This window comes from Carcharodon carcharias, chromosome 20 (assembly GCF_017639515.1).
Source record: "Carcharodon carcharias isolate sCarCar2 chromosome 20, sCarCar2.pri, whole genome shotgun sequence".
Taxonomy (NCBI): Eukaryota; Metazoa; Chordata; class Chondrichthyes; order Lamniformes; family Lamnidae; genus Carcharodon; species Carcharodon carcharias.
Window position 1 is genome coordinate 27,249,147 of NC_054486.1, and position 136,866 is coordinate 27,386,012.

The following is a 136,866-nucleotide window of genomic DNA, read 5'->3' on the forward strand; positions in this document are numbered from 1 at the left end:
CCAGCCTTTCAAAATGGCGATAACTTGTCCTTCAAGCTGCATCATACTTTGAGTCACAATGTCTTAATGATGAGGCAGAGAGGCAAGGAAGAAGGAAAGATAAGGAAGCAAATTTGCAATCTGGATCCCAGTACCTTGTGGGAGATCCTGCCCCATGTGTCCAAAGATCTGTGGTTCGGGAATCGGCTTGCTCAGCCAGAGCAGAGACTCACGACCCTGAGTAGACATCATCCTCAAATCAAGGCCGAGCTGATGAAGATGCCAATCTAATCTAGTGCTCCTTCTACGTGTGATCCTGCTGCGGGTCACTGGGGGTGAGGTAATTGGGTTCTAGGTGTCCCTGAGATGATTTGTGGGATGGAGTGGCTCTTATTCTATTTCCACATGCTTGGCAGAAATCTATGCGAGTGTTGATGCTCCTGTGCTCCCTGGGTCTGCTTTCTACCACGAGCTCAGGCTTCTGAGTTGGATACTGAGTGGCGCGGGTGATAAGTTGCTCCGAGAGACAGCTACCTGAATCTCTCTGTCTTTCTGACATGACCCGTCCCTCAACACCTTTGGCCATCTGGGCCTTTGGGTTGACTTTGAAGCTCAAGGTCTGACCCAGGTGATCTCCCATTTCGCTGAATCCCAGTACAGAGAACAGACTCGCGAAGATTGGAGACCAATGTCTTCTGTACCACCTGCCTTGTTTGTTCTTTAAAGAGTCCACAGCTTAGAAATTCCTGTTCCTAGCTAGGCATTACTGAAAATATTGTGCACTCCAGGGTGGACTTTAGTTCTGTACTACATTCAGAAATTACTACACAGATGGTGGTAATGAGCTCTTCCACCAGCTGTCATACTGTGCAATGCTCTTTGTACATCCTCAAAGACCACAATGCATCTTTAGTCTATGCAAGCACCATTTTTTCATTCTGCCTGGAGACAGCCCTCCTGCTTGGAATTGACCCTCCAGCCGAGAGCTGACTTTTCGGCCCAGAACTGGCCTTCTAGCCTGGAGCCAGCCCCCGGCCCAGAGCTGCCCCTATGGTCTGGAGTTGGCCCTCCTGCCTGGAGCTCCTGGCCCTCTGGCCTTGAGCCGGCCCCCCAGCTTGCTTCAGGCTGCTATCCTGCTACTAGGGTTGCCAACTGTAATTAAATTTATTCCTGGAGGTTTCATCACATGACTTTCCTCCTTGCTCCAGCCATTTGTCAGCCAACACACCATCCTTGTGATGCACTACCTTCACCAATTGGAAAGCAAAAAGACTCAAAGACTCATTACCCATTGGATGATGCTTGACTGTGTTACGACCAGTCCCCCAGTTTGTTATGATTGTGGACGAGGTACCCCAAATTGTTATGACCGGTCCCCGGATGAGGTACCCCAAATTGTTGTGCTCCCAGATAAGGAGGGATGAACTAGCTCCCTTTCTTTATTCAACCCGTCGGTTGGTCACAACGAGATTAATTTAAAAAGGATCCCTTCCCTTGTGGATACCTTTTCCCAGTCCAAATATATTTATGTTTTAAAAGGAGCCAATTTAACCAGGCTTTCTTGAGTCAAAGAGTGAGTGAGTTTATTAGTTACTAAAACACAAGAAAAAACAATAAAAATGCAACACACATACACACAGATTAGAAATGAAAAGTGAGTCCAAAAATAAAAATTAAAAAAGATATATGACTCAATCTTTGACTTGTCCATGAGGAGGTAAATCATTATGGTCATTATTTTGGATGACTCTGGTAGCGCTGACTTTAGCAGTTGAGCAGTTAGTTTGGGGATTCTTGGTTCTGCAGGTTAGCTGAAAGGAGTTTTCCTGTCTCCTTTTTGAATGTCGCTTTGCTGACTTGTGACTTGCTTTCAGCAATCGGAGAGAGAAACTTTTTTACCTGTAATTGCAGGGGTAACTAGTTGATGTTCTTCAGCTGTGATCTTCACAGCATACACTAGCATACCACACCTGGAATACTAAAACTAGCATACAGAGACCAGGGTTGCAGTTTGCTTTTAACCCCTTTTCTTGTGTATTCCTGGAAGGGAAAAAACAACCATGTCTTTCACCCTGATCTGCATTCTTTTCAACTCACATCATGTCCACAGTCAGGGATATAACTCATAGGAGATGGTTTCCTGAGATGGTAATCAGCCTTCTTTTCCGCAACCACAGGAGATTACAGTTCAGGTTTTGCATTGCATCTCTTCCTTTGAAGTGTCTCTATCTGAAGTTGGCCTTGACACCTTTTTAGGTGCGACACTCCATTCTCTGGACCAATTGGTCAAGTGTAATCCATATAGGAATTTTTCAGCAAGTGGTTACTTTATAGTCTCAGCCAACTTTTGCTTGTATGTCCTTTTATGAAAAAACAAGTCTTACTTAAAAGTTCAATATGTCCATAAGTAATTCAAGGCCATGATCCGTGACAACTGTCCGCCAAACAGCCTTTTCCCCACCATTTTCAATATTTACATACCTGGCAAAGAGAAATATTCAAAGAAAAATTTAAAAAATTGTTTTTAATGTCCCGATGATTTTTCTCCAGGGTTGCACACATCTGTGTCCTGGAGATTGATATTCAATTCCTGGAGACTCCAGGCCAATGCTGGAGGGTTGACAACCATACCATAAGACCATTAGATGTAGGAGCAGAAGTAGTCCATTCAGCCCATCAAGTCTGTTCCACCATTCAATGAGGTTTTGGCTGACCTGATAACCCTCGACTCCACTTTCCTACCTTTATCCCATCACCTCTGATTTCCTTACTGATTAAAAATCTGTCTATCTCAGCCTTGAATATACTTAACTACCTAGCTTCCACAGTCCTCAGAATTCCACAGATTAACTACCCTCTGGGAGAATAAATTCCTCCTCATCTCTGTCTTGAATGGGTGCCCCCTCACTCTGAGTTTATGCCCTTTGGTTCTAGACTCTCCCACAAGGGGAAACAACCTCTCAGCATCTGTCAAGCCCCCTAAGAATCTTAGATGTTTCAATAAGGTTGCCTCTCGTTCTTCTAAACTCCAATGAATACAGGCCCAACCTACTCAACCTCCCCTCATAAAAAATCCCTCCCTACCCAGGACCAACCTAGTGAACTTTCTCTAGACTGCCTCCAATGCTAATATATCTTTTCTTAGATAAGGGGATCAAAACTGTTCACAGTATTCTAGGTGTGGTCTAACTAGTGCCTTGTATAGTTTTAGCAAGACTTCCCTATTTTTATGCTCCATTTCCTTTGAAATAAAGGCCAACATTCCATTTGCCTTCCCTATTACCTGCTACTTTAGGCCTCTACACATTTATTGCATGATACAGATGGCATCCAGAGCACATCAGCCAAGTGTCAATGTGGGAGTCATTGTTGGCACCAATGAAACCGCAGAGCTCTCCCACTGTCAATGTGCTCAGAGCTGACCTTTAGTACTTAACTTAGAAAACTCCAGATGGCTGGGGTGGGAACTAGAAAAATACCCAAAAACTGAAAAAGGTTACTCTGCTGAAATCTTGATTGTGGGAAATTAGGGTGACCGAACAGGATGGGGGAAGCATTGTTTCATGTGTACGAGTCATATACCCAGCATACAAACTGAGATGGGCACTAGCTTGATCGATGGGGGAATGGGGTTGGGGTTGGGGTGGGAAGGGGGATGGGGAATCTTCAGTGCTTGTGGGGTGGCTATTTCCTGTAAAATATCTGACACACACATGAGCCGAATGGTACCAGGCAGGAGTAAATTGTTCCTTTTTACCCAGTGTGTACTGTAGTTTAAGAGGAATGTGGCCTCGCGCCCCAGTTATCTGGTGATTTATGTTCATGTATTGGCTGATCCTGGGTGCAGCTAAATCTCAAGCTGCCAAGAGTATAGTGTGAGTCATGGATCAGCCAGGCCTCCTCACCTTACCCTGATGAGTCAGCCACTTTGCCCTTATTTAACTCACTGTGGAAATCATACATTGAGGGCCTCTCCTTGGATCAGCAACCCAAGCTGAAGCTGGGAAGGGATACACTCTCCCTGTATATTATACCCTCCCCGTGTTTTTTCCAGTTCTCTCACACTACTGATATAACCAGGACATTGTCAATGCTGCTTGTGCCTGTTGAGAACACTGTGCCCCATACCCCCCACCCGCCCCACCAGCTTTTATGCCATGGGCCCCTTTCAGGCTGCAATAGGAAACATCTCCCAGTTCACAGTGCACAGTTTTATCAGGGATGTCACAGAGGCTCCTTTACAGCCGGAGAAACACTAACATCTCCCTGTCTGTGGATAGAGAGCAGCAGGATGAGTGCACTAGATTTTGCCTGCAAGGCAGGATTTCCCAGAGCGCAAGGTGTCACTGACTGCACAAATATTGTCTTCAGTACCCCCATCATAAATAAGATCATAAGAAATAGAAAACGCTGCATCTATTTTGCACACATGTGACCTCATGAGCCTGCTCCAGCATTTAATAAGGTCATGGCTGATCTGATTGTGGCTTTAATTCCACTTTCCTGCCTGCCCCCCACAATCCTTGACTTCCTTGTCAATCAAAAATCTGTCTTATCTCAGCCTTGAATACAATCAATGATCCAGCCTCCACTGCTCTCTGTGAAAGAGAATTCCAAAGTCTGCTGACTCTCTGAGAGAAAAAAATTCCTCCTCATCTCCATCTTAAATGGGACACCCCTTATCTTTAAACTGTGCCCCCGAGTTCTAGATTCCTCCACAAGGGGAAATATCCTCTCAGCATCTACCTTGTCAAACTCCCTCAGAACATTGTTACCTCTCATTCTTCCAAACTCCAGTGAGTATAGGTCCAAACTGTTCAACTTTTTCTTAGAAGACAACATCTTCATCCCAGCCTAGTGAACCTTCTCTGAACTGCTTCTGATGCAAGAGTATTCTTCCTTAAATAAGGAGTCCAAAACTGTATGCTGTGCTCTAGGTGTGGTCTCACCAATACCCTGTACAGTTGTGACAAGACTTCCCTACTTGTATACTCCATTCCCCTTGCAATAAAGGCCAACAATCCATTTGCCTTCCTAATTACTTGCTGTTACTCCATGCTATCTTTTTGTGATTCATGTACAAGGTCATCCAGATCCCTCTGTACCACAACATTCTAGAGTCTCCCCCCATTTAATTAATATTCTACTTTTCTATTCTTCCCACCAGAGTGGACAAGCTCACATTTTCCCACATTATACCCCAATTGCCAAATGTTTGCCCAACCACTTAACCTATCGATAACCCTTTGCAGATTCTTTGTATCCTCCTCACAACTTGCTTGTCCACCTATCTTTGTATCAGCAGCAAATTTGGCTTCAACAATCAGCCCCTTCATCATTAATATAGATCATAAACAGTTGAGGCCCCAGCACTTCATGTGACTTGACGACTGGACATTTCAAAATTTCAAAATTTTACAGCCGATTAGATATTTCTGAAGTGTAGTTACGGCCGTAATGCAGGAAACGCTGCATCTGTTTTACACACAGCAAGCTCCCACAAACATCAATATGTTAATAACCAAATAATCTGGGTGGAATTGTCCGTGCCTGCTGGTGTCAGGTGTGTTTGGCGGTGTGAGTGTATAATGTGGCGAGAATGCCAAAAATCGGTTCACGCCGTCATAAAACCAGTTTGCAAATCATCCACTCTGCTCTACTGCGGGCTGCATTTCCCACCAGCGGACGTAGGGAACCTCATTGTAATACATCCGAATATAATTATAAGCCCAGCTTGATGGAACCACCCCCCCCCCCCACGCTGGATCATCCGAAGACTTTGGCGGGAAAACACGTCTTGACAAGTGTGACATGCAGAAGACGGGACTTACCGTCAGGGCCTTGCTCACATGCAACGGGACTCTGGAGGAACGTCCATCGTATGCGGGGTGGATTCTCATGGACATGACTCCACTGCAAAGCAGCTCACAGAAGGTGGAAAGTCACCGTTGAGGCTCTGCTCACAACGGATGATCATCGGGAGGGGGCTGGATAGAGAAGTTCAGCTGTGTTTGGGAGAGGAACGTGTACCGGGGGTGGGAGAGGAAGGTCTAGGTTTGACTGGGAGAGGAAGGTGTGTCGGGGGGGAGGGGTGAGATTGGGAGGGGGGTAATGAAAGTACCAGGGGGCTGAGATTGGGAAAGGGAAACAAAGGTGTCAGGGGAGTGAGGTTGGTGGGAAGAGAGTACAGGGGGAGGAGGGGGTAATGGAGGAGAAGATGGCAACTGGGGGGGTAGGTGTAAGAGGGGAGGAAAGTGTAAGGAAGGATTTCGGAGGAGGGAAGGAGTCTGGAGAGGGGAAAGAATTCAAGGGGGTGGAAGGAGTCTGGGGTGAGGAAGGAGTCTGGAGCAGGGAAGGCATTCAGGAGGAAGAAGGAGTCCGGAGAGGGGAAGAAATTCGGGGGGTGTGGAATGAGTCCAGGTTTAGGAAGGAGGCTGGAGAGGGGAAGGAATCCAGGGGGAGGAAGGAGTCCGGCAGGAGGATGGACTCTGTGGGGAGGAAGGAGTTTGGAGAGGGGTGGAGTAAGGATTGAGGATGACATAAAGTTGGAGGAAGGAGTCAGGAAAGGGGAAGGACTAAGGTGGTGGGGAGTCGGGGGTCACTGGGGAAGTCTGGTGGTGGGAAGAAGTTCCATATGGGGGGTGATTCTGGTGGGGAGAAAGAGTTCCAAGCGAAATGAGTTCCTATAGGGGAAGGTTTCAGAGTGGGGGAATGTCCAGGTGGACATCAAGGGAGGGGTCTGTTGAGTCCATGACTACCTGCTAGGGAGTGAACTGAGAGTGGGCATGGTAAGAGGATAGGTGAGAATTACTGAGGCCAGAGTGAGACTGTAGGATTGGGGAGGTGAATGTGGATGGGGGTGGGATTTTCAGGAAGGAAGGAAACGTACACGTTCACCTGGACATCCCTGAAAGAAAAGGGTTGTGGTTGGTAGGTGACGGAGGGGATGTAGAAGGTGATGCCAGGGGGCTGACAGTGATGGGGAAAAGGAAATGGGTGACTGAGGGAGGGGGAGGTTGGGGGGGCGCAAGAAAAACTGTAGCACCACCCATGTTGGCTAAATGAAAAGTGAAATAGTCATGGTGGGCGAGATCAGGTGCTGTATGCTGTATGGGAGTGTTATCAGTGGGTGCGGAGATGCAGGTCAGCTCAGGTGGACAACTGAAAGAGAACCCCAGCAGGCAGCATTGAAAATGCTCAGGATTTTGAGGTGAGTGTGATCCTGGAAGGATCCGCATGCCTGGGAGAGTGTTTGCATGAGTCTCCAAAAGGCCCTGCCCTGGTGGGTGGGGGTTGGGGGGGTGTGTGTGTGTGTGTGTGTGTGTGTGTTGGGGGGGTGGGGGGGGGGGTGGCGGGGGTGGAGGGTGTGCAGTGGGAGGACTTGTGAAGCCTGTCAATGAAGCTGAAAGGCACCATTACACATTATTTAGTGAAAGTTAATATATTTTTAGATTGTAGTGACAAAAATTTGTTCATCTGTGAAACCAGCTGTGATCAGAATTCCTTAACATTTGAACACCTTAGATTTCTAGGTGCTGCCCTGACATCCGCAGCAGGGGTGGAGACATCCTGTGCAATGGTTGGCCCTGTTGCCTTTGATGACTTTTGGTGTGGGACTTCTGGAGAGCCAAGGCCTTGGGGACCCAGCTTGCTTTGGCTGCCCTCCTGTGGGCCAGCTGCTCCCTCTGCAGTGACAGAGGATGAGGTTTAGGGGGTCTCAGGCATAGAGGATTCAGAGGGAGAAGACAGCCTCTGAGATTACTGAGTGGATGACCCAGGGGTGTCCAGCTGCTGTTCGTCCCCTCTTCTGGTGCCTGAGGGCCCCGGCCTGACTCCTGGAGGGATGTCGAGGTGCCCCATTTCCCTCCTCAGTTGCCACTGCAGGAACTCACCAATGGCTATTGTGATGGAGTACAGAACTCGTGCATCTCTGCGTTCTGCTGGATCAGGGTCTCCAGGACTTCCGCCATCCTCCCATGGAGACCTCCATATGTACACATGTGGGCACCACTTCCTCAGAGAGCAGGTGGACACAATCCTCTGACTCGTGTGCCGCTCTGTTGAGGGCTTCCAACAGCGCTGTGTGATGTTCCTCCACCTTCTGCTGACTCTCCATGTTGAGTTGGAAGACTGATTCCAGAAGCCTGTCATCTGACTCCGATCTCAGGTGCCTCTTCCCTAGCAGACCTTTGAGCGCCTGGGAGCTCGGCTGAACCTGCCTCCTCCTGTTATGGACACGTGTCTGTGCAGTGACCACCAGATCGTGAACCTGAGCCTGTTCTAGATTTAGGTCCCACTGAGGTGTGTGTCTCTGCGCTGGTGCAGGGAGTGGGTAAGCGCTGTGACGGGTCTTCCAGGCTGCTTATTTCCAGCTCTTCAATGGAGGAGGTGTTGTCTTGGCTGGAGATAAGGATGTGGATGGAGCTGAGGGACTGGTTGGCTGAAGGTGTCAGTCGCTTGGCAGAGCTCCCTGTGAACCAAAGTAGAGATAATTAGTGCATGGCAGCAGAGTCAAAAACAATAGAGAGAGCACTCACGGTTGTGTTGAGAGAGGAATGATGTGGTGCAGGATCCTTATGTGAATGACCTCACACTTTTCTGGGTGAATTCCATTTGCCACTGCACTGCCCATCTGACCAGTCCATTGCTATGCATTTGTGATTGTTGCAGACCAGCTGAATCTTCAGCAAGGGGAAGCGTAGTTGACTGCTTGTTGCCATGGAAATCTAAGCGCCATGTGAGTGCAGTCGATGGCATCCTGCACCTATGGAAAACTTGAGAACTGGGCACACCCCAGTGCTCTTGCTTCCTGGCTTTTCTGACCCCGGGTGAAATGCACAAAGTTGTGTGCCTTTGAGAAGATGGTGTCTGTGACTCCCTGGGTACACTTGTGTGTGGAGACTTACGCGATCCTGCAGAGGTCACCTGTGGAGCCCTGGAAGGAGCCACTGGCAGAAAAATTGAGCACCGCAGTCACTTTCACGGCCACTGGCAGTGGAAGCCCTCCATGTCCCCGTGACGGCAAACCCTGCAGCAGGTGGCATATGTGACCGACCAGTTCTCTAGATATGCGCAATCTTCAGCTACACTGGTTCTCAGTCATCTGCAGGAATGACATGGGTCTCACTAGGAGCCAACCTGCGATGGCTCGCTGTGACTCTTCAGCGGCGTGCTCAGAAGCCCCAGTCACCCCACCTTCTTGAGAGTGCTGTCCTCCCTTTGCCCAGCCAGACACCTCCGTTGCTCTCTTCTCCTTTGCCTCCACTTCCTGTATGCCATGAGGCATACAGCTAGTTCACCAGGCTCCATGATCCTGATATACCCCTCCTGCAGGATGAAAGAGAGAGATGTGTGGTTTAGCATGGATGTATTAAGAACCTGTCCTGGTTAAGTGTCAAGGCCTCTTAACTGATTCCAGAGAGTGCTGGCCACTGCTTGGATGGCCAGAGATTAGTGGCCCCCACCCTCCTCCGCCCCACTCCACCTGACCGATTGGTGGCAGCTTTGCCCATTGGACTGTGTGCTGTGCTCTCAGCTCAGGCACAGGCATTCTCCTAACCCAGACTGCAAGGATGCACTGTTAGCTTGAACCATAGGAGAGACTGGTCAAAACCTGAATGATGACATTGCAAGGGGCTGTGAGTGCCTCCACCAGTGACTGCTCCGTGGCCAGCTTTAGCAAGGAGATTGTACAATGTACCTAGTTATCCAACTGTTCTGCAGTCCACTAAAATGCTCGTTAGTTTGCAGTCTGTGACCGAGGGGTGAAAGGTTCAGGAGCATTTGGAGGCACTTTCATGCCTCCGCATTGCTTGAATGGGCAGATAAGTTAGAGGCCCCGCTCCAAGCATGTCAATGTAGCTGCACCTGAACTACCTCAGCCGTGGAAGAATGGTCACTTTATACAAGGTTTCCCTAATGCTTGGCCACTTCCCTCCACCGCCCTCCTGCATGTGCTTGTGCGCTATCATCAGACCATGCTGCCTTGCCCCCCACACCTCTCCCCAACCACAGTGCAGCTCTTACCCCAGCATCACACTGTCAACCAGCCGGGATAAAGTGACTTGCCTGTTCCCTCACCTAAATGCGCGGTGCCATTCCCTTGAAGTCGAGCGGGCGATCCTCATGAGTGCTGCACAGCGTTAGTGAGCAGTCACCCCTGAGCTCCCGTCGAAGTTCAGCTCGCTAGGTGTATGCCCTTTAAGTGCTGTTGTGAAACACGTCGGTGTGATTGTGCTCGGATGATCCAGCGTGGGGGGGATGGTTCTGGCTGGCAGGCAAGATGGTGAGATACAAATACATTGAAATTAGGCTCCCGATGTCGGATGGTGGGAAAGGTGACCCGCCGTTGATGGGCGGAGCGGATGATCGTAAACTGGTTTCATGATGGCGTAAAACAGATTCTTGGTCTTCCCGCCATATTGTCCACTCACTCCCGCCATGACACCCAATGCCAACGAGGACAGACAATTCTGGCCTTCATCAAAAGCAGGATTCAGGATCCAAAACCCCCCCCTCTCATGAAAGATGAGGCCCACCCCAGGGAAAACGCAATCAGTTCCTGACCCACCGTTTTTCCGATTTTCTGGATAACCCAGGCCTTTTATTCCCTGCATTTTTCAGTATTTGGCAATGAAGGGTTTTTGCTGAATGTAATTAAAAGCTATTTTTCAAATGAAATGATTTATGATTTATTTTTCTTTGTTAACATTCACAGCTTTTTGAGCGGGAGGGAGTTCCAGATTTCCATGTTCGTTTGTGTGAAGAAATGTTTCGTGACATCGCCTCCGAACAACCAAGTTTAAATTTTAAGGTTATGTCTGTTTGTTCTAGACTCGCCCACAAGAGGAAAGAGTTTCATTCCAGCTACCCTTGAAATCCTTTAACCATCTTAAAGACGTCAATAAGATCAGTCTGTGATTTTCTGTATTCAAAGGACTATAACTGTTGGAAATACAACCTGTCTGCAGAATGTAACTTCTTAAGCCTTTTTATTCTGGTCAACACTTGGCTGAATGGCTGATGACGATCGAATTGTGTCCCAGCAGGCCTCAGAGCCTTTGAGAGAGGAAGAGAGAAAATGTTGTTGGTGTAGTTTCTGTGTGTGTGTTCAAGCGGGAGTGCGAATGGAAATGTCAGGGGGTAAAATTCTCCAAGTTGTCCCACAACATTTACCCACAGGCAGGGATAGAGTCTGAAGGGGCTAAATGGAAGAGCAGCTCACCAGGAAGACTGTATTTGAAGACAGTATTGTGCCATTTTTTTTATTTAGGTTTTGTGGAGCTGCTTTCTTGGTGATGTCTGAGCTCAGCATCGAGCTCCGGAAAATACCCTCTCAGCATGAGGTCAGCACCGCCTTCAGTGTAAAATGCCAGCTGTGGGAGGAGAACCTACCATCAACTCTGCTGCCTCTGTTTCTACCTCTGGCTGCTTCCTCCCTTCAAGGTCAATGTTGCTTTTGTTTCTAAATGGTATTTTAACCACAAACGTCACCTGCTTCTGCCAACGTTTTTCATCCGCAGTCACCAGGCACAGCAGTCAGCTCGATTAGTCACACGTTTCAGTGAACTGATGATTGAAACTGTCCACCCACAGAGCCTTGCTTCAGCATCTACATTCATTCAGTATATCGGGTAATATCTTGGAATAGGTGCCAACATCGGCTTTCTTTCTTTCTGGGGGAATCTCCACCTCTGCCTGAGCCCATTCGTTGCTGAAACCCTCATCTATGCCTTTGTTAAATCCAGACTTCATATTCCAATGCTCTTCTGCCCAGCCTCCTGCCTTGGACCCTATGTAAACTTCAATTCATTCAAGACACTGCTGCCAATGTCCCGACGTGCACCAAGTCCCAATCAGCTGTGACCCCCGTGCTCACCGATTGCAGCTTCCGGTCTGGCAATGCCTCAGTTTAAAAATTCTCAAATCCCTCCATGACCTCATCCCTCTTTATCTCTGTAACCATCTCTAGCCCTACAACCCTCCAAGATGTCTTCACTCTTCCAATTATCGTCTCTTACGCATCCCTGATCCCTAAATCTTTCTGCCTCTCTGGTTCTACATCCTTCTTAAAATTGACCTCTTTGACCAAGCTTTTGATCAACTATTCACATCTTTTCCAACGTGGCTTGGTGTCAAATTTTATCTACTAATTCTCCTGTGTAGCATGTGAGAACATTTTACTAAGTTAAAGACACTGTATGAATGCAAGTCGTTGTTGTAATAGAGCTGGGACAGAATGTGCCACTGTGAATGCTCAACGAACTTGTGAGCTGCAGCGATCAGTGGGTCCCAGGTTCAATCCAGCTGGTCTATGTTGAGTTATTTGGGCTCTAGTTGAGGTACGGCAACTGACCTCAATATAACTAGGTTTGTGAATGGAAGAACATAATTAGCCAAGGTTTCTGTTCCTCCTTTTTGTCCTGCAACTCCTGCTGGGCAGTCTGCATGTGTGGACAAGATTTTAACCCACTCAAACCCCATTGACTAGAGTTAAAATCAGGGTGCGTGCACGCATACGTGTGTGTGTATGTGTATGTGTGTGCGCGCGTATTTGTGTGTGTGGGTGTCTATTTGTGTGTATGTGTGTGAGTATTTGAGTTTATTTGTTTGTGTCTGCGTGTGTGTGCTTATGTGTTTGTGTGCAATTGCATATTTGTGTGTGTGTCTGTGTGTGTGTGTGTTTGTGTGCGTGTGTACATTTGTGCATGTGTTGTGCTTATGTATCTGTATATTTGTGTGTGTGATTGTATTCAGATATCAGGAGAACACAATCGGATCTGACTGTTAATCCCCACTTCCTGGGGGACACACTCAGGTGAGGTATTGGAGGGCAACTCACTCCTATGGAAATAGATCCCAGTGACAGTCAATACATTTAGAAGTAAATTGAGGGTAAATAGAAATATATTTAGGCATATACATATACATGCACGCATGCAAACACATATTCATGCACATATTTGCAGACATAAATATACCTGCAAACACTCACATAGACACACATATACATGTGGACAACTACATACATATCACACACTCAGACACATACACACAAACATATATAATATATTTTACATATATATACACACGCATTGACATGTCTATATTTTGTACACAGCATATACTCAGTTGACACAAACAACTGCTGTGTCTATGTAAACCCAATTTAGCCAAAGCTTAATTCACAGCAACGATATGCTCAAGTCTGCAATTTGTTTTTAGCAAGGCTCTGGGGTTTGTGTCTTGCAGACATTCCGAGTTAGAACCAGAAAGCATTGCCATATGACATTGTGAGCTGGCCCCACAACGATTGTTTTTCTGTTAATTGTTAATCAAGCATGAGTTATTGCCCTGTGAATTTTGTCAAACCATTAATGCAGATATCATTCACCGTGTGGTCTGGCAAGTGGAAGTGGCAGGAAGCTGGTGCGATGAAGATTATTCAATTGCGAGTCAATGACAAAACAAAGAGGATTGAAAAAGAAAGACTGTAAGACTCATCAACACTGATCCTAGGGTGTAGGTGGAGGATGTTTAGGCTGTTCAATCATTATCTCCATGTCATCTCCCTCCCCCACAATCGTTATGATTTTAAAAATCATACCACTGCTTCCTTCGAAAAAAGATGCTGCACTGTATCTTCCAGCATGGAAATAATGAATGTTCTTCCAGATAAAGCCAGTCCCATGATTCAACCTGTGTAAATAGATGGGCTTGAACTTTTAGTTAAATATCTGCAGGATATTGCAGTAAATAGCGGCTCGGTCATTGTCCGATGAGCCACATATAATAAATAGGAATACCAGTAGGCTATTCAGCCTTTTCAAACTTGTTCGGCTGTTCAACTAGATCATGGTTGATCTGTTCCTCATTTCTATTTAACTGTCTTTTCTCCATAAACTTTGATACCCTTACCCTCTAAAAATCTATCGATCTTATTTTTAATATAACTGGTTCTTTGAGTTTGTGCTTTAGCATTTTTGTTTGAGAAGACTTCATTTGCTTTCCATTTGGTGTATTGGAATTGTCAGGTTATTGGAAGTTTCTAGTTGAACATTATCAGGACATTCCTATTTGAGGATGTAACTAGTAGGGTTGATGAGGGGGAGCCAGCGGATGTGGTTTATTTGGACTTTCAGAAGGCTTTCGACAAAGCCCCACAAAAGAGATTAGCGTGTAAAATTAAAGCGCATGGGATTGGGGTTAGTGTGTTGAGATGGATAGAAAACTGGTTGGCAGACAGGAAAAAAAGAGTAGGAATAAACTGGTCTTTTTCCGAATGGCAGGCAGTGACTAGTGGGGTACCGCAGGGATCGGTGCTGGGACTCCAGTTATTCGCAATATATATTAATGATTTAGATGAGGGAATTAAATGTAATATCTCCAAATTTGTAGATGAGACAAAGCTGGGTGGGAGGGTGAGCTGTGAGGAGGATGCAGAGATGCTTCAGTGTGATTTGGACAAGCTGAGTGAATGGGCAAATGCATGGCAGATGCAGTATAATGTGGATAAATGTGAGGTTATCCATTTTGGTAGCAAAAACAGGAAGGCAGATTATTATCTGAATGGCTATAAATTAAGAGAGGGGAATGTGCAACGAGACCTGGGTGTCCTCGTACACCAGTCGCTGAAGGTAAGCATGCAGGTGCAGCAGGCGGTAAAGAAGGCAAATGGTATGTTGGTCTTCATAGCCAGAGGATCCGAGTACAAGAACAGGGATGTCTTGCTGCAATTAGACAGCGCCTTGCTGAGACTACACCTAGAATATTGTGTGCAGTTTTGGTCTCCTTATCTGAGGAAGGGTGTACTTGCTATAGAGGGAGTACAGCGAAGGTTTACCAGACTGATTCCTGGGATGGCGGGACTGACATATGAGGAGAAATTGAGTCGGTTAGGATTATATTTGCTGGAGTTCAGAAGAATGAGGGGAGATCTCATAGAAACCTATAAAATTCTAACAGTTCTAGACAGGGTAGATGCAGGAAGGATGTTCCCGATGGTGGGGGAGTCCAGAACCAAGGGTCACAGTCTGAGGATACGGGGTAGACCATTTAGGATTGAGATGAGGAGAATTTCTTCACCCAGAGAGTGGTGAGCCTGTGAAATTCGCTACTGCAGAAAGTAGTTGAGACCAAAACATTGTATGTTTTCAAGAAGGAGTTAGATATAGCTCTTGGGGTGAAAGAGATCAAAGGATATGGGGAGAAAGCGGGAGCAGGCTATTGAGTTGGATGATCAACTGTGATCATAATGAATGGCGGAGCGAGCTCGAAGGGCCGAATGGCCTACTCCTGGTTCTGTTTTCTATGTTTCTATGTTTCTATAACAGTGTAAATGTGCACAAGTCATTAGGAGTGACAAGATAGGTGGAGAGAGCAGCTAATAAAGCGTACAGTATCCTAAGCTTTATTAATAGGGGCCTAAGGTACAAGAGCAAGGGGGTTGTGCTGAACTTGCATAGGACACTAGTTAGACTTCAGCTGGAGTATTGTGTACAGTTCTGGGTGCCACACTTTAGGAAGGATGTGAACACATTGGAGAAAGTGCAGGAGAGATTTACAAGAATGATTCCAGGGATGAAACACTTCAGTTATGACGATAGATTGAAGAAGTTAGGATTGGAGTGGAGTTGGAGAGGAAAGGCCTAAGAAGAGATTTGATAGAGATGTTCAAAATCATGAAGGGGCTGGACAGAGTAGATTGGGAAAACTGTTCCTGCTTGGATTGAGATGAGAGGCCCCAGGTTTGAAGTGATTTGCAAAAGAAGCAAATGCAATGTGAGAAAAAACTTTTCAGCAAGTGGTTTGGGTCTGGAATGCGCTGCCTGGGAGTGTGGTGAAGGCAGGTTCAGTCCAGGCATTCAAGAGAGGATTAGATGATTATTTAAATAGAAACAATGTGCAGGGTTAGGGAGAAAAGGCAGGAGAATAGCATGGAGTCATAATGCTCATTTGGAAAGCCAGTGCAGACACGATGGGCTGAATGGCCTCCTTCTGCACCGTAAGAATTCTGTGATTCTGTAATTCTGTTCTTATGGGGAGGGATAACTCAGAGGCAAAAAAACCCGTGACCAATTGAAGGGAAAATGTTGGAAAAATTCTCATCCTGTCCCTTAAGCAATAAAGAGGAGCTATGGGATACTGTGGATAGCCGTGTTGCACTGCAACACATATTTAATCATACTTCGTACTCCCTCCTGACTCAATGCATTTACATTCTCTTTGGCCTCTTTCTTTTTCTGACCAAATACAGCACCTCACATTTCAAATTTATTTGCCAATTACACACCAATTTTTAAATTTATTAATGCTTTCATACATTTTGCCACATCCTTCCTTTGTGATAACTACAACTCCCACCCTGTCCAATTTGGTGTCATCCATAATTTTTGAAGTTGCACTTCTGATTCCAAAGTCAAATCATTAATGTAAGTTGTGAGCAATAGTGTTCCTAGCACTGATCCTTGAGGAAATCCACTTTTCAGCTTCTGCCAGCCTGAATAGCAAATGAGAATGTTTAGGCCTGAATTCTTGCACAGACACAGAGGCCCTCCATTGTAGTGAAAATGGAGCCCGAGGCTGGAACCCGGTCCCCACCATTTTTGCTGGGGACGGGGGAACAGGGCAGTTTGCACTTTGCACCTCCGTGGTTCATAGAGACAGCTGCACATCCTGGAATGCAGTAACCTTCAGTCAGATCCACTTTTGGTTCATGGGATGTCCAAACATGATATGTGCACTTTAAACATATCAGGAGAAAGTCTAAAGTTAGTAGACTTCTTTGGAGAAGTAGGATACCCTTTTGGATAGATCCAGGGACCCCTTTGGGAGAGGTGAGATGCCCTTTGGGATTGTTAAAATTAGACATGAGGGTACGTAAAAAGTGGATATACTCAGTGGAACTGTCAAGCTAATTGGAGCTGTTAAGGAACTGTCAAGTGAACTGTCAAGGGAGATGTCAAGATGTCAAAGGATTTAAATCTCCTGGCATTTAAATAAAAAAAGCAGTCTGCAAATTAAAAAAAATCAGTGTTTGCTATTTCACTTTGTTTGTTGACTATTATGATCCCCACCTGAGCTTACCATGGACAAACCTGATCCCAGAGTGGAACCCAGCTTGATAGATCCTAACTTTATTTTTGTTTGTTTAGATATATGGAGAGTAGCTACTGAACAGAGGCATAGGAGTCAGCTAATGAACTTTTAACAAAACAATAAAACATTTATTCAACAAGGAAAGATGAACTATATTCCATTACTCCTTCACCCACAACTATACCTTTACAGATATATACAGATTTGTAAGGATAATACAAGTTACAAAAACTATCTTATACTTTAATATTCACAGTAAGTACACAGTCCATGTAAACCTATGGCACCCTACGGTCAGACACACCACACTCTGAAACCAAATGACATATGCACCTCAAACAGATGCTACGGATCTCTCCTCAACTCCCCCCAGATGTTGTCACACTGTGAACTAACCAGTCTCACTTTCACACGAGGGATTCCAATCTCCATTCTCCAGGACCTTGCCTTGGAATCTTCTCCCAAACTGATGTTTTCTCTCAGACACCTTCCCCAGGGGTTCACCTCCAGGGTTTTGAACTCTCCTTCTGATGTTCCTCTTCCCTGGGTCACCGCATGTACTCAATCTATCTTCCACACACTCTCTCTCACCAACTCAGCCTTAATAGTACACCACTGCTTCACATGACCATAGCAAAGAATTACAGACCTTCAGTTGTCTCTTTGAAGCTTCTTGCTTCTTGTTAGCTGTTCTCACTTTAAATCTGAAGCTTGGAGCTTTTCTCTCTGCTCCTCACTCTTCACTTCACTTCACAGGGACTTTTCCTAGGCTCCTGTCCTTCCTTTAACTAGGAGGTCTTCTTTGGACTTTCTCTTCTTCCACTCCCCTGGGCTTTTGGGGTATTTCTTAACTTGGGACCTTTTTGGTCTTTTGGAAAATCTGTAGTTCCTTCTCCTGTGTCTAGTCTCTCTGGGTCCTGGCTTCAAACTGAACTTAAAAATGCTGCTTCTTTAGTTCTGTGTGTATGTCTGATAGGAACCTGCCTATCTGGCCCCCTGTTGCTAGGCAACAGTACTGTTTTTCCTATCCCTATGTTTACTTTCACTTTATAGGGGTCGTAAATGTCTCATTAGAAATACAAGCAGCCTTTTAAAGTGAAACTAAGATTCCATTTGACTTTTTGTAACACACAGATACAGAAATACAAATCAAACTTAAACTTTAAAGCTAAAACCCATTCCTAAAGTACAATTATAACTTATGTAAGCTATCTCTATTTTCTAACATTGACATAAGCCTGAAGGTTTTCATTTTAGGATTTGTGCTGCACAACTGATTTCACAACATACCATTATTGCAGTGGGGTTCTTGTCTGTTCACAGTTTGATTGATAGCTCCAAGGGCTTATAAAGTCTTTGATGTGGGGCTGTGAATGCAAATTATTGTTGTTATAAGGGATTAAATGGTTGAAGGAATTTAAATGTAGTGAATTTTTTTATCAATGTGAGTATTTTTTTAAAATAGTGGGTGGAATCATCCCAGATTTTCACTAAGTGTGGTAATGGATGGGTAAAATGATGTTTTACCCGCTGGCAGCAATGGTGGCTTTTCACGGTGTATTGTCCCAAACTCACCGCAATAATTATGCATTCCCAGGAAACACACCATTCCCATGACAGGCGAGCTCTCATTTGACCTGCCATGCCATCACTTTGCTGCTTCATTATGCCGGGTGCCATATTTAAAGTGCAGCTGCGTGCACACATCTCAGTGCTTCCATCCCATGACTGCTGCACAGGGCACATGGCCCTGAAAGGCAAGAAGACTGCAAGCCCCCCTAGGTTTAATGACGCGTCCCTCGAGCGCCTTTTGGATGCAGTGGAGGCCCACTGTGATGTCCTCTACCCCTACTCTGGCAGCAGGATGGGAAGCAACATCAGTTAGGAAGTAGTGGCAGCGGTCATCAACACAAATGCCCTGCAAAAGAGAACAGCCACACAATGCTGCTACAGGATAAATGGTCTCATCTGTTCCACCAGGGTAAGTCACTCTTCTCATCGCTCTCAACTCACACACTCACAAACCCATCACACATCCAGAGGAATCTCACACCTCAAGAGACAACCCCACTAACTCACACACACCCTCACATCTCCATCAGGCTCATAACCTCTCGAACTATTGGCCATGGCTCCGCTCACATCAGCAGGAAGAAGTCCCAGATCGGGGGTGGAGTAGCCCAAATTAGGCCCCTCACTCACTTTAAGGAGTGTGCCACTGAGCTGATTGGCAAGGGCATGGACCGTGCCTGCGGCAATGGTGAGGTCAGCAGCAAACACCCTCGTGAGGATCCTGCACCCCATCATCCCTCTCTCAACACAACTGTGAGTGATCTCTCTCCTGCTTTTGGCTCTGCTGCCATGTACTACTTACCTCTACTTTGGTTCTCAGGGAGCTCTGCCAAGTGACCAACACTCTCAGCCAGCCAGTCCCTCAGCTCCATCCAGGTCCTCATCTCCAGCCAAAAGGACTCCTCCTTCATTGAAGAGGTGGAAATAAGCAGCATGGAAGACCCGTCACAGCGCTTACCCACACCCTCCACCAGCGCAGAAAGAACCTAGATCTATAGCAGGTTCAGCTTCACAATCTGGATCTAGGTGGAGGCAAGTTCAGTTGCGCTCCCCGGCACTTGGAGGACTGCCGGGGATCAGGCATCTGTGAGGTCTGAGTCAGATGATGAGCCTCTAGATTTGGCCTTCCAATTCATCCTGGGGAGTCAGCGGAAGGTGGGAAACATCATGCAGAGCTGTTGGAAGCCCTTAACAGAGTGGCATGCAAGTCGGAGGAGTGCGTCTGCCTGCTCTCTGATAAAGCTGTGTCCACGTGTGCCTGTATGAAGGCCTCCATGGGGATGATGGCAGATGCCAAGGAGACCCTGATCCAGCAGAACGTGGTGATGCGTGCAGATCTGCACTCTATCGTGGGAGCCATGGGTGAGTTCCTGCAGTGGCAACATGAGAGGTAAATGGGGCACTAGGCATCTCTCCAGGTGCTTCTTCCCCTCAAGGAGTCAGGGAGGGGCACCTGGGCACCCGAATGGGAGGAGAAGCAGCAGCTTGACACTCCTAGATCATCCACTCACGGATCTCAGAGGCTGTCCTCTCCCTCCGAGTCCCCTTTGCCTGTGACACCTCAACCTCATCCTCTGTCACTGCAGAAGGAGCAGCTGGCCAACAAATGATTCTAGTGGGAGAAAGTGAGTGTGTGGCAGGGCCTTTTGGAGCCTCGTGCAAGCACTCAAATACACGGATCCTTCATGTATCACACTCACCTCAATGTCCTGAGCATTTTCAATGCTGCCTGCTGGGGTTCTCTTTCAGGTGTCCATGTGAGTTGACCTGCATCTCCGCACCCACTGATCACATTCCCATGCAGCACCTGATCTCGCTCGCCATGAATGTTGTTTCACTTTTGATTCAGGCAGCATGGCCTGGATTCGCTTTATCATCAGCTCCCCCAACTTTTCCCCACCCCAGTCATCCATTGCCTTTCTCTCATCATAGTTGACCCCCCCCTCTGGCATCACCTTCCACCTCCCATCCGTGACCTACCAGCCACAACCCTTTTCCTTTGACGATGTCCAGGTGAACGTGCACATTCCCTTCCTTCCTGAAATTCCCACCCCCATCCACATTCACCTCCTTCCCACCTCTAGGGTCTATGTATGCCTCTGAGACCCCACCAACCACCTTCACCGTCCCTTCTACCGCTATTGTCAAACCCTCGCCCTCCCACCCTATCACCTCACTCTGCCCTTGGTCATTCTCACCATTCACTTGTTCCACAGCCACCCTCAGTTTGCTCCCCCAGAGACAGTCATGGACTTATCAGAGACTTCCATTGCATGTTCACCTGGACCCCCACACTGGACCCTTTCTCCCCTTGGAACCCCTTTCCCCCTCTGGAACTGTCCCCCCACTTGGAACCCCTCACCCACCCCGGACTCCACCGCCAGCCCCCCCCCCCCCACCCCCCGGCTTCACCCCCACTTCGTCCTTCCCCCTTTCTGGCTCCTTAAGTCACCCTTACTTCTTCCACCACCCTTAGCCCTTCCCCCTCCACTAACTCTTTCCTCCAGCCTTACTTCTTCTTCCAGGATGACACCTTCCCCTCCCTGACTCCTACACACACCCTTACTTCTTCCTCCAGCCTTACTCCCTCCTCTCTCCATGCCCTTTTCCCCCTCCAAACTGCTTTCCTTACACCTTCCACCTGCCGGGTTGCTGTCTTCTCCCCGTTACCCCCTCTTCCCACCATACTCCCTCCCCGCTCCTGACACCTTCATTCCCCCCTCCCAACCTCACCCTAGCCTGACATCTTCATACACCCCATACTCCCTGCCCCCCAGCATCCCCCATCGACACCTTCATTTCCTCCCCTCCTAACTTCACCCCACCCTGACACCTCTTCCTCTCCCAGTTGATCCTAGACCTTCACCTCCTACCCCCTGGTATATCTTGCTCTCCCAAACATGGCTGGATCTTCCTCTCCACCCTCTCCACCATGATTCATTGTGAGCAGACCCTCAATGGTGACTTTCCACCTTCTGTGAGCTGCTTCGTGATGGAGCCATGCCTGTGAGAATCCACCCAGCATGCCATGGATGTTCCTCTAGTTGCTGTTGGGCTCTAGCATCTTCTTCTCCTCGGATGTCCGCAATGTGAGCAAGGCCCCAACTTCTGCACGTCACACTTGTCAAGACATGTTCTGCACTGGGTGTGCAATCATGCCGATGTGGACGGACAATTCAACAAGGGGGTGGGTGGATGCGGGGGCGAGGATTCCGGCAGGCTGGCCTTATAATGACATGCAGATGTATTACAATGAGGCCTTCTCATCATATTATCTGTTCACGCTGCCGAGCACGCCCGATGCCAGTCAGCACGGATGATTCTGCCTACTGAATTCATTAATTGACAATCAGAACTTTATTTCCTCTCAGTATGGGTCCTGAGGCCTGCCCCATGGTTGATACCAGGTGAGTTGGCATGGAGGATGTAAGTGCAATGGATGGGTGGAGGTCATGGGTTGGCATGTGTTAGCACCAAGTTGGCATAGGGCATATAAAGGGCCATGGGAGGTGGGTGGGTGGCATAGTTTGGCATGCATGGGGCATGAGAAGTGTGTGGAGGACGAAGGGGTGAAGGCTAGAGGGCTGTTCTTTGTTTTATTGTTCCTTTTCTGCAGCCAGGGCTGAGGGCTGGATCCCCGAGACTGGCCTTTTGCCCAGCCTGCCTCTGCACCTGGAAGTCACTGTGCTGCCTCCGAACTCTTTCCAGGGGTTGTGGGCCTGACTCACATTCCACTCAATCCCACCCTCCCCCTCCCCCCACCCACACCGGAACGAAAATCAGAGTTGGGTTTGCGGAGCTGGGAATTCTCCCAACTCTCAGGGGCAGAAATTCAGGCTCCACTCTCTGTTTCATAGCCAGCTACCTGCTCCTTGCCTCCAAATGCTCTGACTTTAGAAATGAATCTACCATATGGCACCTTATCGAAGGCTTTTTGAAAATCCAAAATATTGCATCTTCTACATCACCCTTGTCTACTCCAAGTGCTACTTCAAAGAGTTGAATATTAAGATTGGTCAAGCATGACCTTTGCTTTAAAATCCATGCTGACTACTCTTTATGATGTTTTTTTGATTTCTAGATGATTTTCAATTACAGCTTTGAATAAAGGTTCCATTAACTGGTCTATAGCTCTGTAGACTTGCTTCATCTCCCTATTTAAATATAGGATTCATATTAACCATCGGCCAATCCTCTGGCATTATTTCCTCTACTAATAAGTTCTTATATAAACATAATAGTGCCTTTGCCATCTCTTCATTAATTTATTTTAATACATGTGGATGCAGTCCACCTGGGCCAGAGGTTTGATCCTCTCAAGGTTTAATTAGCTTATCGATTATCGCCTCCTTTCTATCTTAAATGTCTTTATATTGTTCCTTTTTTCATCTTCCAATATCTGCCCACCTGGTTAGTCTGCCCGGCTCAGTCTTCAATTAAGGCCTGCCCAGTGTGAAACGTAGGCATCAGCGCTCAGCGCTGCCTGTGTGTGAGGGGTGGGGGGGAGATTGAGCACAAACTTCACGCGTGTGCGCAGGCCAAGCTCCCTGGGGCACAGAGCGGCCTCAGGAGGATGAGCATTTATCAAAATAAAAAAATAAAAAGTTTTAAAAACATTATAAAACATGTGACGCTATCACATGAGCAGGGAAGTGTTATTAGTTAAATTTTAGCTTTTTTATTTAATTATTATTTGCTGATGGGAACCTCATCCCGCCCGTATATGAGGTACCCGAAAAAACGCAAAGGCTGCTTGGCCTTTTTGCCTGCCGCCAACCGTAAGGTCGGACGAGCAGCGAAAAATGTATTTCAATTACCTTTTCGGAGGCTTTAATAGGCCTTTTAATTGTCGGCGGGCGCGCTGTCAACTCCGGTGTGCGCCCGCCAACCGAAATATTGTTCTGACATCACCGCGCGTCGTTTTACTCTCGGTTGTGTCTGGCGCACACCCACCCGATGAGCTAAAAATTCTCTTCCCCCCCCCTCCCCCACCCCGGCCGAATGTCTGCAAGCAATAATCCAGGTTGTGGCTAATCCATTTAAACCCAACACCATATTTGGGAGGGAACTGTGGGAAACCACGTGGTAGGCAGCCATTTTGGTTTCCCTATTTATTCTTTAAGTGCTGCCTGCACAAGGAGACAACAACTGAAGAAGCAGCAGCAGCCGCAGAAAGTGCAGCCTAGTGAACAGTGTGGGTACAAGTAGAAAGTTACAAAGGAACATTGACAGATTAAATGAGTGGATTAAACTGTGGCAAATAGAGTTCAATATTGGGAAATGTGAGGTGCACTTTGGACCTCAGGAAGATAGCTTGGCGTATTTTCTAAATGATGATTGGTGATGATTGGTTAGAAAATTCCTAGATTTATCTCCCAAATTGGCCTGGATTCTCTCCTCTCCTAGGGGATCGCATGTTTTCAGATGGGGCATAGAGTGTATATATTGTGATACACAAGGCATCATAATAGTATGGGACTGGCCAGATGGACCTGAAGATCTTTTCCGGTCCGTAATTGTTTCTTCCTAACTCACCTGGCAGGAAACAAGCAATAGACAGTAAAATTGACTGGGGTGTAAAGAGACTTGATCCCATACATTTCATACCTGGCGGGATTAGGTTAACATGAACATCTGGGTGTTGGTTTCAGCTGAAAACCTAGTTCAGTTTACTGAGTTTCCAGTGTTAGGGTTAATGCATTGTAAAATATCTGGCGATCCCTTTCCCTGCAAATGTATGTTAAGGCCCTTTTAATATAGTGCTACCAGCTTTAATGTAGCTTTAAGGCTTTGATTGTGTTCCCAATGCTAAACATGGAGGTCCTATAAATAAACAATGCGTGTTTGAAATAGAAGCGTGAACTGTCACCATCAAGACTGTGGACCTGCCAGGAGATCAGCAACAATGGCCTAAGGTTCCATGGTGGCGTGTGGAGGGGGGCCACTGAAGCACCCTGCAGGTCTGTTAGAAGGTCAATAAGTATTTGGAATTAAGAGCTGGCAAGAGCCACAACAGGGCTGCCAAAATCTTCAGAAAGGTTGGCAGGAGGTCAATCAGGATGGCCAAAAATGTCTGCCAAAGACATCCATCTGAACTATCAAGAGTTCCACCAGAGATCCAGGGACCAAGAAAAAAAATAAATTGAACAGTCCCACTTCAGTATTGTCACTGGGGAACATACATGTCCTACAGCTGGCGTTAGGAGACCAGTAGACCTGACCTGTGCTCGGCCTTATGGCAGTGATTATATCCCCATTATTTATTGATGGAGGGATGAAAATTGCTCAAGGAACTCACTGCAAGAAAGAGTTTCAGATCAGTTACTGCTGATTCTGTACTGTATTTCAGGATTTAAACTTCACCGTAGTGTACATGAGATGGCATACAGTGCTGTATTCGAAATGTAAACAATTCTAGTTTTCATTTCAATCTTTTGAAATGTTAAGCCAGGTTTATTTCCAGTGTTGGGTTGTGTAGTCTTGCTGAATCTTGATAAACATATGACTCCTTCTCCACGAGATGTTATGTTTGGCTGACCACAGCTATGAGTAGTCAAAATCAAAAATAGGGAAGACGTGGTAATGACAATGTACATCGCTCCTTCCCTCATGCAGCGTGATGGATCTTGGACTACAGTTCCCCAGAATGCACATTTCTGCTTGACATCTACCTTATCTGAGACACATGAAAACCAATTATAGCAGCTTTAAAGGCCTCGGTGTGGCTTAACTGCACCCCACATTTATCATTTGACCGATGGCCGTTTGTACCAGAGCCTGCTGAATAAACTGTTCAAATAACTAAAAACAGCAAACACTTCCCAAATAAAAAGAGCCATTGCGTCCAAACACCACTGTACAAGTACCATTACACCTCATTCCTCAATACAGGAAACTTGATTCCCAATTCCACTGTACAGGAACCTTGATTCCCAATTCCACCGTGCAGGAACCTTGATTCCCAATTCCACCGTACAGGAACATTGATTCCCAATTCCACCGTACAGGAAACTTGATTCCCAACCCCACTGTACAGGAACCTTGATTCCCAATTCCACTATACAGGAAACTTGATTCCCAATCCCACTGTACAGGAAACTTGATTCCCAATCCCACTGTACAGGAAACTTGATTCCCAATTCCACTGTACAGGAACCTTGATTCCCAATTCTACTCTACAGGAACCACTGGTTTCTAGTCCCACTGTACAGGATTCAATGAGTCTCCGTCCCACTGTTCAGCAACCATTGAGTCTTAGGCTGGTTTTCCCTGAAATCAGCAAAGGGCGTTAGTGGATGTAAGTTCGGCGTCGCACCTGCCAAGCGCACTGGCAGGTTTTTGTGCCTTATCGTGCATTCCTAGCTTAAGTAATTAATATTGTGGGGGAGGTCATGCTGTATTGCTGGCAGGTAGCCTTTGTTTCACCCGCCCCACCATGACCTCAGAGCTCCTTAACTCCGGGCGCTATATTTAAAGGGCGCCCCTGCACAGTGTTTGCACTCTCTCAGCTTAGGAAACCTGCAGAAAACAAATAGCATCCACAAGGAGGAAGCATGAAGTGCCCAAATTTAGTGATGCCTCACTGGAGTGCCTGGTGGACGCCACAATGCCCACTACCCATGTTCTGGATGCAGAACTGCAAGCAAGTTGACTAATTCAGCTTTGGGTTGGGTTGGGGGGTGGGTGTGTGTGTGTGTGTATGTGTGTCGGGGGTGGTGGGTGTGGAGTGTTGGTCAGTACCAATGCACTGCAAAAGAGGTCAGTCACCCAGTGCAGGAGGAGGATGAATGATCCCCTCCGTTCTGCCAGGGTAAGACACCCATTTCATCATTCTCAAAACACAAACCCATCAAACATTCACAAGGATCTCACTCACTGCCACCTCAAGGGACATTACCATTCATTCTCACACACCATCACATCTCCATCTGTCCCCATCTCCCCAGCAGCTAGCATCCTTATCCTGTCCAGGGCTCCACTCGCCAACCACACATGCCAGGCATCCTTGTCAAAAGTGCTCACATGCATCTGGCTCACACTCTCTCCATCTGTCTTCATGCAGGAAAAGCTGGCTCACAGTAAAAAAGAGAGGTCCCATACCGGTGGAGGAGTCGCTGAGCTCAAGGTCCTCTCTGACTTTGAGAATAGAGCCATCTAACTAGCCGGTGAGGGCTTGGACAATGCCTGTGCTGACGCTGAGGTCCATGGCACTCAACCAAGTGAAGATTGAGATCTACAATATCCATTGGACAGCCATACTGTGAGTGATGTAACTCTTTCGAGTACAAACACGTTTCCATCTGTTTCAGATGAAGTTACATTGTTTCATAGTTTGCCATTGTGAGATTTGAACTCTTGATCTTGGGGTTACAAGCCCACTACCATAACCACTTGGCTATTTAGGCCAAGCGTGAAGAAGATATAACTCTTTCAAGTACAAACCCGTTTCCATCTGTTCCTATTCAGATGAAGTTACATTGTTTCATAGTTTGCCATTGTGAGATTTGAACTCTTGATCTTGGGGTTACAAGCCCACTACCATAACCACTTGGCTATTTAGGCCAAGCGTGAAGAAGATATAACTCTTTCAAGTACAAACCCGTTTCCATCTGTTCCTATTCAGATGAAGTTACATTGTTTCATAGTTTGCCATGATGAGATTTGAACTCTTGATCTTGGGGTTACAAGCCCAGTACCATAACCACTTGGCTACTTAGGCCAAGCTAGTTGCACAACGTGGGCACGGGCGTTAATCACTTGTACTTATTGTTCATGAATGTAAATACACTTCCAATCATTCCATGTCTTCTTGTATATGTCTCCTTCTTATGATGAGCTGTGTTAATGTCAATCAGGTGTGAAACCTTGGTTCCTGCACACACTAATAGCATTTCCGGTATCCTGGGCCTCTCCTCTGTGCAGTGTGTCACCTTCTGACCACAGTGATTGTCCCGTTTCAATGTCACTCTCCAGGTCTGTAATGCCTGCACCTTAATGTAAAATATGGTTGCTGCAAGTGCTGGTTCCCATGATGTGCTGTGTTGGTTCTGCACCATTGAGGTGGAGCTGTCCTGCTATCACGTCTTCATTCTTCAGAGGTGAAGGTGTGGTGTTGAAGGGAACAACTGGTGACACTTGCAGAAGGCTCATGTAGTCTGAAACTCTATATGCCCATTGTCTCTTTGCAGCGTCTCCATGCTATAAGCCTCTGCACGGAGATTATGTACTCTGGCCATAGTCTGACAGCGATCATTGTGGGGAGAATGGTATCTTCACAAAGTTGTTTATCCCATCACTTTCACTGTTGAGCAGGTTATTGATGCAGCTTGCAAATGGTGATCTCTGAGGGCCACAGCAACCTTTAGGCCTGCTCTGGAATTGCTCAGCATCGCTTCTCGCAGTGGGCCAAGGACAGTGCGATGGGATTGTGTGTGTGATGAGCCAGAACGGGGCTCCTCATAAGCCAAGATGTGTACCATTGAGGGCTTTATGTTGTCTTATGATTTTGGGCTTCACAAGGGCAAGGTCTGGTCATGAGGACACGCTGCTTGTATGTCAGAGGAGGCATCGCAATGTCATGCAGCCAAGTACCTGGCCTTGCCATCCTCAGGTGTGCTAACTCCATCCTTGCATTGTGATTGATGAAACTCTTCAACCCAAACTGAAACTGCTGGATAAGAGTGTCATTTCAGGGAGTGTGCCGCAGCCCACTGAGTCACCTGGACGTGCTGTCAAACCAACGGGATTTCATCGGCTCCTTTGTCCTAAGTGTAATGTTTATCACTCACCAGTGAGGTAACAAATCATGCATGGCTGCCTTGGTCATGATGGATCTTACTGAGGAGCCTTGACAGGTCAAAGGTATGCAGCCATTATCACACTCTTGATTGTCCAAGTGCCCGTGTGTCTTTTATGGTGCTGCTGGGGCTGGGATGCTGGATGAACGTGTGAGGTTGCAGCAGTTTCTGATGCCTGAGGCTAGAAAGACTGCCTCCAGGTAACACATCATCTCAGGACTGACACATGCCCTCGAGGCATCCCCATCCTTCAAAGCACCAGGATAATGTGAGCAAGCTATGCAACGATGCACTGTCACCTGGAAGTTCATGGCTGAAATTAGAGGAGTAGCATCTTCATGCTGGCCCATGATGGAGAAGACTTGTCCCACTGCATCTCGTCATCTTCCTCCTGGAATCTTCTGGCAATGAGGGTCTCATGAGCACATCTGCTTCATCTGACAAGTGCAATGGCCCCTTTGCCTGCCTCCTTGGCTTCCAGTACTTCATCCCCCTCACCCCCTTCAACTTCCTCCTTATCAGAGGAAACATGCAGCTCTTCCATCTCCTCATCAGCCAGGTCCTTGCCGCTTTGCATTGCCAGATTATGTAGCGCACAGCAAACCATGATGATGTGTGAGACCCTCTAGGGACTGTACTGGAGTGCTGTGCCAGATCTGTCCAGGCATTGGACTTGAATTTTCAGGATCCCTGTTGTGTGTTCCATCAAAATCTGGTTGCAGCATGAGCCTCGTTATACCTTTTCTTAGCACAAGTCTGAGGCCACCATGTATGAGACAGCCATGTATTTTTCAGGTAGCCCTTGTCCCGAGGAGCCAACCCTGGATCCTATGCGGCCCCTGGAAGATGCCAGGGATCCGAGATCTCCTAAGGATGTTGGGAAAATTGGTGGGATTGAAGATCGATAAATCCCGGCGGCCTGATAATCTACATGTCAGAGTACTTAAGGAAGTGGCCCTAGAAATAGTGGATGCATTGGTGGTCATCTTCCGAGATTCTATAGACCATGGAACAGTTCCTACAGATTGGAGGGTAGCTAATGTAACCTCACTATTTAAAAAGGGAGGTAGAGAGAAAATGGAATTATAGACCAGTCAGCCTGATGTCGGTAGTGGGGAAAATTCTAGAATCCATTATAAAAGATTTAATAGCTGAGCACTTGGAAAGCGGTGGCAGAATCAGACAGAGTCAGCTTGGATTTACGAAAGGGAAATTATGCTTGACAAATCTACTGGAATTTTTCGAGGATGTAACTATTAGAGTTGATGGGGGGAGCCAGTGGATGTGGTTTATTTGGACTTTCAGAAGGCTTTCGACTAAGCCCCACATAAGAGATTAGCGTGTAAAATTAAAGCGCATGGGATTGGGGGTAGTGTATTGAGATGGATAGAAAACAGGACACAAAGAGTAGGAATAAACGGGTCTTTTTCTGAATGGCAGTGACTAGTGGGGTACCGCAGGGATCAGTGCTGGGACCCCAACTATTCACAATATATTTGAATGACTTAGATGAGGGAACTAATTGTAATATCTCCACATTTGCAGATGACACAAGGCTGGGAGTGAGGGTGAGCTGTGAAGAGGATGCAGAGATGCTTCAGTGTGATTTGGACAAGCTGAGTGAGTGGGCAAATGCATGGCAGATGCAGTATAATGTGGATAAATGTGAGGTTATCCATTTTGGTAGCAAAAGCAGGAAGGCAGATTATTATCTGAATGGCTATAAATTGAGAGAGGGGAATATGCAATGAGACCTGGGTGTCCTCGTACACCAGTCGCTGAAGGTAAGCATGCAGGTGCAGCAGGCGGTAAAGAAGGCAAATGGTATGTTGGCCTTCATAGCCAGAGGATTCGAATACAGGAGCAGGGCTGTCTTGCTGCAATTATACAGGGTCTTGGTGAGACAACACCTGGAATATTGTGTGCAGTTTTGTCCTCCTTATCTGAGGAAGGATGTTCTTGCTATAGAAAGAGTGCAACGAAGGTTTACCAGACAGATTCCTGGGATGGCGGGGCTGACATATGAGGAGAGATTGAGTAGGTTAGGATTATATTTGCTGGAGTTCAGAAGAATGAGGGGGGATCTCATAGAAACCTATAAAATTCTAACAGGACCAGACAGGGTGGGTGTAGGAAGGAGGTTCCCAATGGTGGGGGAGTCCAGAACCAGGGGTCATAGTCTGCAGATACGGGGTAGACCATTTCGGACTGAGATGAGGAGAAATTTCTTCACCCAGAGAGTGATGAGCCTGTGGAATTCGTTACCACAGAAAGTAGTTGAGGCCAAAACTTTGTATGTTTTCAAGAAGGAGTTAGATATAGCTCTTCGGGTGAAAGGGATCAAAGGATATGGGGAGAAAGTGGGAGCAGGCTATTGAGTTGGATGATCAGCCATGATCATAATGAATAGCGGAGCAGGCTTGAAGGTCTGAACGGCCAACTCCTGCCCCTAGTTTCCATGAGTCATGGATGATTCCGGGGTATCTTGCACAAATGCGCATGATCTGCTTGTTATGGTCGCAGACCAGCTGAACATTGAGGAAATGGAAGCCTTTGAAGTTGACATATTGGACTGCTTTTTGCCAGGGAGATTTAAGAGCCACGTAAGTGCAATTGATGGCACCCGGCACCTGTGAGAGCCCAGAAATCTCAGCAAATCCCAGTGGTCTTGCATCCTGGCTCACCTGATCTCTGTCCAAGCTGACAAAATTGTGTGCCTTGGCAAGAATGGCATCTGTGACCTCCTGATGCATTTGTGTATGGAGACTGGCGAAATCCCGCAAAGGTCCCCTGTCGAGCCTTGGAAGGAGCCACTGCTGTAGAAGATGAGTGCAGCGGTAACTTTCACTGCCACTGGCACCAAATCCTGCAGAAGGTGGCATACGTGAGTGACCAGTTCCCTTGACATGTGTCGGCGATACTGGTTGTTGATCATCTGCAGGTAGCACTTGCGATGTCTATAGACCCTGGGTCTAGCGAAGCTCCTATGCATGATGGATTTCTCCCCCTTGATATTGAGGGTTCTGCTCCTCCTTTTAGTGAGCCAGGCACCTCCGTCACCTTCTTCCCCCTCTTCTATCCGGTCTATAAACAATAATGCAGGCAGCAATAACACCAGGATCCATCTTCCTGATTGTCCCCTCACTGCAGTATCAATGAGAGAGACACAAGAATCAGCATGTTTCCTACAGTCCACTTTTGGTCAAGGCATCGCCTGCGCTTCTGACCTCAAGGCTCATTTTTCCATGTTGAAGAGTCTTGACCCCCAGCACCTGCCCAGTGGGGGGGAGCGCATGAAGGTTAATCACAACCCTTCCCAACCCCGCCCAGCCCACATGACCCGACTGCCGACAACTCAGCCACTCAACTGGATGTTCTGCTTTCATCTCAGGCGTTGGCATCATCCTAACCTGCACTCCAAAACAATGCAGTTTGGTATGACCATCAGGGTGAATGGTCAGTGTCTATCTTGCAATAATTAAGGGGGTTCAGAGCGTTCCCCTCTGTGTGTGTTACACGGCTGCTTCTCCAAAGGGCATCCTCAAGTTTGTGCATCGCCCAAAACTTCTGTTGTTTCATAAGACTCTTTTGATTTTGAAGGCAGCGCACGAGGGGTTAAAACTAGGGGAGCAATCATTGCCACTTTGAGGATTCAGTATTGTTTGAGTGGGCATAATTGCTTCATATGCTTGACTCCGTACATGTGAATTGAGCTGGTGCTAAACTGTCTCAGCTGTGGCAATGCCCTCATTTTTGAACTTATTTTCCAGTTGGGTGGCCGTTTACTCCCCCGCATCAGCCCCACTCCCCATCATGTGTTTGCGTACAGCCTTCCTCGCTCTTTGCTCTCAGTGGAGCCCTTGCCCCTGGACCCCTTCCCTTTACTCAGTGCTGCCTTGCCCCTTCCAGAATGGAGCCTTTCCATTTCCTCAGCTTGCCCCGCAGCATCGTAAAAAGCCCCCACTCCTTAACCTTGGTCTGGTTGCTGTGCAGACTTGCCTGAGAGACCCCCATGAATTCGCAGTGGTGCTTATTTCAAAGCCTTGCGCTGCCCTCCGAGCGCTGCGTTAATTTGTGCAAACTAACCTTGGAGTTTCCAGCGAAGTGCAGGTCGCCAACTGCGCTTCGTTTAAATGTTGTTGAAAAACATGTTGTTCTGATTTCACACCAACATGGGATTGAAATCCAACGTGGAGATGACGGGTCCAGTGAATCGACATCATAACGAGATGCAAAGATATGATAAGGATGTTTGCATTGTTCAATGGCAGGAAATGTGGCCCGCCTTAGATTGGGGGAGTGTACAATCACTTCCTGCTTTCATTTTGTCGGAAATCGCGCCACGGACCTTCTTGCGAGATTTTGCAATCACGCCCACCATGATGCCTGCCCAGATCAGGAGCAGAAAATCCCAGTCTTAGCCCCACAGTGACAGGAACCTGGAATCCCAGAACCTTTGTAAAAGGAATCATTGGGACTCAGTCCCATTGTAGCAGGGACCATTGAGTCTCAGTCCCATTGTAACAGGAACCATTGAGTCTCAGTCCCATTGTAACAGGAACCATTGAGTCTCAGTCCTACTGTAACATGAATCATTGAGTCTCAGTCCCACTGTAACATGAATCATTGAGTCTCAGTCCTACTGTATCATGAATCATTGAGTCTCAGTCCCACTGTAACATGAATCATTGAGTCTAAGTCCCAATGTAACATGAATCATTGAGTCTCAGTCCTACTGTATCATGAATCATTGAGTCTCAGTCCCACTGTAACATGAATCATTGAGTCTAAGTCCCAATGTAACATGAATCAATGAGTCTCAGTCCTACTGTATCATGAATCATTGAATCTCAGTCCCACTGTAACATGAATCATTGAGTCTCAGTCCCACTGTAACATGAATCATTGAGTCTCAGTCCCACTGTAACATGAATCATTGAGTGTAAGTCCCACTGTAACATGAATCATTGAATCTCATTCTGTCTGTAACATGAACCATTCAGTCTCAGGGTGGAATTTTATGGCCCCGTCATGGTGGGGGCACAGCCATAAAATGCAACGACTGTTCAAAACTCCATTGACTTCAGCGGGACCATAAAATCCATCGGTGTAAAATTCCGCACTCAGTCTCACTGTAACATGAACCATTGAGTTTCAGTCTCACTGTAACATACACGTTGAGCCTCAGCCCTACTGTAATAGGAACCAATGAGTCTCAGTCCCACTGTAACAGGAACCATTGAGTCCCAGTCTTATACTGTGGCAGGAACCATTGAGTCCCAGTCCTACTGTAACAGGAACCATTGAGTCCCAGTCCCACTGTAACATGAACCTTTGAATCTCAGTTTCACAGTAATATGAACCATTGAGTCTCAGTTCTACTGTAACAGGAACCATTGAGTCCCAGTCCCACAGTAACAGGAAGCATTGAGTCTCACTCCCACTGTAACAGGAAGCATTGAGTTCCAGTCCCACTGTAACAGGATCCATTGAGTCTCAGTCTCACTGTAACAGAAACCATTGAATTTCAGCCCCACTGTAACAGGAGCCATTGACTCCCAGCCTCACTATAGTATGAACCATTGACTCTCAGTCCTACTGTAACAGGAACCACTGAGTTTCAATCTCACAGCAACAAGAACCTTTAAGTATAGTACCACTGTAACACAAAACATGGAGTCTCAGTCCCACTGTAACAGGAAGCATTGAGTCTCAGTCCTACTGTAACCAGAACCATTAAGTCCCAGCCTTACTGTAACATGAACCATTGAGCCTCAGTCTTACCGTAACATAAACCATTGAGTCTCTGTCTCACTGTACGTGAACCATTGAGTCTCAGTCATATAGTAACAGGAACCTTGAGTCTCAGTCCCACTGTAACAAGAGCCAATGATCCCAGTGTCACTGTAACATGAACCATTGAATCCCAGTCCTACTGTAACAGGAACCATTGAGTCTCAGTCCTACTGTAACAGGAACCATTGAGTCTCAGTGTCACAGCAATAAGAACCTTTAAGTGCAGTACCACTGTAAAATGAAGCATTGAGTCTCAGTCCTACTGTAACAGGAACCATTGAGTCCCAGTCCCACTGTAACCTGAACCATTGAGTCTCAGCCTCACTGAAACAGGAGCCATTGTGTCTCAGTCCTACTGTAACAGGAGGCATTGAGTCCCAGTCCCACTGTTACATGAACTATTGAGTCTCAATCCTATTGTAACAGGAACCATTAAGCCTCAGTCTCACTGTAACATGAATCATTGAGTCTCAGTCCTACTGTAACAGGAACCATTGAGTCCCAATCTCACTCTAACGTGAATCATTGAGTCTCAGTCTCACTGTAACAGGAACCATTGATTCCCAGTACCACTGTAACGTGAATCATTGAGTCGCAGTCTCACTGTAACAGGAACCATTGAGTCCTAGTCCCACTGTAACATGAACCACTGAGTCTCAATCCTATTGTAACAGGAACTATTGAGCCTCAGTCTCACTGTAACATGAGCCATTGAGTCTGTCATACACTAGCAGGAACCTTGAGTCTCAGTCCCACTGTAACAGGAGTCATTGAGTCCCAGTCCCACTGTTATACGAACATTGAGTCTCAATCCTATTGTAACAGGATCATTGTGCCTCAGTCTCACTGTAACATGAATCATTCAGTCTCAGTCTCACTGTAACAGGAACCATTGAGTCCCAGTCCCACTGTAACATGAATCATTGAGTCTCAGTCTCACTGTAACATGAACCATTGAGCCTGTCATACACTAGCAGGAACCTTGAGTCTCAGTCCCACTGTAACAGGAGCCATTGAGTCACAGTCTCATTGTAACCTGTACCTTGAGTCTCTGTCCTATTGTAATAGGAACCTTGGGTCACATTCTCATTGTAGCAGGAGCTACTGAACTATATAGCTCCAAAGATGCATTGGCCATCTCACTCAATACCTACCCCATTCCCTTGAATCCTAATCAGATAGATATTCAGTACTTTTTTTGAAAGTGTTAATAGTCTCATCCTTATCTGCTTTCCAATGTTTCATCTAATTTTTTGGCTAATTGGATGCATGTTATTATTAAACCATTGCTCTATAGTTCTCTGCCCAAAGTGTAAACTCACAGGTACATGTCACAATTTATCTCAGGATTTTGATGACCAGAATCTGCTCTCCTTCCACCTACCTTCTTTCTTGAAAGTAAGGTCAGGTCAGTGTGCATCTCCTCACAACCCTTAGGCTATGATTCCTCCAGCCAGCCTTTCTGCATGTGGTGAACACAGTCTAATACTCATATCTCTGTTATATCTATTAATATGAACATTGAGACAAATTTTCTTCTCTGTTTCAGAGTGCTGTAGAAATTTGATAGTTTGTTTAACTATCAGGTTCTGTGCTAATCTCGGCTGTGGCAGAGTTAGGGACGTGGCTATTGGAGCCTATGCTCCTGGGAAAGGGGAAACCCATCTGGCACCCTTGTCCTGACTGCTGTCTATTGAGGCCTATTGGTCATGTGGACATTGAATGAGGGGAGAATTGGGTTCAACTCATCAGGTGGCTTGGTCCTTGTTCAACTGTTCTCCAGAAAGGAGTCAACAACTTCATAAGAGAAGTGAAGGGGAAAAACTTGGCAAGAAGAAGGAATTTCACTTCTGCCCCACAAAAGGTTAACCAATGATTAAACGTTACACATATTCACCATCCAAGCAATGCAAAATTTCCTACACAGAGGCCAACTCGGTGAACTGTAATATTTCAAAGGAGGAGACTAAGAATTATAACATCAACTTTAACAGAACGCATAGATGCCGAAATCAAACACGGCAGAGTTTAACAACCAGAGATACAGCTTGGGCTGTGTTGGAAGCGTTTCAAGTTTATGTTTTGCAGTCAGCACCATATTCAGGGAACTGCAGAGAGCTGAGAGAGACTAGACACAGCAATGGGTTCCTTGCTTTTTTAGGTCTGGAGTAAGTCTGGGATCAGGTTTACATCCAGAATCCATTCCACTGCAGTGAATAATTTGTTTTCTGTGAATTCCTATTGGTAAATCCCAGTGAGATACCTATTACATAGAATTTGCAGCACGGATACAGGCCATTTGGCTCAACTAGTCTATGCCAGTGTTCACGTTCCACCTGAACCTCCTTTCACGTCTCTATCGCACCTTATTAACATAATGCTATTCCCTTCTCCCTAATTTGTTTGTCTAGTTTCTTAAATGCATCTCTGTTATTCGTCTAAACTACTTTTTGTGGAGAGCTTTCTCTTGAATTCACTATTGGATTTATTCATGACCATCTTATATTTATGACACCTACTTTTGGTCTCCCCAACAAGTGGAACCATCTTCTCTACATATGTCAGGAATAATGGCTGGTTCCACATTGTGGAAGGCAACAGGGATCTTAGCTACCACTGGAGAGTTGGCGATGGACCCACGTTGTCTCCTTTGGGGAAGGTCCGCTCAATTATGAGCCAATCAGGCAATTAACAGGCCACTGGTGGGCCTTCTCCAAGATTAGGACCTGGGGATGGGATGTCCCACCTGCTGAGATCTTTTGCTCAGCGGCACCACCAGGGAGGCTGTGGCTGCTACTGGAATGACACCCAGGCCCAGGATCTAAGAGTGACCCAGGCTTGAGGTAAGTGGGAAGGATTTCACAGGGTGGGTGTCATGGGAGAAAGGCGTATAGGTGGGTCAGTAGCAAGGGCAGGGGCTGGGTCTCAGCGGGCCCCTACTTCTCAATGCTAGATCTCTCAATCAGACACTTTTTTTATATTACAAATATTATAAATTATTATAATTATATTTTAGAGAAGATGGTTCCACTTGTTGGGGAGACCAAAAGTAGGTGTCTTTAATATTTGTATATTATTTATTATAATTATTATTATTATATTATAAATTATAGTTATAAATTATATATCTTGTATCTCTAACTGCTTCACCAGTTTATTCACTGTCCTCTGAAAAGATGTAATTGTTTGTCTCTTGGCCAGTTCTTGTGGAAAAGCATTTCATGCTCCAAGGACCCTCTGTGCAAAACAATTCTTCCTGATGTGTCTGCTCTCTCTTCGTAACAATTTTAAATTGATTGGTGCTCATTGCTGACTCCCCAAGTAGAAGAGATAGTCATTTCCTATGCATTCTATTGAAACCCTTTGTAATATAAAACCTTTATGTTATTTATAATTTATAATAATTTTATAATTATAATTATATTATAAAAATATTACAAATATAAAAGCCTTTAAATGTAGGACCACCCCTCCCCACCCCAAGTTGGAGACCCCAAGTAACCCTCACAGGTTTTCTTGTCATGCTCCCTGCATGGCAACAGACTGGGTTAATATCTGTGGCAATGGGAAGAGGCCCTTAATTGGGCATTCATTGCCCACTTAAGGGCCTCAAGTGGTAGCAGAGTGGGAAGGTTGTCCATGGGCCTTCCTGACATGGATTTAATGGGGGTGGAGGTGGGAAGCTGGCGGGGACCCCGCCCGCCACCATCCCAACTGATTAAGTGCCCCCTCCCCGTCCTCCAAACTCACCACGGGGGAGGGGATAAAATAGCGCACTATGAACAGAATTGAATATTGTTCCCTTTTGTTGACTCATTGCTGCAGTATTGTACTCTGTAACGGGGTGTAACACCAGGTATAACTATCAGTTCTGGTCTTCGCTGCAAGTCACAGAATCAGACATGGAAGTAGTATGCCCGAGTGTTGTTTAGTTATGTTCTGTGATTTAAGGTGGACAATCCATATTCCTCAATGGATCTCACATATTTGGCAGGGCTCCTCCTCCCACTACTGTCCTACTAGAGAGTCATTGAAGGTTGCAGCACCGAAGGTGACCACTTGGCCCTTCATGTTTGTGCAGCCCTGCTCAGAATCTTGTATCTCTAACTGCTTCACCGGTTTATTCACTGTCCTTTGAAAAGATGTAATTGTTTCTCTCTTGGCCAGTTCTTGTGGAAAAGCATTTCATGCTCCAAGGACCCTCTGTGCAAAACAATTCTTCCTGATGTGTCTGCTCTCTCTTCGTAACAATTTTAAATTGATTGGCGCTCATTGCTGACTCCCCAAGAAGAAGAGATAGTCATTTCCTATGCACTCTATTGAAACCCTTTGTAATATAAAAAAAACTGTAGTCAATCTCCATGTAGCCTTTTCTGTTCCAGAGGAACCAGTTGCAGTGTCTCAAGTCCCACTGTATAAGTATAGTTTCCCATCCCTGGTATGCTACTGGTGAATCTCCCTCCACTGAATACTTTTTATGTCTTTAATGACCTTTCAATAATGGAGTTTCAGTCTGGCTTTAAATAGCGCTAGGCGCTCGTGATATTGTGCAGCCTGCTGATGCATGCAACCAATGAACAGCGCAGAGAATGCTGACTGCACAGATCAGTCGTGTACAGCAGACTGCATGAATTTGACATGCTGCCTGCAATGCAGTCAACATGAGTGGGTTAACTGTGCATCATGATCCCTACACCCGCTTTGGCATTTTGTCCAATTTAGCCCTCTAAGGTTTTATCCACAGTTCATTAGACTAACAGATCTACAGTTACAAGCTTACCCTCTTACACTGGCTATCCATTCTGATCTGTTTAATCAGAGCAATGGCTTCTGTTCCCACTCCCTCACTGTCCCCCCTAGTGTCCCCCAGGGAACTATGCTTGCCCCCATCATGTTCTTCATCTTCACACTGGCCTTTGGCAAAAAATAGCAGCATTTTTCACATGTAGCCTCAACACCGCCTCAATTCTTCCACTACCTTTAAATTATCAGACTACCTGTCTGATATCTAGCCCTAGATGAGCAGAAGTTTCTTCCAATTAAATATTGGGAATACTAAAGTCATTGTCTTCAGTTCTCACTACAAACACTACTCTCTAGCTACACAATGAGCTGGCAGGAAGCCGACAGTGGGAGCAGAACTGGAGACCGGGACCCTGCTGCGTCCGAAGCAGATGATGAACCTCTGGAGTCATCCATCAGGTGGCAGATGCTGGATGTCCAATGGGATGCACAGGGAGAACTGGCGGAGATCCATGAGGATCTGTATACCATGGTCATGGAGGAGATCATGCGGAGCATGAGTTCTGCGTTGACCCTTAACACTGAGCGCACAGCCTCCTCACTCTGGCGGACAAGCTGCCTGTCATTTCTATGGGCTCCTCTCAGGGCATTCCGGACAAGGACACCAGGTTCTCCGCCCCTCCACCAGTGGCCGCTGCATCTGATGATGCCGTGATGACTGAGGATTACCCAGCCATGGGGCTGGACACACTTTCCCAGGCAGAGCCAGCTCAGGCTCCGGCGGCCAGAAGATGACCACCAAAGCCATCAGGGCCACCAGGACAACAGAGTCAGGCTGCCTCCAACGCCATTGACAGCGAGTGGGGAACACCAAGACGCAACACCAGCAGATGTAAGTTGAAGGCACCTTGAGCACAACAGGGACGTGTCGCAGGTGACTTTATTTCCGTTAATTATTTTGACGCTTGTGTTAGGGACGGACACTTTGTTTGTTCTTTGTTTGTTCATGTGAAGTAACATAAACATTTATTTGATTTAAATGGGCTGAGTTGGCTGGATGGTATGAAGAGGTGCCAGATGTAGCACAGACTTGTAAATGTATGGCGTTGTGTAGTGCTGGCATACTGGGTTGGGTTCTCATTTATTGATTGTTAGCAAAGGAGACAGTGCCATTGGCTTGATGAGGCATTGATGCCTTGGATGCCTAGCTGAAGTTTCGCTGGATCAAAGCATCCCTGGTGTCCCTGCCTCCATGAAGGTTCTTGCCCTCTGCCTCGAGGTCCTCAATCTATATCTCCCCAGGCTCTTCCTCTGATCCATCACTTGAATCATCCTCCCTGGCCAATGGACCTGCCTCACTTTCCTCAGCAGTGGGTACCCCCTTGACAGAGTCAGGTTGTGCAGCATGTGACGACTATGAGGGAGACATGCTCTGGAGCATACTGCAATGCTCCTCCTGATTGGTCCAGGCATCTGAAGCGTACCTTCAGCAGCCCAATGGTCTCCTCCACCACCACCACTCTTGTGGAGGCATGACTCCTGTTGTATTTCTCCTCGGCCTCAGTTCTTGGGTAATGGGGTGGGGTCATCAGCCACCTCGTCACGCAGGAGCCATATATCCACTCGTGCAGAAGCCACGGGCAGCCTTGGTACCCCTGAGTGCCGCAAGACATAAGCATCATGTGAACTCCCAGGGCAATGGGCACAAACTTGGGGAATCTGTGTCCTATGGTCACAGACGATCTGAAAATTCATTGAGTGGAACTTCTTTTTGTTTACAAAAGCTCCTGGCTCACCCGCTGGTGCCTTGATGGCCACGTCAGGACAATCTATTACACCCTGGATGCGGGGGAACCCAGCTATCACAGTGAAGCCTTGTGCTCTCTTCATCTGGCTGGCCTCATCTGTCTGGAAGTGGGTGAACGTGTGGACATGTCTAAAGACAGCATCAGTCATGAGCATGACACAACTGTGTGCAGCTGAATGAGAAATGCTGCACTGATTCCCCACTGAGCCCTGAAAAGAACCAGAGACATAGAAGTTGAGGGCTACTGTGACTTACAAAGCCACCGGCGTGGGATGTCCGACCAGGCAGTTGGAGCCGATTTCTGGACCTATTATGTGACATATTGCAGTCACTGTGTCCCTGGAGAGGCAGAGTCTCCTGCAGCTCTGGAACTCGGGCATCTGGAGGTAGTTGGAGCATTGCCTGAACACTTTAGCTGTTGGATTGTGGTGTCTTGGGCATGCCCTCCTGCTTTGGCCTCCTTGCTGGCCCTTCACCAACTGAGCTCGTGCCTCTCTGTCCCTGGGATGCTGCCCACGCTCACCTGGCCTCTCCTCCCTCCTGCCCCTCCCTTCCTCTTCAGAGGGGGTTCCACCGGCAGAATACACTATCCCCATTAGATGGAATACAGAGGACCAGTGCTTTGAAAATGAAGGAGCACTGAGCTACAATACTCAGGGAACCCTCCAGGGAAGATGAGAATCTGAGATGTTGAAAGACAGGTGGCAGGCTTGACAATCATACAAGATGCAAAGGAACTCTGGGACAACTCTGTACTCACACAGCAAAGAACTGGCAATGACAGAGAAAGTGTTGCTGCTCCAGGGGCCTTTTATCCCACACATGGATGAGTAAATGATTAGAACGTGAATTCTGCTCACCCTTTTGCCCATGCAACGATCTAAAAATCGAATGGGCATCATAAAATTGCTGTCTATTGGCTTATTAATGGCCTTAATTGGCCCTTTAAATAGGGTGGGGATCCGATTTGCGCACGTGCCCACTGACCTTGAAATTGAGGGCTGACGTTGGGAAGCACACCCGATGTTATTTGACGATATTTTACATCCAGTCAGGTTGAGTGTGCGCCCAACCCCTGAACGTAATATTCTGGCCCTAGACTTGACCATTTCAACATATTCCTGGTCAGTCTCCCACATTCCAGCCTATCCACCATCTACAAGGCACAAGTCAGGAGTGTAATGGAATACTCTCCACTTGCCTGGATGAGCGTAGCTCCAACACTCAAGAAGCTTGACACCATCCAGGACAAAACAGCCCGCTTGATTGGCACCACATCCACAAACATTCACTCCCTCCACCACCGACGCATAGTAGCAGCAGTGTGTACCGTCTACAAGATGTAGAAATTCACCAAGGCTCCTTAGAAAAAACCTTTTAAACCCACGACCACTACCACCTAGAAGGACAAGGGCAGCAGACACATGGGAACACCACCACCTGGAAGTTCGTCTTCAATTCACTCATCATCCTGACTTGGAAATATATCGCCGTTCCTTCACTGTCACTACATCAAAATCCTGAAACTCCCTCCCTAACTGCACTATGGATGTACCTACACCACATGGACTGCAGCGGTTCAAGAAGGCAGCTCACCATCACCTTCTCAAGGGCAACTAGAGATGGGCAGTAACTGTTGGCCCAGCCCGTGAAGCTCACGTCCCGTGAATGAATAAAAAAAAACTTGAGACTGTCCAAAACTCTGCTGCCCATGCCCCTACTTGCACCAAGTCACTTTCTCCATCACTTCTGGGCTTGCTGTCCTACATTAGCTCTGGATAAGCAATGCCTCGATTTTAATATCCTCACCTTGTTTTCAAAGGCCTCCATGGCCTCACTCCTGCCAGTCTCTGTAATATCCTTCATCCCTTCAACCCTCTGAGATATCCTCTAATTCTGGCCTCGGGAGCATACCTGACCAGGATTTTACAGCGTGACTCTCCCCAGCAGATGTGGTGAGCCATTTAACTCTCCATTCAGTTCTGTGGGATTGTAATACCCTGCCAGGCAGGAGGGGATGTAAAACCCTGGCCCCTGATTTTAATTACTCCACCATTGGTGACCATGCCTTCAACTGCCAATGTCCTAAGTTCTGGAAATATCTCCCTAAACCTCCTTGCCTCTCTACCAGTTTTCCTTCCTTCTTTAAGACACTCCATAAAATCTACCCCTTTGACTAGGAATTTAGTTATCTTGCCATAATAGGTAATTGTATTTCTTTCTTTCTATATTCATTCGTGGGATGTGGGTGTCGCTGGCTAGGCCAGCAGTTATTGCCCATCCCTAATTGCCCTCTGGCATGGCAGCCTCTGCCACATTTGCTGCAGGGGAAGACAGTGAGATGAGAAGGTACACGACTCACTGGCCTCTGTTTTCACTGGGGCCTCTTCTCGGCCAGCTGAGCTTGCCATTTCCCCTTGCCTCTTCCAATGCCCCTCTAAACAGTTAGCCCCCAGGAGAGCCTGGCCATTAGCAAGTGCCTCCCAGTTGTCAACATCAATACCCACCATCTTCATATCTTGCTTGCTTGTGTCTTTGTAGCGGAGGTATGGACGCCCAGGAGGTCATGACCCAGTGGCCTGTTCACCGTACAGAAGGTCTGTGGGTATATGGCCACTATCCAACCAATGAATGTGGCTGAGCCAATGCAGCCATTGTTGGCTTAGCAATGAGAGCACGTTGATGGAATTAGCATGCCCCAGGACCTCTGAGTTGGTGACCTTGACCTACCAAGAGATCCTGAGGATGAGTCTGAGACAGTGAGTGTGGAAACTGTTCAGCCTTTTCTCCTGCCTAGCAGATGTTCAGGTCTCAGCGTTGCAGAGGGTGCACAGAGGATGCAGGCTTGATAGACTCGCAGGTTGATGTTCTAAGTCAGGTTGCTGTTGTTCCACACTCTTACTCAGCTTGAACGTAACAGCTGCAGCTTTTGCAATGTGTGTGTTGGTTTCAGCATCAAGTGACAGATTGCTGTTGATTGTAGATAGCTTCACATATCTAGGCCTCCAGTGCCACATTGTCAATGCTGATAGATGGTGATATGGCAACATTCTGGACCATAGCCTTTGTCTTCCTGATGCTGATGATCAAACCAAACTCTTTACTGGTATGAGAGAGTCATCTCAGGTGGCAAGGCTGAACAGCGTTCTGTCAGTTCTGGCCTGTAAGTCGACGCCCTCTGTGGATATACCGAAGGCATATGACAACAAAGAGAAGAATATGCCAAAGAGTTTTGGAGCCAGAAGACAATGCTGTTTGACACCATTGCAGATCTCAAAGGGTTTTGATCTTGCCCTGTCATGCTGACCTTACCCAACAGGTTGTCATAGAAAGAGGAGATCACACTGAGCAGCTTCGGTGGGCTGCCAATTTTCTCCAGTAGCTTAAATAGGCTGCTTCTGTTCACATTGTCGAATGCCTTGGTGAGATCGATGAAGACAATATATAGTGGTCTCCTTTGTTCACAACATTTCTCTTGCAGCTGCCAGGCTGAGAATATCATGTCAAATATAAATCTTCCAGCTCTGAAACCACACTGGGATTCAGGGCAGATACATTCAGCCAGGATTTCCAGTCTGACATGGGCAAGACAGGCAAATACCTTTCCCATGACGTTCACAGGGAGATGCCTTAACAGTCATTTCAATCACCCTTGTTCTTGTGCAGGGTCACAGTCTTTGCATCCTGCATGTCCTGGAGCACTGCTCCCTCCCTCCAGCAGAGACAGAGAAGTTTGTGCAGATGCTGTAGGAGTGCCAGTTTGCCCTGCTTGATGAGTTCAGGTGGTATAACGTCAGCACCTGCTCCATGGCAAGTGAGTCAACAGCTCTGTTAAAGGATCAGATATCCAGCTCTGCCACGACAAGCAGGCTCTCTATGGTGTCTAGAGCTTCCCCCTGACAATGTTTTCCCTAGAGTGCAACTCAAAATAGTGTTCACCCATTTCTCCAACTGTTTATTGCAGTTGGTGATGACCTTTCCCTGCCTTTGTTTTCAATGAAGCCGTTTTCTTTGCTGATGGACTTGTTGCCTTTTTGATCCCTTTGTATGTACCCCTAGCTTTCCCTGTGTTGAAGGGCATCTGGATATTCTGACAAGGTTGTAACCTGTAGTCATTGGTGCATCCCTGAGCAATCTGTTGGACTTAACTTTGAGTGACTCTTAGTGCATTTGCTCAGGTCTCTCTTGTAATTAATGAAAGTGGACCGCTTGGCTTCGATGACAGTTTCCATCACAGTGATGTTTAGCCTCAAGCCAGTCAGTGTTATTCTGCTCTTGCTTCCCATATGTTGAGACTGTGGTATTGTAGAGGGTGTCTTGAAATATGTTCTATTTTGCTTCTGCTCGCTGTGAGAATTCCAGAGAGAGCCCGTTCAATCGCGTTAGTGAACTGGGTAGGCAGTATGGCTGACCTTGATATGAGAACACCATTTCTTCTTTGAATGAAAAACTTCAAGGATTGCACCTTCCCTCTGGTGCACACCAGGTAGTGATCTGTATATCAGTCAGCACTGTGATAACTGCATATGTTGAGAATCCTCTTCAGGGAGCCCCATCTGGTGATGATCCAATCCAGCTGGTGCCAGTGCCCTGATTGTGGAAGTCTCTGGGACACCTTGTGGCATGGTTTGTTCCGAAGAAAGGTATTAGTTACACAAAGCTCGAGCTAGCAGCAAAGTTCAAGTAATCTCTCTGCCCATTTTAATTTTTCTTTCCCAGTCCATGATGTCCCAGACAGGAGAGCCATGCCTCATGGTCTTCACCCCTTCTTATGTTCTGCCTTAGGAATTCTGCTGGGAGTAGTGTCAAGCTCCTCACAGAACTGGTCTTACACCTGTGTAGTGGAGCACAGCGTTGGAACATAGATACTCATGGGGTTAACTGGCCCTGTTTGAGTTGAGTTAGTGCACATTCTGAACCATTTGTGGGGAAGTTCTATCATCATGAGCAGTGAATTGCTTACAGCAAAGCTTACATCTTTCCTCTGAACCCTCCCCTGCCAGATGAACTGTAATGTTTTTCTTTCAATGATCCGGTCTCGGTGAGACTGGTTTCTTGTAGGGAAGCTATCTCAATGTTCAGCCTATCGAGTTCCATTTTGATCGCTGCTGTCTTCCAAACGTTATCGACCAAATGCAAGTTGTCTGTCAATCCTGTACTCACGGCCCTGATGTTCCAGCTTGCTAATCGAATAGTTGGCATCTTCTTCCTTTTTGCTTGCTTTATTTGTCTGCCTTGTGTGATGGGATTCACACGTTGAGCAGAGGCTCTAAGCTCCAAGCATCCATTGAAGCAGATGGACCCTGTTGGGTCAGCACCTTGCCAGTCAACAGCTGCCCGACTTGAGATGGGCGGTAGCTGACCAGTGGGACGCGATGGCCTATCAGACAGAGCCCATAGCATTTGTTCTCTAGCCCAAATGAGTTGTGCTTATCATTCATATCTGCTGCCTCCTGTGTTGTGTCAATGCCCTGCAGCAAAACTGAAGTGTTCACTCCAGGGTGCAAGCCCAGGCAAAATATATGAAGACCCCTAGCTGATAAAACATCAGGGACCTATGCTCAACCTCCCAGGTTAAGTTCAAAGGCATCCAAAGCATTTCATTTGGCACTGGCTTGGTTTCAAGAGTTGCCGGAAAGATGACAAACTTAGATATTGGACTCCACTCCAGATTTTTGTCCCTTAACCTTCAACTCTCCCGAAGTATTCACAAGGCAATGGAGCTATTCGCCCATAGCTGGGAGTTTGGTTCATGAGTGCCAGGGTGTGTCCACATTGCGTGTGGGCCTCCACACTGCATGTCTGGGGGCCAAACCTTCTCAACTTCCTCTGAAGCTTTAGCTTGGGGCTGTAAGGGACACAGTTTCCATGTGTTGCCATGAAGAGGCACAGCTCAGGACTTGCTGACGCTGAGGCTGTGTACTGATGGAGAGATGACATATTTGACTCTCATTTATGTATTGCTACTAAGAAGCAGACTGGGCTAAAAAGAGAAGCAAACTAGTACATAAAAGTGGAAAGCATGCTAACTGTCTTCACCCACACACTGACCTGTTGGACAGTCGCCTCTTGGAGACTTGATGAACAGTCATCATACATTGCAACATTCCACACAACTTTTGAATAATACCATTGGAAGTTTATACCATTCGGGATCAGCTGAGTGCCAGGAGTATTCCAACTAAAAATGCAAGTGCTGGTGGAAGGGCTGCAAGTAATAGAGGCCGTTACAGGTGATTTTGTGGTGGTTGGTTTTGGAACAATGCTTGAAGTAGCAATTCAATACAATGATAATAATCTGGAAGCTTTCCTACATCAATGCAACAATTGTGGAGTTGTATTAAACATGCGTAATATGAACCAACACAGTAGGGACCTATAAATTCACAGCTTGATTGACAGCTCCAAGTGATTATAAAGGGATTAGCTGTCTTTGGCATGGGGCTGTGAATACAAATGTTTGTTTTTATAATGGATTAAGTACTTGTAGGGGTTTAAATGTAGTGAATGGGTTTTTTAATCAATGAGTTTTTTAAATATACTGAAGTCTGTGATAGATACTAAAAACTTTATTTTATTTCATTCTCAGCATAGCTCCTGACATCTGCCCATGGTGGATACTGAACGAGTGGGCATGAACGGTGTAAGGGCAAAGGGTGATGGGGCATAGGTTGGCATGAGTTGGCACTAAGTTGGCATGGAGGCTATGCAGGGCCATAAGGGATAGGTAGAGGGTGTGAGGATGGAGGTGGAGGCATGAGTTAGTATGGATGGGGCATGAGGGGTGAGGGCCAGAGGGCCTTCCTGTTTTTACTATAACTGGGGCAAAGTCCCAGGACACCGAGGCAGGCCTTTTAAAAAGCTTGCCTTTGCACTTGGCAGCCCCTGGGTCTGTCTGTGCACTGTTTCTGGCTGTGGCAGGCCTGACTCCATTTAGCCCCACCATCCTGGAACGGAAATCCGAACATTCAGGGAAGTTTCTCCCGAGTCGGATTTGGGAAATCGGGAGTGAAAATCCAGCCCCATGAATTACTTCCAGCTGAAAAGTCACATTGGCAGCAACTTGATCATGCTGCTTCAGATGACCCAGTTCAGAAATAATTGCGGGTTACCATTTGGCATGAGTTGGCACTAATTTGCTATGGCCTGCGATAAAGTCAGAGGTACCTGAATGCTTTCACCCCCACTTTGACTCTCAGGATGAGCATGCAGACGATACTCCAAAGGGTAGATGAGTGTACTGATGAAGACCCTTGTGTGTGTTAATAGTCATGTATTGGAGCCTTCAAAAACATCACGTGACTGTGATAGACAGCAGGAGAGTCTATACCTTCAGTTACAACAGTTGTAGAGTGCTCAATGTGGATCTTTCAGGATTAAATGGGGACACACATGGAGTTGACGCATCTTTCATTGGCCTTCAAGTACTCTGTGTATGCCTTGAGTGAGCTTTACATATGAACCCAAACTCAGAGCACTTATGCCCTCTTATCTGCCTGCTGCGCTATCTCATGTCCACATGTACACCTAAACATCACCCCACTATTAGTCCCCACCTTCCTGCCTCCATAACTTTGAGCTACGGGCCTTGAGATTCCTGCTAAATGGTTAAAACTGTGCGATCTAGGAGTTGTGTGCAGACACCCCAGATGCCTGACCTGGACATGGGTGGATGCACCATTGGGCCAGAAGGTCTGGCTTGCATCTTGTCACACTAACCCTCTGTCAGCTTTGAGATGGTCAATCGACATGGTAATGTGCAACTTGCCACCACGTCGGTGTGCCTGAGTTCTGTGTACATTTGTCAGGTGGTTGGAATGAAAACATGGAGGCCTCAAATGGGGTCAGAGTTAAGCTCCAAAACATCTGATGTGTGTTATTTATTGTCAACGATTTGGGTCCTTAAGGCCTAGATGGATCATTAGCGTTTTTGGGCCTACATGATGCTCAGCCAGCATGGTGGGGGGGATTTTGACCAAGGTGGGGCTCGAAGCTGTCTGGTAATAAAACCTCAGCACCACCATTTTTCAAGTTGATTCAATGACGCAGTTGAAACAGAAGCTCTGAAAAAGGTTGCCAGAGGAGGGCTGCCAGGGTTTGTGGGAGGAGTCGACTACCGCAGTTGTGTGCCGATTGAAGGGGTACCCTAATCAATTCCGCTTTATCAAATGGAGAGGAAGGCACAGCTGAGACATATTAGGAACAGCCAAATGCCAGTGAGGGGAATGTGACACCTCAACTCATGTTGCGAATTCTTGCGAAAGTATAAACCCGATTGGGGCCATTGTAGGATTGGCTTCCAAAGACCCTTTCTCCCTCCTGTGGGAAATGCCGAGTGTCAGAAGGAATCAACTGAAAAGGGGCCAAAATGCATATGCCCTGTAACCCTAGCAATTCTAAACCTTGCAGCTGGCAGTTTAAGATTTTGAAGGCTCCGCCCCCGACAAAACTCTCATAACGTTAGTGCAAGTTGGGATTGCTGTGTAATCCAAAAGGTAGAGTCTGACACTGCCCTGACTGACGCATCTCTCACCTGCAGAATTCAGTCTGATCCAAGCCCCTGTCAAAGACCTGCCGTGCCTGTGTTGTTTGGAGGTTGCGGGGACTTTGTGGGGGGGCCTGTCTGTACCCCTCACTATTGAGTCTCGTACCACCATTGCTCTTGCACTCTTACTCCTCCCCGCTTGTGCATCTGAGCCACCCACAATGCCGTGATCATGGCCCTGGCTGCACTCTCAAGAAGAACCACATGCTCCCGAAACTGGGGTACCCTACTGCTGATCCAGAAGATGTGCACTTGACATGCTTGATGATGAATACCTCATGCAATCCTCTTTGACCAGTGCCCTCCATGCTGGGTCCACATCACCACCTTGGTTGTGATCCTAATCATCTCAATGCAGCACATCCATCTCTGACTGAGGAGTTACAATCTAGCATCATCACCATGCCCTCATCCTTGGAAAGTACAGCAGCCTCTGGAGCATGTGGTTCCTCTGGAGAGTTCAGCCAGGGCCAAGTTCACGGCATTGTGGGCTTTAGTTCCCTGGATCACTGGGTCTGTTTCTGGCGAAGGTGGGGCCTTTACAAGTCAGGCGGGTTGCACCTGAACCGGAACGGGACCAACATCCTTGCGGGAGGTTTGCTAATACTGTTGTGGTTGGGGGAGGGGGGTGTGCGGAGGGGTTTAAACTAATTTGGCAGAGGGATGGGATACAGTAGGGCGTGATGCACAGCCAAATATTGAAGAGAAACTAAGTCAGTCTGGAAGGCAAAGCAAATATAGACCTGTTAAGGCACAAGGGAATAATGCAAGGCTGGATTGCATCTATTTTAACCCAAGGAGTTTTACAAATAAGGCAGATAAATTGAGGGTGTTGATTAACATATGGGAATATGATATTGTTGCTATCACAGAGACATGGTTGAAGGAAGGGCAGGACTGGCAGCTCAATATTCCAGGATATAAAATCTTCAGGTGTGACGGGGGGTTGGTGGGTGTAAAACTGGAGGTGGCATTGCACTATTGATTCCGGAGTCAATTACTGCAGTAAGGAGGTATCTTAGAAGGTTTCTCAAATGAGGCCATATGGGTAGAACTTAAAAAGGAGACAATCACTTTGCTGGGAGTGTACTATAGGCCTCCAAACAGTCAGGGGGAGTTAGTAGAGCAGATATGTAGGCAAATCTCACAGAAGTATAAAAATAATAGGGTAATAATAGTAGGGGATTTCAACTTCTCCAATATTAACTGGGATAGGCTTAGTGTGAAAGGCTTAGAGGGTGAAATTTTTAAAGTGCCCAGGAGAGCTTTTTGAGCCAGCATGTAGAAAGTCCCAGAAGAGAAGGAGCGGTACTGGACCTAATCATAGGGAATGAAGCTGGGCAAGTGGTGGAAGTGTTGGTTGGAGAGCGTTTCCGGGATAGTGATCATAGCTCTGTAAGATTTAAGGTCGTTATGGAAAAGGACAAAGATAGACCGGAAATAGAGGTCCTGAATTGGGGGAAGACCGGTTTCAATATGATAAGACAGGATCTGGCCAAAGTGGACTGGGAGCAACTACTTGTAGGAAAGTCTACATCAGACCAGTGGGAGTCATTCAAAAAGGGAATAGTGAGAGTTCAGGGCCAACATGTTCCTGTAAAGGTGAAGGGTAGGACCAATAAGTCCAGGGAACACTGGATGTCAAGGGATATAGAGAATTGGATAAGGAAGGAAAATAAGGCTTATGGAAGATACAGGGGGCTGAAAACAGCAAAAGTCCTAGAGGAGTGCAGAAAGTATAGGGGGGTACTTAAAAAAGTAATTAGGAGAGCAAAGAGGGGGGATGAAGCATTGGCGGGCAAGATAAAGGAAAATCCCAAGGCATTTTATAAATATGTTAAGGGCAAGAGGATAACCAAGGAAAGAATAGGTCCCATTAGGGACCAAAGTGGCAACATGTGTGTGTAGCTGGAGGACATAGGTGAAGTTTTAAATGATTACTTTTCATCTGTGTTCACTATGGAAAAGGAAAATGTAGGTATAGAATTCAGGGAGGAGGACTGTGATAAACTTGAACAAATTAGCATTGACAGGGAAGAGGTATTAACAGTTTTAGCAGGCTTAAATATGGATAAATCCCCAGATCCAGATGAGATGTATCCCACGCTACTATGTGAGGCAAGGGAGGAGATTGTAGGGGCTCTGACACTAATTTTCAAAACCTCTCTGGCCACAGGAGAGGCGCCAGAGGACTGGAGGACATCAAATGTGGTACCATTATTCAAGAGGGGTAGTAGGGATAAACCAAGTTATCACAGGCTAGTGAGTCTAACATCAGCGGTAGGGAAACTCACAACATTTAAAAAGTATTTAGATGAGCACTTGAAATACCGTCGCATACAGGGCTACGGGCCAAGTGCTGGAAAATGGGATTGGAATAGATAGGTGCTTGATGGCCAGTATGGACACGATGGGCCAAAGGGCCTGTTTCTGTGCTGAAGCACTCTCGTAGAATTTATCCAGGAATGTTATTAGAAAGTCCAAACCTTAAATCGCTATTCAATTAGCTGGCATCCATCTCAACAACTGCCTAACTGCTAAAATGTACTTTGTGCAGGAACAACAACACCTTGTTTTCTCTTTGGTAGAGTAGTAACCCATGTCCATATATCTACTTCATTCTTCCACTTGTCAAATGGTTCAGACTCCGAGAATGCCGGAGGGTAACCATACCCCAACAATTTAAACTTGCTTTCTGCCGTTTTCCACAATGGCCATAAAGATTTTGGTTTTATGTCATGGGTTCCAATTTTGACCTTTAGGAAACCATTCTCAGGGTGTGGCAAGAACAGCAGTCTGAGGAACATATTATGTCTCAGAGATACCCGCAATCCTGGGCGGATTCGAAAATGAAAGATGACACTTTGGTTGGAATCCATGTGGTGTAAGTTGGAGCCAGAGACAGTCACTGATGAAGGAAAAATGGCAGTGAAAGGGTTTTGGTAAACAGCTGATCAAACATCAGGGTGGAAATGGAAAGCAATGAAGGCGACCATGGTGAAAGAGACAAATGGAAATCCTGCCGTAGAGAAGAGCAGAACTTCTTCAAGGTAAGTATTCCTGGAAGAGAAGTGACAGTGAATTAACCACTCAAATAAAAGGAAAACACTGCAGATGCTGGAAATCTGAAATAAAAATAGAAAGTGCTGGAAAAACTCAGCAGCTCTGGCAGTACCTGTGGAGTGAGAAACAGAGTTAACATTTCAAGTCCGTATGACTCTTCAAAACTCCTTTGTGCTGCGTACGACTCCAACCAATGGAGATTTTTCCCCTGGTTCGCAGAGACTCCAGTTTTGCTTGGGCTCCTTGATGTCGCACTCGATCAAATGCTGCTGTCAGGGCAGTCACTCTCACCTCACCCCTGGAGTTCAGCTCTTTTGTCCATGTTTGGAATAAGGCTGTAATGAGGTCAGGAGCTGAGTCCTCCTGGCAGAACCCAAATTAAGCAACAGTGAGCAGGTTATTGCTGATTAAGTGCTGCCTGATAGCACTGTTGATGACCTCTTCCATCACTTTGCTGATGGGGCGGTAATTGGCTGGGTTGGATTTTTCCTGCTTTTTGTGTACAGGACATACCTGGGCAATTTTCCACATAGCTGGGTAGATGCCAGTGTTGTAGCTGTACTGGAACAGCTTGGCTAGAGACGCAGCAAGTTCTGGAGCACAAGTCTTCAGTACTTTTGCCGGAATATTGTCAGGGCCCATAGCCATCTGGGGAGGCGGGGCTTCCTGATGAGAGTCCTGATTGGACATCTAGCATCTGAATAGCTCTCTGTAATAAAATTTATCTGTTTCTTGCTGAAACCTGTCTGGTCCGTCAAGTCAATACATTTGATGACGAGGGTAAAATATCTGTGACGCTGCACCTTGTCTTGTTAATGTGAGTACATCGAACCTTAAGAAAAAGAAAAGAATACTCACCAGTCATGCCGCTCTTCAGCAGAATTGATCCTTACGATGTGATTACAGAAGACTGGAGCCAGTATGGAGGGCGCCTTGGTTTTTATTTTGTAGAGAATTAAATTACCGCAGAGGAAAAGCAGAACGCAATCCTTTTGAGTGTATGTGGTAGCAAGACAGCCTGACAGCCCTGAATGGGCCCAATTCGAAGTCCTTTAATGAATTAGTGAAAACACAATTCCAGCCAAAGCCATCTGCAATAATGCAACAGCTTAAGTTTAATTTCAGAGTTAGGGCCCCAGGAGAGTCCCTCACAACCTATGCAGCAAAGCTGAAGCAGTTGACTGAACACTGTGACTTCGGGGACACACTAAATGATACGCTGCGGGACTGATTAGTTTGTGGAGTTCAGGATGACACCATTCAGTGCCATTTACTCACAAAGGCCGACGTCGATTTGAAGTGCGCCCTGAAAATGACCCTTGCCATGGAAAGCGCTGTGAGAGACTCGCAGGCTTTACAACACATACAACATGGTGCTGTTCTTCATGTGGGATGGGAACCTACCACCAGGCGTGGCACGAGAACCAGACCCACAGCATCGAAGCGAGAGGCAATGTCTGCTGTTAGAAACATGAAAAGGCCTGGAAGAAACACTTCAGCAGTGACTCGAAGGTTAATTTGTTATAGATATGGGGGTGACCACGGACCGGACACCTGCAGATTCAAGGAGGCAGAATGCTGTTACTGCCATAAGAAAGGTCATGTAGTAAGGAAATGCAGGGCAAAGTCGAAACAGCCAGTAAAACAGCGAACCAACATGACTGAGTTAAAAAATACAGTAGAACATGAAGCTGCCAATGTCAACATCTATTCCCTGTATAACGTCACTGTTGTAAAAACCGAACCTATCACTGTCACAATCCAAGTTAATGGGAAGACACTAATAAAGGAGTTTGATATAGGAGCCTCAGCCACAGTGGTGGGAGAGCACATATTTAAATACTTGAATGAATGTACCCAGTCACCAAATCTGGAGCAGATCAACGTTAAATTGAAGACATACACTGGAGAATCTATACAGGTAAAGGGCATCGCCACAGTACCAGTGTCTTATAGGCAACTGACAGCCCAGCTTCCAGTGATAATAGTGACTGGAGAAGGACCTAGTCTTCTGGGCTGAGACTGCTTACAGAAAATCAAGTTTGACTGGTCTGAAATATTTCACCTGGAAACCAGAGGAGTTCCTGAATTGCTAAGGAAATACGACAGTGTATTTCAGGACAAATTAGGCAAGTTAAAAGGCCTGCAAACAAAAATATATGTGGATCCTGAGGCGACACCACGTTTGTTTAAAGGCAGACCTGTGCCTTATGTATTGAAGGAGAAGGTGGATGCAGGACTGCGCTGGTTAGAAAAGTTGGCCATCATCCAACCCGTCCAATTCTTGGAATGTGCCGCACCCATAGTTCCAGTGGTGAAGCCTGACCAAACCATACACATTTGTGAGGACTATAAGTTTACTGTAAACAAGGCAGCCAAACTAGATAAGTAGCCCATTCCAAGGATAGATAACTTATATGCAAAGCTAACTGGAGGCAAATCCTATACAAAATTGGATATGAGCCATGCTTACCAACAATTAGAGATGGATAGCACGTCTAGAGGATACGTGACTATTAACACACACAAGGGTCTTTATCAATATACTCGCCTACCCTTTGCAGTATTGTCTGCATGTTCAATCTCCCAAAGGACAATGGAGAGTCTTTTACAAGGACTTCCCCAGAGTGATAGCATACCTAGATGATGTTCTGATCACAGGGTCAACTGTGTCTGGACGCTTGGCCAACCTAGAGGAGGTGCTAAGAAGATTCATGGAAGTTGGTTGTATGATTAAAGAAAGAAAAATGTACATTTCAAGCACCAAAAGTTACTGGCGCTTCTGATATGCCTTCCTTCTTCCTTAACCAAGGTTTCCTACCCACTGTGGTTGACAGGGCCCTCAACTGTGTCCGACCCATCTCCCGCGCCTCTACCCTCACACGTTCCTCTCCCTCCAAGACACATGATGGGACTCCCCTTTTCACCCCACCAGACTTCACATTCAAAGGGTCATCCTCCAACAATTCCCCATGTTGCCATCACCAAACACATCTTCCCCTCACCCCTTCTGTCAGCATTCAGTAGGGACCATTCCCTCCAGGACACTCTGGTCCACTCCTCCATCACTCCCAACACCTCATCCCCTTCCCAAGACACCTTCCCATGCAATCGCAGAAGATGCAACACCTGCCCCTTTACCTCCTCCCTCCTCACCGTCCAAGGGCCCAAACACTCCTTTCATGTGAAGCAGCACTTCACTTGTACCTCCTTCAATTTGGCTGCTGCATTCGCTGCACCCAATGCGGTCTCCTCTGCATTGGAAAGACCAAATGTAGACTGGGTGACCGCTTTGTGGAACACTTTCGGTTTGTCCGCAAGCCTGACCCAGACCTTCCTGTTGCTTTCCATTTCAACACACCATCCTCATGCCCAAATGTCTGCCCTTGGCCTGCTGCAATGTTCCAGTGAAGCCCAGTGCAAACTGGAGGAACAGCATCTCATCTACTGACTAGGCACTTTAAAGCCTTCTGGACTTAACGTTGAGTTCAACAACTTCAGACCATGAACTCTCTCTTCTATCTTCAACCCTTTTTTAATCCCCAATTTTAAACATTTATTTTTATTTTTTATCCACTTATTTTCATTTTTATTCATTTATTCAGTGTTTTATCCTCCTTTTTTGTCCCACTTTTATCCCTTTTTCCATCCTTTATCCACAACCACCCACTGCCCCCGCCCCCACCCCACCCCCAAAAAGGCCATCTGTTACTTTTTCCACGTTGATCTTTCACAGAGTGCTGACCCTTGTTCTGCTATTAACACATGCTGCTTACTTACCTTTATGCCACTATCAGCACCTCCTTTAGTCCTTACCACTACCATTAACACTCCCTTTGTCTTTTCGTCCATGACATCTTTGTCAGTCTCTCCTTAGCCCCCACCTATCGCTGGTCTTCTATTTAGCTTCACCTGCATCACCTGCCTTAAAAAGTATAAATTCCATCACATTTCTACCTCTCTTTAGCAGTGAAGAAGAGTCATACAGGCTTGAAACATTAATTCCGTTTCTCTCTCCTCAGATGCTGTCAGACCTACAACTAAACTCAAGCCCTTCCTGGGTATGATCAACTGCTATAGCCGCCTCTCGCCAAACTTATCAACTGTATTGGCACCATTGCACTTATTGTTAAAAGAGAATCGCTGCCAGCTATGGAATTCACAACAGGAAGAAGCCTTTGTGAAAGTAAAGAAACTGTAGCATTTGTCGTGTTTATTGGTGCACTACAACCCATGGAAAGAATTGGTATCAACATGTGATGCTTCTCCTTATGGTGTAGGAGCTGTGTCATCACATAATGAAAAATGGATCAGAAAGGCCCACTGGCTATGTCTCGAGAACCCTCTCCACAGCTGGAAAGGGTTATTCCCAGATAGAAAAGGAAGGTTTATCGGTGATATTTGGAGTGAAGAGATTCCACCAGTACCAGGACAACATTTCACCATCGTGTCACCACGATGCTTAAGATGCTTAAGGGCATCTCTAACCAGTATTCAGTTCTGAATTCTGGTGAGGGCAATTATAGCTCTGGGGGCTACAGCCAGAGCCAAGTCCATGACACCATTGGTGGGCCAACTGTACAGGAGCAAGAGGAAGGTTAGAAAGGCGATAGGTACAGTGTTGAAGAGTTAGGGGACAGACAGGCAGTTGCAGGATGGTGTGTTGTCTCCCTGGTGCCATTGTCAAGGATATTATTGAGGGGGCAGGGTGAATAGCCAGAAGTCATGGTCCATGTTGGTACCAATGATCTTGATAGAAAGAAGTTTGAGGTCCTGCAGTCAAATTTTAGAGGGCCAGGAAAGAAATTTAAAAAGTAGGACCTCACGGTAATCTATGGATTATTCTGTGCCATGCACTGATGAGTGCAAAAATGAGAGGGTAGTGCAGAAGAATATGTGACTGGAGAGCTGGTGCAAGATGGAGGGCTTTGGATTCCTGAGGCTGAGTTTGTGGGAAGTGGGACCTGTATAAGCCAATTGAGTTGCACTTCAACAGGGCTGGGGCAAATCTTGTGGTCCGGAGGTTTGTGGAGACTTTGGGGATGGTATAAATAGACGTGGTGGGAACATGGATGTAGATTCAGAAGGTGAAAAGAAAAGCTGGGAAGGGATGACAGAAAATTAGCAAGCAAGTATGGAAGGCAGAGAAAACAAAAGCTGGACAAATAGATAACAAATTAATTATTCAGTGATGAGAAACCTAGGGCTGAATTTTGCCACTGGCGAGCAGGGGGGCGGGGCCCGCTCGCTGATGGCAAAATGACGTGGGATGATGTTGGGGGAACTCCTGATGTCATCCGGCCCCTGTTAAATTTTCAGGAAAGCGGCCCACAGCAAAATCAGCTGCAGGCCCACCGACCTGTCAATGGCCAATTGAGGCCACTGACAGGATCATTTAAACAATTAAAGGACCTGCCCGTCCAACCTTAAGGTTAGTGGGCAGGCCAGGAGCCCCGGCGGGAATAGAAAAAACATGAAACCTCATCCAGTGGCGGGATGAGGTTTCATGGAGGGTTTAAAAATCTTTAATAAAGTTTGAGTGAAATTTATTAACATGTCCCATCTTATGTGACATTGTCACATGAGGGGGACATGTAAGGGTTTTATTATTTTTCTATTTCGAATGTTTATACAACTGTCAGTGATCTCTCTGAGGCTGCACTTAGCCTCAGGGAGATGTGCGCTCTTTCATGCGCATGCGCAAAAGAGCACACTCTCACATTTGGGGAATCCTCCCCCACCCGCACAGGGAGCGCATCCCGCCGGACATCACGCTGGGCAGGCCTTAATTGGCCTGCCCACTTAAAATGATAGCGGGGCCCGCTTCTCCGGCGGGGATCGGTTCCCTGCCTGCCGGAGATTGGGTCAGGCCCGCCCGCCGGACAGGCAGAAAATTCTGCCCCTTGTGTTGAAGTATATACCATTAGTGAATAAGGCAGATAAACTGAGAAATAGAACTGAGAAAGCTAAACACTCGGAAGTATGATATTATAACTATCACTGAAATATGGATTAGAGGAGGGCAGAAGTGGCAGTTCAACATTCCAGGTTCCAGGGTTTTCAGATGAGGCAGAGTGGGATTAAGAAAGGAGCAAGGTTGCAATCTTGGTGAAAGACTGGAGAGTAAAAAAGCATAGTGTGAGTACAGAGTGTGTGTCTGGAAGTGACTCATGTCAGAAAATGAATATGAACTACATAAAGAACATCTGTGACCACAAAATCTTCAACTCTCTCTAATAGTACCGACTTGACAGAACTGTGGAAATGGAGGCTATAGCTCGAATAGATTAGATGATAAAATAAAAGCCACAGAACAGTCTTGAAACGGAATTGGGTGCTGAAATCTTCATAATCATGAAGTTTTGGTGGCAGCCAATAAACTTGAGGATAAATGAACAAGATGTAATGGAGGAAAAAGCACTTGGAGTGCACAAAGGTTCCAGCTCAGTGATCCTTCATTCCAATGGCACCAAATATATAAGTACATTCATGAAAAAGCTCCTGCTAAAGAAGCAAACACCTTACAGTGGACATATGTTGCTTGACACTCTAACACAGAAAAGTCGTTGAAAGCTCAACTTCTTGTCTCAAATCAGTAGTGCTGCAGACATGTTTGTAAAACAATGGGAGCAGGAATGCCTAGCTTTCAGCAGGAGTGAAAGGTAGTGATCCCAAACCTCTCATATCTCCTATCTCCCCAATCTTCGCAAAAAGGGTTTGGACTTAAAACTGGACTTGAAATGCAGCAAAGAGACAAAGCTGAAAGTGAGTGTGCTCTTGGCACTCCTGTTGCTAGTTCCTCTCGAATGCATGAGCCAGATCACCTTGCCATCCAGACCATGAATGGTATCTCCAGCATCTAGGGGGTTCCTCAGACTTGGGGTGGGGGGGGGAGTCCTGTGCTGTCTGCACTGCTCTCATTGGTCCCCAGCAGCTGGATGCTTGCTCCAGTTCCTCCACTGGTTCTCCATGAGGCACTGACATAGGCCTTGGGCCATTCTCTCAGCATCCTGCACCTTCTGCACACACTTCAAAGGGAAGCAAAACAAAAGGGGAGTTTAGTCGGAGATACCAGATAAGTGTTTACCAACTTTGTCCTACAGGTGGATTTGGGTGAAAATCTTTGAGGATGGGACTTATAAGACCAAAACGAGGCTAGTTTCTCAGGGGTCTGAAGAGCGGCTAGGTGATACAGGTGTTGTTTCGGATTGCCCCATGGCTGGAAGAGTAATATTAAAAAATCCTGTTAGCCCTTTGGCCATATATAATGGGGTGCAAATCAATCAACATAAAAGCAACATTTCTACAGGGAGATATTTTAGCCATTTCAGAAAGAGGCAGCAGATAAGTGCATTTGCCTGCTTGATCCCTGTGACTTGCTGACAGCTTGGGAAATGGGTCTGCTGCCTATTAAAGCCAGAATACTTGATTAAAACAGTACTTAATTACCTCTTAGAATACTTAAGTGGCTTACCTGACAGCTGCATGGAGTTTTCTGCTCTCCTTCAAACCTGCCTGAGTGAAATCCAGAAGTAGGTGAGATGAGAACCCAAACAAAGCCAGAAATAGCTGGAAAGACTCAGTAGGTCTGACAGCATCTGTGGAGGGGAAGACAGAGTTAACGTTTCGAGTCCATATGACTCTTCATCAAAACTAAAGAGAAATAGAAATGAGGTGAAATATAAGCTGTTTGAGGGGGATGGGATAGGTGGAGCTGGATAGAGGACCAGTGATAGGTGGAGGCATAGGAGAGATTGCCAAAGATGTCATAAACAAAAGGACAAAGGGGTGTTGTCGGTGGTGATATTAGCTAAAGGATGTGCTAATGGTGACATTAAGGGTAGAAAGCAGGATAAGCAAGTGACAGATGGCCATAGTGGGGGTGGGGTAGGGGGATGGGATCGAAATAGGCTGAAAAGTGGAGATAAAACAATGGATGGAAATAAATTTAAAAATAATAATAGAAATAGGTGGGAAAAGAAAAATATATTAAAAATATATAAATAATCAGAAAAAAGGGGGGATCGGAAAGGGGGTGGGGATGGAGGAGAGACCACACGGTCTGAAATTGTTGAATTCAATGTTAAGTCCAGAAGGCTGTAAAGTGCCTAATCGGAAGATGAGGTGCTGTTCCTTCAGTTTTCATTGAGCTTCACTGGAACATTGCAGCTGGCCAAGGACAGACATGTGGGCTTGAGAGCAGGGTGGGGTGTTGAAATGGCAAGCGACAGGAAGGTCTGGGTCATGCATGCGGACAGACCGAAACCCAGTCTGCGTTTGGTCTCTCCAATGTAGAGGAAACCGCATTGGGAGCAGCGAATGCAGTAGACTAAATTGAGGAAAGTGCAAATGAAATGCTGCTTCACTTGAAAGGAGTGTTTGGGCCTTTGGATGGTGAGGAGGGGGGAAGTAAAGGGGCAGGTGTTGCACTTTCTGCAGCTGCATAGGAAGGTGCTGTGGGAGGGGGTTGAAGTGTAGGGGATGAGAACCCAACTTGAAAACCACGTTTAAGGGATGGAACTTCCTGTATGCACCCAAACCCTAGCTCCCCTTGCCTGTATACAAAAAATAAAATTCCCTCTTAGCTTGGGAAGCTAGGAAAATGAAAACGGTTGTTCAAAGTACTCTGGCTGCTGGACCTGGGTGGAAATGTCCGGGCCTGCCAGTAGCAGGAAGCTTGGTGGGCAGGGGAACTTAACTCAGTGAGAGGCCAAAGAGGGGTTTCCTGACAGCAGACTGAACTTCAGCAATTATGTTCTCAGGTTTTCAAAGGCTGGTCAAGCGTCCTGACGAGCTATGTCAGTACGTCCTTTTGCAGGTCACACAGGCTCTTTCAAAGGCCAGCTCACTAGCATCAAGTTCCCACTCCAAATTAAATTCCCGCGAGTGACAAGTTGGAAAGTTCACATTCACCACTGCATATAAGAGGCAAGCACCTCATGAGGTCGGCTCCTTCCATGATTAATGGTGAGTTGCCACTGCATTGTCCACTTTTGGGGAGTGTCTGTAAGTGCGAGTCTATGCTTGAGGTCGTGTAGTGGCAGCACAAGCTGTGCGGAGGGTGACCAAGGGAGGAGGAAGGGTTAGTGGGGAAGGGCGGACCAGGGTCAGGCAAGGCTCGAAGGGATAATGCAGGCTGCCCACGCAGGGATAACGCAGGGTGTCAGGACAGGGAAAATGCAGGGTGTCCGGGGAGGGTTAGTGCAGGGTGGACGGGGAGGGTGAGTGCAGGGTGTCCAGGGAAGATTGGTGCAGGGTGTCCGGGGAGGGTTGGTGCAGGGTGTCTGGGGAAGGTTAGTGCAGGGTGTCCGGGGAAGATTGGTGCAAGGTGTCCACGGAGGGTTAGTGCAGGGTGTCCGGGGAAGGTTAGTGCAGGGTGTCCGGGGAAGGTTATTGCAGGGTGCCCGGGGAGTGAGAGTGCAGGGTGTCCGGGGAAGGTTAGTGCAGGGTGTCCGGGGAGGGTTAGTGCAGGGTGTCAGGGGAGGGTTAGTGCAGGGTGTCAGGGGAGGGTTAGTGCAGGGTGTCTGGGAAAGGTTAGTGCAGTGTGTCTGGGAAAGTTTAGTGCAGGGTGTCCAGGGAGTGAGCGTGCAGGGTGTCTGGGGAGGGTTAGTGCAGGGTGTCTGGGGAAGGTTAGTGCAGGGTGTCCGGGGAGGGTTAGTGCAGGGTGTCCGGGAGGGTTAGTGCAGGGTGTCTGGGGAAGGTTAGTGCAGGGTGTCTGGGGAGGGTTAGTGCAGGGTGTACGGGGAGGGTTAGTGCAGGGGGTCTGGGGAAGGTTAGTGCAGGGTGTCCGGGGAGGGTTAGTGCAGGGTGTCCGGGGAGGGTTAGTGCAGGGTGTCCGGGGAGGGTTAGTGCAGGGTGTCCGGGGAGGGTTAGTGCAGGGTGTCCGGGAGGGTTAGTGCAGGGTGTCCGGGGAGTGAGCGTGCAGGGTGCCCGGGGAGGGTTAGTGCAGGGTGTCCGGGGAGGGTTAGTGCAGGGTGTCCGGGGAGGGTTAGTGCAGGGTGTCCGGGGAGGGATAGTGCAGGGTGTCTGGGGAGGGTTAGTGCAGGGTGTCTGGGGAGGGTTAGTGCAGGGTGTCTGGGGAGGGTTAGTGCAGGGTGTCTGGGGAGGGTTAGTGCAGGGTGTCCGGGGAAGGTTAGTGCAGGGTGTCCGGGGAGGGTTAGTGCAGGGTGTCAGGGAGGGTTAGTGCAGGGTGTCCGGTCACTGAGAGTGCAGGGTGTCCGGGGAGGGTTAGTGCAGGGTGTCCGGGGGGGGTTAGTGAAGGGTGTCCGGGGATTGAGCGTGCAGGGTGTCCGGGGAGTGAGCGTGCAGGGTGCCCGGGGAGGGTTAGTGCTGGGTGTCCGGGGAGGGTTAGTGCAGGGTGTCCGGGGAAGGTTAGTGCAGGGTGTCCGGGGAGGGTTAGTGCAGGGTGTCCAGGGAGGGATAGTGCACGGTGTCTGGGGAGGGTTAGTGCAGGGTGTCTGGGGAGGGTTAGTGCAGGGTGTCTGGGGAAGGTTAGTGCAGTGTGTCTGGGAAAGGTTAGTGCAGGGTGTCCGGGGAGGGTTAGTGCAGGGTTCCGGGAAAGGTTAGTGCCGTGTCTGGGGAAGGGTAGTGCAGGGTGTCCGGGGAAGGTTAGTGCAGGGTGTCAGGGGAATGAGAGTGCAGGGTATCCGGGGAGGGTTAGTGCAGGGTGTCTGGGGAAGGTTAGTGCAGGGTGTCCGGGGAGGGTTAGTGCAGGGTGTCCGGGGAGGGTTAGTGCAGGGTGTCGGGGGAGGGTTAGTGCAGGGTGTCGGGGGAGGGTTAGTGCAGGGTGTCCGGGGAGGGTTAGTGCAGGGTGTCCGGGGAGGGTTAGTGCAGGGTGTCCGGGGAGGGTTAGTGCAGGGTGTCCGGGGAGGGTTAGTGCAGGGTGTCCGGGAGGTTTAGTGCAGGGTGTCTGGGGAAGGAGAGTGCAGGGTGTCCGGGGAGTGAGAGTGCAGGGTGTCCGGGGAGTGAGAGTGCAGGGTGTCCGGGGAGTGAGAGTGCAGGGTGTCCGGGGAGTGAGGGTGCAGGGTGTCCCGGGAGTGAGGGTGCAGGGTGTCCGGGGAGTGAGAGTGCAGGTTGTCCGGGGAGTGAGAACGCAGGGTGTCCGGGGAGTGAGAACGCAGGGTGTCCGGGGAGTGAGAACGCAGGGTGACCGGGGAGTGAGAACGCAGGGTGTCCGGGGAGTGAGAACGCAGGGTGTCCGGGGAGTGAGAGTGCAGGGTGTCCGGGGAGTGAGAGTGCAGGGTGTCCGGGGAGTGAGAGTGCAGGGTGTCCGGGGAGTGAGAGTGCAGGGTGTCCGGGGAGTGAGAGTGCAGGGTGTCCGGGGAGTGAGAGTGCAGGGTGTCCGGGGAGTGAGAGTGCAGGGTGTCCGGGGAGTGAGAGTGCAGGGTGTCCGGGGAGTGAGAGTGCAGGGTGTCCGGGGAGTGAGAGTGCAGGGTGTCCGGGGAGTGAGAGTGCAGGGTGTCCGGGGAGTGAGAGTGCAGGGTGTCCGGGGAGTGAGAGTGCAGGGTGTCCGGGGAGTGAGAGTGCAGGGTGTCCGGGGAGTGAGAGTGCAGGGTGTCCGGGGAGTGAGAGTGCAGGGTGTCCGGGGAGTGAGAGTGCAGGGTGTCCGGGGAGTGAGAGTGCAGGGTGTCCGGGGAGTGAGAGTGCAGGGTGTCCGGGGAGTGAGAGTGCAGGGTGTCCGGGGAGTGAGAGTGCAGGGTGTCCGGGGAGTGAGAGTGCAGGGTGTCCGGGGAGTGAGAGTGCAGGGTGTCCGGGGAGTGAGAGTGCAGGGTGTCCGGGGAGTGAGAGTGCAGGGTGTCCGGGGAGTGAGAGTGCAGGGTGTCCGGGGAGTGAGAGTGCAGGGTGTCCGGGGAGTGAGAGTGCAGGGTGTCCGGGGAGTGAGAGTGCAGGGTGTCCGGGGAGTGAGAGTGCAGGGTGTCCGGGGAGTGAGAGTGCAGGGTGTCCGGGGAGTGAGAGTGCAGGGTGTCCGGGGAGTGAGAGTGCAGGGTGTCCGGGGAGTGAGAGTGCAGGGTGTCCGGGGAGTGAGAGTGCAGGGTGTCCGGGGAGTGAGAGTGCAGGGTGTCCGGGGAGTGAGAGTGCAGGGTGTCCGGGGAGTGAGAGTGCAGGGTGTCCGGGGAGTGAGAGTGCAGGGTGTCCGGGGAGTGAGAGTGCAGGGTGTCCGGGGAGTGAGAGTGCAGGGTGTCCGGGGAGTGAGAGTGCAGGGTGTCCGGGGAGTGAGAGTGCAGGGTGTCCGGGGAGTGAGAGTGCAGGGTGTCCGGGGAGTGAGAGTGCAGGGTGTCCGGGGAGTGAGAGTGCAGGGTGTCCGGGGAGTGAGAGTGCAGGGTGTCCGGGGAGTGAGAGTGCAGGGTGTCCGGGGAGTGAGAGTGCAGGGTGTCCGGGGAGTGAGAGTGCAGGGTGTCCGGGGAGTGAGAGTGCAGGGTGTCCGGGGAGTGAGAGTGCAGGGTGTCCGGGGAGTGAGAGTGCAGGGTGTCCGGGGAGTGAGAGTGCAGGGTGTCCGGGGAGGGAGAGTGCAGGGTGTCCGGGGAGGGAGAGTGCAGGGTGTCCGGGGAGGGAGAGTGCAGGGTGTCCGGGGAGGGAGAGTGCAGGGTGTCCGGGGAGGGAGAGTGCAGGGTGTCCGGGGAGGGAGAGTGCAGGGTGTCCGGGGAGGGAGAGTGCAGGGTGTCCGGGGAGGGAGAGTGCAGGGTGTCCGGGGAGGGAGAGTGCAGGGTGTCCGGGGAGGGAGAGTGCAGGGTGTCCGGGGAGGGAGAGTGCAGGGTGTCCGGGGAGTGAGAGTGCAGGGTGTCCGGGGAGTGAGAGTGCAGGGTGTCCGGGGAGTGAGAGTGCAGGGTGTCCGGGGAGTGAGAGTGCAGGGTGTCCGGGGAGTGAGAGTGCAGGGTGTCCGGGGAGTGAGAACGCAGGGTGTCCGGGGAGTGAGAACGCAGGGTGTCCGGGGAGTGAGAACGCAGGGTGTCCGGGGAGTGAGAACGCAGGGTGTCCGGGGAGTGAGAACGCAGGGTGTCCGGGGAGTGAGAACGCAGGGTGTCCGGGGAGTGAGAACGCAGGGTGTCCGGGGAGTGAGAACGCAGGGTGTCCGGGGAGTGAGAGTGCAGGGTGTCCGGGGAGTGAGAGCGCAGGGTGTCCGGGGAGTGAGAGCGCAGGGTGTCCGGGGAGTGAGAGCGCAGGGTGTCCGGGGAGTGAGAGCGCAGGGTGTCCGGGGAGTGAGAGTGCAGGGTGTCCGGGGAGTGAGAGCGCAGGGTGTCCGGGGAGGGAGAGTGCAGGGTGTCCGGGGAGTGAGAGTGCAGGGTGTCCGGGGAGTGAGAGTGCAGGGTGTCCGGGGAGTGAGAGTGCAGGGTGTCCGGGGAGTGAGAGTGCAGGGTGTCCGGGGAGTGAGAGTGCAGGGTGGCGGGGAGGGAGAGTGCAGGGTGTCCGGGGAGGGAGAGTGCAGGTTTTCCGGGGAGGGAGAGTGCAGGTTTTCCGGGGAGGGAGAGTTCATGGTGTCCGGGGAGGGAGAGTGCAGGGTCTCCGGGGAGGGAGAGTGCAGGGTGTCCGGGGAGGGAGAGTGCCGGGTGTCCGGGGAGGGAGAGTGCACGGTGTCCAGGGAGGGAGAGTGCAGGTTTCCCGGGGAGGGAGATTGCAGGGTGTCCGGGGAGGGAGAGTGCAGGGTGTCCAGGGAGGGAGAGTGCAGGGTGTCCGGGGAGGGAGAGTGCAGGGTGTCCGGGGAGGGAGAGTGCAGGGTGTCCTGGGAGGGAGAGTGCAGGGTGTCCTGGGAGGGAGAGTGCAGGGTGTCCGGGGAGGGAGAGTGCAGGGTGTCCGGGGAGGGAGAGTGCAGGGTGTCCGGGGAGGGAGAGTGCAGGGTGTCCGGGGAGGGAGAGTGCAGGGTATCTGGGGAGTGAGAGTGCAGGGTGTCCGGGGAGTGAGAGTTAAGGATGTCCGGGGAAAGTTAGTGCCGTGTCTGGGGAAGGTCAGTGCAGGTTTTCCGGGGAGGGAGAGTGCAGGGTGTCCGGGGAGGGTTAGTGCAGGGTGTCCGGGGATGGATAGTGCAGGGTGTCCGGGGAGGGTTAGTGCAGGGTTTCCGGGGAGGGTTAGTGCAGGGTTTCCGGGGAGGGAGAGTGCAGGGTGTCCGGGGAGGGAGAGTGCAGGGTGTCCGGGGAGGGAGAGTGCAGGGTGTCCGGGGAGGGAGAGTGCAGGGTGTCCGGGGAGGGAGAGTGCAGGGTGTCCGGGGAGGGAGAGTGCAGGGTGTCCGGGGAGTGAGACTGCAGGGTGTACGGGGATGGAGAGTGCAGGGTGTCTGGGGCGGGAGCCTGCAGTCTTTCCGGGGAGTGAGAGTGCAGGGTGTCCGGGGAGGGTTAGTGCAGGGTGCCCGGGGAGGGAGAGTGCAGGGTGTCCGGGGAGGGAGAGTGCAGGGTGTCCGGGGAGGGAGAGTGCAGGGTGTCCGGGGAGGGAGAGTGCAGGGTGTCCGGGGAGGGAGAGTGCAGGGTGTCCGGGGAGGGAGAGTGCAGGTTGTCCGGGGAGTGAGACTGCAGGGTGTACGGGGATGGAGAGTGCTGGGTGTCTGGGGCGGGAGCCTGCAGTCTTTCCGGGGAGTGAGAGTGCAGGGTGTCTGGGGAGGGTTAGTGCAGGGTGTCCGGGGAGGGAGAGTGCAGGGTGTCCGGGGAGGGAGAGTGCAGGGTGTCCGGGGAGGGAGAGTGCAGGGTGTCCGTGGAGGGAGAGTGCAGGGTGTCCGGGGAGGGAGAGTGCAGGGTGTCCGGGGAGGGAGAGTGCAGGTTGTCCGGGGCGGGAGAGTGCAGGGTGTCCGGGGAGGGAGAGTGCAGGGTGTCCCGGGAGGGAGAGTGCAGGGTGTCCGGGGAGGGAGAGTGCAGGGTGTCCGGGGAGGGAGAGTGCAGGGTGTCCGGGGAGGGAGAGTGCAGGGTGTCCGGGGAGGGAGAGTGCAGGGTGTCCGGGGAGGGAGAGTGCAGGTTGTCCGGGGAGGGAGAGTGCAGGGTGTCCGGGGAGGGAGAGTGCAGGGTGCCCTGGGAGGGAGAGTGCAGGGTGTCCTGGGAGGGAGAGTGCAGGGTGTCCTGGGAGGGAGAGTGCAGGGTGTCCTGGGAGGGAGAGTGCAGGGTGTCCGGGGAGGGAGAGTGCAGGGTGTCCGGGGAGGGAGAGTGCAGGGTGTCCGGGGAGGGAGAGTGCAGGGTGTCCGGGGAGGGAGAGTGCAGGGTGTCCGTGGAGGGAGAGTGCAGGGTCTCCATGGAGGGAGAGTGCAGGGTGTCCGGGGAGGGAGAGTGCCGGGTGTCCGGGGAGGGAGAGTGCAGGGTGTCCGGGGAGGGAGAGTGCAGGTTTCCCGGGGAGGGAGTTTGCAGGGTGTCCGGGGAGGGAGATTGCAGGGTGTCCGGGGAGGGAGAGTGCAGGGTGTCCGGGGAGGGAGAGTGCAGGGTGTCCGGGGAGGGAGAGTGCAGGGTGTCCTGGGAGGGAGAGTGCAGGGTGTCCGGGGAGGGAGAGTGCAGGGTGTCCGGGGAGGGAGAGTGCAGGGTGTCCGGGGAGTGAGAGTGCAGGGTGTCCGGGGAGTGAGAGTGCAGGGTGTCCGGGGAGTGAGAGTTAAGGATGTCCGTGGAAAGTTAGTGCCGTGTCTGGGGAAGGTCAGTGCAGGTTTTCCGGGGAGGGAGAGTGCAGGGTGTCCGGGGAGGGTTAGTGCAGGGTTTCCGGGGAGGGAGAGTGCAGGGTGTCCGGGGAGGGAGAGTGCAGGGTGTCCGGGGAGGGAGAGTGCAGGTTGTCCGGGGAGGGTGAGTGCAGGGTGTCCGGGGAGGGAGAGTGCAGGGTGTCCGGGGAGTGAGACTGCAGGGTGTACGGGGATGGAGAGTGCTGGGTGTCTGTGGCGGGAGCCTGCAGTCTTTCCGGGGAGTGAGAGTGCAGGGTGTCCGGGGAGGGTTAGTGCAGGGTGCCCGGGGAGCGAGTTTGCAGGGTGTCTGGGGAGGGTTAGTGCAGGGTGTCGTGGGAGGGTTAGTGCAGGGTGTCCGGGGAGTGAGAGTGCAGGGTGTCCGGGGAGTGAGAGTGCAGGGTGTCCGGGGAGTGAGAGTGCAGGGTGTCCGGGGAGTGAGAGTTAAGGATGTCCGGGGAAAGTTAGTGCCCTGTCTGGTGAAGGTTAGTGCAGGGTGTCCGGGGAGTGAGAGTGCAGGGTGTCTGGGGAGTGAGAGTGCAGGGTGTCCGGGGAGTGAGAGTGCAGGGTGTCCGGGGAGTGAGAGTGCAGGGTGTCCGGGGAGTGATAGTGCAGGGTGTCCGGGAGTGAGAGTGCAGGGTGTCCGGGGAGTGAGAGTGCAGGGTGTCCGGGGAGTGAGAGTGCAGGGTGTCCGGGGAGTGAGAGTGCAGGGTGTCCGGGGAGTGAGAGTGCAGGGTGTCCGGGGAGTGAGAGTGCAGGGTGTCCGGGGAGTGAGAGTGCAGGGTGTCCGGGGAGTGAGAGTGCAGGGTGTCCGGGGAGTGAGAGTGCAGGGTGTCCGGGGAGTGAGAGTGCAGGGTGTCCGGGGAGTGAGAGTGCAAGGTGTCCGGGGAGTGAGAGTGCAGGGTGTCCGGGGAGGGAGAGTGCAGGGTGTCCGGGGAGGGAGAGTGCAGGGTGTCCGGGGAGTGAGAGTGCAGGGTGTCCGGGGAGTGAGAGTGCAGGGTGTCCGGGGAGTGAGAGTGCAGGGTGTCCGGGGAGTGAGAGTGCAGGCTGTCCGGGGAGTGAGAGTGCAGGCTGTCCGGGGAGTGAGAGTGCAGGGTGTCCGGGAGTGAGAGTGCAGGCTGTCCGGGGAGTGAGAGTGCAGGGTGTCCGGGGAGTGAGAGTGCAGGGTGTCCGGGGAGTGAGAGTGCAGGGTGTCCGGGGAGTGAGAGTGCAGGGTGTCCGGGGAGTGAGAGTGCAGGGTGTCCGGGGAGTGAGAGTGCAGGGTGTCCGGGGAGTGAGAGTGCAGGGTGTCCGGGGAGTGAGAGTGCAGGGTGTCCGGGGAGTGAGAGTGCAGGGTGTCCGGGGAGTGAGAGTGCAGGGTGTCCGGGGAGTGAGAGTGCAGGGTGTCCGGGGAGTGAGAGTGCAGGTGTCCGGGGAGTGAGAGTGCAGGGTGTCCGGGAGTGAGAGTGCAGGGTGTCCGGGAGTGAGAGTGCAGGGTGTCCGGGGAGTGAGAGTGCAGGGTGTCCGGGGAGTGAGAGTGCAGGGTGTCCGGGGAGTGAGAGTGCAGGGTGTCCGGGGAGTGAGAGTGCAGGGTGTCCGGGGAGTGAGAGTGCAGGGTGTCCGGGGAGTGAGAGTGCAGGGTGTCCGGGGAGTGAGAGTGCAGGGTGTCCGGGGAGTGAGAGTGCAGGGTGTCCGGGGAGTGAGAGTGCAGGGTGTCCGGGGAGTGAGAGTGCAGGGTGGTCCGGGGAGTGAGAGTGCAGGGTGTCCGGGGAGTGAGAGTGCAGGGGTGTCCGGGGAGTGAGAGTGCAGGGTGTCCGGGGAGTGAGAGTGCAGGGTGTCCGGGAGTAGTGCAGGTGGTCCGGGGAGTGAGAGTGCAGGGTGTCCTGGGAGGGAGGGTGCAGGGTGTCTGGGGAGGGTTAGTGCAGGGTGTCCGGGGCGGGAGAGTGCAGGGAGTCCGGGGAGGGTTAGTGCAGGGTTTCCGGGGAGGGAGAGTGCAGGTTGTCCGGGGAGGGAGAGTGCAGGGTGTCCGGGGAGGGTTAGTGCAGGGTTTCCGGGGAGGTAGAGTGCAGGTTGTCCGGGGAGGGAGAGTGCAGGGTGTCTGGGGAGGGTTAGTGCAGGGTGTCGTGGGAGGGTTAGTGCAGTGTGTCTGGGGAAGGAGAGTGCAGGGTGTCCGGGGAACGTTAGTGCCCTGTCTGGTGAAGGTTAGTGCAGGGTGTCCGGGGAGTGAGAGTGCAGGATGTCCCGGGAGTGAGAGTGCAGGGTGTCCGGGGAGTGAGAGTGCAGGGTGTCCGGGGAGTGAGAGTGCAGGGTGTCCGGGGAGTGAGAGTGCAGGGTGTCCGGGGAGTGAGAGTGCAGGGTGTCCGGGGAGTGAGAGTGCAGGGTGTCCGGGGAGGGTTAGTGCAGGGTGTCCGGGGAGGGTTAGTGCAGGGTGTCCGGGGAGTGAGAGTGCAGGGTGTCCCGGGAGTGAGAGTGCAGGGTGTCCGGGTAGTGAGAGTGCAGGTTGTCCGGGGAGTGAGAGTGCAGGGTGTCCGGGGAGTGAGAGTGCAGGGTGTCCGGGGAGTGAGAGTGCAGGGTGTCCGGGGAGTGAGAGTGCAGGCTGTCCGGGGAGTGAGAGTGCAGGCTGTCCGGGGAGTGAGAGTGCAGGCTGTCCGGGGAGTGAGAGTGCAGGCTGTCCGGGGAGTGAGAGTGCAGGGTGTCCGGGGAGTGAGAGTGCAGGGTGTCCGGGGAGTGAGAGTGCAGGGTGTCCGGGGAGTGAGAGTGCAGGGTGTCCGGGGAGTGAGAGTGCAGGGTGTCCGGGGAGTGAGAGTGCAGGGTGTCCGGGGAGTGAGAGTGCAGGGTGTCCGGGGAGTGAGAGTGCAGGGTGTCCGGGGAGTGAGAGTGCAGGGTGTCCGGGGAGTGAGAGTGCAGGCTGTCCGGGGAGTGAGAGTGCAGGCTGTCCGGGGAGTGAGAGTGCAGGCTGTCCGGGGAGTGAGAGTGCAGGGTGTCCGGGGAGTGAGAGTGCAGGGTGTCCGGGGAGTGAGAGTGCAGGGTGTCCGGGGAGTGAGAGTGCAGGGTGTCCGGGGAGTGAGAGTGCAGGGTGTCCGGGGAGTGAGAGTGCAGGGTGTCCGGGGAGTGAGAGTGCAGGGTGTCCGGGGAGTGAGAGTGCAGGGTGTCCGGGGAGTGAGAGTGCAGGGTGTCCGGGGAGTGAGAGTGCAGGGTGTCCGGGGAGTGAGAGTGCAGGGTGTCCGGGGAGTGAGAGTGCAGGGTGTCCGGGGAGTGAGGGTGCAGGGTGTCCGGGGAGTGAGGGTGCAGGGTGTCCGGGGAGTGAGGGTGCAGGGTGTCCGGGGAGTGAGGGTGCAGGGTGTCCGGGGAGTGAGGGTGCAGGGTGTCCGGGGAGTGAGGGTGCAGGGTGTCCGGGGAGTGAGGGTGCAGGGTGTCCGGGGAGTGAGGGTGCAGGGTGTCCGGGGAGTGAGGGTGCAGGGTGTCCGGGGAGTGAGGGTGCAGGGTGTCCGGGGAGTGAGGGTGCAGGGTGTCCGGGGAGTGAGGGTGCAGGGTGTCCGGGGAGTGAGGGTGCAGGGTGTCCGGGGAGTGAGGGTGCAGGGTGTCCGGGGAGTGATGGTGCAGGGTGTCCGGGGAGTGAGGGTGCAGGGTGTCCGGGGAGTGAGGGTGCAGGGTGTCCGGGGAGTGAGGGGTCAGGGTGTCCGGGGAGTGAGGGTGCAGGGTGTCCGGGGAGGGAGGGTGCAGGGTGTCTGGGGAGGGTTAGTGCAGGGTGTCCGGGGAGGGAGAGTGCAGGGTGTCCGGGGAGGGTTAGTGCAGGGTTTCCGGGGAGGGAGAGTGCAGGTTGTCCGGGGAGGGAGAGTGCAGGGTGTCCGGGGAGGGTTAGTGCAGGGTTTCCGGGGAGGTAGAGTGCAGGTTGTCCGGGGAGGGAGAGTGCAGGGTGTCTGGGGAGGGTTAGTGCAGGGTGTCGTGGGAGGGTTAGTGCAGTGTGTCTGGGGAAGGAGAGTGCAGGGTGTCCGGGGAACGTTAGTGCCCTGTCTGGTGAAGGTTAGTGCAGGGTGTCCGGGGAGTGAGAGTGCAGGATGTCCGGGGAGTGAGAGTGCAGGGTGTCCGGGGAGTAAGAGTGCAGGGTGTCCGGGGAGTGAGAGTGCAGGGTGTCCGGGGAGTGAGAGTGCAGGGTGTCCGGGGAGTGAGAGTGCAGGGTGTCCGGGGAGGGTTAGTGCAGGGTGTCCGGGGAGGGTTAGTGCAGGGTGTCCGGGGAGTGAGAGTGCAGGGTGTCCCGGGAGTGAGAGTGCAGGGTGTCCGGGTAGTGAGAGTGCAGGGTGTCCGGGGAGTGAGAGTGCAGGGTGTCCGGGGAGTGAGAGTGCAGGGTGTCCGGGGAGTGAGAGTGCAGGCTGTCCGGGGAGTGAGAGTGCAGGCTGTCCGGGGAGTGAGAGTGCAGGCTGTCCGGGGAGTGAGAGTGCAGGGTGTCCGGGGAGTGAGAGTGCAGGGTGTCCGGGGAGTGAGAGTGCAGGGTGTCCGGGGAGTGAGAGTGCAGGGTGTCCGGGGAGTGAGAGTGCAGGGTGTCCGGGGAGTGAGAGTGCAGGGTGTCCGGGGAGTGAGAGTGCAGGGTGTCCGGGGAGTGAGAGTGCAGGGTGTCCGGGGAGTGAGAGTGCAGGCTGTCCGGGGAGTGAGAGTGCAGGCTGTCCGGGGAGTGAGAGTGCAGGGTGTCCGGGGAGTGAGAGTGCAGGGTGTCCGGGGAGTGAGAGTGCAGGGTGTCCGGGGAGTGAGAGTGCAGGGTGTCCGGGGAGTGAGAGTGCAGGGTGTCCGGGGAGTGAGAGTGCAGGGTGTCCGGGGAGTGAGAGTGCAGGGTGTCCGGGGAGTGAGAGTGCAGGGTGTCCGGGGAGTGAGAGTGCAGGGTGTCCGGGGAGTGAGAGTGCAGGGTGTCCGGGGAGTGAGAGTGCAGGGTGTCCGGGGAGTGAGAGTGCAGGGTGTCCGGGGAGTGAGAGTGCAGGGTGTCCGGGGAGTGAGAGTGCAGGGTGTCCGGGGGAGTGAGAGTGCAGGGTGTCCGGGGAGTGAGGGTGCAGGGTGTCCGGGGAGTGAGGGTGCAGGGTGTCCGGGGCGTGAGGGTGCAGGGTGTCCGGGGAGTGAGGGTGCAGGGTGTCCGGGGAGTGAGGGTGCAGGGTGTCCGGGGAGTGAGGGTGCAGGGTGTCCGGGGAGTGAGGGTGCAGGTTGTCCGGGGAGTGAGGGTGCAGGGTGTCCGGGGAGTGAGGGTGCAGGGTGTCCGGGGAGTGAGGGTGCAGGGTGTCCGGGAGGGAGGGTGCAGGGTGTCCGGGGAGTGAGGGTGCAGGGTGTCCGGGGAGTGAGGGTGCAGGGTGTCCGGGGAGTGAGGGTGCAGGGTGTCCGGGGAGTGAGAGTGCAGGGTGTCCGGGGAGTGAAGGTGCAGGCTGTCCGGGGAGTGAGAGTGCAGGGTGTCCGGGGAGTGAGAGTGCAGGGTGTCCGGGGAGTGAGAGTGCAGGGTGTCCGGGGAGTGAGAGTGCAGGGTGTCCGGGGAGTGAGAGTGCAGGTGTCCGGGGAGTGAGAGTGCAGGGTGTCCGGGGAGTGAGGGTGCAGGGTGTCCGGGGAGTGAGGGGGCAGGGTGTCCGGGGAGTGAGGGTGCAGGGTGTCCGGGGAGTGAGGGTGCATTGTGTCCGGGGAGTGAGGGTGCAGGGTGACCGGGGAGTGAGGGTGCAGGGTGTCCGGGGAGTGAGGGTGCATTGTGTCCGGGGAGTGAGGGTGCAGGGTGTCCGGGGAGTGAGGGTGCAGGGTGTCCGGGGAGGGAGAGTGCAGGGTTTCCGGGGAGGGAGAGTGCAGGGTGTCCGGGGAGGGAGAGTGCAGGGTGTCCGGGGAGGGAGAGTGCAGGGTGTCCGGGGAGGGAGAGTGCAGGGTGTCCGGGGAGGGAGAGTGCAGGGTGTCCGGGGAGGGAGAGTGCAGGGTGTCCGGGGAGGGAGAGTGCAGGGTGTCCGTGGAGGGAGAGTGCAGGGTGTCCGGGGAGGGAGAGTGCAGGGTGTCCGGGGAGGGTGAGTGCAGGGTGTCCGGGAGGGAGAGTGCAGGGTGTCCGGGGAGGGAGAGTGCAGGGTGTCCGTGGAGGGAGAGTGCCGGGTGTCCGGGGAGGGAGAGTGCAGGGTGTCCGGGGAGGGAGAGTGCAGGTTGCCCGGGGAGGGAGATTGCAGCGTGTCCGGGGTGGGAGAGTGCAGGGTGTCCGGGGAGGGAGAGTACAGGGTGTCCGGGGAGGGAGAGTGCAGGGTGTCCTGGGAGGAAGAGTGCAGGGTGTCCGGGGAGGAGAGTGCAGGGTGTCCGGGGAGGGAAAGTGCAGGGTGTCCGGGGAGGGAGAGTGCAGGGTGTCCGGGGAGGGAGAGTGCAGGGTGTCCGGGGAGTGAGAGTGCAGGGTGTCCGGGGAGTGAGAGTTAAGGATGTCCGGGGAAAGTTAGTGCCGTGTCTGGGGAAGGTCAGTGCAGGTTTTCCGGGGAGGGAGAGTGCAGGGTGTCCGGGGAGAGTTAGTGCAGGGTGTCCGGGGATGGATATTGCAGGGTGTCCGGGGAGGGAGAGTGCAGGGTGTCCGGGGAGGGAGAGTGCAGGGTGTCCGGGGAGTGAGACTGCAGGGTGTACGGGGATGGAGAGTGCTGGGTGTCTGGGGCGGGAGCCTGCAGTCTTTCCGGGGAGTGACAGTGCAGGGTGTCCGGGGAGGGTTAGTGCAGGGTGCCCGGGGAGCGAGTTTGCAGGGTGTCTGGGGAGGGTTAGTGCAGGGTGTCGTGGGAGGGTTAGTGCAGTGTGTCTGGGGAAGGAGAGTGCAGGGTGTCCGGGTAACGTTAGTGCCCTGTCTGGTGAAGGTTAGTGCAGGGTGTCCGGGGAGTGAGAGTGCAGGGTGTCCGGGGAGTGAGAGTGCAGGGTGTCCGGGGAGTGAGAGTGCAGGGTGTCCGGGGAGTGAGAGTGCAGGGTGTCCGGGGAGTGAGAGTGCAGGGTGTCCGGGGAGTGAGAGTGCAGGGTGTCCGGGGAGTGAGAGTGCAGGGTGTCCGGGGAGTGAGAGTGCAGGGTGTCCGGGGAGTGAGAGTGCAGGGTGTCCGGGGAGTGAGAGTGCAGGGTGTCCGGGGAGTGAGAGTGCAGGGTGTCCGGGGAGTGAGAGTGCAGGGTGTCCGGGGAGTGAGAGTGCAGGGTGTCCGGGGAGTGAGAGTGCAGGGTGTCCGGGGAGGGTTAGTGCAGGGTGTCCGGGGAGGGTTAGTGCAGGGTGTCCGGGGAGTGAGAGTGCAGGCTGTCCGGGGAGTGAGAGTGCAGGCTGTCCGGGGAGTGAGAGTGCAGGCTGTCCGGGGAGTGAGAGTGCAGGCTGTCCGGGGAGTGAGAGTGCAGGCTGTCCGGGGAGTGAGAGTGCAGGCTGTCCGGGGAGTGAGAGTGCAGGCTGTCCGGGGAGTGAGAGTGCAGGCTGTCCGGGGAGTGAGAGTGCATGGTGTCCGGGGAGTGAGAGTGCAGGGTGTCCGGGGAGTGAGAGTGCAGGGTGTCCGGGGAGTGAGAGTGCAGGGTGTCCGGGGAGTGAGAGTGCAGGGTGTCCGGGGAGTGAGAGTGCAGGGTGTCCGGGGAGTGAGAGTGCAGGGTGTCCGGGGAGTGAGAGTGCAGGGTGTCCGGGGAGTGAGAGTGCAGGGTGTCCGGGGAGTGAGAGTGCAGGGTGTCCGGGGAGTGAGAGTGCAGGGTGTCCGGGGAGTGAGAGTGCAGGGTGTCCGGGGAGTGAGAGTGCAGGGTGTCCGGGGAGTGAGGGTGCAGGGTGTCCGGGGAGTGAGGGTGCAGGCTGTCCGGGGCGTGACGGTGCAGGGTGTCCGGGGAGTGAGGGTGCAGGGTGTCCGGGGAGTGAGGGTGCAGGGTGTCCGGGGAGTGAGGGTGCAGGGTGTCCGGGGAGTGAGGGTGCAGGTTGTCCGAGGAGTGAGGGTGCAGGGTGTCCGGGGAGTGAGGGTGCAGGGTGTCCGGGGAGTGAGGGTGCAGGGTGTCCGGGGAGGGAGGGTGCAGGGTGTCCGGGGAGTGAGGGTGCAGGGTGTCCGGGGAGTGAGGGTGCAGGGTGTCCGGGGAGTGAGAGTGCAGGGTGTCCGGGGAGTGAGAGTGCAGGGTGTCCGGGGAGTGAGAGTGCAGGGTGTCCGGGGAGTGAGAGTGCAGGGTGTCCGGGGAGTGAGAGTGCAGGGTGTCCGGGGAGTGAGAGTGCAGGGTGTCCGGGGAGTGAGAGTGCAGGGGTGTCCGGGGAGTGAGGGTGCAGGGTGTCCGGGGAGTGAGGGTGCAGGGTGTCCGGGGAGTGAGGGGGCAGGGTGTCCGGGGAGTGAGGGTGCAGGGTGTCCGGGGTGTGAGGGTGCAGGGTGTCCGGGGAGTGAGGGTGCATTGTGTCCGGGGAGTGAGGGTGCAGGGTGTTCGGGGAGTGAGGGTGCAGGGTGTCCGGGGAGGGAGAGTGCAGGGTGTCCGGGGAGGGAGAGTGCAGGGTGTCCGGGGAGGGAGAGTGCAGGGTGTCCGGGGAGGGAGAGTGCAGGGTGTCCGGGGAGGGAGAGTGCAGGGTGTCCGGGGAGGGAGAGTGCAGGGTGTCCGTGGAGGGAGAGTCCAGGGTGTCCGTGGAGGGAGAGTGCAGGGTGTCCGGGGAGGGAGAGTGCAGGGTGTCCGGGGAGGGTGAGTGCAGGGTGTCCGGGAGGGAGAGTGCAGGGTGTCCGGGGAGGGAGAGTGCAGGGTGTCCGTGGAGGGAGAGTGCCGGGTGTCCGGGAGGGAGAGTGCAGGGTGTCCGGGGAGGGAGAGTGCATGTTGCCCGGGGAGGGAGATTGCAGCGTGTCCGGGGTGGGAGAGTGCAGGGTGTCCGGGGAGGGAGAGTACAGGGTGTCCGGGGAGGGAGAGTGCAGGGTGTCCTGGGAGGAAGAGTGCAGGGTGTCCGGGGAGGGAGAGTGCAGGGTGTCCGGGGAGGGAAAGTGCAGGGTGTCCGGGGAGGGAGAGTGCAGGGTGTCCGGGGAGGGAGAGTGCAGGGTGTCCGGGGAGTGAGAGTGCAGGGTGTCCGGGGAGTGAGAGTTAAGGATGTCCGGGGAAAGTTAGTGCCGTGTCTGGGGAAGGTCAGTGCAGGTTTTCCGGGGAGGGAGAGTGCAGGGTGTCCGGGGAGGGTTAGTGCAGGGTGTCCGGGGATGGATATTGCAGGGTGTCCGGGGAGGGAGAGTGCAGGGTGTCCGGGGAGGGAGAGTGCAGGGTGTCCGGGGAGTGAGACTGCAGGGTGTACGGGGATGGAGAGTGCTGGGTGTCTGGGGCGGGAGCCTGCAGTCTTTCCGGGGAGTGACAGTGCAGGGTGTCCGGGGAGGGTTAGTGCAGGGTGCCCGGGGAGCGAGTTTGCAGGGTGTCTGGGGAGGGTTAGTGCAGGGTGTCGTGGGAGGGTTAGTGCAGTGTGTCTGGGGAAGGAGAGTGCAGGGTGTCCGGGTAACGTTAGTGCCCTGTCTGGTGAAGGTTAGTGCAGGGTGTCCGGGGAGTGAGAGTGCAGGGTGTCCGGGGAGTGAGAGTGCAGGGTGTCCGGGGAGTGAGAGTGCAGGGTGTCCGGGGAGTGAGAGTGCAGGGTGTCCGGGGAGTGAGAGTGCAGGGTGTCCGGGGAGTGAGAGTGCAGGGTGTCCGGGGAGTGAGAGTGCAGGGTGTCCGGGGAGTGAGAGTGCAGGGTGTCCGGGGAGTGAGAGTGCAGTGTGTCCGGGGAGTGAGAGTGCAGGGTGTCCGGGGAGTGAGAGTGCAGGGTGTCCGGGGAGTGAGAGTGCAGGGTGTCCGGGGAGTGAGAGTGCAGGGTGTCCGGGGAGTGAGAGTGCAGGGTGTCCGGGGAGTGAGAGTGCAGGGTGTCCGGGGAGGGTTAGTGCAGGGTGTCCGGGGAGGGTTAGTGCAGGGTGTCCGGGGAGTGAGAGTGCAGGCTGTCCGGGGAGTGAGAGTGCAGGCTGTCCGGGGAGTGAGAGTGCAGGCTGTCCGGGGAGTGAGAGTGCAGGCTGTCCGGGGAGTGAGAGTGCAGGCTGTCCGGGGAGTGAGAGTGCAGGCTGTCCGGGGAGTGAGAGTGCATGGTGTCCAGGGAGTGAGAGTGCAGGGTGTCCGGGGAGTGAGAGTGCAGGGTGTCCGGGGAGTGAGAGTGCAGGGTGTCCGGGGAGTGAGAGTGCAGGGTGTCCGGGGAGTGAGAGTGCAGGGTGTCCGGGGAGTGAGAGTGCAGGGTGTCCGGGGAGTGAGAGTGCAGGGTGTCCGGGGAGTGAGAGTGCAGGGTGTCCGGGGAGTGAGAGTGCAGGGTGTCCGGGGAGTGAGAGTGCAGGGTGTCCGGGGAGTTAGAGTGCAGGGTGTCCGGGGAGTGAGAGTGCAGGGCGTCCGGGGAGTGAGAGTGCAGGGCGTCCGAGGAGTGAGGGTGCAGGGCGTCCGGGGAGTGAGGGTGCAGGGCGTCCGGGGAGTGAGGGTGCAGGGCGTCCAGGGAGTGAGGGTGCAGGGCGTCCGGGGAGTGAGGGTGCAGGGCGTCCGGGGAGTGAGGGTGCAGGGCGTCCGGGGAGTGAGGGTGCAGGGCGTCCGGGGAGTGAGGGTGCAGGGTGTCCGGGGAGTGAGGGTGCAGGTTGTCCGGGGAGTGAGGGTGCAGGGTGTCCGGGGAGTGAGGGTGCAGGGTGTCCGGGGAGTGAGGGTGCAGGGTGTCCGGGGAGGGAGGGTGCAGGGTGTCCGGGGAGGGAGAGTGCAGGCTGTCCGGGGAGTGAGAGTGCAGGCTGTCCGGGGAGTGAGAGTGCAGGCTGTCCGGGGAGTGAGAGTGCAGGCTGTCCGGGGAGTGAGAGTGCAGGCTGTCCGGGGAGTGAGAGTGCATGGTGGTCCGGGGAGTGAGAGTGCAGGGTGTCCGGGGAGTGAGAGTGCAGGGTGTCCGGGGAGTGAGAGTGCAGGGTGTCCGGGGAGTGAGAGTGCAGGGTGTCCGGGGAGTGAGAGTGCAGGGTGTCCGGGGAGTGAGAGTGCAGGGTGTCCGGGGAGTGAGAGTGCAGGGTGTCCGGGGAGTGAGAGTGCAGGGTGTCCGGGGAGTGAGGGTGCAGGGTGTCCGGGGAGTGAGAGTGCAGGGTGTCCGGGAGTGAGAGTGCAGGGTGTCCGGGGAGTGAGAGTGCAGGGTGTCCGGGGAGTGAGGGTGCAGGGTGTCCGGGGAGTGAGGGTGCAGGGTGTCCGGGGAGTGAGGGTGCAGGGTGTCCGGGGAGTGAGGGTGCAGGTTGTCCGGGGAGTGAGGGTGCAGGGTGTCCGGGGAGTGAGGGTGCAGGGTGTCCGGGGAGTGAGGGTGCAGGGTGTCCGGGGAGGGAGGGTGCAGGGTGTCCGGGGAGGGAGGGTGCAGGGTGTCCGGGGAGTGAGGGTGCAGGGTGTCCGGGGAGTGAGAGTGCAGGGTGTCCGGGGAGTGAGAGTGCAGGGTGTCCGGGGAGTGAGAGTGCAGGGTGTCCGGGGAGTGAGAGTGCAGGGTGTCCGGGGAGTGAGAGTGCAGGGTGTCCGGGGAGTGAGAGTGCAGGGTGTCCGGGGAGTGAGAGTGCAGGGTGTCCGGGGAGTGAGAGTGCAGGGTGTCCGGGGAGTGAGGGGGCAGGGTGTCCGGGGAGTGAGGGGGCAGGGTGTCCGGGGAGTGAGGGTGCAGGGTGTCCGGGGTGTGAGGGTGCAGGGTGTCCGGGGAGTGAGGGTGCATTGTGTCCGGGGAGTGAGGGTGCAGGTTGTTCGGGGAGTGAGGGTGCAGGGTGTCCGGGGAGGGAGAGTGCAGGGTGTCCGGGGAGGGAGAGTGCAGGGAGTCCGGGGAGGGAGAGTGCAGGGAGTCCGGGGAGGGAGAGTGCAGGGTGTCCGGGGAGGGAGAGTGCAGGGTGTCCGGGGAGGGAGAGTCCAGGGTGTCCGGGGAGGGAGAGTCCAGGGTGTCCGTGGAGGGAGAGTGCAGGGTGTCCGGGGAGGGAGAGTGCAGGGTGTCCGGGGAGGGTGAGTGCAGGGTGTCCGGGAGGGAGAGTGCAGGGTGTCCGGGGAGGGAGAGTGCAGGGTGTCCGTGGAGGGAGAGTGCCGGGTGTCCGGGGAGGGAGAGTGCAGGGTGTCCGGGGAGGGAGAGTGCAGGTTGCCCGGGGAGGGAGATTGCAGCGTGTCCGGGGTGGGAGAGTGCAGGGTGTCCGGGGAGGGAGAGTACAGGGTGTCCGGGGAGGGAGAGTGCAGGGTGTCCTGGGAGGAAGAGTGCAGGGTGTCCGGGGAGGGAGAGTGCAGGGTGTCCGGGAGGGAAAGTGCAGGGTGTCCGGGGAGGGAGAGTGCAGGGTGTCCGGGGAGGGAGAGTGCAGGGTGTCCGGGGAGTGAGAGTGCAGGGTGTCCGGGGAGTGAGAGTGCAGGGTGTCCGGGGAGTGAGAGTTAAGGATGTCCGGGGAAAGTTAGTGCCGTGTCTGGGAAGGTCAGTGCAGGTTTTTCCGGGGAGGGAGAGTGCAGGGTGTCCGGGGAGGGTTAGTGCAGGGTGTCCGGGGATGGATATTGCAGGGTGTCCGGGGAGGGAGAGTGCAGGGTGTCCGGGGAGGGAGAGTGCAGGGTGTCCGGGGAGTGAGACTGCAGGGTGTACGGGGATGGAGAGTGCTGGGTGTCTGGGGCGGGAGCCTGCAGTCTTTCCGGGGAGTGACAGTGCAGGGTGTCCGGGGAGGGTTAGTGCAGGGTGCCCGGGGAGCGAGTTTGCAGGGTGTCTGGGGAGGGTTAGTGCAGGGTGTCGTGGGAGGGTTAGTGCAGTGTGTCTGGGGAAGGAGAGTGCAGGGTGTCCGGGTAACGTTAGTGCCCTGTCTGGTGAAGGTTAGTGCAGGGTGTCCGGGGAGTGAGAGTGCAGGGTGTCCGGGGAGTGAGAGTGCAGGGTGTCCGGGGAGTGAGAGTGCAGGGTGTCCGGGGAGTGAGAGTGCAGGGTGTCCGGGGATTGAGAGTGCAGGGTGTCCGGGGAGTGAGAGTGCAGGGTGTCCGGGGAGTGAGAGTGCAGTGTGTCCGGGGAGTGAGAGTGCAGGGTGTCCGGGGAGTGAGAGTGCAGGGTGTCCGGGGAGTGAGAGTGCAGGGTGTCCGGGGAGTGAGAGTGCAGGGTGTCCGGGGAGTGAGAGTGCAGGCTGTCCGGGGAGTGAGAGTGCAGGCTGTCCGGGGAGTGAGAGTGCAGGGTGTCCGGGGAGTAAGAGTGCAGGCTGTCCGGGGAGTGAGAGTGCAGGCTGTCCGGGGAGTGAGAGTGCAGGCTGTCCGGGGAGTGAGAGTGCAGGCTGTCCGGGGAGTGAGAGTGCAGGCTGTCCGGGGAGTGAGAGTGCAGGCTGTCCGGGGATTGAGAGTGCAGGGTGTCCGGGGAGTGAGAGTGCAGGGTGTCCGGGGAGTGAGAGTGCAGGGTATCCGGGGTGTGAGAGTGCAGGGTGTCCGGGGAGTGAGAGTGCAGGGTGTCCGGGGAGTGAGAGTGCAGGGTGTCCGGGGAGTGAGAGTGCAGGGTGTCCGGGGAGTGAGAGTGCAGGGTGTCCGGGGAGTGAGAGTGCAGGGTGTCCGGGAGTGAGAGTGCAGGGTGTCCGGGGAGTGAGAGTGCAGGGTGTCCGGGGAGTTAGAGTGCAGGGTGTCCGGGGAGTGAGAGTGCAGGGCGTCCGGGGAGTGAGAGTGCAGGGCGTCCGAGGAGTGAGGGTGCAGGGCGTCCGGGGAGTGAGGGTGCAGGGCGTCCGGGGAGTGAGGGTGCAGGGCGTCCAGGGAGTGAGGGTGCAGGGCGTCCGGGGAGTGAGGGTGCAGGGCGTCCGGGGAGTGAGGGTGCAGGGCGTCCGGGGAGTGAGGGTGCAGGGCGTCCGGGGAGTGAGGGTGCAGGGCGTCCGGGGAGTGAGGGTGCATGGCGTCCGGGGAGTGAGGGTGCAGGGTGTCCGGGGAGGGAGGGTGCAGGGTGTCCGGGGAGGGAGAGGGCAGGGTGTCCTGGGAGTGAGAGTGCAGGGTGTCCGGGGAGTGAGAGTGCAGGGTGTCCGGGGAGTGAGAGTGCAGGGTGTCCGGGGAGTGAGAGTGCAGGGTGTCCGGGGAGTGAGAGTGCAGGGTGTCCGGGGAGTGAGAGTGCAGGGTGTCCGGGGAGTGAGAGTGCAGGGTGTCCGGGGAGTGAGAGTGCAGGGTGTCCGGGGAGTGAGAGTGCAGGGTGTCCGGGGAGTGAGAGTGCAGGGTGTCCGGGGAGTGAGAGTGCAGGGTGTCCGGGGAGTGAGAGTGCAGGGTGTCCGGGGAGTGAGGGTGCAGGGTGTCCGGGGAGTGAGAGTGCAGGGTGTCCGGGGAGTGAGAGTGCAGGGTGTCCGGGGAGTGAGAGTGCAGGGTGTCCGGGGAGGGAGAGTGCAGGGTGTCCGGGGAGGGAGAGTGCAGGGTGTCCGGGGAGGGAGAGTGCAGGGTGTCCGGGGAGGGAGAGTGCAGTGTGTCCGGGGAGGGTTAGTGCAGGGTGTCCAGGGAGGGTTAGTGCAGGGTGTCCAGGGAGGGTTAGTGCAGGGTGTCCAGGGAGGGTTAGTGCAGGGTGTCCGGTGACTGAGAGTGCAGGGTGTCCGGGGAAGGTAGTGCTGGGTGTCCGGGGAGGGTTAGTGCAGGGTGTCTGGGGAAGGCTAGTGCAGGGTGTCCGGGGAGGGAGAGTGCAGGGTATCCGGGGAAAGTTAGTGCCGTTTCTGGGGAAGGTTAGTGCAGGGTGTCTGGGGAGGGTTAGTGCAGGGTGTCCGGGGAGGGTTACTGCAGGGTGTCCGGGGAGGGTTAGTGCAGGGTGTCCTGGGAGGGTTAGTGCAGGGTGTCCTGGGAGGGTTAGTGCAGGGTGTCCTGGGAGGGTTAGTGCAGGGTGTCCTGGGAGGGTTAGTGCAGGGTGTCCTGGGAGGGTTAGTGCAGGGTGTCCTGGGAGGGTTAGTGCAGGGTGTCCTGGGAGGGTTAGTGCAGGGTGTCCTGGGAGTGAGAGTGCAGGGTGTCCGGGGAGGGTTAGTGCAGGGTGTCCGGGGAGGGTTAGTGCAGGCTGTCCGGGGAGTGAGAGTGCAGGCTGTCCGGGGAGTGAGAGTGCAGGCTGTCCGGGGAGTGAGAGTGCAGGCTGTCCGGGGAGTGAGAGTGCAGGCTGTCCGGGGAGTGAGAGTGCAGGCTGTCCGGGGAGTGAGAGTGCAGGCTGTCCGGGGAGTGAGAGTGCAGGCTGTCCGGGGATTGAGAGTGCAGGGTGTCCGGGGAGTGAGAGTGCAGGGTGTCCGGGGAGTGAGAGTGCAGGGTATCCGGGGTGTGAGAGTGCAGGGTGTCCGGGGAGTGAGAGTGCAGGGTGTCCGGCGAGTGAGAGTGCAGGGTGTCCGGGGAGTGAGAGTGCAGGGTGTCCGGGGAGTGAGAGTGCAGGGTGTCCGGGGAGTGAGAGTGCAGGGTGTCCGGGGAGTGAGAGTGCAGGGTGTCCGGGGAGTGAGAGTGCAGGGTGTCCGGGGAGTTAGAGTGCAGTGTGTCCGGGGAGTGAGAGTGCAGGGTGTCCGGGGAGTGAGAGTGCAGGGCGTCCGAGGAGTGAGGGTGCAGGGCGTCCGGGGAGTGAGGGTGCAGGGCGTCCGGGGAGTGAGGGTGCAGGGCGTCCGGGGAGTGAGGGTGCAGGGCGTCCGGGGAGTGAGGGTGCAGGGCGTCCGGGGAGTGAGGGTGCAGGGCGTCCGGGGAGTGAGGGTGCAGGGCGTCCGGGGAGTGAGGGTGCAGGGCGTCCGGGAGTGAGGGTGCAGGGCGTCCGGGGAGTGAGGGTGCAGGGCGTCCGGGGAGTGAGGGTGCAGGGCGTCCGGGGAGTGAGGGTGCATGGCGTCCGGGGAGTGAGGGTGCAGGGTGTCCGGGGAGGGAGGGTGCAGGGTGTCCGGGGAGGGAGAGGGCAGGGTGTCCGGGGAGTGAGAGTGCAGGGTGTCCGGGCAGTGAGAGTGCAGGGTGTCCGGGGAGTGAGAGTGCAGGGTGTCCGGGGAGTGAGAGTGCAGGGTGTCCGGGGAGTGAGAGTGCAGGGTGTCCGGGGAGTGAGAGTGCAGGGTGTCCGGGGAGTGAGAGTGCAGGGTGTCCGGGGAGTGAGAGTGCAGGGTGTCCGGGGAGTGAGAGTGCAGGGTGTCCGGGGAGTGAGAGTGCAGGGTGTCCGGGGAGTGAGAGTGCAGGGTGTCCGGGGAGTGAGGGTGCAGGGTGTCCGGGGAGTGAGGGTGCATTGTGTCCGGGGAGTGAGGGTGCAGGGTGTCCGGGGAGTGAGGGTGCAGGGTGTCCGGGGAGGGAGGGTGCAGGGTGTCCGGGGAGGGAGAGTGCAGGGTGTCCGGGGAGGGAGAGTGCAGGGTGTCCGGGGAGGGAGAGTGCAGGGTGTCCGGGGAGGGAGAGTGCAGGGTGTCCGGGGAGGGAGAGTGCAGGGTGTCCGGGGAGGGTTAGTGCAGGGTGTCCAGGGAGGGTTAGTGCAGGGTGTCCAGGGAGGGTTAGTGCAGGGTGTCCAGGGAGGGTTAGTGCAGGGTGTCCGGTGACTGAGAGTGCAGGGTGTCCGGGGAAGGTAGTGCTGGGTGTCCGGGGAGGGTTAGTGCAGGGTGTCTGGGGAAGGCTAGTGCAGGGTGTCCGGGGAGGGAGAGTGCAGGGTATCCGGGGAAAGTTAGTGCCGTTTCTGGGGAAGGTTAGTGCAGGGTGTCTGGGGAGGGTTAGTGCAGGGTGTCCGGGGAGGGTTAGTGCAGGGTGTCCGGGGAGGGTTAGTGCAGGGTGTCCTGGGAGGGTTAGTGCAGGGTGTCCTGGGAGGGTTAGTGCAGGGTGTCCTGGGAGGGTTAGTGCAGGGTGTCCTGGGAGGGTTAGTGCAGGGTGTCCTGGGAGGGTTAGTGCAGGGTGTCCTGGGAGGGTTAGTGCAGGGTGTCCGGGGAGGATTAGTGCAGGGTGTCCGGAGACGGAGAGTGCAGGGTGTCCGGAGACTGAGAGTGCAGGGTGTCCAGGGAGGGTTAGTGCAGGGTGTCCGCGGAGGATTAGTGCAGGGTGTCCGGAGACTGAGAGTGCAGGGTGTGCGGAGACTGAGAGTGCAGGGTGTCCAGGGAGGGTTAGTGCAGGGTGTCCAGGGAGGGTTAGTGTAGGGTGTCTGGGGAGGGTTAGTGCACTGTGTCTGGGGAGGGTTAGTGCACTGTGTCTGGGGAGGGTTAGTGCACTGTGTCTGGGGAGGGTTAGTGCACTGTGTCTGGGGAGGGTTAGTGCACTGTGTCTGGGGAGGGTTAGTGCACTGTGTCTGGGGAGGGTTAGTGCAACTGTGTCTGGGGATGGTTAGTCCACTGTGTCTGGGGCGGGTTAGTGCATGGTGTCTGGGGCGGGTTAGTGCATGGTGTCTGGGGAGGGTTAGTGCTCTGGTGTCTGGGGAGGGTTAGTGCTCTGTGCCTGGGGAGGGTTAGTGCAGGGTGTCTGAGGAGGGTTAGTGCAGGGTGTCTGGGGAGGGTTAGTGCAGGGTGTCTGGGGAGGGTTAATGCAGGGTGTCCAGGGAGGGATAGTGCAGAGTGTCCAGGGAGGGTTCATGCAGGTTGTCATGGGCAGGTTAGTGCAGTGTGTCTGGGGAAGGTTAGTGCAGGGTGTCTGGGGAGGCAGAGTGCAGAGTGTCCGGGGAGGGTTAGTGCAGGGGGTGTGGGGAGGGAGAGGGAAGGGTGTCCAGGGAGGGTTAGTGCAGGGGGTCTGGGGTGGGTTAGTGCAGGGTGTCTGGCGAAGGTTAGTGCAGTGTGTCTGGGGAAGGTTCGTGCAGCTTTTCTGGGGAAGAAGAGTGCAGGATGTCCAGGGAGGGTTAGTGCTGGGTTTCCGGGAGGATTAGTTCAGGGTGTCCGGGAGGGTTAGTGCAGGGTGTCTGGGAGGGTTAGTGCAGGGTGTCTGGGAGGGTTAGTGCAGGGTGTCCGGGAGGGTTAGTGCAAGGTGTCCGTGGAGGGTTAGTGCAGGGTGTCCAGGGAGGGTTAGTGCAGGGTGTCCAGGGAGGGTTAGTGCAGGGTGTCCGGGGAGGGTTAGTGCTGGGTGTCCGGGAGGGTTAGTGCAGGGTGTCCGGGGAGGGTTAGTGCAGGGTGTCCGGGGAGGGTTAGTGCAGGGTGTCCGGGGAGGGTTAGTGCAGGGTGTCAGTGGAGGGTTAGTGCTGGGTGTCCGGGGAGGGTTAGTGCAGGGCGTCTGGGGAAGCAGAGTGCAGGATGTCCGGGGAGGGTTAGTGCAGGGTGTCCAGGGAGGGTTAGTGCAGGGTGTCCGGGGAAGCTTAGTGCAGGGTGCCCGGGGACTGAGAGTGCAGGGTGTGCGGGGAAAGTTATTGCCGTGTCTGGGGAAGGTCAGTGCATGGAGTCCTGGGAGGGAGAGTGCAGGGTGTCCGGGGAGGGTTAGTGCAGGGTGTCTGGGGAGGGTTAGTGCAGGGTGTCCGGGGAGGGAGAGTGCAGGATGTCCGGAGAGGGTTAGTGCAGGGTGTCTGGGGAAGTAGAGTGCAGGGTGTCCGGGGAGGGTTAGTGCAGGGTGTCCGGGGAGGGTTAGTGCAGGGTGTCCCGGGAGGGTTAGTGCAGGGTGTCCGGGGAGGGTTAGTACAGGGTGTCCGTGGACGGTTAGTGCAGGGTGTCCGGGAGGGTTAATGCAGGGTGTCTGGGGAAGGAGAGTGCAGGGTGTCCGGGGAGGGTTAGTGCAGGGTGTCCGGGAGGGTTAGTGCAGGGTGTCCGGGAGGGTTAGTGCAGGGTGTCCGGGAGGGTTAGTGCAGGGTGTCCGGGAGGGTTAGTGCAGGGTGTCCGGGAGGGTTAGTGCAGGGTGTCCGGGAGGGTTAGTGCAGGGTGTCCGGGAGGGTTAGTGCAGGGTGTCCGGGAGGGTTAGTGCACGGTGTCCGGGAGGGTTAGTGCAGGGTGTCCGGGAGGGTTAGTGCAGGGTGTCCGGGAGGGTTAGTGCAGGGTGTCCGGGAGGGTTAGTGCAGGGTGTCCGGGAGGGTTAGCGCAGGGTGTCCGGGGAGGGTTAGTGCAGGGTGTCTGGGGAGGGTTAGTGCAGGGTGTCCGGGGAGCGAGAGTGCAGGGTGTCCGGGGAGGGATATTGCAGGGTGTCTGGGGAAGGTGAGTGCAGGATGTCCGGGGAGGGTTAGTGCAGGATGTCCGGGGAGGGTTAGTGCAGGATGTCTGGGGTGGGATAGTGCAGGATGTCTGGGGAGGGATAGTGCAGTATGTCTGGGGAGGGATAGTGCAGGGTGTCCGGGGAAGTTTAGTGCAGGGTGTCCCGGGTGGGTTAGTGCAGGTTGTCCGGGAGGGTTAGTGCAGGGTGTCTGGGTAGTGAGAGTGCATGTTCTCCGGGGACTGAGATTGCAGGTTCTCCGCGTAAGGTTAGTGCCGGGTTTCCAGGGAGTGTGAGTGTTGGGTGTCCGGGGAGAGTGAGTGCAGGGTGTCCGGGGAGTGTGAGTGCAGGGTGTCCGGGGAAGTTTAGTGCAGGGTGTCCAGGGAGGGTTAGTGCAGGGTGTCCAGGGAGGGTTAGTGCAGGGTGTCCGGTGACTGAGAGTGCAGGGTGTCCGGGGAGTGAGAGTGCAGGGTGTGCGGGGAAAGTTAGTGCCGTGTCTGGGGAAGGTCAGTGCAGGGTGTCCGGGGAGGGTTAGTGCAGGGTGTCCGGCCAGTGAGAGTGCAGGGTGACCGGGAGGGTTAGTGCATGGTGTCCGGGGAAGGTTAGTGCAGGGTGTCTGGGGAAGGAGAGTGCAGGATGTCCGGGGAGGGGTAGTGCAGGGTGTCTGGGGAAGGTGAGTGCAGGATGTCCGGGGAGGGGTAGTGCAGGGTGTCTGGGGAAGGTCAGTGCAGGATGTCTGGGGAAGGTTAGTGCAGGGTGTCTTGGGAGGGAGAGTGAATGGTTTCCTGGGAGGGTTAGTGCAGGGTGTCTGGGGAGTGAGAGTGCTGCGTGTCCGGGGATGGTTAGTGCAGGTTGACCGGGGAGGGTTAGTGCAGGACGTCCGGGGAAGGTTAGTGCAGGGTGTCCGGGGAGGGTTAGTGCAGGGTGTCCGGGGAGGGTTAGTGCAGGGTGTCCGGGGAGGGTTAGTGCAGGGTGTCCGGGGAGGGTTAGTGCAGGGTGTCCGGGGAGGGTTAGTGCAGGGTGTCAGAGTTGGGTTAGTGCAGGGTGTCTGGGGAAGGTTAGTGCAGGGTGTCCGGGGAGGGTTAGTGCAGGCTTTCAGGGTTGGGTTAGTGCAGGGTGTCTTGGCAAGGTTAGTGCAGGGTGTCTGGGGAAGGTAGTGCTGGGTGTCCGGGGAGGGAGAGTGCAGGGTATCCGGGGAAAGTTAGTGCCGTGTCTGGGGAAGGTTAGTGCAGGGTGTCCAGGGAGGATTAGTGCAGGGTGTCCGGGGAGGATTAGTGCAGGGTGTCCGGGGAGGGATAGTGCAGGGTGTCCGGGGAGGGTTAGTGCAGGGTGTCCGGAGACTGAGAGTGCAGGGTGTCGAGGGAGGGTTAGTGCAGGGTGTCTGGGGAGGGTTAGTGCACTGTGTCTGGGGAGGGCTAGTGCACTGTGTCTGGGGAGGGCTAGTGCACTGTGTCTGGGGAGGGCTAGTGCACTGTGTCTGGGGAGGGCTAGTGCACTGTGTCTGGGGAGGGCTAGTGCACTGTGTCTGGGGAGGGCTAGTGCACTGTGTCTGAGGAGGGTTAGTGCACTGTGTCTGGGGAGGGTTAGTGCACTGTTTCTGAGAGGGTTAGTGCACTGTGTCTGGGGAGGGTTAGTGCACTGTGTCTGGGGAGGGTTAGTGCACTGTGTCAGGGGAGGGTTAGTGCACTGTGTCTGGGGAGGGTTAGTGCACTGTGTCTGGGGAGTGTTAGTGCACTGTGTCTGGGGAGTGTTAGTGCACTGTGTCTGGGGAGTGTTAGTGCACTGTGTCTGGGGAGTGTTAGTGCACTGTGTCTGGGGATGGTTAGTGCACTGTGTCTGGGGAGGGTTAGTGCACTGTGTCTGTGGAGGGTTAGTGCACTGTGTCTGTGGAGGGTTAGTGCATGGTGTCTGGGGAGGGTTAGTGCACTGTGTCTGGGGAGGGTTAGTGCACTGTGTCTGGGGAGGGTTAGTGCACTGTGTCTGGGGAGGGTTAGTGCACTGTGTCTGGGGAGGGTTAGTGCACTGTGTCTGGGGAGGGTTAGTGCACTGTGTCTGGGGAGGGTTAGTGCACTGTGTCTGGGGAGGGTTAGTGCACTGTGTCTGGGGAGGGTTAGTGCACTGTGTCTGGGGAGGGTTAGTGCATGGTGTCTGGGGAGGGTTAGTGCAGGTTCTCCGGGGAAGGTCAGTGCATGGTGTCCAGGGTGGGTTAGTGCATGGTGTCCAGGGAGGGTTAATGCAGGGTGTCCTCGGAGGGTTAGTGCAGGTCGTCCGGGGAGGGATAGTGCAGGGTGTCCGGGGAAGGTTAGTGCAGAGTGTCCGGGGAGGGTTAGTGCAGAGTGTCCGGGGAGGGTTCGTGCAGGGTGTCATGGGAAGGTTAGTGCAGTGTGTCTGAGGAAGTTTAGTGCAGGTTGTCCGGGGATTGAGCGTGCAGGGTGTCCGGGGAGGGTTAGTGCAGGGTGTCCGGGGAGGGTTAGTGCAGAGTGTCCGGGGAGGGTTAGTGCAGAGTGTCCGGGGAGGGTTAGTGCAGGATGTTCGGGGAGGGTTAGTGCAGGGTGTCCGGGGAGGGTCAGTGCAGGGTGTCCAGGGAGGGTCAGTGCAGGGTGTCCGGGGAAGGTAAGTGCAGGGTGTCCGGGGAGGGTTAGTGCAGGGTGTCCGGGGAGGGTTAGTGCAGGGTGTCCGGGGAGGGTTAGTGCAGGGTGTCCAGGGAGGGTTAGTGCTGGCTGTCCGGTGACTGAGAGTGCAGGGTGTCCGGGGAGGGTTAGTGCAGGGTGTTTGTGGAGGGTTAGTGCAGGGTGTCCGGGGAGGGTTAGTGCAGGGTGTCCGGGGAGGGTTAGTGCAGGGTGTCCGGGTGGGTTAGTGCAGGGTGTCCGGGGAGGGTTAGTGCAGGGTGTCCGGGGAGGGTTAGTGCAGGGTGTCCGGGGAGGGTTAGTGCAGGGTGTCTGGTGAGTGAGAGTGCAGGGTGTCCGGGGAGGGTGAGTGCAGGGTGTCCGGGGAGGGTGAGTGCAGGGTGTCCGGGGAGGGTGAGTGCAGGGTGTCCGGGGAGGGTGAGTGCAGGGTGTCCGGGGAGGGTGAGTGCATGGTGTCCGGGGAGGGTTAGTGCCGTGTCTGGGGAAGGTCAGTGCAGTGTGTCCGGGGAGGGTTAGTGCAGGTTGTCCGGGAGGGTTAGTGCAGGGTGTCTGGGGAGTGAGAGTGCAGGGTGTCCAGCCAGTGAGAGTGCAGTGTGTCTGGGGAGGGTTAGTGCAGGGTGTCTGGGGAAGGAGAGTGCAGGATGTCCGGGGAGCGGTCGTGCAGGATGTCTGGGGAAGGTCAGTGAAGGATGTCCGGGGAGGTTTAGTGCAGGGTGTCTGGGGAAGGAGAGTGCAGGATGTCCGGGGAGGGGTAGTGCAGGGTGTCTGGGGAAGGTCAGTGCAGGATGACCGGGGAGGGTTAGTGCAGGGTGTCCGGGGAGGGTTAGTGCAGGGTGTCCGGGGAGGGTTAGTGCAGGGTGTCCGGGGAGGGTTAGTGCAGTGTCTCTGGGGAGGGTTAGTGCAGGGTGTCTGGGGAAGCAGAGTGCAGGATGTCCGGGGAGGGTTAGTGCAGGGTGTCCGGGGAGGGTTAGTGCAGGGTGTCCGGGGAGGGTTAGTGCAGGGTGTCCGGGGAGGGTTAGTGCAGGGTGTCCGGGGAGGGTTAGTGCAGGGTGTCCGGGGAGGGTTAGTGCAGGGTGTCCGGGGAGGGTTAGTGCAGGGTGTCCGGGGAGGGTTAGTGCAGGGTGTCCGGGGAGGGTTAGTGCAGGGTGTCCGGGGAGGGTTATTACAGGGTGTCTGGTGAGTGAGAGTGCAGGGTGTCCGGGGAGGGTGAGTGCAGGGTGTCCGGGGAGGGTGAGTGCAGGGTGTCCGGGGAGGGTGAGTGCAGGGTGTCCGGGGAGGGTGAGTGCAGGGTGTCCGGGGAGGGTGAGTGCAGGGTGTCCGGGGAGGGTGAGTGCAGGGTGTCCGGGGAGGGTGAGTGCAGGGTGTCCGGGGAGGGTTAGTGCCGTGTCTGGGGAAGGTCAGTACAGGGTGTCCGGGGAGGGTTAGTGCAGGGTGTCCGGGAGGGTTAGTGCAGGGTGTCTGGGGAGTGAGAGTGCAGGGTGTCCAGCCAGTGAGAGTGCAGGGTGTCTGGGGAGGGTTAGTGCAGGGTGTCCGGGGAAGGAGAGTGCAGGATGTCCGGGGAGCGGTCGTGCAGGATGTCTGGGCAAGGTCAGTGAAGGATGTCCGGGGAGGGTTAGTGCAGGGTGTCCGGGGAGGGTTAGTGCAGGGTGTCCGGGAGGGTTAGTGCAGGGTGTCTGGGGAGAGAGAGTGCAGGGTGTCCGGGAGGGTTAGTGCAGGGTGTCCGGGGAGGGTTAGTGCAGGGTCTCCGGGAGGGTTAGTGCAGTGTGTCCAGGGAGGGATAGTGCAGGGTGTCCGGGAGGGTTAGTGCAGGATGTCCGTGAGGGTTAGTGCAGGGTGTCCGTTGAGGGTTAGTGCAGGGTGTCCACGGAGGGTTAGTGCAGGGTGTCCACGGAGGGTTAGTGCAGGGTGTCCGGGGATGGTTAGTGCAGGGTGTCCGGGGAGTGTTAGTGCAGGGTGTCCGTGGAGGGATAGTGCAGGGTGTCTGGGGAAGGATAGTGCAGGGTATCCGGGGAGGGTTAGTGCAGGGTGTCCGGAGAGTGTTAGTGCAGTGTGTCCGGACAGTGTTCGTGCAGGGTGTCCGGGGAGTGTTCGTGCAGGGTGTCCGGGGAGTGTTCGTGCAGGGTGTCCGGGGAGTGTTAGTGCAGGGTGTCCGGGGAGTGTTAGTGCAGGGTGTCCGGGGAGTGTTAGTGCAGGGTGTCCGGGGAGTGTTAGTGCAGGGTGTCCGGGGAGTGTTAGTGCAGGGTGTCCGGGGAGTGTTAGTGCAGGGTGTCCGGGGAGGGTTAGTGCTGGGTGTCCGGGGAGGGTTAGTGCTGGGTGTCCGTGGAGGGTTAGTGCAGGGTGTCTGGGGAGTGAGAGTGCAGGGTGTCCAGGGACTGTTAGTGCAGGGTGTCCAGGGAGGTTTAGTCCAGGTTCTCCGGTGACTGAGAGTGCAGGTTGTCCGGGGAGGGTTAGTGCAGGTTCTCCGGGGAAGGTTAGTGCAGGGTGTCCAGGGAGGGTTAGTGCACTTTGTCCCGTGACTGAGAGTGCAGGGTGTCTGGGGAGGGTTAGTGCAGGGTGTCTGGGGAGGGTTAGTGCAGGGTGTCTGGGGAGGGTTAGTGCAGGGTGTCTGGGGAGGGTTAGTGCAGGGTATCCACGGATTGTTAGTGCAGGGTGTCCGGGGAAGCTTTGTGCAGGGTGTCCGGGCAGGGTTAGTGCTGTGCGTCCAGGGAGGGTTAGTGCAGGGTGTCCGGGGAGGGTTAGTGCTGTGTGTCCAGGGAGGGTTAGTGCAGGGTGTCCGGGGAGTGAGCGTGCAGGGTTTCCAGGGAGGGTTAGTGCAGGGTGTCCGGGGAGGGTTAGTGCAGGGAGTCCGTGGAGGGTTAGTGCAGGGTGTCCAGGGAGGGTTAGTGCAGGATGTCCGGGCAGGTTTAGTGCAGGGTTTCCGGGAGGGTTAGTGCAGGGTGTCAGGGGTGGGTTAGTGCAGGCTGTCAGGGGAGGGTTAGTGCAGGGTGTCCGGGGAGGGTTAGTGCAGGGTGTCCGGGGAGGGTTAGTGCAGGGTGTCCGGGGAGGGTTAGTGCAGGGTGTCCAGGGAGGGTTAGTGCAGATTGTCCGGGGAGGGTTAGTGCAGGATGTCTGGGGAGGGATAGTGCAGGGTGTCCGGGGAAGTTTAGTGCAGGGTGTCCGGGGAGGGTTAGTGCAGGGTGTCCGGGGAGGGTTAGTGCAGGGTGTCCGGGGAGGGTTAGTGCAGGGTGTCCGGGGAGGGTTAGTGCAGGGTGTCCGGGGAGGGTTAGTGCAGGGTGTCCGGGGAGGGTTAGTGCAGGGTGTCCGGGGAGGGTTAGTGCAGATTGTCCGGGAGGGTTAGTGCAGGGTGTCTGGGTAGTGAGAGTGCATGGTGTCCGGGGAGTGAGAGTGCACGTTCTCCGCGTAAGGTTAGTGCAGGGTTTCCAGGGAGGGTTAGTGCAGGGTGTCCGGGGAAGGTTAGTGCAGGGTGTCCGGGGAGGGTTAGTGCAGGATGTCTGGGGAGGGTTAGTGCAGGGTGTCCGGGGAGGGTTAGTGCAGGGTGTCCCGGGTGGGTTAGTGCAGGGTGTCCGGGAGGGTTAGTGCAGGTGTCTGGGTAGTGAGAGTGCATGGTGTCCGGTGAGTGAGAGTGCAGGTTCTCCGCGTAAGGTTAGTGCAGGTTTTCCAGGGAGGGTTAGTGCAGGGTGTCCAGGGAGGGTTAGTGCAGGGTGTCCGGGGAGTGAGAGTGCACGGTGTGCGGGGAAAGTTAGTGCCGTGTCTGGGGAAGGTCAGTGCAGGGTGTCCGGGGAGGGTTAGTGCAGGGTGTCCGGCCAGTGAGAGTGCAGGGTGACCGGGAGGGTTAGTGCATGGTGTCCGGGGAAGGTTAGTGCAGGGTGTCTGGTGAAGGAGAGTGCAGGATGTCCGGGGAGGGGTAGTGCAGGGTGTCTGGGGAAGGTGATTGCAGGATGTCCGGGGAGGGGTAGTGCAGGGTGTCCACGGATTGTTAGTGCAGGGTGTCCGGGGAAGCTTAGTGCAGGGTGTCCGGGCAGGGTTAGTGCTGTGCGTCCAGGGAGGTATAGTGCAGGGTGTCCGGGGAGTGAGCGTGCAGGGTGTCCAGGGAGGGTTAGTGCAGGGTGTCCGGGGAGGGTTAGGGCTGTGTGTCCAGGGAGGGTTAGTGCTGTGTGTCCAGGGAGGGTTAGTGCAGGGTGTCCGGTGAGTGAGCGTGCATGGTTTCCAGGGAGGGTTAGTGCAGGGTGTCCGGGGTGGGTTAGTGCAGGGAGTCCGTGGAGGGTTAGTGCAGGGTGTCCAGGGAGGGTTAGTGCAGGATGTCCGGGCAGGGTTAGTGCAGGGTTTCCGGGAGGGTTAGTGCAGGGTGACCGGGAGGGTTAGTGCAGGGTGTCAGGGGAGGGTTAGTGCAGGGTGTCAGGGGAGGCTTAGTGCAGGGTGTCAGGGGAGGGTTAGTGCAGGGTGTCCGGGGAGGGTTAGTGCAGGGTGTCCGGGGAGGGTTAGTGCTGGGTGTCCGGGGAGGGTTAGTGCTGGGTGTCCGGGGAGGGTTAGTGCTGGGTGTCCGGGGAGGGTTAGTGCAGGTTGTCCGGGGAGGGTTAGTGCAGGGTGTCCGGGGAGGGTTAGTGCAGGATGTCTGGGGAGGGATAGTGCAGGGTGTCCGGGGAAGTTTAGTGCAGGGTGTCTTGGGAGGGTTAGTGCAGGGTGTCTTGGGAGGGTTAGTGCAGGGTGTCTGGGGAGGGTTAGTGCAGGGTGTCCGGGAAGGTTTAGTGCAGGATGTCTGGGGAGGGTTAGTGCAGGATGTCCGGGGAGGGATAGTGCAGGGTGTCCCGGGTGGGTTAGTGCAGGGTGTCCGGGGAGGGTTAGTGCAGGGTGTCCGGGGAGGGTTAGTGCAGGGTTTCCGGGGAGGGTTAGTGCAGGGTGTCCGGGGAGGGTTAGTGCAGGATGTCTGGGGAGGGTTAGTGCAGGGTGTCCGGGGAGGGTTAGTGCAGGGTGTCCGGGAGGGTTAGTGCAGGGTGTCTGGGTAGTGAGAGTGCATGGTGTCCGGGGAGTGAGAGTGCACGTTCTCCGCGTAAGGTTAGTGCAAGGTTTCCAGGGAGGGTTAGTGCAGGGTGTCCGGGGAAGTTTAGTGCAGGGTGTCCGGGGAGGGTTAGTGCAGGATGTCTGGGGAGGGTTAGTGCAGGGTGTCCGGGGAGGGTTAGTGCAGGGTGTCCCGGGTGGGTTAGTGCAGGGTGTCCGGGAGGGTTAGTTCAGGGTGTCTGGGGAGGGTTAGTGCAGGGTGTCCAGGGAGGGTTAGTGCAGGGTGTCCGGGGAAGGTTAGTGCAGGGTGTCCGGGGATGGTTAGTGCAGGGTGTCCGGGGAGTGTTAGTGCAGGGTGTCCGTGGAGGGATAGTGCAGGGTGTCTGGGGAAGGATAGTGCAGGGTATCCAGGGAGGGTTAGTGCAGGGTGTCCGGAGAGTGTTAGTGCAGTGTGTCCGGAGAGTGTTAGTGCAGGGTGTCCGGGGAGTGTTCGTGCAGGGTGTCCGGGGAGTGTTCGTGCAGGGTGTCCGGGGAGTGTTCGTGCAGGGTGTCCGGGGAGTGTTAGTGCAGGGTGTCCGGGGAGTGTTAGTGCAGGGTGTCCGGGGAGTGTTAGTGCAGGGTGTCCGGGGAGTGTTAGTGCAGGGTGTCCGGGGAGTGTTAGTGCAGGGTGTCCGGGGAGGGTTAGTGCTGGGTGTCCGGGGAGGGTTAGTGCTGGGTGTCCGTGGAGGGTTAGTGCAGGGTGTCTGGGGAGTGAGAGTGCAGGGTGTCCAGGGACTGTTAGTGCAGGGTGTCCAGGGAGGTTTAGTCCAGGTTCTCCGGTGACTGAGAGTGCAGGTTGTCCGGGGAGGGTTAGTGCAGGTTCTCCGGGGAAGGTTAGTGCAGGGTGTCCAGGGAGGGTTAGTGCACTTTGTCCCGTGACTGAGAGTGCAGGGTGTCTGGGGAGGGTTAGTGCAGGGTGTCTGGGGAGGGTTAGTGCAGGGTGTCTGGGGAGGGTTAGCGCAGGGTGTCTGGGGAGGGTTAGTGCAGGGTATCCACGGATTGTTAGTGCAGGGTGTCCTGGGAAGCTTTGTGCAGGGTGTCCGGGCAGGGTTAGTGCTGTGCGTCCAGGGAGGGTTAGTGCAGGGTGTCCGGGGAGGGTTAGTGCTGTGTGTCCAGGGAGGGTTAGTGCAGGGTGTCCGGGGAGTGAGCGTGCAGGGTTTCCAGGGAGGGTTAGTGCAGGGTGTCCGGGGAGGGTTAGTGCAGGGAGTCCGTGGAGGGTTAGTGCAGGGTGTCCAGGGAGGGTTAGTGCAGGATGTCCGGGCAGGTTTAGTGCAGGGTTTCCGGGAGGGTTAGTGCAGGGTGACCGGGAGGGTTAGTGCAGGGTGTCAGGGGTGGGTTAGTGCAGGCTGTCAGGGGAGGGTTAGTGCAGGGTGTCCGGGGAGGGTTAGTGCAGGGTGTCCGGGGAGGGTTAGTGCAGATTGTCCGGGGAGGGTTAGTGCAGGATGTCTGGGGAGGGATAGTGCAGGGTGTCCGGGGAAGTTTAGTGCAGGGTGTCCGGGGAGGGTTAGTGCAGGGTGTCCGGGGAGGGTTAGTGCAGGGTGTCCGGGGAGGGTTAGTGCAGGGTGTCCGGGGAGGGTTAGTGCAGGGTGTCCGGGGAGGGTTAGTGCAGGGTGTCCGGGGAGGGTTAGTGCAGGGTGTCCGGGGAGGGTTAGTGCAGGGTGTCCGGGGAGGGTTAGTGCAGATTGTCCGGGAGGGTTAGTGCAGGGTGTCTGGGTAGTGAGAGTGCATGGTGTCCGGGGAGTGAGAGTGCACGTTCTCCGCGTAAGGTTAGTGCAGGGTTTCCAGGGAGGGTTAGTGCAGGGTGTCCGGGGAAGGTTAGTGCAGGGTGTCCGGGGAAGGTTAGTGCAGGGTGTCCGGGGAGGGTTAGTGCAGGGTGTCCGGGGAGGGTTAGTGCAGGGTGTCCCGGGTGGGTTAGTGCAGGGTGTCCGGGAGGGTTAGTGCAGGTGTATGGGTAGTGAGAGTGCATGGTGTCCGGTGAGTGAGAGTGCAGGTTCTCCGCGTAAGGTTAGTGCAGGTTTTCCAGGGAGGGTTAGTGCAGGGTGTCCAGGGAGGGTTAGTGCAGGGTGTCCGGGGAGTGAGAGTGCACGGTGTGCGGGGAAAGTTAGTGCCGTGTCTGGGGAAGGTCAGTGCAGGGTGTCCGGGGAGGGTTAGTGCAGGGTGTCCGGCCAGTGAGAGTGCAGGGTGACCGGGAGGGTTAGTGCATGGTGTCCGGGGAAGGTTAGTGCAGGGTGTCTGGTGAAGGAGAGTGCAGGATGTCCGGGGAGGGGTAGTGCAGGGTGTCTGGGGAAGGTGAGTGCAGGATGTCCGGGGAGGGGTAGTGCAGGGTGTCCACGGATTGTTAGTGCAGGGTGTCCGGGGAAGCTTAGTGCAGGGTGTCCGGGCAGGGTTAGTGCTGTGCGTCCAGGGAGGTATAGTGCAGGGTGTCCGGGGAGTGAGCGTGCAGGGTGTCCAGGGAGGGTTAGTGCAGGGTGTCCGGGGAGGGTTAGTGCTGTGTGTCCAGGGAGGGTTAGTGCTGTGTGTCCAGGGAGGGTTAGTGCAGGGTGTCCGGTGAGTGAGCGTGCATGGTTTCCAGGGAGGGTTAGTGCAGGGTGTCCGGGGTGGGTTAGTGCAGGGAGTCCGTGGAGGGTTAGTGCAGGGTGTCCAGGGAGGGTTAGTGCAGGATGTCCGGGCAGGGTTAGTGCAGGGTTTCCGGGAGGGTTAGTGCAGGGTGACCGGGAGGGTTAGTGCAGGGTGTCAGGGGAGGGTTAGTGCAGGGTGTCAGGGGAGGCTTAGTGCAGGGTGTCAGGGGAGGGTTAGTGCAGGGTGTCCGGGGAGGGTTAGTGCAGGGTGTCCGGGGAGGGTTAGTGCTGGGTGTCCGGGGAGGGTTAGTGCTGGGTGTCCGGGGAGGGTTAGTGCTGGGTGTCCGGGGAGGATTAGTGCAGGTTGTCCGGGGAGGGTTAGTGCAGGGTGTCCGGGGAGGGTTAGTGCAGGATGTCTGGGGACGGATAGTGCAGGGTGTCCGGGGAAGTTTAGTGCAGGGTGTCTTGGGAGGGTTAGTGCAGGGTGTCCGGGGAGGGTTAGTGCAGGGTGTCCGGGAAGGGTTAGTGCAGGATGTCTGGGGAGGGTTAGTGCAGGATGTCTGGGGAGGGTTAGTGCAGGGTGTCCGGGGAGGGATAGTGCAGGGTGTCCCGGGTGGGTTAGTGCAGGGTGTCCGGGGAGGGTTAGTGCAGGGTGTCCGGGGAGGGTTAGTGCATGGTTTCCGGGGAGGGTTAGTGCAGGGTGTCCGGGGAGGGTTAGTGCAGGATGTCTGGGGAGGGTTAGTGCAGGGTGTCCGGGGAGGGTTAGTGCAGGGTGTCCGGGAGGGTTAGTGCAGGGTGTCTGGGTAGTGAGAGTGCATGGTGTCCGGGGAGTGAGAGTGCACGTTCTCCGCGTAAGGTTAGTGCAAGGTTTCCAGGGAGGGTTAGTGCAGGGTGTCCGGGAAGTTTAGTGCAGGGTGTCCGGGGAGGGTTAGTGCAGGATGTCTGGGGAGGGTTAGTGCAGGGTGTCCGGGGAGGGTTAGTGCAGGGTGTCCCGGGTGGGTTAGTGCAGGGTGTCCGGGAGGGTTAGTTCAGGGTGTCTGGGGAGGGTTAGTGCAGGGTGTCCAGGGAGGGTTAGTGCAGGGTGTCCGGGGAAGGTTAGTGCAGGGTGTCCGGGGAGGGTTAGTGCAGGGTGTCCGGGGAGGCTTAGTGCAGGGTGTCCGGGGAGTGTTAGTGCAGGGTGTCCAGGGAGGGTTAGTGCTGGCTGTCCGGTGACTGAGAGTGCAGGGTGTCCGGGGAAGCTTAGTGAAGGGTGCCCGGGGAGTGAGAGTGCAGGATGCCCGGGGAGTGAGAGTGCAGTGTGTCCGGGGAAAGTTAGTGCCGTGTCTGGGGAAGGTCAGTGCAGGATGACCGGGGAGGGTTAGTGCAGGGTGTCCGGGGAGGGTTAGTGCAGGGTGTCCGGGGAGGGTTAGTGCAGTGTCTCTGGGGAGGGTTAGTGCAGGGTGTCTGGGGAAGCAGAGTGCAGGATGTCCGGGGAGGGTTAGTGCAGGATGTCCGGGAGGGTTAGTGCAGGATGTCCGGGGAGGGTTAGTGCAGGGTGTCCGGGGAGGGTTAGTGCAGGGTGTCCGGGGAGGGTTAGTGCAGGGTGTCCGGGGAGGGTTAGTGCAGGGTGTCCGGGGAGGGTTAGTGCAGGGTGTCCGGGGAGGGTTAGTGCAGGGTGTCCGGGGAGGGTTAGTGCAGGGTGTCCGGGGATGGTTAGTGCAGGGTGTCCGGGGATGGTTAGTGCAGGGTGTCCGGGGATGGTTAGTGCAGGGTGTCCGGGGATGGTTAGTGCAGGGTGTCCGGGGAGGGTTAGTGCAGGGTGTCCGGGGAGGGTTAGTGCAGGGTGTCCGGGGAGGGTTAGTGCAGGGTGTCCGGGGAGGGTTAGTGCAGGGTGTCCGGGGAGGGTTAGTGCAGGGTGTCCGGGGAGGGTTAGTGCAGGGTGTCCGGGGAGGGTTAGTGCAGGGTGTCCGGGGAGGGTTAGTGCAGGGTGTCCGGGGAGGGTTAGTGCAGGGTGTCCGGGGAGGGTTAGTGCAGGGTGTGCGGGAGGGTTAGTGCAGGGTGTCCGGGGAGGGTTAGTGCAGGGTGTCCGGGGAGGGTTAGTGCAGGGTGTCCGGGGAGGGTTAGTGCAGGGTGTCCGGGGAGGGTTAGTGCAGGGTGTCCGGGGAGGGTTAGTGCAGGGTGTCTGGTGAGTGAGAGTGCAGGGTGTCCGGGGAGGGTGAGTGCAGGGTGTCCGGGGAGGGTGAGTGCAGGGTGTCCGGGGAGGGTTAGTGCCGTGTCTGGGGAAGGTCAGTGCAGGGTGTCCGGGGAGGGTTAGTGCAGGGTGTCCGGGAGGGTTAGTGCAGGGTGTCTGGGGAGTGAGAGTGCAGGGTGTCCAGCTAGTGAGAGTGCAGGGTGTCTGGGGAGGGTTAGTGCAGGGTGTCTGGGGAAGGAGAGTGCAGGATGTCCGGGGAGCGGACGTGCAGGATGTCTGGGGAAGGTCAGTGAAGGATGTCCGGGGAGGGTTAGTGCAGGGTGTCCGGGGAGGGTTAGTGCAGGGTGTCCGGGAGGGTTAGTGCAGGGTGTCTGGGGAGAGATAGTGCAGGGTGTCCGGGAGGGTTAGTGCAGGGTGTCTGGGGAGGGTTAGTGCAGGGTCTCCGGGAGGGTTAGTGCAGGGTGTCCAGGGAGGGATAGTGCAGGGTGTCCGGGAGGGTTAGTGCAGGATGTCCGGGAGGGTTAGTGCAGGATGTCCGGGAGGGTTAGTGCAGGATGTCCGGGAGGGTTAGTGCAGGGTGTCCGTTGAGGGTTAGTGCAGGGTGTCCACGGAGGGTTAGTGCAGGGTGTCCACGGAGGGTTAGTGTAGGGTGTCCACGGAGGGTTAGTGCATGGAGTCCGGGGATGGTTAGTGCAGGGTGTCCGGGGAGTGTTAGTGCAGGGTGTCCGTGGAGGGATAGTGCAGGGTGTCTGGGGAAGGTTATTGCAGGGTATCCGGGGAGGGTTAGCGCAGGGTGTCCGGAGAGTGTTAGTGCAGGGTGTCCGGAGAGTGTTAGTGCAGGGTGTCCGGAGAGTGTTAGTGCAGGGTGTCCGGGGAGTGTTCGTGCAGGGTGTCCGGGGAGTGTTAGTGCAGGGTGTCCGGGGAATGTTAGTGCAGGGTTTCCGGGGAGTGTTAGTGCAGGGTGTCCGGGGAGTGTTAGTGCAGGGTGTCCGGGGAGTGTTAGTGCAGGGTGTCCGGGGAGTGTTAGTGCAGGGTGTCCGGGGAGTGTTAGTGCAGGGTGTCCGGGGAGGGTTAGTGCTGGGTGTCCGTGGAGGGTTATTGCAGGGTGTCCGGGAGGGTTAGTGCAGGGTGTCTGGGGAGTGAGAGTGCAGGGTGTCCAGGGACGGTTAGTGCAGGGTGTCCAGGGAGGTTTAGTCCAGGTGCTCCGGTGACTGAGAGTGCAGGTTGTCCGGGGAGGGTTAGTGCAGGTTCTCCGGGGAAGGTTAGTGCAGGGTGTCCAGGGAGGGTTAGTGCAGGGTGTCTGGGGAGGGTTAGTGCAGGGTGTCTGGGGAGGGTTAGTGCAGGGTATCCACGGATTGTTAGTGCAGGGTGTCCGGGGAGTGTTAGTGCAGGGTGTCCGGGGAGGGTTAGTGCTGGGTGTCCGTGGAGGGTTATTGCAGGGTGTCCGGGAGGGTTAGTGCAGGGTGTCTGGGGAGTGAGAGTGCAGGGTGTCCAGGGACGGTTAGTGCAGGGTGTCCAGGGAGGTTTAGTCCAGGTGCTCCGGTGACTGAGAGTGCAGGTTGTCCGGGGAGGGTTAGTGCAGGTTCTCCGGGGAAGGTTAGTGCAGGGTGTCCAGGGAGGGTTAGTGCAGGGTGTCTGGGGAGGGTTAGTGCAGGGTGTCTGGGGAGGGTTAGTGCAGGGTATCCACGGATTGTTAGTGCAGGGTGTCCGGGGAAGCTTAGTGCAGGGTGTCCGGGCAGGGTTAGCGCTGTGCGTCCAGGGAGGGTTAGTGCAGGGTGTCCGGGGAGTGAGCGTGCAGGGTGTCCAGGGAGGGTTAGTGCATTGTGTCCGGGGAGGGTTAGTGCTGTGTGTCCAGGGAGGGTTAGTGCAGGGTGTCCGGGGAGTGAGCGTGCAGGGTGTCCGGGGAGGGTTAGTGCAGGGTGTGCGGGGAGGCTTAGTGCAGAGTGTCCGGGGAGGGTTAGTGCAGGGTGTCCAGGGAGGGTGAGTGCTGGCTGTCCGGTGACTGAGAGTGCAGGGTGTCCGGGGAAGCTTAGTGAAGGGTGCCCGGGGAGTGAGAGTGCAGGATGCCCGGGGAGTGAGAGTGCAGTGTGTCCGGGGAAAGTTAGTGCCGTGTCTGGGGAAGGTCAGTGCAGGATGACCGGGGAGGGTTAGTGCAGGGTGTCCGGGGAGGGTTAGTGCAGGGTGTCCGGGGAGGGTTAGTGCAGTGTCTCTGGGGAGGGTTAGTGCAGGGTGTCTGGGGAAGTAGAGTGCAGGATGTCCGGGGAGGGTTAGTGCAGGATGTCCGGGGAGGGTTAGTGCAGGATGTCCGGGGAGGGTTAGTGCAGGGTGTCCGGGGAGGGTTAGTGCAGGGTGTCCGGGGAGGGTTAGTGCAGGGTGTCCGGGGAGGGTTAGTGCAGGGTGTCCGGGGAGGGTTAGTGCAGGGTGTCCGGGGAGGGTTAGTGCAGGGTGTCCGGGGAGGGTTAGTGCAGGGTGTCCGGGGAGGGTTAGTGCAGGGTGTCCGGGGAGGGTTAGTGCAGGGTGTCCGGGGAGGGTTAGTGCAGGGTGTCCGGGGAGGGTTAGTGCAGGGTGTCCGGGAGGGTTAGTGCAGGGTGTCTGGGGAGAGATAGTGCAGGGTGTCCGGGAGGGTTAGTGCAGGGTGTCTGGGGAGGGTTAGTGCAGGGTCTCCGGGAGGGTTAGTGCAGGGTGTCCAGGGAGGGATAGTGCAGGGTGTCCGGGAGGGTTAGTGCAGGATGTCCGGGAGGGTTAGTGCAGGATGTCCGGGAGGGTTAGTGCAGGATGTCCGGGAGGGTTAGTGCAGGGTGTCCGTTGAGGGTTAGTGCAGGGTGTCCACGGAGGGTTAGTGCAGGGTGTCCACGGAGGGTTAGTGCAGGGTGTCCACGGAGGGTTAGTGCAGGGTGTCCACGGAGGGTTAGTGCAGGGTGTCCAGGGAGGGATAGTGCAGGGTGTCCGGGAGGGTTAGTGCAGGATGTCCGGGAGGGTTAGTGCAGGATGTCCGGGAGGGTTAGTGCAGGATGTCCGGGAGGGTTAGTGCAGGGTGTCCGTTGAGGGTTAGTGCAGGGTGTCCACGGAGGGTTAGTGCAGGGTGTCCACGGAGGGTTAGTGCAGGGTGTCCACGGAGGGTTAGTGCAGGGTGTCCACGGAGGGTTAGTGCAGGGTGTCCACGGAGGGTTAGTGCAGGGTGTCCACGGAGGGTTAGTGTAGGGTGTCCACGGAGGGTTAGAGCATGGAGTCCGGGGATGGTTAGTGCAGGGTGTCCGGGGAGTGTTAGTGCAGGGTGTCCGTGGAGGGATAGTGCAGGGTGTCTGGGGAAGGTTAGTGCAGGGTGTCCGGGGAGGGTTAGCGCAGGGTGTCCGGAGAGTGTTAGTGCAGGGTGTCCGGGGAGTGTTCGTGCAGGGTGTCCGGGGAGTGTTAGTGCAGGGTTTCCGGGGAGTGTTAGTGCAGGGTTTCCGGGGAGTGTTAGTGCAGGGTGTCCGGGGAGTGTTAGTGCAGGGTGTCCGGGGAGTGTTAGTGCAGGGTGTCCGTGGAGTGTTAGTGCAGGGTGTCCGGGGAGTGTTAGTGCAGGGTGTCCGGGGAGGGTTAGTGCAGGGTGTCCGGGGCGGGTTAGTGCTGGGTGTCCGTGGAGGGTTATTGCAGGGTGTCCGGGAGGGTTAGTGCAGGGTGTCTGGGGAGTGAGAGTGCAGGGTGTCCAGGGACGGTTAGTGCAGGGTGTCCAGGGAGGTTTAGTCCAGGTTCTCCGGTGACTGAGAGTGCAGGTTGTCCGGGGAGGGTTAGTGCAGGTTCTCCGGGGAAGGTTAGTGCAGGGTGTCCAGGGAGGGTTAGTGCAGGGTGTCTGGGGAGGGTTAGTGCAGGGTGTCTGGGGAGGGTTAGTGCAGGGTATCCACGGATTGTTAGTGCAGGGTGTCCGGGGAAGCTTCGTGCAGGGTGTCCGGGCAGGGTTAGCGCTGTGCGTCCAGGGAGGGTTAGTGCAGGGTGTCCGGGGAGTGAGCGTGCAGGGTGTCCAGGGAGGGTTAGTGCATTGTGTCCGGGGAGGGTTAGTGCTGTGTGTCCAGGGAGGGTTAGTGCAGGGTGTCCGGGGAGTGAGCGTGCAGGGTGTCCGGGGAGGGTTAGTGCAGGGTGTCCGGGGAGGCTTAGTGCAGGGTGTCCGGGGAGGCTTAGTGCAGGGTGTCCGGGGAGGGTTAGTGCAGGGTGTCCAGGGAGGGTTAGTGCTGGCTGTCCGGTGACTGAGAGTGCAGGGTGTCCGGGGAAGCTTAGTGAAGGGTGCCCGGGGAGTGAGAGTGCAGGATGCCCGGGGAGTGAGAGTGCAGTGTGTCCGGGGAAAGTTAGTGCCGTGTCTGGGGAAGGTCAGTGCAGGATGACCGGGGAGGGTTAGTGCAGGGTGTCCGGGGAGGGTTAGTGCAGGGTGTCCGGGGAGGGTTAGTGCAGTGTCTCTGGGGAGGGTTAGTGCAGGGTGTCTGGGGAAGCAGAGTGCAGGATGTCCGGGGAGGGTTAGTGCAGGATGTCCGGGGAGGGTTACTACAGGATGTCCGGGGAGGGTTAGTGCAGGGTGTCCGGGGAGGGTTAGTGCAGGGTGTCCGGGGAGGGTTAGTGCAGGGTGTCCGGGGAGGGTTAGTGCAGGGTGTCCGGGGAGGGTTAGTGCAGGGTGTCCGGGGAGGGTTAGTGCAGGGTGTCCGGGGAGGGTTAGTGCAGGGTGTCCGGGGAGGGTTAGTGCAGGGTGTCCGGGGAGGGTTAGTGCAGGGTGTCCGGGGAGGGTTAGTGCAGGGTGTCCGGGGAGGGTTAGTGCAGGGTGTCCGGGGAGGGTTAGTGCAGGGTGTCCGGGGAGGGTTAGTGCAGGGTGTCCGGGGAGGGTGAGTGCAGGGTGTCCGGGGAGGGTGAGTGCAGGGTGTCCGGGGAGGGTGAGTGCAGGGTGTCCGGGGAGGGTGAGTGCAGGGTGTCCGGGGAGGGTGAGTGCAGGGTGTCCGGGGAGGGTGAGTGCAGGGTGTCCGGGGAGGGTGAGTGCAGGGTGTCCGGGGAGGGTGAGTGCAGGGTGTCCGGGGAGGGTGAGTGCAGGGTGTCCGGGGAGGGTGAGTGCAGGGTGTCCGGGGAGGGTGAGTGCAGGGTGTCCGGGGAGGGTGAGTGCAGGGTGTCCGGGGAGGGTTAGTGCCGTGTCTGGGGAAGGTCAGTGCAGGGTGTCCGGGGAGGGTCAGTGCAGGGTGTCCGGGAGGGTTAGTGCAGGGTGTCTGGGGAGTGAGAGTGCAGGGTGTCCAGCTAGTGAGAGTGCAGGGTGTCTGGGGAGGGTTAGTGCAGGGTGTCTGGGGAATGAGAGTGCAGGATGTCTGGGGAGCGGACGTGCAGGATGTCTGGGGAAGGTCAGTGAAGGATGTCCGGGGAGGGTGAGTGCAGGGTGTCCGGGGAGGGTTAGTGCAGGGTGTCCGGGAGGGTTAGTGCAGGGTGTCTGGGGAGAGATAGTGCAGGGTGTCCGGGAGGGTTAGTGCAGGGTGTCTGGGGAGGGTTAGTGCAGGGTCTCCGGGAGGGTTAGTGCAGGATGTCCGGGAGGGTTAGTGCAGGATGTCCGGGAGGGTTAGTGCAGGATGTCCGTTGAGGGTTAGTGCAGGATGTCCGTTGAGGGTTAGTGCAGGGTGTCCGTTGAGGGTTAGTGCAGGGTGTCCACGGAGGGTTAGTGCAGGGTGTCCACGGAGGGTTAGTGTAGGGTGTCCACGGAGGGTTAGTGCATGGAGTCCGGTGATGGTTAGTGCAGGGTGTCCGGGGAGTGTTAGTGCAGGGTGTCCGTGGAGGGATAGTGCAGGGTGTCTGGGGAAGGTTAGTGCAGGGTATCCGGGGAGGGTTAGCGCAGGGTGTCCGGAGAGTGTTAGTGCAGGGTGTCCGGGGAGTGTTCGTGCAGGGTGTCCGGGGAGTGTTAGTGCAGGGTGTCCGGGGAGTGTTAGTGCAGGGTGTCCGGGGAGTGTTAGTGCAGGGTGTCCGGGGAGTGTTAGTGCAGGGTGTCCGGGGAGTGTTAGTGCAGGGTGTCCGGGGAGTGTTAGTGCAGGGTGTCCGGGGAGTGTTAGTGCAGGGTGTCCGGGGAGTGTTAGTGCAGGGTGTCCGGGGAGTGTTAGTGCAGGGTGTCCGGGGAGTGTTAGTGCAGGGTGTCCGGGGAGGGTTAGTGCTGGGTGTCCGTGGAGGGTTATTGCAGGGTGTCCGGGAGGGTTAGTGCAGGGTGTCTGGGGAGTGAGAGTGCAGGGTGTCCAGGGATGGTTAGTGCAGGGTGTCCAGGGAGGTTTAGTCCAGGTTCTCCGGTGACTGAGAGTGCAGGTTGTCCGGGGAGGGTTAGTGCAGGTTCTCCGGGGAAGGTTAGTGCAGGGTGTCCAGGGAGGGTTAGTGCAGGGTGTCTGGGGAGGGTTAGTGCAGGGTGTCTGGGGAGGGTTAGTGCAGGGTATCCACGGATTGTTAGTGCAGGGTGTCCGGGGAAGCTTAGTGCAGGGTGTCCGGGCAGGGTTAGTGCTGTGCGTCCAGGGAGGGTTAGTGCAGGGTGTCCGGGGAGTGAGCGTGCAGGGTGTCCAGGGAGGGTTAGTGCATTGTGTCCGGGGAGGGTTAGTGCTGTGTGTCCAGGGAGGGTTAGTGCAGGGTGTCCGGGGAGTGAGAGTGCAGGGTGTCCGGGGAAGCTTAGTGAAGGGTGCCCGGGGAGTGAGAGTGCAGGATGCCCGGGGAGTGAGAGTGCAGTGTGTCCGGGGAAAGTTAGTGCCGTGTCTGGGGAAGGTCAGTGCAGGATGACCGGGGAGGGTTAGTGCAGGGTGTCCGGGGAGGGTTAGTGCAGGGTGTCCGGGGAGGGTTAGTGCAGTGTCTCTGGGGAGGGTTAGTGCAGGGTGTCTGGGGAAGCAGAGTGCAGGATGTCCGGGGAGGGTTAGTGCAGGATGTCCGGGGAGGGTTAGTGCAGGATGTCCGGGGAGGGTTAGTGCAGGGTGTCCGGGGAGGGTTAGTGCAGGGTGTCCGGGGAGGGTTAGTGCAGGGTGTCCGGGGAGGGTTAGTGCAGGGTGTCCGGGGAGGGTTAGTGCAGGGTGTCCGGGGAGGGTTAGTGCAGGGTGTCCGGGGAGGGTTAGTGCAGGGTGTCCGGGGAGGGTTAGTGCAGGGTGTCCGGGGAGGGTTAGTGCAGGGTGTCCGGGGAGGGTTAGTGCAGGGTGTCCGGGGAGGGTTAGTGCAGGGTGTCCGGGGAGGGTTAGTGCAGGGTGTCCGGGGAGGGTTAGTGCAGGGTGTCCGGGGAGGGTTAGTGCAGGGTGTCCGGGGAGGGTTAGTGCAGGGTGTCCGGGGAGGGTTAGTGCAGGGTGTCCGGGGAGGGTTAGTGCAGGGTGTCCGGGAGGGTTAGTGCAGGGTGTCTGGGGAGAGATAGTGCAGGGTGTCCGGGATGGTTAGTGCAGGGTGTCTGGGGAGGGTTAGTGCAGGGTCTCCGGGAGGGTTAGTGCAGGGTGTCCAGGGAGGGATAGTGCAGGGTGTCCGGGAGGGTTAGTGCAGGATGTCCGGGAGGGTTAGTGCAGGATGTCCGGGAGGGTTAGTGCAGGATGTCCGGGAGGGTTAGTGCAGGGTGTCCGTTGAGGGTTAGTGCAGGGTGTCCGTTGAGGGTTAGTGCAGGGTGTCCGTTGAGGGTTAGTGCAGGGTGTCCACGGAGGGTTAGTGCAGGGTGTCCACGGAGGGTTAGTGTAGGGTGTCCACGGAGGGTTAGTGCATATAGTCCGGGGATGGTTAGTGCAGGGTGTCCGGGGAGTGTTAGTGCAGGGTGTCCGTGGAGGGATAGTGCAGGGTGTCTGGGGAAGGTTAGTGCAGGGTATCCGGGGAGTGTTAGCGCAGGGTGTCCGGAGAGTGTTAGTGCAGGGTGTCCGGGGAGTGTTCGTGCAGGGTTTCCGGGGAGTGTTAGTGCAGGGTTTCCGGGGAGTGTTAGTGCAGGGTGTCCGGGGAGTGTTAGTGCAGGGTGTCCGGGGAGTGTTAGTGCAGGGTGTCCGGGGAGTGTTAGTGCAGGGTGTCCGGGGAGTGTTAGTGCAGTGTGTCCGGGGAGTGTTAGTGCAGGGTGTCCGGGGAGGGTTAGTGCAGGGTGTCCGGGGAGGGTTAGTGCTGGGTGTCCGTGGAGGGTTATTGCAGGGTGTCCGGGAGGGTTAGTGCAGGGTGTCTGGGGAGTGAGAGTGCAGGGTGTCCAGGGACGGTTAGTGCAGGGTGTCCAGGGAGGTTTAGTCCAGGTTCTCCGGTGACTGAGAGTGCAGGTTGTCCGGGGAGGGTTAGTGCAGGTTCTCCGGGGAAGGTTAGTGCAGGGTGTCCAGTGAGGGTTAGTGCAGGGTGTCTGGGGAGGGTTAGTGCAGGGTGTCTGGGGAGGGTTAGTGCAGGGTATCCACGGATTGTTAGTGCAGGGTGTCCGGGGAAGCTTAGTGCAGGGTGTCCGGGCAGGGTTAGCGCTGTGCGTCCAGGGAGGGTTAGTGCAGGGTGTCCGGGGAGTGAGCGTGCAGGGTGTCCAGGGAGGGTTAGTGCATTGTGTCCGGGGAGGGTTAGTGCTGTGTGTCCAGGGAGGGTTAGTGCAGGGTGTCCGGGGAGTGAGCGTGCAGGGTGTCCGGGGAGGGTTAGTGCAGGGTGTCCGGGGAGGCTTAGTGCAGGGTGTCCGGGGAGGGTAAGTGCAGGGTGTCCAGGGAGGGTTAGTGCTGGCTGTCCGGTGACTGAGAGTGCAGGGTGTCCGGGGAAGCTTAGTGAAGGGTGCCCGGGGAGTGAGAGTGCAGGATGCCCGGGGAGTGAGAGTGCAGTGTGTCCGGGGAAAGTTAGTGCCGTGTCTGGGGAAGGTCAGTGCAGCCTGACCGGGGAGGGTTAGTGCAGGGTGTCCGGGGAGGGTTAGTGCAGGGTGTCCGGGGAGGGTTAGTGCAGTGTCTCTGGGGAGGGTTAGTGCAGGGTGTCTGGGGAAGCAGAGTGCAGGATGTCCGGGGAGGGTTAGTGCAGGATGTCCGGGGAGGGTTAGTGCAGGATGTCCGGGGAGGGTTAGTGCAGGGTGTCCGGGGAGGGTTAGTGCAGGGTGTCCGGGGAGGGTTAGTGCAGGGTGTCCGGGGAGGGTTAGTGCAGGGTGTCCGGGGAGGGTTAGTGCAGGGTGTCCGGGGAGGGTTAGTGCAGGGTGTCCGGGGAGGGTTAGTGCAGGGTGTCCGGGGAGGGTTAGTGCAGGGTGTCCGGGGAGGGTTAGTGCAGGGTGTCCGGGGAGGGTTAGTGCAGGGTGTCCGGGGAGGGTTAGTGCAGGGTGTCCGGGGAGGGTTAGTGCAGGGTGTCCGGGGAGGGTTAGTGCAGGGTGTCCGGGGAGGGTTAGTGCAGGGTGTCCGGGGAGGGTTAGTGCAGGGTGTCCGGGGAGGGTTAGTGCAGGGTGTCCGGGGAGGGTTAGTGCAGGGTGTCCGGGGAGGGTTAGTGCAGGGTGTCCGGGGAGGGTTAGTGCAGGGTGTCCGGGGAGGGTGAGTGCAGGGTGTCCGGGGAGGGTGAGTGCAGGGTGTCCGGGGAGGGTGAGTGCAGGGTGTCCGGGGAGGGTGAGTGCAGGGTGTCCGGGGAGGGTGAGTGCAGGGTGTCCGGGGAGGGTTAGTGCCGTGTCTGGGGAAGGTCAGTGCAGGGTGTCCAGCTAGTGAGAGTGCAGGGTGTCTGGGGAGGGTTAGTGCAGGGTGTCTGGGGAAGGAGAGTGCAGGATGTCCGGGGAGCGGACGTGCAGGATGTCTGGGGAAGGTCAGTGAAGGATGTCCGGGGAGGGTTAGTGCAGGGTGTCCGGGGAGGGTTAGTGCAGGGTGTCCGGGAGGGTTAGTGCAGGGTGTCTGGGGAGAGATAGTGCAGGGTGTCCGGGAGGGTTAATGCAGGGTGTCTGTGGAGGGTTAGTGCAGGGTCTCCGGGAGGGTTAGTGCAGGGTGTCCAGGGAGGGATAGTGCAGGGTGTCCGGGAGGGTTAGAGCAGGATGTCCGGGAGGGTTAGTGCAGGATGTCCGGGAGGGTTAGTGCAGGATGTCCGGGAGGGTTAGTGCAGGGTGTCCATTGAGGGTTAGTGCAGGGTGTCCACGGAGGGTTAGTGCAGGGTGTCCACGGAGGGTTAGTGTAGGGTGTCCACGGAGGGTTAGTGCATGGAGTCCGGGGATGGTTAGTGCAGGGTGTCCGGGGAGGGTTAGTGCAGTGTCTCTGGGGAGGGTTAGTGCAGGGTGTCTGGGGAAGCAGAGTGCAGGATGTCCGGGGAGGGTTAGTGCAGGTTGTCCGGGGAGGGTTAGTGCAGGATGTCCGGGGAGGGTTAGTGCAGGGTGTCCGGGGAGGGTTAGTGCAGGGTGTCCGGGGAGGGTTAGTGCAGGGTGTCCGGGGAGGGTTAGTGCAGGGTGTCCGGGGAGGGTTAGTGCAGGGTGTCCGGGGAGGGTTAGTGCAGGGTGTCCGGGGAGGGTTAGTGCAGGGTGTCCGGGGAGGTTTAGTGCAGGGTGTCCGGGGAGGGTTAGTGCAGGGTGTCCGGGGAGGGTTAGTGCAGGGTGTCCGGGGAGGGTTAGTGCAGGGTGTCCGGGGAGGGTTAGTGCAGGGTGTCCGGGGAGGGTTAGTGCAGGGTGTCCGGGGAGGGTTAGTGCAGGGTGTCCGGGGAGGGTTAGTGCAGGGTGTCCTGGGGAGGGTTAGTGCAGGGTGTCCGGGGAGGGTGAGTGCAGGGTGTCCGGGGAGGGTGAGTGCAGGGTGTCCGGGGAGGGTGAGTGCAGGGTGTCCGGGGAGGGTGAGTGCAGGGTGTCCGGGGAGGGTTAGTGCCGTGTCTGGGGAAGGTCAGTGCAGGGTGTCCGGGGAGGGTTAGTGCAGGGTGTCCGGGAGGGTTAGTGCAGGGTGTCTGGGGAGTGAGAGTGCAGGGTGTCCAGCTAGTGAGAGTGCAGGGTGTCTGGGGAGGGTTAGTGCAGGGTGTCTGGGGAAGGAGAGTGCAGGATGTCCGGGGAGCGGACGTGCAAGATGTCTGGGGAAGGTCAGTGAAGGATGTTCGGGGAGGGTTAGTGCAGGGTGTCCGGGGAGGGTTAGTGCAGGGTGTCCGGGAGGGTTAGTGCAGGGTGTCTGGGGAGAGATAGTGCAGGGTGTCCGGGAGGGTTAGTGCAGGGTGTCTGGGGAGGGTTAGCGCAGGGTCTCCGGGAGGGTTAGTGCAGGGTGTCCAGGGAGGGATAGTGCAGGGTGTCCGGGAGGGTTAGTGCAGGATGTCCGGGAGGGTTAGTGCAGGATGTCCGGGAGGGTTAGTGCAGGATGTCCGGGAGGGTTAGTGCAGGGTGTCCGTTGAGGGTTAGTGCAGGGTGTCCGTTGAGGGTTAGTGCAGGGTGTCCACGGAGGGTTAGTGCAGGGTGTCCACGGAGGGTTAGTGTAGGGTGTCCACGGAGGGTTAGTGCATGGAGTCCGGGGATGGTTAGTGCAGGGTGTCCGGGGAGGGTTAGTGCAGGGTGTCCGGGGAGGGTTAGTGCAGGGTGTCCGGGGAGGGTTAGTGCAGGGTGTCCGGGGAGGGTTAGTGCAGGGTGTCCGGGGAGGGTTAGTGCAGGGTGTCCGGGAGGGTTAGTGCAGGGTGTCCGGGGAGGGTTAGTGCAGGGTGTCCGGGGAGGGTTAGTGCAGGGTGTCCGGGGAGGGTTAGTGCAGGGTGTCCGGGGAGGGTTAGTGCAGGGTGTCCGGGGAGGGTTAGTGCAGGGTGTCCGGGGAGGGTTAGTGCAGGGTGTCCGGGGAGGGTTAGTGCAGGGTGTCCGGGGAGGGTTAGTGCAGGGTGTCCGGGGAGGGTTAGTGCAGGGTGTCCGGGGAGGGTTAGTGCAGGGTGTCCGGGGAGGGTTAGTGCAGGGTGTCCGGGGAGGGTTAGTGCAGGGTGTCGGAGTGGGTTAGTGCAGGGTGTCTGGGGAGGGTTAGTGCAGGGTGTCCGGGGAGGGTTAGTGCAGGCTGTCAGGGTTGGGTTAGTGCAGGGTGTCCTGGGGAAGGTTAGTGCAGGGTGTCTGGGGAGGTAGTGCTGGGTGTCCGGGGAGGGAGAGTGCAGGGTATCCGGGGAAAGTTAGTGTCGTGTCCTGGGGAGGTTAGTGCCGGGTGTCCGGGGAGGATTAGTGCAGGGTGTCCAGGGAGGATTAGTGCAGGGTGTCCGGGGAGGGATAGTGCAGGGTGTCCGGGGAGGGATAGTGCAGGGTGTCCGGGGAGGGTTAGTGCAGGGTGTCCGGGGAGGGATAGTGCAGGGTGTCGGGGGAGGGTTAGTGCAGGGTGTCTGGGGAGGGTTAGTGCACTGTGTCTGGGGAGGGTTAGTGCACTGTGTCTGGGGAGGGCTAGTGCACTGTGTCTGGGGAGGGCTAGTGCTCTGTGTCTGGGGAGGGCTAGTGCACTGTGTCTGAGGAGGGTTAGTGCACTGTGTCTGGGGAGGGTTAGTGCACTGTTTCTGAGAGGGTTAGTGCACTGTGTCTGGGGAGGGTTAGTGCACTGTGTCTGGGGAGGGTTAGTGCACTGTGTCTGGGGAGGGTTAGTGCACTGTGTCTGGGGAGGGTTAGTGCACTGTGTCTGTGGAGGGTTAGTGCACTGTGTCTGTGGAGGGTTAGTGCACTGTGTCTGTGGAGGGTTAGTGCACTGTGTCTGGGGAGGGTTAGTGCATGGTGTCTGGGGAGGGTTAGTGCAGGTTCTCGGGGAAGGTTAGTGCATGGTTTCCAGGGAGGGTTAGTGCAGGGTGGCTAGGGAGGGTTAGTGCAGGGTGTCCTCGGAGGGTTAGTGCAGGGTGTCCGGGGAGGGATAGTGCAGGCTGACCGGGGAGGGTTGGTGCAGGGTGTCCACGGAGGGTTAGTGCAGGGTGTCCACGGAGGGTTAGTGCAGGGTGTCCGGGGAGGGTTAGTGCAGAGTGTCCGGGGAGGGTTAGTGCAGGGTGTCCGGGGAGGGTTAGTGCAGGGTGTCCGGGGAGGGTTAGTGCAGGGTGTCCGGGGAGGGTTAGTGCAGGGTGTCCGGGGAGGGTTAGTGCAGGGTGTCCTGGGAGGGTTAGTGCAGGGTGTCCTGGGAGGGTTAGTGCAGGGTGTCCGGGGAGGGTTAGTGCAGGGTGTCCTCGGAGGGATAGTGCAGGGTGTCCGGGGAAGCTTAGTGAAGGGTGCCCGGGGAGTGAGAGTGCAGGATGCCCGGAGAGTGAGAGTGCAGGGTGTCCGGGGAAAGTTAGTGCCGTGTCTGGGGAAGGTCAGTGCAGGATGACAGGGGAGGGTTAGTGCAGGGTGTCCGGGGAGGGTTAGTGCAGGGTGTCCGGGGAGGGTTAGTGCAGTGTCTCTGGGGAGGGTTAGTGCAGGGTGTCTTGGGAAGCAGAGTGCAGGTTGTCCGGGGAGGGTTAGTGCAGGATGTCGGGGAGGGTTAGTGCAGGGTGTCCGGGGAGGGTTAGTGCAGGGTGTCCGGGGAGGGTTAGTGCAGGGTGTCCGGGGAGGGTTAGTGCAGGGTGTCCGGGGAGGGTTAGTGCAGGGTGTCCGGGGAGGGTTAGTGCAGGGTGTCCGGGGAGGGTTAGTGCAGGGTGTCCGGGGAGGGTTAGTGCAGGGTGTCCGGGGAGGGTTAGTGCAGGGTGTCCGGGGAGGGTTAGTGCAGGGTGTCCGGGGAGGGTTAGTGCAGGGTGTCCGGGGAGTGTTAGTGCAGGGTGTCCGGGGAGGGTTAGTGCAGGGTGTCCGGGGAGGGTTAGTGCAGGGTGTCCGGGGAGGGTTAGTGCATTGTGTCCGGGGAGAGTTAGTGCAGGGTGTCCGGGGAGGGTTAGTGCAGGGTGTGCGGGGAGGGTGAGTGCAGGGTGTCCGGGGAGGGTTAGTGCAGGGTGTCTGGTGAGTGAGAGTGCAGGGTGTCTGGTGAGTGAGAGTGCAGGGTGTCCGGGGAGGGTGAGTGCAGGGTGTCCGGGGAGGGTGAGTGCAGGGTGTCCGGGGAGGGTGAGTGCAGGGTGTCCGGGGAGGGTGAGTGCAGGGTGTCCGGGGAGGGTTAGTGCAGGGTGTCCGGGGAGGGTTAGTGCCGTCTCTGGGGAAGGTCAGTGCAGGGTGTCCGGGGAGGGTTAGTGCAGGGTGTCCGGGAGGGTTAGTGCAGGGTGTCTGGGGAGTGAGAGTGCAGGGTGTCCAGCCAGTGAGTGTGCAGGGTGTCTGGGCAGGGTTAGTGTTGGGTGTCAGGGGAAGGAGAGTGCAGGATGTCCGAGGAGCGGTCGTGCAGGATGTCTGGGGAAGGTCAGTGAAGGATTTCCGGGGATGGTTAGTGCAGGGTGTCCGGGGTGGGTTAGTGCAGGGTGTCCGGGAGGGTTAGTGCAGGGTGCCTGGGGAGAGAGAGTGCAGGGTGTCCGGGAGGGTTAGTGCAGGGTCTCCGGGAGGGTTAGTGCAGGGTGTCCAGGGAGGGATAGTGCAGGGTGTCTGGGAGGGTTAGCGCAGGATGTCCTGGAGGGTTAGTGCAGGGTGTCCGGGGAGGATTAGTGCAGGGTGTCCACGGAGGGTTAGTGCAGGGTGTCCACGGAGGGTTAGTGCAGGATTTCCGGGGATGGTTAGTGCAGGGTGTCCGGGGTGGGTTAGTGCAGGGTGTCCGGGAGGGTTAGTGCAGGGTGCCTGGGGAGAGAGAGTGCAGGGTGTCCGGGAGGGTTAGTGCAGGGTGTCTGGGGAGGGTTAGTGCAGGGTCTCCGGGAGGGTTAGTGCAGGGTGTCCAGGGAGGGATAGTGCAGGGTGTCTGGGAGGGTTAGTGCAGGATGTCCGGGAGGGTTAGTGCAGGGTGTCCGGGGAGGGTTAGTGCAGGGTGTCCACGGAGGGTTAGTGCAGGGTGTCCACGGAGGGTTAGTGCAGGGTGTCCGGGGAGGGTTAGTGCAGGGTGTCCGGGGAGGGTTAGTGCAGGGTGTCCGGCGAGGGTTAGTGCAGGGTGTCCGGGGAGGGTTAGTGCAGGGTGTCCGGGGAGGGTTAGTGCAGGGTGTCCGGGGAGGGTTAGTGCAGGGTGTCCGGGGAGGGTTAGTGCAGGGTGTCCGGGGAGGGTTAGTGCAGGGTGTCCGGGGAGTGTTAGTGCAGGGTGTCCGGGGAGGGTTAGTGCAGGGTGTCCGGGGAGGGTTAGTGCAGGGTGTCCGGGGAGGGTTAGTGCATTGTGTCCGGGGAGAGTTAGTGCAGGGTGTCCGGGGAGGGTTAGTGCAGGGTGTCTGGTGAGTGAGAGTGCAGGGTGTCTGGTGAGTGAGAGTGCAGGGTGTCCGGGGAGGGTGAGTGCAGGGTGTCCGGGGAGGGTGAGTGCAGGGTGTCCGGGGAGGGTGAGTGCAGGGTGTCCGGGGAGGGTTAGTGCAGGGTGTCCGGGGAGGGTTAGTGCCGTCTCTGGGGAAGGTCAGTGCAGGGTGTCCGGGGAGGGTTAGTGCAGGGTGTCCGGGAGGGTTAGTGCAGGGTGTCTGGGGAGTGAGAGTGCAGGGTGTCCAGCAGTGAGTGTGCAGGGTGTCTGGGCAGGGTTAGTGTTGGGTGTCAGGGGAAGGAGAGTGCAGGATGTCCGAGGAGCGGTCGTGCAGGATGTCTGGGGAAGGTCAGTGAAGGATTTCCGGGGATGGTTAGTGCAGGGTGTCCGGGGTGGGTTAGTGCAGGGTGTCCGGGAGGGTTAGTGCAGGGTGCCTGGGGAGAGAGAGTGCAGGGTGTCCGGGAGGGTTAGTGCAGGGTCTCCGGGAGGGTTAGTGCAGGGTGTCCAGGGAGGGATAGTGCAGGGTGTCTGGGAGGGTTAGTGCAGGATGTCCGGGAGGGTTAGTGCAGGGTGTCCGGGGAGGATTAGTGCAGGGTGTCCACGGAGGGTTAGTGCAGGGTGTCCACGGAGGGTTAGTGCAGGATTTCCGGGGATGGTTAGTGCAGGGTGTCCGGGGTGGGTTAGTGCAGGGTGTCCGGGAGGGTTAGTGCAGGGTGCCTGGGGAGAGAGAGTGCAGGGTGTCCGGGAGGGTTAGTGCAGGGTGTCTGGGGAGGGTTAGTGCAGGGTCTCCGGGAGGGTTAGTGCAGGGTGTCCAGGGAGGGATAGTGCAGGGTGTCTGGGAGGGTTAGTGCAGGATGTCCGGGAGGGTTAGTGCAGGGTGTCCGGGGAGGGTTAGTGCAGGGTGTCCACGGAGGGTTAGTGCAGGGTGTCCACGGAGGGTTAGTGCAGGGTGTCCGGGGATGGTTAGTGCAGGGTGTCCGGGGAGGGTTAGTGCAGGGTTTCCGTGGAGGGATAGTGCAGGGTTTCTGGGGAAGGTTAGTGCAGGGTATCCGGGGAGGGTTAGTGCAGGGTGTCCGGGGAGTGTTAGTGCAGGGTGTCCGGGGAGTGTTAGTGCAGGGTGTCCGGGGAGTGTTAGTGCAGTGTGTCAGGGGAGTGTTAGTGCAGGGTGTATTGGGAGGGAGAGTGAATGGTTTCCTGGGAGGTTTAGTGCAGGGTATCCACGGATTGTTAGCGCAGGGTGTCCGGGGAGGGTTAGTGCTGTGTGTCCAGGGAGGGTTAGTGCAGGGTGTCCGGGGAGTGAGCGTGCAGGGTTTCCAGGGAGGGTTAGTGCAGGGTGTCCGGGGAGGGTTAGTGCAGGGTGTCCGGGGAGGGTTAGTGCAGGGAGTCCGTGGAGGGTTAGTGCAGGGTGTCCAGGGAGGGTTAGTGCAGGATGTCCGGGCAGGGTTAGTGCAGGGTGACCGGGAGGGTTAGTGCAGGGTGTCAGGGGAGGTTTAGTGCAGGGTGTCAGGGGAGGGTTAGTGCAGGGTGTCAGGGGAGGGTTAGTGCAGGGTGTCAGGGGAGGGTTAGTGCAGGGTGTCCGGGGAGGGTTAGTGCAGGGTGTCCGGGGAGGGTTAGTGCAGGGTGTCCGGGGAGGGTTAGTGCAGGGTGTCCGGGGAGGGTTAGTGCAGGGTGTCCGGGGAGGGTTAGTGCAGGGTGTCCGGGGAGGGTTAGTGCAGGGTGTCCGGGGAGGGTTAGTGCAGGGTGTCCGGGGAGGGTTAGTGCAGGATGTCTGGGGAGAGATAGTGCAGGGTGTCCGGGGAAGTTTAGTGCAGGGTGTCTTGGGAGGGTTAGTGCAGGGTGTCAGGGGAGGTTTAGTGCAGGATGTCAGGGGAGGGTTAGTGCAGGGTGTCAGGGGAGGGTTAGTGCAGGGTGTCCGGGGAGGGTTAGTGCAGGGTGTCCGGGGAGGGTTAGTGCAGGGTGTCCGGGGAGGGTTAGTGCAGGGTGTCCGGGGAGGGTTAGTGCAGGGTGTCCGGGGAGGGTTAGTGCAGGGTGTCCGGGGAGGGTTAGTGCAGGATGTCTGGGGAGGGATAGTGCAGGGTGTCCGGGGACGTTTAGTGCAAGGTGTCTTGAGAGGGTTAGTGCAGGGTGTCCGGGGAGGGTTAGTGCAGGGTGTCCGGGGAGGGTTAGTGCAGGGTGTCCGGGAAGGGTTAGTGCAGGGTGTCCGGGGAGGGTTAGCGCAGGGTGTCCCGGGTGGGTTAGTGCAGGGTGTCCGGGGAGGGTTAGTGCAGGGTGTCCGGGGAGGGTTAGTGCAGGGTGTCCGGGGAGGGTTAGTGCAGGGTGTCCGGGAAGGGTTAGTGCAGGATGTCCGGGGAGGGTTAGCGCAGGGTGTCCCGGGTGGGTTAGTGCAGGGTGTCCGGGGAGGGTTAGTGCAGGGTGTCCGGGGAGGGTTAGTGCAGGGTGTCCCGGGTGGGTTAGTGCAGGATGTCTGGGGAGGGTTAGTGCAGGGTGTCCGGGGAGGGTTAGTGCAGGGTGTCCCGGGTGGGTTAGTGCAGGGTGTCCGGGAGGGTTAGTGCAGGGTGTCTGGGTAGTGAGAGTGCATGGTGTCCGGGGAGTGAGAGTGCACGTTCTCCGCGTAAGGTTAGTGCAAGGTTTCCATTGAGGGTTAGTGCAGGGTGTCCGGGGAAGGTTAGTGCAGGGTGTCCGGGGAGGGTTAGTGCAGGATGTCCGGGGAGGGTTAGTGCAGGGTGTCCGGGGAGGGTTAGTGCAGGGTGTCCCGGGTGGGTTAGTGCAGGGTGTCCGGGAGGGTTAGTGCAGGGTGTCTGGGTAGTGAGAGTGCATGGTGTCCGGGGAGTGAGAGTGCACGTTCTCCGCGTAAGGTTAGTGCAGGGTTTCCAGGGAGGGTTAGTGCAGGGTGTCCGGGGAAGCTTAGTGCAGGGTGTCCGGGGAGGGTTAGTGCAGGATGTCTGGGGAGGGTTAGTGCAGGGTGTCCGGGGAGGGTTAGTGCAGGGTGTCCCGGGTGGGTTAGTGCAGGGTGTCCGGGAGGGTTAGTGCAGGGTGTCTGGGTAGTGAGAGTGCATGGTGTCCGGTGAGTGAGAGTGCAGGTTCTCCGCGTAAGGATAGTGCAGGGTTTCCAGGGAGGGTTAGTGCAGGGTGTCCAGGGAGTGTGAGTGCAGGTGTCCGGGGAGTGTGAGTGCAGGGTGTCCGGGAGTGTGAGTGCAGGGTGTCCGGGGAGTGTGAGTGCAGGGTGTCCGGGGAGTGTGAGTGCAGGGTGTCCCGGGGAGTGTGAGTGCAGGGTGTCCGGGGAGTGTGAGTGCAGGGTGTCCGGGGAGTGTGAGTGCAGGGTGTCCGGGGAGTGTGAGGTGCAGGGTGTCCGGGGAGTGTGAGTGCAGGGTGTCCGGGGAGTGTGAGTGCAGGGTGTCCGGGGAGTGTGAGTGCAGGGTGTCCCGGGGAGTGTGGTGCAGGGTGTCCGGGGAGTGTGAGTGCAGGGTGTCCGGGAGTGTGAGTGCAGGGTGTCCGGTGGAGTGTGAGTGCAGGGTGTCCGGGAGTGTGAGTGCAGGGTGTCCGGGGAGTGTGAGTGCAGGGTGTCCGGGGAGTGTGAGTGCAGGGTGTCCGGGGAGTGTGAGTGCAGGGTGTCCGGGGAGTGTGAGTGCAGGGTGTCCGGGGAGTGTGAGTGCAGGGTGTCCGGGGGAGTGTGAGTGCAGGGTGTCCGGGGAGTGTGAGTGCAGGGTGTCCGGGGAGTGTGAGTGCAGGGTGTCCGGGGAGTGTGAGTGCAGGGTGTCCGGGGAGTGTGAGTGCAGGGTGTCCGGGGAGTGTGAGTGCAGGGTGTCCGGGGAGTGTGAGTGCAGGGTGTCCGGGGAGTGTGAGTGCAGGGTGTCCGGGGAGTGTGAGTGCAGGGTGTCCGGGGAGTGTGTGTGCAGGGTGTCCGGGGAGTGTGAGTGCAGGGTGTCCGGGGAGTGAGAGTGCAGGGTGTGCGGGGAAAGTTAGTGCCGTGTCTGGGGAAGGTCAGTGCAGGGTGTCCGGGGAGGGTTAGTGCAGGGTGTCTGGGTAGTGAGAGTGCATGGTGTCCGGTGAGTGAGAGTGCAGGTTCTCCGCGTAAGGTTAGTGCAGGGTTTCCAGGGAGGGTTAGTGCAGGGTGTCCAGGGAGGGTTAGTGCAGGGTGTCCGGGGAGTGAGAGTGCACGGTGTGCGGGGAAAGTTAGTGCCGTGTCTGGGGAAGGTCAGTGCAGGGTGTCCGGGGAGGGTTAGTGCAGGGTGTCCGGCCAGTGAGAGTGCAGGGTGACCGGGAGGGTTAGTGCATGGTGTCCGGGGAAGGTTAGTGCAGGGTGTCTGGTGAAGGAGAATGCAGGATGTCCGGGGAGGGGTAGTGCAGGGTGTCTGGGGAAGCTGAGTGCAGGATGTCCGGGGAGGGGTAGTGCAGGGTGTCTGGGGAAGGTCAGTGCAGGATGTCTGGGGAAGGTTAGTGCAGGGTGTATTGGGAGGGAGAGTGAATGGTTTCCTGGGAGGTTTAGTGCAGGGTATCCACGGATTGTTAGTGCAGGGTGTCCGGGGAGGGTTAGTGCTGTGTGTCCAGGGAGGGTTAGTGCAGGGTGTCCGGGGAGTGAGCGTGCAGGGTTTCCAGGGAGGGTTAGTGCAGGGTGTCCGGGGAGGGTTAGTGCAGGGAGTCCGTGGAGGGTTAGTGCAGGGTGTCCAGGGAGGGTTAGTGCAGGATGTCCGGGCAGGGTTAGTGCAGGGTGACCGGGAGGGTTAGTGCAGGGTGTCAGGGGAGGTTTAGTGCAGGGTGTCAGGGGAGGGTTAGTGCAGGGTGTCAGGGGAGGGTTAGTGCAGGGTGTCAGGGGAGGGTTAGTGCAGGGTGTCCGGGGAGGGTTAGTGCAGGGTGTCCGGGGAGGGTTAGTGCAGGGTGTCCGGGGAGGGTTAGTGCAGGGTGTCCGGGGAGGGTTAGTGCAGGGTGTCCGGGGAGGGTTAGTGCAGGGTGTCCGGGGAGGGTTAGTGCAGGGTGTCCGGGGAGGGTTAGTGCAGGGTGTCCGGGGAGGGTTAGTGCAGGATGTCTGGGGAGAGATAGTGCAGGGTGTCCGGGGAAGTTTAGTGCAGGGTGTCTTGGGAGGGTTAGTGCAGGGTGTCAGGGGAGGTTTAGTGCAGGGTGTCAGTGGAGGGTTAGTGCAGGGTGTCAGGGGAGGGTTAGTGCAGGGTGTCCGGGGAGGGTTAGTGCAGGGTGTCCGGGGAGGGTTAGTGCAGGGTGTCCGGGGAGGGTTAGTGCAGGGTGTCCGGGGAGGGTTAGTGCAGGGTGTCCGGGGAGGGTTAGTGCAGGGTGTCCGGGGAGGGTTAGTGCAGGGTGTCCGGGGAGGGTTAGTGCAGGATGTCTGGGGAGGGATAGTGCAGGGTGTCCGGGGAAGTTTAGTGCAAGGTGTCTTGGGAGGGTTAGTGCAGGGTGTCCGGGGAGGGTTAGTGCAGGGTGTCCGGGAAGGGTTAGTGCAGGATGTCTGGGGAGGGTTAGTGCAGGGTGTCCGGGGAGGGTTAGCGCAGGGTGTCCCGGGTGGGTTAGTGCAGGGTGTCCGGGGAGGGTTAGTGCAGGGTGTGCAGGGAGGGTTAGTGCAGGGTGTCCGGGGAGGGTTAGTGCAGGATGTCTGGGGAGGGTTAGTGCAGGGTGTCCGGGGAGGGTTAGTGCAGGGTGTCCCGGGTGGGTTAGTGCAGGGTGTCCGGGAGGGTTAGTGCAGGGTGTCTGGGTAGTGAGAGTGCATGGTGTCCGGGGAGTGAGAGTGCACGTTCTCCGCGTAAGGTTAGTGCAAGGTTTCCATTGAGGGTTAGTGCAGGGTGTCCGGGGAAGGTTAGTGCAGGGTGTCCGGGGAGGGTTAGTGCAGGATGTCCGGGGAGGGTTAGTGCAGGATGTCCGGGGAGGGTTAGTGCAGGGTGTCCGGGGAGGGTTAGTGCAGGGTGTCCCGGGTGGGTTAGTGCAGGGTGTCCGGGAGGGTTAGTGCAGGGTGTCTGGGTAGTGAGAGTGCATGGTGTCCGGGGAGTGAGAGTGCACGTTCTCCGCGTAAGGTTAGTGCAGGGTTTCCAGGGAGGGTTAGTGCAGGGTGTCCGGGGAAGCTTAGTGCAGGGTGTCCGGGGAGGGTTAGTGCAGGATGTCTGGGGAGGGTTAGTGCAGGGTGTCCGGGGAGGGTTAGTGCAGGGTGTCCCGGGTGGGTTAGTGCAGGGTGTCCGGGAGGGTTAGTGCAGGGTGTCTGGGTAGTGAGAGTGCATGGTGTCCGGTGAGTGAGAGTGCAGGTTCTCCGCGTAAGGATAGTGCAGGGTTTCCAGGGAGGGTGACTGCAGGGTGTCCAGGGAGTGTGAGTGCAGGGTGTCCGGGGCGTGTGAGTGCAGGGTGTCCGGGGAGTGTGAGTGCAGGGTGTCCGGGGAGTGTGAGTGCAGGGTGTCCGGGGAGTGTGAGTGCAGGGTGTCCGGGGAGTGTGAGTGCAGGGTGTCCGGGGAGTGTGAGTGCAGGGTGTCCGGGGAGTGTGAGTGCAGGGTGTCCGGGGAGTGTGAGTGCAGGGTGTCCGGGGAGTGTGAGTGCAGGGTGTCCGGGGAGTGTGAGTGCAGGGTGTCCGGGGAGTGTGAGTGCAGGGTGTCCGGGGAGTGTGAGTGCAGGGTGTCCGGGGAGTGTGAGTGCAGGGTGTCCGGGGAGTGTGAGTGCAGGGTGTCCGGGGAGTGTGAGTGCAGGGTGTCCGGGGAGTGTGAGTGCAGGGTGTCCGGGGAGTGTGAGTGCAGGGTGTCCGGGGAGTGTGAGTGCAGGGTGTCCGGGGAGTGTGAGTGCAGGGTGTCCGGTGAGTGAGAGTGCAGGGTGTGCGGGGAAAGTTAGTGCCGTGTCTGGGGTAGGTCAGTGCAGGGTGTCCTGGGAGGGTTAGTGCAGGGTGTCCGGCCAGTGACAGTGCAGGGTGACCGGGCGGGTTAGTGCATGGTGTCCGGGGAAGGTTAGTGCAGGGTGTCTGGTGAAGGAGAGTGCAGGATGTCCGGGGAGGGGTAGTGCAGGGTGTCTGCGGAAGGTGAGTGCAGGATGTCCGGGGAGGGGTAGTGCAGGGTGTCTGGGGAAGGTCAGTGCAGGATGTCTGGGGAAGGTTAGTGCAGGGTGTATTGGGAGGGAGAGTGAATGGTTTCCTGGGAGGTTTAGTGCAGGGTATCCACGGATTGTTAGTGCAGGGTGTCCGGGGAGGGTTAGTGCTGTGTGTCCAGGGAGGGTTAGTGCAGGGTGTCCGGGGAGTGAGCGTGCAGGGTTTCCAGGGAGGGTTAGTGCAGGGTGTCCGGGGAGGGTTAGTGCAGGGAGTCCGTGGAGGGTTAGTGCAGGGTGTCCAGGGAGGGTTAGTGCAGGATGTCCGGGCAGGGTTAGTGCAGGGTGAACGGGAGGGTTAGTGCAGGGTGTCAGGGGAGGTTTAGTGCAGGGTGTCAGGGGAGGGTTAGTGCAGGGTGTCAGGGGAGGGTTAGTGCAGGGTGTCCGGGGAGGGTTAGTGCAGGGTGTCCGGGGAGGGTTAGTGCAGGGTGTCCGGGGAGGGTTAGTGCAGGGTGTCCGGGGAGGGTTAGTGCAGGATGTCTGGGGAGGGATAGTGCAGGGTGTCCGGGGAAGTTTAGTGCAGGGTGTCTTGGGAGGGTTAGTGCAGGGTGTCCGGGGCGGGTTAGTGCAGGGTGTCCGGGGCGGGTTAGTGCAGGGTGTCCGGGAAGGGTTAGTGCAGGATGTCTGGGGAGGGTTAGTGCAGGGTGTCCGGGGAGGGTTAGTGCAGGGTGTCCCGGGTGGGTTAGTGCAGGGTGTCCGGGGAGGGTTAGTGCAGGGTGTGCAGGGAGGGTTAGTGCAGGGTGTCCGGGGAGGGTTAGTGCATGATGTCTGGGGAGGGTTAGTGCAGGGTGTCCGGGGAGGGTTAGTGCAGGGTGTCCCGGGTGGGTTAGTGCAGGGTGTCCGGGAGGGTTAGTGCAGGGTGTCTGGGTAGTGAGAGTGCATGGTGTCCGGGGAGTGAGAGTGCACGTTCTCCGCGTAAGGTTAGTGCAAGGTTTCCAGGGAGGGTTAGTGCAGGGTGTCCGGGGAAGGTTAGTGCAGGGTGTCCGGGGAGGGTTAGTGCAGGATGTCTGGGGAGGGTTAGTGCAGGGTGTCCGGGGAGGGTTAGTGCAGGGTGTCCCGGGTGGGTTAGTGCAGGGTGTCCGGGAGGGTTAGTGCAGGGTGTCTGGGTAGTGAGACTGCATGGTGTCCGGGGAGTGAGAGTGCACGTTCTCCGCGTAAGGTTAGTGCAGGGTTTCCAGGGAGGGTTAGTGCAGGGTGTCCGGGGAAGCTTAGTGCAGGGTGTCCGGGGAGGGTTAGTGCAGGATGTCTGGGGAGGGTTAGTGCAGGGTGTCCGGGGAGGGTTAGTGCAGGGTGTCCCGGGTGGGTTAGTGCAGGGTGTCCGGGAGGGTTAGTGCAGGGTGTCTGGGTAGTGAGAGTGCATGGTGTCCGGTGAGTGAGAGTGCAGTTTCTCCGCGTAAGGATAGTGCAGGGTTTCCAGGGAGGGTTAGTGCAGGGTGTCCAGGGAGTGTGAGTGCAGGGTGTCCGGGGAGTGTGAGTGCAGGGTGTCCGGGGAGTGTGAGTGCAGGGTGTCCGGGGAGTGTGAGTGCAGGGTGTCCGGGGAGTTTGAGTGCAGGGTGTCCGGGGAGTGTGAGTGCAGGGTGTCCGGGGAGGGGTAGTGCAGGGTGTCTGGGGAAGGTGAGTGCAGGATGTCCGGGGAGGGGTAGTGCAGGTTGTCTGGGGAAGGTCAGTGCAGGATGTCTGGGGAAGGTTAGTGCAGGGTGTCTTGGGAGGGAGAGTGAATGGTTTCCTGGGAGGGTTAGTGCAGGGTGTCTGGGGAGTGAGAGTGCTGGGTGTCCGGGGATGGTTAGTGCAGGTTGTCCAGGAGGGTTAGTGCAGGGTGTCTGGGTAGTGAGCGTGCATGGTGTCCGGGGAGTGAGAGTGCACGTTCTCCGCGTAAGGTTAGTGCAAGGTTTCCAGGGAGGGTTAGTGCAGGGTGTCCAGGGAGTGTGAGTGCAGGGTGTCCGGGGAGTGTGAGTGCAGGGTGTCCGGGGAGTGTGAGTGCAGGGTGTCCGGGGAGTGTGAGTGCAGGGTGTCCGGGGAGTGTGATGCAGGGTGTCCGGGGAGTGTGAGTGCAGGGTGTCCGGGGAGTGTGAGTGCAGGGTGTCCGGGGAGTGTGAGTGCAGGGTGTCCGGGGAGTGTGAGTGCAGGGTGTCCGGGGAGTGTGAGTGCAGGGTGTCCGGGGAGTGTGAGTGCAGGGTGTCCGGGGAGTGTGAGTGCAGGGTGTCCGGGGAGTGTGAGTGCAGGGTGTCCGGGGAGTGTGAGTGCAGGGTGTCCGGGGAGTGTGAGTGCAGGGTGTCCGGGGAGTGTGAGTGCAGGGTGTCCGGGGAGTGTGAGTGCAGGGTGTCCGGGGAGTGTGAGTGCAGGGTGTCCGGGGAGTGTGAGTGCAGGGTGTCCGGGGAGTGTGAGTGCAGGGTGTCCGGGGAGTGTGAGTGCAGGGTGTCCGGGGAGTGTGAGTGCAGGGTGTCCGGGGAGTGTGAGTGCAGGGTGTCCGGGGAGTGTGAGTGCAGGGTGTCCGGGGAGTGTGAGTGCAGGGTGTCCGGGGAGTGTGAGTGCAGGGTGTCCGGGGAGTGTGAGTGCAGGGTGTCCGGGGAGTGTGAGTGCAGGGTGTCCGGGGAGTGTGAGTGCAGGGTGTCCGGGGAGTGTGAGTGCAGGGTGTCCGGGGAGTGTGAGTGCAGGGTGTCCGGGGAGTGTGAGTGCAGGGTGTCCGGGGAGTGTGAGTGCAGGGTGTCCGGGGAGTGTGAGTGCAGGGTGTCCGGGGAGTGTGAGTGCAGGGTGTCCGGGGATTGTGAGTGCAGGGTGTCCGGGGAGTGTGAGTGCAGGGTGTCCGGGGAGTGTGAGTGCAGGGTGTCCGGGGAGTGTGAGTGCAGGGTGTCCGGGGAGTGTGAGTGCAGGGTGTCCGGGGAGTGTGAGTGCAGGGTGTCCGGGGAGTGTGAGTGCAGGGTGTCCGGGGAGTGTGAGTGCAGGGTGTCCGGGGAGTGTGAGTGCAGGGTGTCCGGGGAGTGTGAGTGCAGGGTGTCCGGGGAGTGTGAGTGCAGGGTGTCCGGGGAGTGTGAGTGCAGGGTGTCCGGGGAGTGTGAGTGCAGGGTGTCCGGGGAGTGTGAGTGCAGGGTGTCCGGGGAGTGTGAGTGCAGGGTGTCCGGGGAGTGTGAGTGCAGGGTGTCCGGGGAGTGTGAGTGCAGGGTGTCCGGGGAGTGTGAGTGCAGGGTGTCCGGGGAGTGTGAGTGCAGGGTGTCCGGGGAGTGTGAGTGCAGGGTGTCCGGGGAGTGTGAGTGCAGGGTGTCCGGGGAGTGTGAGTGCAGGGTGTCCGGGGAGTGTGAGTGCAGGGTGTCCGGGGAGTGAGAGTGCAGGGTGTGCGGGGAAAGTTAGTGCCGTGTCTGGGGAAGGTCAGTGCAGGGTGTCCGGGGAGGGTTAGTGCAGGGTGTCCGGCCAGTGAGAGTGCAGGGTGACCGGGCGGGTTAGTGCATGGTGTCCGGGGAAGGTTAGTGCAGGGTGTCTGGTGAAGGAGAGTGCAGGATGTCCGGGGAGGGGTAGTGCAGGGTGTCTGGGGAAGGTGAGTGCAGGATGTCCGGGGAGGGGTAGTGCAGGTTGTCTAGGGAAGGTCAGTGCCGGATGTCTGGGGAAGGTTAGTGCAGGGTGTCTTGGGAGGGAGAGTGAATGGTTTCCTGGGAGGGTTAGTGCAGGGTGTCTGGGGAGTGAGAGTGCTGGGTGTCCGGGGATGTTTAGTGCAGGTTGTCCGGGGAGGGTTAGTGCTGGGTGTCCGGGGAAGATTAGTGCAGGGTGTCCGGGTAGGGTTAGTGCAGGGTGTCCGGGGAGGGTTAGTGCAGGGTGTCCGGGGAAGGTTAGTGCAAGGTGTCCGGGGAGTGTTATTGCAGGGTGTCCGGGGAGTGTTAGTGCAGGGTGTCCGGGGAGGGTTAGTGCAGGGTGTCCGGGGAGGTTTAGTGCAGGGTGTCCGGGGAGGTTTAGTGCAGGGTGTCCGGGGAGGTTTAGTGCAGGGTGTCCGGGGAGGGTTCGTGCAGGGTGTCCGGGGAGGGTTAGTGCAGGGTGTCCGGGGAGGGTTAGTGCAGGGTGTCCGGGGAGGGTTAGTGCAGGGTGTCCGGGGAGGGTTAGTGCAGGGTGTCCGGGGAGGGTTAGTGCAGGGTGTCCGGGGAGGGTTAGTGCAGGGTGTCCGGGGAGGGTTAGTGCAGGGTGTCCGGGGAGGGTTAGTGCAGGGTGTCCCGGGTGGGTTAGTGCAGGGTGTCCGGGGAGGGTTAGTGCAGGGTGTGCAGGGAGGGTTAGTGCAGGGTGTCCGGGGAGGGTTAGTGCATGATGTCTGGGGAGGGTTAGTGCAGGGTGTCCGGGGAGGGTTAGTGCAGGGTGTCCCGGGTGGGTTAGTGCAGGGTGTCCGGGAGGGTTAGTGCAGGGTGTCTGGGTAGTGAGAGTGCATGGTGTCCGGGGAGTGAGAGTGCACGTTCTCCGCGTAAGGTTAGTGCAAGGTTTCCAGGGAGGGTTAGTGCAGGGTGTCCGGGGAAGGTTAGTGCAGGGTGTCTGGGGAGGGTTAGTGCAGGATGTCTGGGGAGGGTTAGTGCAGGATGTCTGGGGAGGGTTAGTGCAGGGTGTCCGGGGAGGGTTAGTGCAGGGTGTCCCGGGTGGGTTAGTGCAGGGTGTCCGGGAGGGTTAGTGCAGGGTGTCTGGGTAGTGAGACTGCATGGTGTCCGGGGAGTGAGAGTGCACGTTCTCCGCGTAAGGTTAGTGCAGGGTTTCCAGGGAGGGTTAGTGCAGGGTGTCCGGGGAAGCTTAGTGCAGGGTGTCCGGGGAGGGTTAGTGCAGGATGTCTGGGGAGGGTTAGTGCAGGGTGTCGGGGAGGGTTAGTGCAGGGTGTCCCGGGTGGGTTAGTGCAGGGTGTCCGGGAGGGTTAGTGCAGGGTGTCTGGGTAGTGAGAGTGCATGGTGTCCGGTGAGTGAGAGTGCAGGTTCTCCGCGTAAGGATAGTGCAGGGTTTCCAGGGAGGGTTAGTGCAGGGTGTCCAGGGAGTGTGAGTGCAGGGTGTCCGGGGAGTGTGAGTGCAGGGTGTCCGGGGCGTGTGAGTGCAGGGTGTCCGGGGAGTGTGAGTGCAGGGTGTCCGGGGAGTGTGAGTGCAGGGTGTCCGGGGAGTGTGAGTGCAGGGTGTCCGGGGAGTGTGAGTGCAGGGTGTCCGGGGAGTGTGAGTGCAGGGTGTCCGGGGAGTGTGAGTGCAGGGTGTCCGGGGAGTGTGAGTGCAGGGTGTCCGGGGAGTGTGAGTGCAGGGTGTCCGGGGAGTGTGAGTGCAGGGTGTCCGGGGAGTGTGAGTGCAGGGTGTCCGGGGAGTGTGAGTGCAGGGTGTCCGGGGAGTGTGAGTGCAGGGTGTCCGGGGAGTGTGAGTGCAGGGTGTCCGGGGAGTGTGAGTGCAGGGTGTCCGGGGAGTGTGAGTGCAGGGTGTCCGGGGAGTGTGAGTGCAGGGTGTCCGGGGAGTGTGAGTGCAGGGTGTCCGGGGAGTGTGAGTGCAGGGTGTCCGGGGAGTGTGAGTGCAGGGTGTCCGGGGAGTGTGAGTGCAGGGTGTCCGGGGAGTGTGAGTGCAGGGTGTCCGGGGAGTGTGTGTGCAGGGTGTCCGGGGAGTGTGTGTGCAGGGTGTCCGGGGAGTGTGAGTGCAGGGTGTCCGGGGAGTGTGAGTGCAGGGTGTCCGGGGAGTGAGAGTGCAGGGTGTGCGGGGAAAGTTAGTGCCGTGTCTGGGGAAGGTCAGTGCAGGGTGTCCTGGGAGGGTTAGTGCAGGGTGTCCGGCCAGTGACAGTGCAGGGTGACCGGGCGGGTTAGTGCATCGTGTCCGGGGAAGGTTAGTGCAGGGTGTCTGGTGAAGGAGAGTGCAGGATGTCCGGGGAGGGGTAGTGCAGGGTGTCTGGGGAAGGTGAGTGCAGGATGTCCGGGGAGGGGTAGTGCAGGTTGTCTGGGGAAGGTCAGTGCAGGATGTCTGGGGAAGGTTAGTGCAGGGTGTCTTGGGAGGGAGAGTGAATGGTTTCCTGGGAGGGTTAGTGCAGGGTGTCTGGGGAGTGAGAGTGCTGGGTGTCCGGGGATGGTTAGTGCAGGTTGTCCAGGAGAGTTAGTGCAGGGTGTCTGGGTAGTGAGCGTGCATGGTGTCCGGGGAGTGAGAGTGCACGTTCTCCGCGTAAGGTTAGTGCAAGGTTTCCAGGGAGGGTTAGTGCAGGGTGTCCGGGGAAGGTTAGTGCAGGGTGTCCGGGGAGGGTTAGTGCAGGATGTCTGGGGAGGGTTAGTGCAGGGTGTCCGGGGAGGGTTAGTGCAGGGTGTCCCGGGTGGGTTAGTGCAGGGTGTCCGGGAGGGTTAGTGCAGGGTGTCTGGGTAGTGAGAGTGCATGGTGTCCGGGGAGTGAGAGTGCACGTTCTCCGCGTAAGGTTAGTGCAGGGTTTCCAGGGAGGGTTAGTGCAGGGTGTCCGGGGAAGCTTAGTGCAGGGTGTCCGGGGAGGGTTAGTGCAGGATGTCTGGGGAGGGTTAGTGCAGGGTGTCCGGGGAGGGTTAGTGCAGGGTGTCCCGGGTGGGTTAGTGCAGGGTGTCCAGGAGGGTTAGTGCAGGGTGTCTGGGTAGTGAGAGTGCATGGTGTCCGGTGAGTGAGAGTGCAGGTTCTCCGCGTAAGCATAGTGCAGGGTTTCCAGGGAGGGTTAGTGCAGGGTGTCCAGGGAGTGTGAGTGCAGGGTGTCCGGGGAGTGTGAGTGCAGGGTGTCCGGGGAGTGTGAGTGCAGGTTGTCCGGGGAGTGTGAGTGCAGGTTGTCCGGGGAGTGTGAGTGCAGGTTGTCCGGGGAGTGTGAGTGCAGGGTGTCCGGGGAGTGTGAGTGCAGGGTGTCCGGGGAGTGTGAGTGCAGGGTGTCCGGGGAGTGTGTGTGCAGGGTGTCCGGGGAGTGTGTGTGCAGGGTGTCCGGGGAGTGTGTGTGCAGGGTGTCCGGGGAGTGTGAGTGCAGGGTGTCCGGGGAGTGAGAGTGCAGGGTGTGCGGGGAAAGTTAGTGCCGTGTCTGGGGAAGGTCAGTGCAGGGTGTCCTGGGAGGGTTAGTGCAGGGTGTCCGGCCAGTGACAGTGCAGGGTGACCGGGCGGGTTAGTGCATCGTGTCCGGGGAAGGTTAGTGCAGGGTGTCTGGTGAAGGAGAGTGCAGGATGTCCGGGGAGGGGTAGTGCAGGGTGTCTGGGGAAGGTGAGTGCAGGATGTCCGGGGAGGGGTAGTGCAGGTTGTCTGGGGAAGGTCAGTGCAGGATGTCTGGGGAAGGTTAGTGCAGGGTGTCTTGGGAGGGAGAGTGAATGGTTTCCTGGGAGGGTTAGTGCAGGGTGTCTGGGGAGTGAGAGTGCTGGGTGTCCGGGGATGGTTAGTGCAGGTTGTCCAGGAGGGTTAGTGCAGGGTGTCTGGGTAGTGAGCGTGCATGGTGTCCGGGGAGTGAGAGTGCACGTTCTCCGCGTAAGGTTAGTGCAAGGTTTCCAGGGAGGGTTAGTGCAGGGTGTCCGGGGAAGGTTAGTGCAGGGTGTCCGGGGAGGTTTAGTGCAGGATGTCTGGGGAGGGTTAGTGCAGGGTGTCCGGGGAGGGTTAGTGCAGGGTGTCCCGGGTGGGTTAGTGCAGGGTGTCCGGGAGGGTTAGTGCAGGGTGTCTGGGTAGTGAGAGTGCATGGTGTCCGGGGAGTGAGAGTGCAGGGTGTCCGGGGAGTGTGAGTGCAGGGTGTCCGGGGAGTGTGAGTGCAGGGTGTCCGGGGAGTGTGAGTGCAGGGTGTCCGGGGAGTGTGAGTGCAGGGTGTCCGGGGAGTGTGAGTGCAGGGTGTCCGGGGAGTGTGAGTGCAGGGTGTCCGGGGAGTGTGAGTGCAGGGTGTCCGGGGAGTGTGAGTGCAGGGTGTCCGGGGAGTGTGAGTGCAGGGTGTCCGGGGAGTGTGAGTGCAGGGTGTCCGGGGAGTGTGAGTGCAGGGTGTCCGGGGAGTGTGAGTGCAGGGTGTCCGGGGAGTGTGAGTGCAGGGTGTCCGGGGAGTGTGAGTGCAGGGTGTCCGGGGAGTGTGAGTGCAGGGTGTCCGGGGAGTGTGAGTGCAGGGTGTCCGGGGAGTGTGAGTGCAGGGTGTCCGGGGAGTGTGAGTGCAGGGTGTCCGGGGAGTGTGAGTGCAGGGTGTCCGGGGAGTGTGAGTGCAGGGTGTCCGGGGAGTGTGAGTGCAGGGTGTCCGGGGAGTGTGAGTGCAGGGTGTCCGGGGAGTGTGAGTGCAGGGTGTCCGGGGAGTGTGAGTGCAGGGTGTCCGGGGAGTGTGAGTGCAGGGTGTCCGGGGAGTGTGAGTGCAGGGTGTCCGGGGAGTGTGAGTGCAGGGTGTCCGGGGAGTGTGAGTGCAGGGTGTCCGGGGAGTGTGAGTGCAGGGTGTCCGGGGAGTGTGAGTGCAGGGTGTCCGGGGAGTGTGAGTGCAGGGTGTCCGGGGAGTGTGAGTGCAGGGTGTCCGGGGAGTGTGAGTGCAGGGTGTCCGGGGAGTGTGAGTGCAGGGTGTCCGGGGAGTGTGAGTGCAGGGTGTCCGGGGAGTGTGAGTGCAGGGTGTCCGGGGAGTGTGAGTGCAGGGTGTCCGGGGAGTGTGAGTGCAGGGTGTCCGGGGAGTGTGAGTGCAGGGTGTCCGGGGAGTGTGAGTGCAGGGTGTCCGGGGAGTGTGAGTGCAGGGTGTCCGGGGAGGGTTAGTGCAGGGTGTCCTGGGAGGGTTAGTGCAGGGTGTCCGGGGAGTGAGTGTGCAGGGTGTGCGGGGAAAGTTAGTGCCGTGTCTGGGGAAGGTCAGTGCAGGGTGTCCGGGGAGGGTTAGTGCAGGGTGTCCGGCCAGTGAGAGTGCAGGGTGACCGGGCGGGTTAGTGCATGGTGTCCGAGGAAGGTTAGTGCAGGGTGTCTGGTGAAGGAGAGTGCAGGATGTCCGGGGAGGGGTAGTGCAGGGTGTCTGGGGAAGGTGAGTGCAGGATGTCCGGGGAGGGGTAGTGCAGGTTGTCTGGGGAAGGTCAGTGCAGGATGTCTGGGGAAGGTTAGTGCAGGGTGTCTTGGGAGGGAGAGTGAATGGTTTCCTGGGAGGGTTAGTGCAGGGTGTCTGGGGAGTGAGAGTGCTGGGTGTCCGGGGATGTTTAGTGCAGGTCGTCCGGGGAGGGTTAGTGCTGGGTGTCCGGGGAAGATTAGTGCAGGGTGTCCGGGGAGGGTTAGTGCAGGGTGTCCGGGGAGGGTTAGTGCAGGGTGTCCGGGGAAGGTTAGTGCAAGGTGTCCGGGGAGTGTTAGTGCAGGGTGTCCGGGGAGTGTTAGTGCAGGGTGTCCGGGGAGTGTTAGTGCAGGGTGTCCGGGGAGTGTTAGTGCAGGGTGTCCGGGGAGGGTTAGTGCAGGGTGTCCGGGGAGGTTTAGTGCAGGGTGTCCGGGGAGGTTTAGTGCAGGGTGTCCGGGGAGGGTTAGTGCAGGGTGTCCGGGGAGGGTTAGTGCAGGGTGTCCGGGGAGGGTTAGTGCAGGGTGTCCGGGGAGGGTTAGTGCAGGGTGTCCGGGGAGGGTTAGTGCAGGGTGTCCGGGGAGGGTTAGTGCAGGGTGTCCGGGGAGGGTTAGTGCAGGGTGTCCGGGGAGGGTTAGTGCAGGGTGTCCGGGGAGGGTTAGTGCAGGGTGTCCGGGGAGGGTTAGTGCAGGGTGTCCGGGGAGGGTTAGTGCAGGGTGTCCGGGGAGGGTTAGTGCAGGGTGTCCGGGGAGGGTTAGTGCAGGGTGTCCGGGGAGGGTTAGTGCAGGGTGTCAGAGTTGGGTTAGTGCAGGGTGTCTGGGGAAGGTTAGTGCAGGGTGTCCGGGGAGGGTTAGTGCAGGCTGTCAGGGTTGGGTTAGTGCAGGGTGTCTGGGGAAGGTTAGTGCAGGGTGTCTGGGGAAGGTAGTGCTGGGTGTCCGGGGAGGGAGAGTGCAGGGTATCCGGGGAAAGTTAGTGTCGTGTCTGGGGAAGGTTAGTGCAGGGTGTCCGGGGAGGATTAGTGCAGGGTGTCCAGGGAGGATTAGTGCAGGGTGTCCGGGGAGGGATAGTGCAGGGTGTCCGGGGAGGGATAGTGCAGGGTGTCCGGGGAGGGTTAGTGCAGGGTGTCCGGAGACTGAGAGTGCAGGGTGTGGAGGGAGGGTTAGTGCAGGGTGTCTGGGGAGGGTTAGTGCACTGTGTCTGGGGAGGGTTAGTGCACTGTGTCTGGGGAGGGCTAGTGCACTGTGTCTGGGGAGGGCTAGTGCTCTGTGTCTGGGGAGGGCTAGTGCACTGTGTCTGAGGAGGGTTAGTGCACTGTGTCTGGGGAGGGTTAGTGCACTGTTTCTGAGAGGGTTAGTGCACTGTGTCTGGGGAGGGTTAGTGCACTGTGTCTGGGGAGGGTTAGTGCACTGTGTCTGGGGAGGGTTAGTGCACTGTGTCTGGGGAGGGTTAGTGCACTGTGTCTGGGGAGGGTTAGTGCACTGTGTCTGTGGAGGGTTAGTGCACTGTGTCTGTGGAGGGTTAGTGCACTGTGTCTGTGGAGGGTTAGTGCACTGTGTCTGGGGAGGGTTAGTGCATGGTGTCTGGGGAGGGTTAGTGCAGGTTCTCCGGGGAAGGTTAGTGCATGGTTTCCAGGGAGGGTTAGTGCAGGGTGGCTAGGGAGGGTTAGTGCAGGGTGTCCTCGGAGGGTTAGTGCAGGGTGTCCGGGGAGGGATAGTGCAGGCTGACCGGGGAGGGTTGGTGCAGGGTGTCCACGGAGGGTTAGTGCAGGGTGTCCGGGGAGGGTTAGTGCAGGGTGTCCGGGGAGGGTTAGTGCAGAGTGTCCGGGGAGGGTTAGTGCAGGGTGTCCGGGGAGGGTTAGTGCAGGGTGTCCGGGGAGGGTTAGTGCAGGGTGTCCGGGGAGGGTTAGTGCAGGGTGTCCGGGGAGGGTTAGTGCAGGGTGTCCTGGGAGGGTTAGTGCAGGGTGTCCTGGGAGGGTTAGTGCAGGGTGTCCGGGGAGGGTTAGTGCAGGGTGTCCTCGGAGGGATAGTGCAGGGTGTCCGGGGAAGCTTAGTGAAGGGTGCCCGGGGAGTGAGAGTGCAGGATGCCCGGAGAGTGAGAGTGCAGGGTGTCCGGGGAAAGTTAGTGCCGTGTCTGGGGAAGGTCAGTGCAGGATGACAGGGGAGGGTTAGTGCAGGGTGTCCGGGGAGGGTTAGTGCAGGGTGTCCGGGGAGGGTTAGTGCAGTGTCTCTGGGGAGGGTTAGTGCAGGGTGTCTTGGGAAGCAGAGTGCAGGTTGTCCGGGGAGGGTTAGTGCAGGATGTCCGGGGAGGGTTAGTGCAGGGTGTCCGGGGAGGGTTAGTGCAGGGTGTCCGGGGAGGGTTAGTGCAGGGTGTCCGGGGAGGGTTAGTGCAGGGTGTCCGGGGAGGGTTAGTGCAGGGTGTCCGGGGAGGGTTAGTGCAGGGTGTCCGGGGAGGGTTAGTGCAGGGTGTCCGGGGAGGGTTAGTGCAGGGTGTCCGGGGAGGGTTAGTGCAGGGTGTCCGGGGAGGGTTAGTGCAGGGTGTCCGGGGAGGGTTAGTGCAGGGTGTCCGGGGAGTGTTAGTGCAGGGTGTCCGGGGAGGGTTAGTGCAGGGTGTCCGGGGAGGGTTAGTGCAGGGTGTCCGGGGAGGGTTAGTGCATTGTGTCCGGGGAGAGTTAGTGCAGGGTGTCCGGGGAGGGTTAGTGCAGGGTGTCTGGTGAGTGAGAGTGCAGGGTGTCTGGTGAGTGAGAGTGCAGGGTGTCCGGGGAGGGTGAGTGCAGGGTGTCCGGGGAGGGTGAGTGCAGGGTGTCCGGGGAGGGTGAGTGCAGGGTGTCCGGGGAGGGTTAGTGCAGGGTGTCCGGGGAGGGTTAGTGCCGTCTCTGGGGAAGGTCAGTGCAGGGTGTCCGGGGAGGGTTAGTGCAGGGTGTCCGGGAGGGTTAGTGCAGGGTGTCTGGGGAGTGAGAGTGCAGGGTGTCCAGCCAGTGAGTGTGCAGGGTGTCTGGGCAGGGTTAGTGTTGGGTGTCAGGGGAAGGAGAGTGCAGGATGTCCGAGGAGCGGTCGTGCAGGATGTCTGGGGAAGGTCAGTGAAGGATTTCCGGGGATGGTTAGTGCAGGGTGTCCGGGGTGGGTTAGTGCAGGGTGTCCGGGAGGGTTAGTGCAGGGTGCCTGGGGAGAGAGAGTGCAGGGTGTCCGGGAGGGTTAGTGCAGGGTCTCCGGGAGGGTTAGTGCAGGGTGTCCAGGGAGGGATAGTGCAGGGTGTCTGGGAGGGTTAGTGCAGGATGTCCGGGAGGGTTAGTGCAGGGTGTCCGGGGAGGATTAGTGCAGGGTGTCCACGGAGGGTTAGTGCAGGGTGTCCACGGAGGGTTAGTGCAGGATTTCCGGGGATGGTTAGTGCAGGGTGTCCGGGGTGGGTTAGTGCAGGGTGTCCGGGAGGGTTAGTGCAGGGTGCCTGGGGAGAGAGAGTGCAGGGTGTCCGGGAGGGTTAGTGCAGGGTGTCTGGGGAGGGTTAGTGCAGGGTCTCCGGGAGGGTTAGTGCAGGGTGTCCAGGGAGGGATAGTGCAGGGTGTCTGGGAGGGTTAGTGCAGGATGTCCGGGAGGGTTAGTGCAGGGTGTCCGGGGAGGGTTAGTGCAGGGTGTCCACGGAGGGTTAGTGCAGGGTGTCCACGGAGGGTTAGTGCAGGGTGTCCGGGGATGGTTAGTGCAGGGTGTCCGGGGAGGGTTAGTGCAGGGTTTCCGTGGAGGGATAGTGCAGGGTTTCCGGGGAAGGTTAGTGCAGGGTATCCGGGGAGGGTTAGTGCAGGGTGTCCGGGGAGTGTTAGTGCAGGGTGTCCGGGGAGTGTTAGTGCAGGGTGTCCGGGGAGTGTTAGTGCAGGGTGTCCGGGGAGTGTTAGTGCAGGGTGTCCGGGGAGTGTTAGTGCAGGGTGTCCGGGGAGTGTTAGTGCAGTGTGTCCGGGGAGTGTTAGTGCAGGGTGTCCGGGGAGTGTTAGTGCAGGGTGTCCGGGGAGTGTTAGTGCAGGGTGTCCGGGGAGTGTTAGTGCAGGGTGTCCGGGGAGTGTTAGTGCAGGGTGTCCGGGGAGGGTTAGTGCAGGGTGTCCGGGGAGGGTTAGTACTGGGTGTCCGTGGAGGGTTATTGCAGGGTGTCCGGGAGGGTTAGTGCAGGGTGTCCGGGGAGGGTTAGTGCCGTGTCCGGGGAGGGTTAGTGCCGTGTCTGGGGAAGGTCAGTGCAGGGTGTCCGGGCAGGGTTAGTGCAAGGTGTCCGGGAGGGTTAGTGCAGGGTGTCTGGGGAGTGAGAGTGCAGGGTGTCCAGCCAGTGAGAGTGCTGGGTGACCGGGGAAGGTTAGTGCAGGGTGTCCGGGGAGGGTTATTGAAGGGTGTCTGGGGAGGGTTAGTGCAGGGTGTCTGGGGAGGGTTAGTGCAGGGTGTCTAGGGAAGGAGAGTGCAGGATGTCCGGGGAGCGGTCATGCAGGGTGTCTGGGGAATGTCAGTGCAGGATGTCCGGGGAGGGTTAGTGCAGGGTGTCCGGGGAGGCTTAGTGCAGGGTGTCCGGGAGGGTTAGTGCAGGGTGTCTGGGGAGGGTTAGTGCAGGGTCTCCGGGAGGGTTAGTGCAGGGTGTCCAGGGAGGGATAGTGCAGGGTGTCTGGGAGGGTTAGTGCAGGATGTCCGGGAGGGTTAGTGCAGGATGTCCGGGAGGGTTAGTGCAGGGTGTCCGGGGAGGGTTAGTGCAGGGTGTCCACGGAGGGTTAGTGCAGGGTGTCCACGGAGGGTTAGTGCAGCGTGTCCACGGAGGGTTAGTGCAGGGTGTCCGGGGATGGTTAGTGCAGGGTGTCCGGGGAGGGTTAGTGCAGGGTTTCCGTGGAGGGATAGTGCAGGGTTTCTGGGGAATGTTAGTGCAGGGTATCCGGGGAGGGTTAGTGCAGGGTGTCCGGGGAGTGTTAGTGCAGGGTGTCCGGGGAGTGTTAGTGCAGGGTGTCCGGGGAGTGTTAGTGCAGGGTGTCCGGGGAGTGTTAGTGCAGGGTGTCCGGGGAGTGTTAGTGCAGGGTGTCCGGGGAGTGTTAGTGCAGGGTGTCCGGGGAGTGTTAGTGCATGGTGTCCGTGGAGGGTTAGTGCAGGGTGTCCGGGGAGGGTTAGTACTGGGTGTCCATGGAGGGTTATTGCAGGGTGTCCGGGAGGGTTAGTGCAGGGTGTCCGGGAGGGTTAGTGCAGGGTGTCCGGGGAGGGTTATTGCCGTGTCTGGGGAAGGTCAGTGCAGGGTGTCCGTGGAGGGTTAGTGCAAGGTGTCCGGGAGGGTTAGTGCAGGGTGTCTGGGGAGTGAGAGTGCAGGGTGTCCAGCCAGTGAGAGTGCAGGGTGACCGGGGAAGGTTAGTGCAGGGTGTCCGGGGAGGGTTATTGAAGGGTGTCTAGGGAGGGTTAGTGCAGGGTGTCTGGGGAGGGTTAGTGCAGGGTGTCTAGGGAAGGAGAGTGCAGGATGTCCGGGGAGCGGTCATGCAGGGTGTCTGGGGAATGTCAGTGCAGGATGTCCGGGGAGGGTTAGTGCAGGGTGTCCGGGGAGGCTTAGTGCAGGGTGTCCGGGGAGGGTTAGTGCAGGGTGTCCGGGGAGGGTTAGTGCAGTGTGTCTGGGGAGGGTTAGTTCAGGGTCTCCGGGAGGGTTAGTGCAGGGTGTCCCGGAGGGTTAGTGCAGGATGTCCGGGAGGGTTAGTGCAGGGTGTCCGGGGAGGGTTAGTGCAGGGTGTCAACGGAGGGTTAGTGCTGGGTGTCCGGGGAGGCTTAGTGCAGGGTGTCCACGGAGGGTTAGTGCAGGGTGTCCACGGAGGGTTAGTGCAGGGTGTCCACGGAGGGTTAGTGCAGGGTGTCCACGGATGGTTAGTGCAGGGTGTCCGGGGATGGTTAGTGCAGTGTGTCCGGGGAGGGTTAGTGCAGGGTGTCCGTGGAGGGATGGTGCAGGGTGTCTGGGGAAGGTTAGTGCAGGGTATCCGGGGAGGGTTAGTGCAGGGTGTCCGGGGAGGGATAGTGCAGGATGTCAGGGGCGGAATAGTGCAGGGTGTCCGGGGAGGGTTAGTGTAGGGTGTCCGGGGAGGTATAGTGCAGGGTGTCCGGGGAGGGATAGTGCAGGGTGTCCGGGGAGGGATAGTGCAGGGTGTCCGGGGAGGGATAGTGCAGAGTGTCCGGGGAGGGTTAGTGCAGGGTGTCCGGGGAGGGTTAGTGCAGGGTGTCCGGGGAGGGTTAGTGCAGGGTGTCCGGGGAGGGTTAGTGCAGGGTGTCCGGGGAGGGTGATTGCAGGGTGTCCGGGGAGGGTGATTGCAGGGTGTCCGGGGAGGGTGATTGCAGGGTGTCCGGGGAGGGTGATTGCAGGGTGTCCGGGGAGGGTGATTGCAGGGTGTCCGGGGAGGGTGATTGCAGGGTGTCCGGGGAGGGTGATTGCAGGGTGTCCGGGGAGGGTGATTGCAGGGTGTCCGGGGAGGGTGATTGCAGGGTGTCCGGGGAGGGTGATTGCAGGGTGTCTGGGGA